The sequence below is a fragment of the Elaeis guineensis genome, chromosome 5 (assembly GCF_000442705.2).
Source record: "Elaeis guineensis isolate ETL-2024a chromosome 5, EG11, whole genome shotgun sequence".
Taxonomy (NCBI): domain Eukaryota; kingdom Viridiplantae; phylum Streptophyta; class Magnoliopsida; order Arecales; family Arecaceae; genus Elaeis; species Elaeis guineensis.
In genome coordinates this window covers 128,728,084-128,869,926 of record NC_025997.2, presented here as the reverse complement: position 1 = coordinate 128,869,926, position 141,843 = coordinate 128,728,084, and the positions used below count along the sequence as shown (strand labels likewise).

Here is a 141,843-nt window from a genome sequence, read left to right as displayed (position 1 = left end):
CAGGTGGTGGGACTACCGATGTCATTTCGTTAGTTTCCTTTGCCGCCCTTTCCTCGGACGATGCAGCAGGGAGTACCGTCGGAGCCGACAGTGCCAGGACTGGATCAGGAACCGATGCCGATGGGGCATCGGGTTCCACAGCCGACGTTGAAATGCCGACTGGAGCTGGTGCTTGATGCCTCTTTGACGGTCGCGAAGGCCCGGCCTCAAATGCTGCCCTCTTCTTGGCAGTGTACTGACGAATGTCGGCATTCGACACTCGCACCCTCTGCTGCATGGCTGTAATTACAACGGAGGTCAGTATAATTCAACAAGTAAAAAAAAATCAGAAATAACCGACCAATTATACTATATCTAGACAAGGAACCGAACTAAGGCCGGCGTCCTGTTCGGTTACAAGCTCTTTCTGTTTCGGCACCGACATGTCTTTCAGTCGGTAAAAGTCCTCCTGATCGTCAACTTCTACTCGGTTGTTGTCATTGGGACCAGTTCGTGGATCACCCCAACGAGAAGAAAAATTCTAAGGAAGGGAAGAAGAACTGATTCTTCCATCCATGAATAGACGATAGAAGATCAATAATAAAGGATAGACCTTTTCGAGGGTTGAAAACCACCATCCTCGGGCCTTTGGATGAGGTCGGAGGATAAAGAAGACTCAAAAAAGAGAAGGACGAGGTATGGTCAGCAACATCCAACACAGCAAAACAAAACTAATTATTAACCAGACCGAGTTCAGTGCCAGCTGAGCCGAGCAAAGTCCGTAATAATTCAAAATATTTCGAACAAATTTCAAGATCGAAAATTGAAGATCTGCCTGAAGATCTTCGACATAGAAGGCCATCTAGTCTGAAGGAGGGTTATTCACCCGACCATCGACTCTAGGGATAAAAAGTTGAAACTGCTCCGGGATACAAAACTACTCCTGAAACCACTCAACATTCGATCTCGAAAGTAAAGAGGCCTCCACATCCAGACTCGACTGAGATTCATCAGTCGGATTCTCCGACCGATCTTTTCGAAAAAGAGAAGCCCTAGCCATGAGAACGACTCTGAAGAAGATAAAGACTTTAGAGGAAAAGACTCAAAAGAAAGATAAAGTTAATCTAAAAGTTGGGAGCGATAACTTTGGACATTAGGGCAACAATTCGACAGAGTCTCGGCACCAAAAATAGTGAAAAGTAAAAATTTGACTAAGAGTGACCCTATAAGTAGGATCCCTCAACGGCCGAGATGAAGGCGGTCAAATCGAAGATCTATTAGATGATGACACGTGACAATATCTAGACCGATCATTGATCAGATGGTTCGACGCATCTGCCTCAGATTGAGCCACGTCATCCCTATCCGCGTGAACAATGTCGATCCAATAATATTCGGACACGTGAAATAAATCTACTTATCAGAATCATATCATTCGATGCCGAATCGACTTCTCAAAATGATGCCTGACACTGACAACTGTTATCGAATCATCCGATCAGTGTGACAGACGACTGTACCTGCCAACACGATAAAATAGTCAACCATCCGTATCTCAGAGAGAACGGCATCAAAATTGAAGCTCGGTGTGACAGAACTCTCTTCGTCCAACGTAATAAATCATGTGATAATTTACACGTTGGATCACTTTAGACTTGAGAGTGGGAGGCAATTGTTGGGATAAACCGATCGACCCCAATTTTGATCTCCATGACTCCGACTATGCATCGACCGAACAGACAGTTTTGATTCTTCATTGACCGATCGAACTAATTGCGCCGACCTACTATCGGCTGGCCAATTAAGATCGGTCAACCGACTAATATTCGACTACCGACTGCCGACTAACGGCAGATGATTTGACCGTCGGCTTAACAAAACTAATAGCCGATGGTCGTTCATAGATTCTACTGATATATGGCCGGCTAGTCAACTCAGACATACCATAACTGTCACGAACGGTTATCGACCGCATATCACGGTGCAATCAGTGGAAATTAATGATTTACTATGCGATTATGATCCGATGATTTAGCATCATAAAATACGAGACCATATCTGACGGTTACGAGAATCTCATCTATAAAAGAGGATAAGGGAAATAGGGCTGGGAAGTCAACTTTGGGTCAAAACTCTGCTACTTCTTACATTCAACTCTTGTTCACCAACTTTCCACTCTGACTTAGGTATTGGAGGGTCTCCACCGGACACAAATCCGGTCTGTGTGGATGCTGCTTTGCAGATATTCGTTCCTGACGATAGACGACAGAGAGTTGACCGCAACACCATTATTGGATACGTTGCAGTTAAAGTTGATCTTAAGGAAGCTCATAAATGAGGGCTCCCAAGAAAAAAATATCATCTTAATCACTGCAAAAGTTACAAGGGAGCCCTAAATGTCCTAAGCCATCGCAGGCTCTTCATAGGAGTGGGTGACCTTAGTGGCATGTATCATAGCCCTCTCCAGAATGGATCTTGGTGGCCAATAGATATACTTATTTTTAGAAGAACATTCTAGAAGGATCGGAATAATTTATTAATTGAATGGAGCTCTCTGCTATTCCTTCCTCTCTTTGATGCTATGTGTGGACCTAGCATTCATCAAATGCAAGAAACAAGTTCGGCTGGATTAGAGGAGGAACAGCTGTTCTTGTTCCTTTTTTTTGGTTATGGAAACCTATTCCACTTTTTCTTTTTCCTTTTTTTCCTTTAAAAAAAAACTGAACTAAACATAGCCTCGGAGTGTAGTGGATCTGAGACCACCAAATAAGATACGTGGGGGATATGTTGCATCGTAATTCCGAGCACAACAACGAGAGCGGCTCATGGGAAATTCGTAAGCTCACCAATGGACATTCAACGGAAGCTTCTGCGTTTGAGCCGACTATATTTAGTAGTGTGGAAAAATAATAGCAATCATTCAATCAAGCAATTTCTCTCTCAAAATATAACCAAACTACACAAAAATTTTATGTGGGAGAATACATGATCATGAATGTGAACCGTTCAAGAAAGAAGACAAATCTAACACAACTCTTGCAACGCAAGCAATGGAACAATCGTGAGTCTGCTTTAAGAGTCATTATTATCTGCACTAAAGGCAGTGATTGAAAGACAGTGCAATATTTGTGGGCCATTTTGATTTGTGAGTTGATCAGCAATTGTGATTATATGCCGTGCTTTACTTACGTTTGAGTGAAAGAATGTCCTCTCAACTTTTTCCCGAACTCTGCTTTCATATGATGGAAAAGATCAATCCTAGAGTTTCAGGAAAGCAAAATAGGCATTTGTGACTGAGAAATGAACTTCTAAGAATTAAGGTCTTAAATCATCTTATTCATTAGGATTTTGCTAACTGGAGAAGTAAGAGAGAAGTAATCAGAATTTGTGAAAAGGTTATTTATTTCTCCCCTTTGTGACTCGTTCAGTATTTCAAAAGCTTTTTTCTTTTGGGTAAAGAAAAAGCTTTTTAATATGGCATTACATATATGTGGTCCTGTAAAGTTTTTGTCATTTTGAGGTAGTAAAATTCACAAATTAACCTTGGGGTCTTTCAGCTTCCCCGTCCATTGAGATCAGCAGGTGTCGATTATCTGCACTTGACAGATATATGAGGGGTTGATCTGATGTATTTATTTTCTTTGGACGTGACCATTAGACAAACCTAACAGATGAGTATGTCACCTCAATACCATCGAGGACCAACAGACTAGATGTCATTTTTAAACGTCATATCTGGACCGTCAAGATATGCTCCATTCGAACATCATTTACATCCTGACATTTAATTGCAGCTCGGTATCTATCGTAGCTCGATTATTGGAAACAAAGATCCGTTCCGTTGGGATGCCACTTCAATGTCCAAGTGGTGGATTAATTAAAGTTACTGTGTGCATTTAGTGGGAAGCATGTTTATGGTATCATACTTCCACACCTTCTCACTTTTTGTGGTGATAACCATATCCAAGTTCCTGGTGTGTAAAAACAAACATTTGATGATCATTTGTAAGATGTAGATAAATCTTTCAAAGTTTTGATACTATCTTATAAATACCTGAACAAATCTCTCTTTATTAATTAAACATTCATTGAGATGATACATTTACCAAAAAGAAAGGGCAGAAAAAAAAATTAAGTGGAAACAGTTAAGTACGGAGGCATCAAGCATAAAAGTGGAAACGTGATGGGGAGTGAGAAGACAGTGATGACTGATGAGCCAGCAAAGTTATACAACCTTAGTCAAATTTCTGGCGTAATTATATGCCCCATGTGCTGCTAATTGCTACCAGGACGTCATCCTGCACTGATTTATAGATGGTTCCATATGCTTCCTAATTATTATTTAATAATTAACGCGTTTCTCCTGCTTGGACTCGATTAAAATCGGGTTTTGTCCTGCTAAGCAGGGACTGGGAGTCTTGGGCCTAAAGTTACGATCAATTAATGTGCGCCGTGGACCCGGGATACATGTATAGCAGAGAAAAACGACAGACGGGTCAAACGGAAGAGAAGACAAAAGAGGAACATATTCTCTCGGCCTTACGCCTGCCAAGCCCACAGTCCAAGACCGACCTCCACAGAGCCGCAGGCCCGCAGCATGGCAGCAGCATCACGGCACAATGGCGTGCGAGAGCTAATATATCGCCGACACTCTCTCGTTGGGATACTGGAACGCGAGTTCGAGACTCTGACATTCACCATCCGACGTGTTCCTCTCCTGAACCTCGCAATGAGGAAGGCCGAAGGGGTCTACCACATCTCCGGCGTCGGAAATGGGGCCCTGGTTACCGATTTTGCCCTCGTGAAATGAGAGAAAAATCAGTGAAGCGACACGGGTGTATTAACGTTCATTGACGGATTCACACTACTTTTTTTTTTTCTTTTTTTTCTTTTTCTTTTTAACAACAAGACCTTCGGGTACTCAAAAAAAAAAAAAAAAAAAAACATATAATACTATACTCATAAAAAAAAATAATTATATAATATTTATTTAAATTTATTTATTTATTTAATATTTTAATATACATTGGTCACGCATTTTTTTGATAAACATTTTCGAAACATACACAATATTCTACGATATTTTTTAAATATAATAAAAAATATTTTTTTAATAATAATTTATTTTTTATTTTTTTATTAATATTGAATAATTATATCCTACAAGTTGTCTATGTCATTAATCATGACACTAAGATGAATATTTGATGAGTCCGTAAAAATGAACAATTATCATTGGCAATGTGCGTGATCATATATATCATATAAGATATAATTTTTTTCTTCCATTAGGCCGATGATTCTGTTGTTTATAAAATTTGATGTAAAATGATAAAGATACGAGAACAAGTGGTTGTTCAATGATGGTTGGTGAGATTTGGAAAAAAATTAAAGTAAAAAAATACATAAAATATGCATGATTCACTGGGAGAAAACGATATAGCCTACTTCCATGTGCCCCTCTCCCTATTAGAGAAAGCACTTGTTATTTGATTAGATAAATCTGTACGTTGATGCATATAAAATTCCATAACTGCCGTGATGTCCTGATAATTTGTCACGTATTGTATTGCACCAGTCTTTTTTGAGTCAGTACCAAATAGCAACAAGCACAAAAGAGGCACACCTTAGCATCACCCATCATAATTTGCTAATTGACCTACCACCATGTAGTTTTCCCACTGGTATAGGATATATACTGAAATGATATTATTGAGATAGATCCTCATCACTTAGTTGACTATCTCACATCCTCACCTTCTTATCAATTAAATATGCGATGACTATTTTTTATCCTCATCTCCGCATCGATCAAGCATGTGATATTATAAATTGACCTGACTTAAATCGATAAAATATGATCAAATCAGTATTCGACCGACTTGATTTCTCAGCGTATTACCGACTATCTTAATCCTGCAAATCTGAAGATTAAACAATAATTATTCGATCAAATATTAACTATCCATGAACGTGGGATGTGATATTCGTCCACGAATAGTTAGTTACTCAGTCTTAATGGTGGTTAATAAGATAACCATCCAGTAAATACCGTAATCTCCACATCTCATATTTTAGGGACATAAATTATATAGTAACGACATTTCTCACCTTATATATAGCGGTAAATAGAGAAGGTGGATAGATTTTTTTTTTCAATAATTAAGCTTTTGATTCTCATTTTTGGTCATTTCAACTGTTCCCTATCTTCGACTAACTTAAACATCAGAGAATATTTTATCAAATAATTTTTGACAAATGAATTAATTTTGCAAGTTCTTTGCCATCCAGCACTCTGATGCTGTAACTTGGCTCATCACTGACTATCACGTCGGGGACCGACAGCAACAAATATAAATATATTTATTAAAATCATATATTATCGATATTATTGGATTCTTTTGTTATCACTTTTATCAATCTGTCTTGACGATATCCGAGATGTTTCAGTAGATAAACAAAATTTACAACTTACTCCATGTATGCATGAAATTTGTTTGTTTTTTTTTTTGAAAAAGATATGCATGAAATTTGTTGAAATCATGCGATACCCATAATTTTGTCTATCATGATGACGATATCCAATTCACCTGGGGATGTTTAAGTAGACAAACAACATTTACAACTTACTCCATGCATGCATGAAATTTCACAGAAGAAAATGCGCGGGTGTCCAGGCGGTAAACATGCATCCAAACAAAAATGGAGGGAGAGTGGAGACAGGATTTCTATTTTTGGTAGACATGTCCGACAAATAATGTATGGAAAGACCAATACCACGCAGTTTATTATTTGTCATATGTAAGAAAACTATACAACCCATCCAATTTGTCTTAAACAATTCGATAAACAAACCGACCAGGTTTCGGCCTTCCTGCTCCCTCCCGTCGTTATTTACTTTTAATTACAACGCCGCCATTTAATGCTCCCCCGTACCGTTGCCCCTCGCTTGCCGTTCCCCCCTCCCCAAAACCAACACCTCCGTTTCCCACTCTCTCTCCTTCCTCCCATCCCTCGCTTCTTCTCCTTTTGGTCTCCATCCCACTCTTCTCTTCTCTCTTGAAGAGATTTCTCCAAGATTTTTGTTGGGCGTTGGGATTCTTGTGGGGATCGGGGGATGAGGGAGATGGACTACCGATTTCCGCGGAGCGTTAGGTCGCGGGGAAGGGAGAAGGCCTTCTGCGCGGGCGGTGGGACGGTTAGGAGGATGATGGTGGGCTTATATTCAAAGACTAATGGCTATGATCTCGGTTCGCTGGGTCGGGGTCACGGCGAAGGTGCTCCTCTTCCACATCCTGTACTTGCTTCCACAACTGTTAAGGCTTTAGTTTGCCCTCTGCTTTACATGTATTTCCTCAGGTTATGCTTTGAATGTTGCAGAGAGATTTCCAATCTTATAAAGATCAAATCTTTTTCTTTTTTGAGCCGAAAAATCTCTTCATTTCTTTTCTGTCTGCAATTTTAAAGAAAAATCCCTTCTGTTTTAGTGTTGTTGCCACTGGTTGCTTAAATATAAATGAAATCCTAAAGATTTTTTAGAAAAATTATGGATTTCACCGAGTTGACATTGTGTTTGTTGTATTTCTCGAACAAAAAGGGGGTTTGATATCTTGTAACATTTTATTTTATTTAATTTTGTTTATCTTCTAAGCTTATAATGCAGCTTATATGTCATTCATACGAATTTCTGACATTTTTCGCGTTTATTTATTTTTTATGTTGTTATTTAGTGCTTCAAAGAAAAAAAAAAGATCCAACCTTCGTGCCCGTTGGTTGATTTCTTCCGCGCCTGCTTTCTTTGTTTTATCTTTACCAAGCCATCTTATTTCCACCTCCTAATTGACCAGCGTTACTCCAGCTTAATGAAGCTGGCTTTACTAACGCTTTTCCACCAATGGACGTTCCTTTCCATCGGTTTGTACCCTCTTTCACCGGAAAATTTTACTCGTAAGCAGTTAAGTCATTGACTGCGGTTTTTTTTAAGTCCATTTGCTTGGTAGCGGTTCTGTTTTTTTTTTTTTTTTAAATCTTCATTACAGGAGTTTGGATTCCAATTTCTAAATATAGTTTCTGGCCGCTATAACCATGAAGCTAAATATCACATGATTTCTTTACCTAACTTCTAAGTTTAAGATATAGCGGACGTAATTGCTCCCGCAAAACGGCAACTGATACTCTACAGTTCAAGTTGTGTGAATTTCCTACAACGTGAATATGTGGCAGTTGTTTATAGGCCTCAAGAAAATCTAGCTAAGATTTCCTTTCCATTTAAAACCAATCACCTTGGCGTGTTCGGTGCAATTCTGAGTTGTACAGTGGATGGAAATCTACCACATACCCTAATTCTAGGAAATTTCTTACAAATGGGGTTGTGAAGGATTTGCATTCACAGTTCATTATTTTCCATGTTTATTAAAATGGGCAATTTTGACAAATTTCCGAGAGACTGATGCATATAATTTAGCTGCCTTAAATGGATCAACGGTGGCCGTTTAATTAATATACATATATATATATAAATATACATATATATATATACATATATATACATATATACATATATACACACATATAAATATACATATATACACATATATACACATATACATACACATATATACACACATATATATATACACATATATACACACATATATATATATACATATATATACATATATATATACATATATATACATATATATATATATATAGACACACACACACACATATATATATATATGTATGTATGTATATGTGTGTGTGTGTGTGTGTGTGTGTGTGTATGTATGTATATATATATATGTATGCACACACACACACACACACACACACATATATATATATATATTTATAAAGTAATTGTCCTTACCTTCTTTTAGTATTTTTTTACCTACTTAAAATTAATGTTTTAAAAACATAAGTTTTCAGATGTTTAAAAACATATGTTCATCTTTTGCATATAAATGTAGCGTGTTGGGTGCTATCTTGCACCAGACTTTTTACTTTACAGGTATGCTGAATATATTTTAAAGTAGTCTGTTATTGAGGTTAAAATCCTATTCTGATAGATTTGAGGAATCATCGTCATGCATATGTTGTTTTTCACCCAGGATATGAGCAATTAAAGGGACAAAGAAATGCTGTTTGCCGTGCTGCAGATTCTACTTGTGGAAGTGTCTCTCGAAGAGAAGAAAATTCTGTAAGTGCTTGATTTTTGTTTTCTAGCTAATATGAATCGTATAAGCACTGCTTGTGTCTAAGTTATTAGTAAGTTACACTGAATATTATCCATTATGCCTTTTTTATTGGCATGCAGACTCTCCTTTTGTTTAAATGGGTCTTTAAATCATCATGCTGATTTATCTTACTGAAATGTACTCCATTTTTCTGTAACATATTCATGATATTGAATATATATTCTTGGTGTTCTTTCTTTACTCTTTAATGCATGCATTCGGATAACTTACTATTCACTCATAATACATATGTTCACATGCTTATATTTTCCATATTTGTAGTTCTCCCGTGAGTTGAGGCAAAACTCATACAGGAAAGTCAGTGGAAGACCAAATAAAGCAATAATGAATGAAGAGATGTTTAAAGAAACAGATACAAAGAGAACCTCACCTAGTGTAATTGCTAGATTGATGGGTCTTGATGAGTTGCCTCCTCCCAAGGTAGTTGATAAACATAAGAAGGAAATAGGGGGTTGCTTGTTGAAAGCATCACATACTACAGGTTCTCAAGAGAAGTATGTGCCTTATGTGGATCGTTCACTTCAGACAAACACTCCTGAGCTCCAGGGAGTAAAAGATGTTTTTGAAGTCATGGAAACATCCAAGGTTGAGAAGGACAAGGATGAGTTCTTTCATAAGGGAGTGCCAAGAATGAAACTTGAGACTGATGTAACCTTTAACAGGCAGAAGTTCATGGATACAATGTTTCTTTCAACTGGTGAAACACTTAGAAGCTCAAAGGAATTTAATGATGCATCGGAAAATTTTGATACCAGCAGGGCTTCTTTTCTGAAATATCACCAAGAACCCAATTCTCTATGTACAAAACATCTCCATGATTTGAAGTGTTTTCCTTCCTCGTCTCATGCAAACCGCATCACACTTTTAAAATCATCAAACACTACAAAGTATGAGACTCATGAAGTATGCTCTTCTAGGAAACCCACTCCTGGCCTTCTGAGTCACTCTTTTAAAGAATACAATGGTTCTCATTCATATAAGCTGCCAAGATTACAGTATGTTGGCAAAAATTATATTTGTCCTCATCCTAGTCAGATTGTTGTTTTGAAGCCAAGTCTTGAGAAGGCCTGGAACACAGGTAAAACTGTTTCATTACCAAGAGCCTCTGAGAATTTTCAGTTGGATTTCCGAAGTCACAGAGAATTTGGACGACCTGGATTTCGGGAGTCATACAGGGAAGGAAGAGTTTGGCATAATTTCTTTGATAATGTGGATGCTTTGGGTACCAAAAAGAAGAGTTCAAGAGAAATTGCTAGAGATGTTACAATAGAAATGAGACAGTCTGGCAGTAGTGATACTAAGAGGGCATCTACTTTGAGACTTAATGGGCACATCAGGGATGAAAGCTCGTGTATTATGCCAGGAATGTCTAATCTACACAATTCTGTGGCATTTCGAAGGTCTTTTGATCACTCGAATGAGTGGAATAGCAGCTATAGCAACTCATCCACTTATTCTGCTGAATATTCCGTGAGCGGGGAAGCTAGAAGACACCTTTCCAAGCAATGCAAGTTGAGCAACCAGTTTAAGGAGGTGGAACATGTCGCTAGAGATATGAGTACTTTAGGGGAAATGCTTGCTCTGTCTGATGAGGAAAGACCGATGACAATTTGGGATTTGCAGAGTATCCATAAAGTGTCGGATGAGAAGCTGGCTCGAGCTGAGGTGCCCAAGACGCGGGGTTTCCCTTCAGGTATTAGTAGTATGGACGGCTGGAACGATGGATATTTTATAAATCTACCAAGGTCCTCATCTCTTTCAGGTTCATCAAAAGTTCATGAAGCTCTAAATCCATGCAGCAAAAGGGATCGAAGTAGTGGTGGCGGTGGTGATTGTTATATTCTTAATGATGTGCTAGGTTTGGGCCCAAATGTTTCTTTAAATGGAAAATCCAACCTTGATGGAAGTCCTTTATGCAGATATGCTAAATTTGACACTAAATCTCAGTATCTTAATTCTGGGGGTGAGGAAAAGCTACCTGTATGGGATATTCATGTGAATCCAGAAGATATGAGGAAAAAGGCTCATACGAAATTTCCTGCTGAAGTGAGGCCTAAGGTTCCTGACATCTCTTATGACACCAGGGCCGATGTGGGGATCCTGACTGATAATTTCTCAGTTCCCCAGAATATGGACTCCAAAATTCCACGGGCATCTGTCCAGCAGCGAACAAGAAATATACTTCTAAGAGAGGATGGAGACTCTTCTGGCAATGATCAGAATGGTCTAGCTATTGAGGTAAATATTTATAATGATCAGAATGATCTTTCAATGGGAATTTCCTTAATTTTAGAAGACATGTTTTTGTTTCATAGCATGCCACATAAAGGGGGAAAATAATTTCTTGAATTAAGTTATATTTTGCTTTCAATTTTCCTTTCTTGTGTTTGCACATGCATTTTGCTCCCTCTTTGTGCACACACCCTCTCCCTCCTTCCTCAATAACTACATATCCAATTTGACCGATGCATGAATATGCAAGCATATGTTTCATGCTATTTTGAGTAATAGGAATGAGTTTCCCCAATATCATGCTAAGGATAGCTAGGATTTTTAGAAGATGCCATTCATTTGATGAGAAATAAAAAGGAATATTGAAAATTCATGGCTGAAGCTAAAGCAGCTACTTCTGAAGCAACGACTAGAGTGGGAGAGTTGAAAAGAGGATTTGTCACTTCGTTCTCTCATTTAAAACAGCTATGTAGAAGAGAGGGCATCATTAGTTCCATATTGGTTGTGAGTCAAGGGGACTCTGGCTTATTTAAGAAGAGACCTTTCTTTCTACGTGAGGTGCTTTTTGAAGAACAAAATCGTGAGGTCCATCGGTCAGAATGGACAATACTTCATATGTCCGGCCATGAGCCCTTGGCCGCAACAAAAACCATGCATGATCCACATGTAAAATCTGAATATACTTAGATCCAGCTGTAATCGGAACATAAACAAATGATTCCTGTGTTCATAGTTGGTAATTTTAGTTATCATGTGTTATCTGCTTAACATCCATTTTGTACATATTATTGTGCAATACTGAATTCTCTCTGTTGTGTTGACTGACACTACAAATAATGACTATAGTTGGCAAATCTACTCCAGACAAACCTCTTCCGGGGGACCAATCTACCGAACATTAAGATTGGTATTTGACACCATCAGTCATACTCATTTCCAAGTCATATATGAATCATTATCACTATCATGTTCCTGCCAACTTTATTCATCTTGCATAATGGGACTTTGCCTATTTTGTAACTAGTATTTTGGAAAATTACTCTGCCCTTTATCTTCTTCCATGTTTCTTCCATTTTCTGTTTTTGAGCCTCTATGTAATTGGTGGTTTAGACATTAACACTGTTCACCAAAATTTTGTCTTTATGATGAAATTAAACTCTAAAAATATATCATCTATGCCTTCATCTCTCACTTTTATATAAAATAAGTGAACCTTTCTTTTCAAGAAGTATGGGAATTGATTTGCATTAAGTACATCTAAGCAATATTTCTATACTAAATATTGAGTTGTATCCTTCCAGGAAGCATCATTGGACTGTCCTCAAGTTGATTTTCATCCTATGCACTCCGATGATACAGAATCAGGGTCTTCTGTAAGCTCCAAAGAGGTTGTGCAACCAAGTCCGGTCTCTGTTCTTGAGCCACCATCAGAAGAGAAGTCCAGTTTGGGATGTTTCAAGAGGCTTGATGCAGACCTTAAGGGTAAGTTGGAAAAAAAATATCATATTTCATTCATTTTGTAACAGTCTTACTTTTGTTCACCTGTTCTAACCTTTGGAATTTGTGTTCCAGATCTCCAAATGCAGCTTCAATTTCTGCAGCTGGAGTCAACTGATGCACATGCAGATGGATCTGGACTGCTCGTATCAGGTAATGAGGATGTGAGTAGAGATAGTCACTCCCTTGAGGAGACAGCAGACATCCTGCAAGAATTCAGGGATGAAGAGGAAAGGGACTACTCATACCTACTTGACATTCTTATTGATTCTGGTGTTCATGCTGTGAAGCAGGACAGGCTTGTCAATTCATGCTACTCTCCAGAATATCCAGTGGACCCAGGCATGTTTGAAAAGCTTGAACAGAAGTACAACAAACTGACGACATGGTCAAAATCCGAGAGAAAATTGTTTTTTGATCTTATAAACTCTATTCTTGCTGAGATCCTCGCCCCATGCATGGATCTGCGTCCATGGGTGCAGTCCAATGGAAAGATTGGGCCCATGTGGGGCTGTGAAGGGCTAGTCGAGAAGGCATGGCAGATGTCAGTTAAACAACAGAAAGAACTGAATATGGGTAGTCCAGAGGAGAAGGTCCTGGATTTTAAGTGGTCTGAATCAGGAGATGATGTTGACATAATAGGAAGGGAGATTGAGAGGATGTTGAAGGAGGACCTTTTGGAGGAACTTGTTTCAGAGTTCATCTTAAGGTAGGTTTCGGAAGAATATATGTTTGGCAAATACATGCTACTGTCTAATGGCCACCTCTGCAATAGAAATTGAAAGTTTCAGATACCTGGGAATGTCTAGTGGGCTTTGCTCTTGCGATGTTGCTGCCTGATAGTATCATCTAAAGTCATCCAAGGTCCAGAAGATCATTATGGGTCACGCGCTGTCATTTTCCATTTACTGAAGAGCCTAATGCACTAGCAGGTGTTAATCTCTCCTTTCAGAACAATTATCAAAGTATTTATATTGTTGGCTTTAGCAATGAACTGGTGAAGCATCACATACCCATCCTACTCAGGTAGCATGTGATTTATAGCTAATAGCTGTCATTGTTGGTTTGCCCAGATACTTTACACCAAGATTTGCAGTTAGTAGTTTTCAGCAGGTGGTTATACTTTTCCATGGTTCAAGAGATGGATATGATTGTGAATGAGTGCTCCATTTTGATTGGGCTAAACTTGTAAGCAATGTGAGTCGAATATGAACTTCAAATATTGTGGCTATGGTCTCTTAAAATCTTTTCCGTAACATGGGAAATGCGTGGAGTAGTGAAATATAAAAAAAATGAAAAGATGGGGATGGAGAACTAGCAAGATTGAAGGAGTTCGCATTGAAGAAAAAACTTTGTATAATTCAGTAAATTTTTTTGGGCTGGCAATTTTAAGTGTGCTCGAGTTTGTCTATTTTTGTCCGTGCAATGTATAGGTAGCTCGAGTTTATTGTATCAGGTTGTAGGACACTTGAGCCATACTTAATAATTAGCTCTCTCTTTGAGATTATAGGTAGCTTGAGGTTATTGTATCAGGTTGTAGAACACCTGAGCCCTACGTAACTAGCTCTGTTTTGAGATTATCATCATTATCGTTATGATTATGCTCGTTATCATCATCATCGTCGTCAGCATCATTATCATTGTTATGATTATGATGGTGATAATTATCATCACATCATCATCATCATCATCATTATGCATATATGATTATGGATATGACTTGGAGATTCCAAGGATGTGTTGATGTCCCAAGAGATGTGGTCATGGTCACTGCTATGTTTCATGCAAAAACAGTGCTCCGGTGATGTAAAAATCTCACACAAATTTGTCTCGATATTGCTTCTATGGTAGAACTGCATTATCTAACCGCAGGGCCCATTTTAGGGTGGTCTAAATTTAGTGTCCTCTTTTTTTTTTTTCCCTCCCGGCATTTTTAGATTCCCATATAACAAAAAGAGGTGCTCTTCACTCCGCTGCTTGGTGATTATGCATGCTCAGCCGTTTAAAATTCTAGGCTTTGGTTGCTGAGCAAATGAAGGATATGAAAATGGAGGTGGGAAAAATGGGAGTGGTTCAAAGCAAGGTGAAACTGGACCAAAGAATCAGCCCAAAAGAATGGCGATCGGGGCAGGTTCTGGGCCAAACTGGGCTTTATATGTTCAAGCATGAAAGAGGCCAGCCGTTGATAATTTCACTTGCAGCACTGAGATCATACAGGAGATGATACCCACCAAGACCAGGAGAAGGCTCAATGGAGTTCACTGTTTATGTTACCTGAGGCTTTTGTCTTGCTCTTACAGGTGACTCAAATGCCATGGAATATCATCCTTGACAGTTGGAGTTGCTGATCGAACCTGGGCATCTTGTATTCATATGAATCGAGCTCAAGTCCTAGTGTCTGATTCTCCAATTGATTAAGATTTGGTTCGAGCCTTATTGTGATTGTCTTTCGCATGTTTTTTTCATATGAACCATATGAACCGACAACGCCGACGGCGATGACGACAAAATGAATAGTTTGATGGCTTTCTTTTCTTTTTAATCTGAACAATCTTTTGAAATCATGCCGGGATGTTGAGTTAATCAGAACGGTCACAAGTCCATTTTACTTCTTCTTCTTTTAAAGTGTGAATATGTCTGAATGGATCACCATCAGAAATTTCCTTATGGTTTCTTAACATATCTGGTAAGATATTAGCTCTAGAGATGAGCACATTACAAGGTAACCATATCTGCAAGAAAATCAAAGGGGGGTTTATCCTCTAGAGAAAATAATCACATGGCTTAGCTTTTTCTCTGAGACTAATCTCATAAGCATGCTTTGATATCATCATGAGATTTGAGCCATCCAATGAGGAAAAGGAATGCTTAATGTATTCAATATACCACCATCTGGCCAGCATTAATAAAATCCATGGGGCCGAGGTCGACCACCAGCACAGGCCTAGTGCCTTAATGAAATGGTGTTTGGACCCCATACCAGCCGCATCAACGGACATTCTCTGTGGAATTCATTAATATCTTGGACCCTCTCATTTGTCAAAAGCGAATGGAAGCTTTATCCCAAGACATAAAGATCTTGAAGAATCTCATACTACAACATCCAAATCCATGCTGAAGTAGCTCTTCATCCAAAGAACAAGTAGTTCTGTCCGAGACTACTGCTTAATATTCTCGATTCGTCCTTCCTAAGCCTTTCTTCCAAGTGGCTACTTGAATAAAATCAGTCTTGGATCCCTCTCTCAATCATAGCTAAAGCTTATTCTCTTTAGTCGAGTGAGAGTTTCTTTTTCTTTCTTTCTTTTTTTTTTTTTTTTTTTAAGAGAGAGAAAGGTATGAGGTTATTACTTAAAAAAAAAAAAATCTTCTAATAGCAGTACTTCATGCTTTCTTGTTCTTCAAGAGTAATATACATAATGTTAGATGATCGAAAAGTGAAAGTTTACTTGTGAAAAACTGACTGCCAGAGCCTTTGAAACAAGAGGCTGGAAGAAAGTAGAGAGAAACAAAGGCTACAGGTGGTGGCTTGCAGCCATTAGTTGTGCATATAAAAAAATTAAAAGAACCTTTAAATTTCCAACTAAAAAATTATCCTGCAAAAGTGATCTGGGCTATTTTTTTTCAATAAAGATTAATCCATTCTAAATGCTTAAATTGTTGATTTGAAGGCTAACGAATCACTTCAAAGCACAGTTCAGCTGAAATATTAATTCACTTTGGTCAAATTTTTTGTTTCTAAAAGCTGCTCGTTTTGGTGGTGGGTTGTGGTGGCACTGTAGTAATTCTTTTTGTTTCTTAAAACCACCCCATCTTGTCAGAAATTTGTGTCCAGATTACTACAGTCTTTCCCTGATGTGCACATGCTGAAGATTCTGGAGAACGTCCCAATTACTCAACCTTCCTACCTTTATATTTTCTCTGCAGCCTACTAACTAACAAAGGCTACTCCAAAACGTAGGAGTCAATGCATAAATAACAAGTAAAAATACTTTTTTTTTTTTTTTTGGGTCCCATGAACAGGTGTTGAGCTGTGGCACAACACCCTTTACCCTTCTGAACAACTATCGGGTACAAAAAGGTTGTGCTGCTTTGAGCTACCTGCAGCTTGTGTAGATGACAACCCACCTCTTGAGATGTAGCATGATATTTTTCTCTATGCTCACATCAATGCCACTGTAATATCTGGAATCCTTCAGGCCTTTGTATGGAATCACATTACCTTGATTGATATGATTTCTTTGAGGGACATAGTTGGCAGATAATAAGAAAACAATCAGAATTTCTATTGAGATATCCAGATAAGAATCATTATCCTAAAGAAATAGCAATTAAAAGATGAGGTTTGATTGCGAACAAATTAATAAGCTAGCAACGATATTTTGCGATTGTGTCCTCGTATCATATCTGAAAATTTTTACATGCCTTTAATAGTTCTGAAACATGTTTGCTAGACTCTGTCATGCATAAAATCAGTTAGCTGCACTTTTCGTACTACTCTAGCAGAATATAACATGTCATTTGTTGGAGAAGGAAATATTTTTACGGTTTGAATTAATTGATTTTAAATACAGGTCACTAGTTTTCATTCATTTTCTTCATGAAAGCAGATTATGTTGGCTCCTTTCCTCAAATCAAATGGTGAGGTGGATATGTACCTAACGCTAGCTCTATATTGCTTGGTATCTGCGAGTAGGCCAATAAAAGTTGAGCACGATGACAAATTATGGTACCTTTGCGTAGGTTGGTGCAAAGAGGAAGGGGCTCCATTTTCCATTCATGTGTGGCTCAACCTAGTGCAGAATCTTGTGATGAAGACTTGTTACCGGTGCCAAGGGTATAAAGGAAGGGAAAAAGAAATCGGAAGAAGCATCGGATTCCATCAATTTTATGGACAGGGGTCTGAGATAATGGAGAGGAAAAGTAGCCTACTGTCTCTCCTTCTCTCTAGAGTATAGTCCATAGCTATATCTAGAAGAATTCTTTGTCCCATCCCCTACTATTTCTTTAAATGCTATTGGGTGGGAATTTCATCCCTCCCTCCTGAGAAAGACTAAGCCCACGAAAAAAAATACCATAGCAAGGTTTTGAGATAGTTAAACAAGTGTACTGAGATGGTTGCAGTTGTTGTGGTATCTTTTTCATTGGCTTGATCTACAGCATTTCTCTCGCAATCCCCCACCCTCTTCTTCTTCTCCTTCCCTTTTTTTTTTTTTGCAGGGATGGGGGAATGGTGGCCATTTTTAGTCTCTCTTTTCTAAAGAACAATAAATAATCAGTTATTCATTTGATGAACTTATCCAAAAATTATAAATAATTAATTAAAACTAATGGAACATCTTATGGACATATTTTTTTCACAAATAATCTGATCATTTTTTTTTATGGCCAATATTGCCACGATTATGTATTGCAGCATGCTCTCTCTTGTATTGTCCTTGACTTCTTAGCTCGGTCCCATTTCCGGTAGGTAGGTAACAATTCACTTCCATGAAGCAGGCTACTCTGTCTCCTTTGCTTTTTTTTTTCCTCTACATTTTTTGGGTACACCTTCGTTTTTTGTTTCTTTGGACCATTAACGAATTCTTTGTAACGATATGGTACTTATGTAATATCTTACATTCGCTAAGCAAAATATCAGTAAAGCTTGGAGAAAGTTTCCCACTTCCTCCATATTTCATCCAAAAAAAAAACATTCTACAAGCAAATTAAAGTTGACACGTTGCTACGGAATTGCTGTCTTTATCAAGCCCGCTGGCAATCTGAAATTCTCGACCATACATTTATATTTTCGTATGTTAACATAGACTAAATTACTTGAAAAAAAGATTAAAGCCCAAGCGTGTTTCATGCTGACACATATTTCTGCCAGAGACAAATTAGACAATTAAATAATTTTGATTGAACCGAGTCAAAGTTAGAGGTTTGTTGCTTTGCTGATCGATGAGTAGGATTTATGTTGTGTTTTGCTTTTTTTAAAGATGTTATATTACTTTTGAAAATCATAAAAAGAGTGAAATTTCATAGGTCTTGTATGGGGGCATTACATTGAAGCTGCTGTTATAATGGGTGTTTTAGGTTGTTCCAGTATCACCAAAATATCAGTGCCGTCAATATAAATTAAATATACTTTCTCTCAAATAATTTTATTGAAAAATATGATTAACTAACCAATATTATTGATATTACTTAAAAATTATAATATAATATTGACTACATTGAAAATATATAACAATATTTATGCAGAGGAACATTAACCAGCTAAGGTTACCTTGCTCTTTTCCTAGATCGGCTTGGTGTAAGAAGCCCCACAAGTTCCAGCAGAATTTTGGCAATAACTAAACTAGGCCCCAAATGGACTACTTTGATGGATTGGCCTGTTCAAAAGCAATTTAGGTTTGGTTAAAGGGTGCTTTGGACGCAATTTGGGTGTAGCTCAGGTCAGCTTCAACGCTATATTCACATAGATGAGGTCCAATTCAAGAACAATTTGGCATGATGAACCATGGATATAACCCTGACTGAGCTTATCTATTTCAAAGGACGCATGTTTGATATGGCCCTGAGGACACAACTATGGGATGTGTTACTCTCATACTTGAAATTTTTGTTTTTTTTTTTTTCAATAAAAAAAAAAAAAACTAAGTTCAGAGAAAAAATTCTTTTAGTACATCAACTGACATTTCAAACTCCAAAACCAAAATAACTTTTATTACATTCAGATCATGTATATATAAATATCTGTTGGGAAATACCCACCGACCGACCGACCGATGGCCGAAGGGACCGACCGACCGATTGACGGTCGGACCGACCGACTGACGCCATCACCGGCCAATCATCGGCTCCCCCCACTTCTCGACTCCAAAACCACAGGCTCGCTCCTCTCTTCCTCTCTCTCCCTCGATCGAGCTCTCTGTCTTCATTTCACTGTTGCCCAGTCACCTCTCTGACTTGATCGTCGGAGGGTCCCCGCCGGAGCCGCCTCCGGTCAGTGTGGACTTCTCGTTTTTGCAGGTGCACGTTCCCCGATGATCGGACGACGAGGTGATTGGCCGCAATAATATCTATTTTGATGAACATTTTTATATGTTTTAACAGAATAAATATTTTTATTTTGTCAACACTAGCTGACATTTCAAACTACAGTCAGTCTACCTTAGTTTCATTTGCGCTACAGCTTCAGAACAAAGCATCCATCAAATACTAAATGCATTGGTAACAGCAATTGTCCGAGCAGCAACCAATAACAAAACGGCAAGCTCAATGCCAGAGAGATGAAATGCATGGTAATAATAAATCACCGCACGCTCCGTTCTAAGCTGCTACGTATATTAATTTCTCCCTTGGATTTTTCTCTGCTGCAAGTCTGAAACCACGTGAAGCCAGGCCTTGTGTCATGTGGAATAAATAACCAGTGATTATTCATTGAAGGCTTCGCTAAGATAAAGTTATATCTTGCCAGCGAGCTGAGAAGAGCTCTGCTCTGCTCTGTAGTTAGCCGTTAAGTGGTCTCCACAAAATTATTTAATTCAAATCAGACGGTTCAAGCTCGGTTTTGGTCTTCTTCAATCTCGCATGCAAAGTGATCCATTTGTTGGTAAATACCAAGCTGCATTATGATCTCATCGAGGGACCAGGGTATCGATGGCTTAGTAAATGTGGACACACCATTGAGATGATGGGATTGACTAGGATGGGGGATTATTCCATTGAACTATGTGAAGAGTTCCAGAAAAAATGATAGCAAAATTCCATTCTTCAGCCTCGGGCCAATCCTGCGCCCGTTATTGTATGTGCTAGACCTCAGTTATTTCAAAGCAGAACAATAGTTTTAGCAACGGTCACTGGAAGAACAACTTGGATTAATATTTTTTTTTTTGAAAAAAAAAGACAGTCACAGGACAAAGTTTGGCAACAATAAGACGAAAGTTTTCTAAGATATACTCAAAATTAAGATTTTGGAATTTGATTAAAAAATTAGTGAATGGAAGAAGTAAGAGGTTCTGCATCATTGTAGGCTAGAATTACATGATTAAAAAATGGCCTAAGCTACTTATTTGATTTACAATATTTAATACTGGCGTGAGAAATACTGGAGAAGGAAGAGAAGTAGGTCCGGATCGATGAAGAAAGTCATTAAAGTCCGTGAGAAATGGGAAATAGTTGATGGTAACATCCGTAATGTCGGAACAATGAGATCAATGATAATATGATGCTGGTGGCAGAGAGACAGATTAAGTTGAAGCAAGATGCAATTATAGCAGCAACAATATAGCCGAAAGAAAAAGACCATATTATCTTAAAGTTTACTATTGAGCTCAATATTAGCCTTTAAATGATCATGACCTTTATCCAACTCTTTTCAGGTGGAGCTTTTCTGCTCTGGGACAAACTCAGAACCTCCTTTTGTTATTACTCTTCCTGCACTTTCTGCTCTCCCCTCATAATAACACAATCAGGCATTCATCTTTAAATACAAATTGAAGTTTTTGTTTTCGGTTCTAGTCTCAGTATTGAGAAGTGCATTGTCTTTTCAACTCCCCACTCCCCCCCCCGCCCCCCGCTTCTTTTTCTTTTGATGAGTGGAAAGCTTTGTTTCTTTTTTTAAAATTAAAAAAAAACTCCTTTGTTCAAGTTGGACATGGAACAAGGTTATGGTTAGCTTAATCTCACCGCGCGTCGCCAGAATCCCCTTTCTCACCACCTCCTTTCTGCAAGCTTATATTCACACCAAAGCAAGCTCGCTTGAGAAGTTCCTCTCTCTCTCTCTCTCTTCCTCCCAAGTAATGGTCGTTGTCACCAAGCTATGGCTCCTTTGCTCTTCAAGGAAATGAAAGGAGTTAACTTCCCTTGTGCATCCCCAGCATCGGCTGCGGTGTGCACGAGCATAGACCGGCGTTCCATGGTCCGGCCATGCAGTGGGAGAGCGCTCGATCGCCACTCGCCTCATATACGAGACTCACGGAGAGCAAAGCCCATCACCAACCCAATCTCTCAAGCCCCCTCCAAGCCCAAATCCTACACCCAGAAGAGCAGGAAAAGGTCAGACAAACAAGTTGAACTCATCAGCCCCGCGGATTCGTCTCGGTGTCTGCTAAATGATACTCCCTACTTTGACGTCTTATCTGATTTGGAGGAGCCACTTCCTCCTCTTCTCCCTCCAGAACCAGCAAGGCCTCACACTTCTAAGGGAGACGACCCAAGGCTGCAGCCTTTTTCCAGGAGAGATGATTCAGCTGTTTTAAGGCCATCTTCTTTCAAGGCATTTGATTCAGCTTTTGTGAGGCCATCTTCTTTCAAGGGTGACGATTCAGCTGTTTTAAAGCCACCTTCTTCTTTTAGGGGTGATGGTTCAGATGTTTCAAGGTCATCTACTTTCGAGGGAGACGATGATTCGGCTGTTTTAAAGCCCTCTTCTCCTAGACCAAAAGATCAGGTCTGAATGAAGTATATATCTTCTTCCTTTTTCTCATTGTTTTTGTGGTATCTCATTAGAGTGGTTAAAAATGTTGACTTCGGCTTCTTCTTAATTAGGTTGTGGTACTACGGGTATCGTTGCATTGCAAGGGTTGTGAAGGGAAAGTAAGGAAGCACATCTCCAAGATGGCAGGTGAGATTTGTTGAGCTATTTAAGTGTTGATACCACCGATGTTATATATGGTTCGATCAAGTGAAAGCTTTAATGAAATTGGAGGAAGTGTGATCCTTCCTCCACCATGCATCGAAAAAGATCGAGAGAAATTTTTTTAATTCATCTCACTTCAACTTTCTGAATAACTTGGAGATATATATTCCTCTTCCGGTTTTAATTTGCTAATAAGTTATCTTTGAGTAGGGGTGACGTCCTTCAACATAGACTTCGCCACGAAGAAAGTGACGGTGATCGGAGATGTCACGCCACTCGGCGTGCTGAACAGCATCTCCAAGGTGAAAAACGCACAATTCTGGCCATCACCACCAACATCATCAAAATCACCTTAAACCAGAGCAATTTTTCTTAGGAACTTGTAAATTATGTATGATGTTTGGACAAGAGGAATACATGTGGCACGTCATATGCTGTTTGGGCCCCCAACAAGGAAGTTCGATGCCTTTTACATCCGGAAAGAACGAGGAGACTAGTGGAACAACTTTAGTTATTCTCTAGGCCTTACTAGTCTTTTTCTTTTTTTTTTTTTTCTCCGCCTCTTTTCTTTTATCTTTTTATTCTGAAATCCATGTTGAGCTGTGTAGCCTTCTTGGATGTCGCACTTTTTTCTAGAAGAGAGTTCTGGTGTTAGCATTTGTACTATCAAACAAATGAAATCCAATCACCTTCTGCTGAGGTTTGTATGGATACATGCCCTATACTTGAATTTAGAAGGCACATCTTAAAATGGTCATGAACAAACTGAATTGAATAATTGTGGTTTGTAAGCAGAGAAGGAACCGTATATATATTAAAGCTGCATCTTCTCTTGTTAGTTGAGATAAAGTTGCCACGCATTCAAGTTTTGGACCGAGGTCACTCCATATCCCTTCCTCTCCCTTCGCAAATTATGAATTCCATCATGCTAGAGGCAATCAATACATCATCTGATTCAAAAGGCTCAGTTGTAGCAGTACTAGTGTTGCTACCTATGAGATGGATGCTCCCAATACAGTGTACTAGATGGTAAATTTGAACAACCCGTGTCTATGTCAGAAAGACTATTACTGTGTTTAATTTGAATTATATCCTTTTACATAAAGATACTTGGGCAGTCATGAAAATTCAGCGACTTCACTGGCTTTCCGAAAGGCTTCCATTCCCACCACTAACACCATTTTTTCAGAAGTGGGCAAGGTGCTGTCCTGTCACAGAACCTGCTACCACCCTTCTCTTTTCCGAAGTCAATCAACAGATGTTACATGCCAAGACTATACAGGTTACTAGATTCCAGCAATCAGGCTGGTAGCAGCTTTCCTTCTTTTCTTTTTTGGTCCTTCTTTTCTTTTTTTGATGGAAACCTGATAGCAGCTTTCACTAAAGGTTTCACTCTTCTAAAGCTATAGATAGGACTGAAGCCAGTGAATCTCCTTGCTTGCCTCTTGCTCCACTGGTTTGCTTGTTTACCAACAACAATTTGGAATACTTGCTATTTCTTCAACTCAACAATTGCTTATGAGATATGAATTTTTCTCTCTCTTTCAAAATAGAGCATTGTTACCTGCTTCAACCAATGGCTAATACAATATGCCAAAGAGCCGTAAAGTGATGGTTTGAGGTGGAAGAGATGATTGGTTGATGCTCTGCTTTTGAGTGAGGTTTCCACCTGTTACATCTTTACCGGGGAAATCAAAGGATCTGAACTCCTTACATGGCCTCAACAAAAACATTGTTTTGCCTCAGGACATTACAAAATTTAGATCTTGTATGGACTGTTCCATAATCCATTCAGCATGCTCATCTCTATTTCTTGATGTGGGCTCTCTGACGTAAAGTCCTCTGGCCTAAGCTTTGGCTGTTTCCTATGGTAACTTGGCAGATGGCTGGAGCAAGCTAAGACCTAGAATCGAATTTGAGAGGGAAAGGGAACTGCTTGATATGTGCAACCTCCACCATGGATGCGTAACAATTTGGAAAGAAGCCCACTTTCTAGTAAATAATCAGAGCTGTTACATGGTGATCATGAATTTAGCCTTTAAAATCCCCTCCCTGTCATTCTTTGCATGGCAATAAGAGACAGGTATCCTAACTTTTACTCTAAGCATTCAAGAGAACAATATCAGAGGCAGTACAGCAACGTAACCGACCGAGCAGCAACTGGTGGCTGCTTTCAATAGTTCTTTTTGAGAATAGATGCTTTCAATATTTCAGGTTGGCACAGAGCAAGTTGACATATTTTACTCAAAGTCAAAAATTTGTTTCTGTCAACAATCACCAAATCATTTGTCTTAGAGATGCAGCTGCTCCAAAGAAAGGGCTTACTCAGAAGATGGTTTTGGCAACACCAGAGCCTTTGGGTCTGTCTGGAGTCTCTGGACTGATGTCTGTCTTTTATTTTTCCTTTCTGCTATTTGTACTTGTTGAGATCACGCACACCGGATTGGATCGACCTAGGCTTTTGATCTAAAGTCTAATCTCTTTGAGACAATTCACCAAACATATTGCAGACATAAATAAATAAAGACAAAGAAACCAAGGTTTACGTGGTTCGGCACAAGAGGCCTACATCTACGGGGAGGAGGAGCAATCCACTATAAATCCATCTCGAAAAATAAATACAATATGAGGTATGAAATACCTTTAACCGAAACCAACAAGAAGGCAATAGAGTATCGAATAGAAGGCAACCAAGATCCAATCGGATCTACCAATCTCAGTCTCGGCAATAGATCAAGATAAGATAATACCTGAGGTGAAGATACCTTTCTCAATCCTCGGCAAAAAATCAAGATGAATACCTCCTTACCAACCGAATTAGCACAGGGCATCCGTGAAACCGAGAAGGAAGAAGACAGGTAGAACACCAACGGAACACCAACGGGAGAAAGCCAGGAAGAACACCAGCGGGAGAAAACCAAGGAGCAAGCCCGTACAGGAACACCAGCGGGAGAAAGCCAGGAAACAAGCCCATACAAGAACACCTACGAACCACCACCGCGCACTCGAACCCACTCTAAAAAGAAGGATGCCGCGGCCTCCTTTTAAAGAAAAAACAATCTCCTCGAAATAGAGATTCATCCGAATAAGAATTCTAAACTGTCACGGGAGATAAACAAGGAAAGAGTAATTTTTTGGAGCAATATATATAACAATTCTCCTCCTTGCGACAAATATTATACCTTTTATATCAGATGTGGATTTTTAAAAAAAAATTTATAACCTCCTCCTCACCACAAGCCCCGCAGGGTATTACCAAATGCTTATACCAATCAAGTTCAGGAAATTTTTGAACTTAATTGCAGAGATTGGTTTAGTGAACATGTCAGCCGGATTATGGGCAGTGTAAATTTTTTGAAACCTGACATCACCTTTCTCTACCAGATCTCTGATGAAGTGATACCTGACATCTACATGTTTTGTTCGTTCGTGATACATCTGGTCTCTGGCAAGGTGCAAAGCACTCTGATTGTCACAATAAATGTCTAAACAATCCTGTTCGAGACCCAAATCCTGTACCAACCCCTTTAGCCAAATAGCTTCCTTTGCTGCCTCTGTCAATGCCATATATTCTGCTTCAGTGGTAGATAAAGCAATTGTAGACTGCAAAGTAGCCTTCCAACTGGCTGTACATCCAGAAAGAGTAAACACATATCCGGTCAAAGATCTTCTCCTGTCCAAGTCACAAGCATAATCTGAATCATAAAATCCTGTAACTATGCAATTACTCTGTGAAGTAAATATCAATCCCAATTTAGAAGTACCTTTTAGATATCTAAATATTCATTTCACAGCTGACCAGTGAGCCTTTCCAGCTTATCCATGTATATGCTTACAACGCTTACTGCCTGTGAACTATCAGATCGAGTGCAGACCATCGCGTACATGATGCTGCCAACTGCGCTCGCATATGGCACTCTAGACATATATCTCTCATCATCCTCAGTCTGAGGAGAGTCTCTGGCAGAAAGTCTAAAATGACTGGCAAAGGGGGTAGTGACAGGTTTAACTGTAGACATACCAAATCTGTCCAAGATTTTTTCAATATAACTATGCTGAGTAAGAAAAAATCTACCTGACTGTCTGTCACGAATAATCTCCATCCCAAGTATCTTCTTTGTCGGTCCAAGGTCTTTCATATCAAATGCAGTACTGAGCTCGGCTTTCAGTTTCTGGATGATTGACATGTCCTTGGCTACAATTAACATATCATCCACATATAATAACAAATAACAAAAGGACCCATCTGAAAGCTGCTGGTGATACACACAACTGTCATATGGAGATTTACTGTATCCATGATCGATCATAAATCTGTCAAATTTGCGGTACCACTGTCTTGGAGACTGCTTGAGACCATATAATGATCTCTTGAGTAAGCATACATGATCTTCTTTATTTGGAACCTCAAATCCAGGTAGTTGTTGTATATAGATCTGTTCCTCTAAATCACCGTGAAGAAAAGCTGTCTTAACATCTAGTTGTTCCAGCTCCAAATTTTGCGAAACAACAAAAGCAAGTAATACACGGATAGAAGAGTGTTTGACTACAGGAGAAAATACCTCCTTGTAATCAATACCCTCCCGTTGACTGTATTCCTTTGCTATTAACCTGGCCTTATATCTAAAATCTTGAGGAGTGGCTCCTTCTTTTCTTTTGAAGATCTATTTGCAGCCAATTGCCTTCTCACCTTTTGGTAATTTGACTAACTCCCAAGTCTGATTCTTTTCTAAAAACTGAAGTTCTTCAACCATAGCCATGGTCCATTTATCAGCCCGTGAACTACTAATAGCCTCCTGATATGTGGTCGGCTCATCACCAATGGTGTCTGCAACACTCAGAGCATAATAGACTAACTCAGCACAAGCAGAATCCTCAAAACCATACCTTTGAGATGCTCTGATCTGACGCCTAGATCTTCGAGTGGCAATACTATCAATCTGATCCTGATCTTGTAATGTCACCTCCTTCTGAGTCTGAATCTGTGCATCTATCTATTGTTGTTGTTCATTGTAAGTATCTTCACTTGACTGCTGCTGCTGTGATTTAACAGTCTGATCAATATCTACAACAGTCCTATCCTACTGACCCCGATCCTGATTACTTTGAGAAGAATTAGGCTGTAGCTGCCTTGAAGCAGTGGCTGTCTCATGAAATGTCACATCCCTGCTGACTAGAAATTCTTGAGATCCAGGCTCTATGCACCATACTTTATAGCCCTTTACCCCATATGTATATCCAATAAATATGCACTTTTTAGCCCGGGGGTCCAACTTTCCATCTCTTACATGTGCATAAGCTGGACACCCAAAGATTCTGAGTATTGAATAGTCTGCAGGTCTCCCTGTCCACATCTCTTCCGGAGTCTTCATGCTTAATGCTGATGCTGGAGATCGGTTTATAATATAGCAGGCTGTGTGAGCGGCCTCTGCCCAAAAATCTCTACTTGATCCAGAACTAGATAGCGTAGATCTGACTCTCTCTAATAGTATCCGGTTCATGCGTTCTGCCACACCATTCTGTTGAGGTGTACCCACTGTTGTTCTATGTCTAATAATGCCTTCTGACTTGCAAAAGTTATCAAATTCTGTAGAACAAAATTCTAAACCATTATCAGTCTGAAAAATTTTCACCTTCCTTTCAGTTTGCCTCTCGACCATAGACTTCCACCATTTGAATATTTCAAATACATCACTCTTATTTTTAATGGTGTATATCCAGATCTTTCGGGAGTAATCATCAATGAAAGTAAGTATATATCTTGATCCACCCTTGGATGTAATTGGGATAGGTCCCCATAGGTCAGAATGAATATAGTCTAATATACTAGTTGTCCTATGCACGCCTGTAGTGAAGCTGACTCTGTGTTGTTTTCCAAATATGCAGTGCTGACAGAATCCAAGTGCATCAATCTTCTGACCACTCAGCAGACCACGTCTGCTCAGCTCCTGTAGACCTCTGTCTGAAATGTGTCCTAGTCTCTGGTGCCATAAATGTGTCAACTGCTCAAGAGAAGATTGTACTGCTGATGCCTGACCAACAACTGTACTGCCATCCAGGTAGTAAAGGGTGCCACTTAATTTATCTTTCAATAAAGTTAATACCCCTTTATTGATAGTTATAGATCCTCTACCCCATCTGCCCTCATATCCTGCTCTGTCAAAGACATGTATTGAGAGAAGGTTCTTTTTTAATTTAGGAACATATCTGACATCATCCAATATCACCATGGTATTTGAATTAGATTTAATTTGTATCGTTCCAATACCTTCTATATTACAGATACCATCATCTCCAAGAAGAACAGTACCACCTTCACAAGATCTAAAGGAAGAGAACCATTCTTTGTGAGGTGTCATGTGGAAGGATGCTCCAGAATTCTCGATCCAAGTGTCAGTATGACTAACACTGCAGACAACTGTAAATACTGCATCATCTGGTATACTACTATGACTTCTTGAAGAAACTGCAATTGATGCTGTATCAGAGATTGTTCCTTTATCTTTTTGTTCCTTTTCCTTTTTAGATTGTAGAAGTCTACGTTCAGATTTTCAGTGGCCTGGCCTTTTGCAATAGTGACAAATACCTGATCTTTTGGGCCTAGACTTTGATCTATTTTTGGACTTACTTCTACCCTGTCTCTCCTTTTTCTATTCATCTCTACCTCTAACAGTAAGACCTTGAGCTGGAGTCTGAGCCTGATGCTGAAGCTGTACTTTTAATCTAAGTTCATTGGATAACAAGGTAGCTTCTACTTCTTCAAGACTTATTGTTTCTCTTCCATAAAGCATGATAGTGGTAATATGCTCAAAGGACTTAGGCAAAGAGTAAATTAGAATCAAAGCCTTATCTTCTTCATCTACATCGACACCAATATTTACTAGATCAAGCAGGAGCTTATTATACTCATCCAAGTGATCCTTAAGTGAAGTTCCTTCTGTCATACGAAATGTGTGTAATTTTTTCCTCAAATATAATATATTAGTCAGGGATTTTGCCATATATAAACTGTCTAGTTTTTCTCATATACTTTTGGCTGTATCTAGTTCCACAACATTGCGTAGGACTTTATCACTTAAGCCTGAAAACAAGGTTCCTAGGGCTCTCTCGTTAATTTCTTCTTTAGCAGCCTCATTATCTCCCGGGATTGAATCCATACCCCTAAGAGTTTTTGCAACACCTTCTTTAACCAACAAATATTTCATCCTTACCTTCCATAGTGAAAAATCTCCCGTGCCATCAAAGACGGCCACTTCATGCCTGATGGTGGTGGAGTGAGAGACAGATGCCGGATCATTAGCCATTGAAAAATTTTATTTTTTGTCACCAGCCATCCAAGTGCTTTGATACCAATTGTTGAGGTCACGCGCACCGGATTGGATCGACCTAGGCTTTTGATCTAAAGTCTAATCTCTTTGAGATAATTCACGAAACATATTGCAGGCATAAATAAACAAAGACAAAGAAACCAAGATTTATGTGGTTCGGCACAAAAGGCCTACATCCACGGGGAGGAGGAGCAATCCACTATAAATCCATCCCGAAAAATAGGTACAATATGAGGTATAAAATACCTTTAACCGAAACCAACAAGAAGGCAACAGAGTATTGAATAGAAGGCAACCAAGATCCAATCGGATCTACCAATCTTAGCCTCGGCAATAGATCAAGGTAAGATAATACCTGAGGTGAAGATATCTTTCTTAATCCTCGGCAAAAAATCAAGATGAATACCTCCTTACCAACCGAATCAGCACAGGGCATCCATGAAATCGAAAAAGAAGAAGACAGGTAGAACACCAACGGAACACCAACGGGAGAAAGTCAGGAAGAACACCAGCGGGAGAAAACCAAGGAGCAAGCCCGTACAGGAACACCAGCGGAAGAAAGCCAGGAAACAAGCCCGCACAAGAACACCTGCGAACCACCACCGCGCACTCGAACCCACTCTAAAAAGAAGGATGCCGCGGCCTCCTTTTAAAGAAAAAACAATCTCGTCGAAATAGAGATTCACCCGAATAAGAATTCTAAACTGTCACGGGAGATAAACAAGGAAAGAGTAATGTTTTGGAGCAATATATATAACAGTATTATTGGAATATCATCTGGTTCCAGCACGAAGAAAAAAATTAAAAAAAAAAATAAAAAGAACAGCAGATCTATCCTGTTTCATTTTGTGACCAACTTTAAAAGACCCTGTGCAAGTTTCTTTCCAATACAAAGTAAGATGTTACACTCTAATCCTGCCCTCGAATTCATTTTTTGTGGTGACGGATGAACCGTTTCCAGGAAACATGACATTGATAACCTTGAAATCATTAAAATCTTGGCAAGGACTGCCAGTTTTTACAGCCATAGTTAAGCAGAACACTAGCATTTGTCAATCGTGGAGTCGACAATCTTGCCATCTGTGACTGCAAGGTACCTACCTGCAGCTACAAATGATTGGATGCTGATATTGCATCAATTCAAATATTTCTTTGTGTTTTTCTTAATATCATTAAGAAATGTGTTTATTTAGATGAAGAAGGTAAAAATTGGAACATGAAGTCAACAAAATGGGTGACAATAAATTTCTATTTATTTTTTCTGACGTTGGAAAGTTAAGACAACTATAATCTTGGTGCGGGCCGACTAATGGATTCTTTCTCTTTCTATGTTCTTCTCCGATAGCGGCAAAATGGAAACTTTTTTCTTTTGCACCGGTTGCTTCTTTCCCCTTCTACGCTTTTCTTAGATGGTGTCATGGCAATGATGGATGCAGGCATAATGGTCTATGATCTCTTCTGACGGTCGGCATTGCTTTTTACTGATAGCAGTATGATGAAAGTTTCTTCTGAAATTCAAATTTTAAAATTTTGATGTTAGAGGAAATTTTAAATTTTAAATATTAATGTGATGTTTAGGATTCTGAGTTGTTGGTTTCTTTTTCTCTTGTTGGTTTGGGGGCTCCTCTTCCTCTTTTATTTTGTTTTTTTTTTTTCTGCTCTTTTTTTTTTTTCTGCATTTTGTTTTTAATAAATTTTGATGATTATTGTGCTAATGCACATTAATCTCTTTTTATATAAAAAAAAAAAAAAAAAAAAAAAGACAACTATAATCTTTTGTGCCAACGGGACTTGCTTATGACACTGGCACGTGCCATTGAGCTAGAATGGAGTTGATGAGATGGAGTTGTTTGGTTCCTAAGCTGTATATATGCTTGTTCCTCCTCAACCACTTCATTCTGATAATGTTTTAATTCAGCTATACCCACTCCACCTGCACATACTTCAAACCTCATTCCTCCCCATATAAGCACACAACACATCCAAATCCCAAGTCCCTGCTAATGAAATCCATTACAGTGGCTCCTACCACAATCCACAACATGGAAATGTTCATATACTGGCAAATGCCCGGCCTGGCTTGGCTTCTCTTCACCATCTTCCTCACTGTTAGTCCATCAACCTCAACCCGGATTCTGAACCACCAACCACCCCCACCCCACGGCGGCGGCGATGGAGCAATCACCTTCTTCATGAACGACGTCCTGGGGAGCAGGCACCAGTCCTCATGGCCATCGACCGGTGCCGGAGCTCCACTTCCTATCGCAAAGCCCATAGGTGGCAGGCCTCGGACCCACCCAACCGCTGTCTTCACGGGCCACACTGGGCTCCCCAACAAAAGCTGGTCGCCATTTCTAACGTGCTTAGAGTCGGGAACGGTAACTATGATTGATGAGAAATTAAGAGGCAGCGTCGCACTTGGGCCACAGACAGCGGGGAAGGTGCAGGGGATGTACGTGACAAGCTCGGGGGATAACAGCAGCCACATGGTGGCGATGAAGGCCACATTCGAGGGCGGCAGGTCGGATGACAGCTTGAGATTCTTTGGGGTCCACCACCTGGGCCTGTCGGAGTCTCACATCGCGGTTGTCGGTGGCACCGGCAGATATCACGGGGCAAATGGGTTTGCCGCGGTAAAGACCACTGGTGGACGGGAGAACGCGAACAGGGTCCTCTCAGTTACTGTGTATCTCAAGTAACGTAGCTAATTGATTTCATCCAGCAATGATGGCTGGCGATGCCAACAGGTGGGTTTGAATATATTTTTCTTTCATTTTTCCTTCGCCTTTTGAGTAATACTATGAGTAATTGAATCATGACCTCATCGTATTTAGGAAATTAATCGTAATATACAAAATGTCAGTCACAATTAGCATGGATGATCGCAGTTGGCAGGTCAGTCTACATGAAAGAAAAAACAGAGCCAAAACTGCAGCAAATGATCACAGCCTGTAAAACTGTGTATTTGTTTTGCTTTCGGATCCTGTGCTAGCATTTGCAACTCATCTCACTTCTTTAGAACAAGTAGTTCTCTGAAAACATACAAGGATGACAGATAAACAGCATACAAAACTTGCCCTGCCTAGGAATGCATTATTAAGAGAGACAATACAATAACAAATTCAATTAATAGCACACTTGTTGGACCACGTACCATACAAGATCTCAATTCTTGGTTTATGACTGCGCATCCAAGATACGCTGCCGGAAGTCAGTCACCATCCGGGGCAGCCCTTCCCTCAATGATATCTTTGGCTCCCAATTCAGGAGCTCTTTTGCCTTGGTGATATCTGGTTTTCTCATATGAGGGTCGTCTGCGGTATTGGGTTTGAACTCAATTGTTGCCGTCGAATCAATTGTTTCTTTGACAACCTGCATGGGCAGAGATCAAGTTACTCGGGGAAAAGTGTTACATCCAGTTCATCTGAAAACAATTCTCAGACATACCTCGGCAAGCTCCAACATGGTGAACTCTCCTGGATTGCCCAGGTTGAAAGGTCCAATATGCTCACTTTCCATCAGTGCTACCAGTCCATCAACCTAGCAAGTTTGCAGGGGGGAATATAAACCTCAAAGTCATCTTTGTAATAACTAACAACTGCAATTTCATGATACAAATAATCCATATTCATCTCCCAAACAAACTCAATATGTTATGCATTTGAGCATCCTTTGACCGTGTCTATCTATTTTGAGATGCTGCAAGTCATTTTGTTTAAAAAAAAAAAAAGAAAAAGAAATATCAGGTAGCTTTAGTGATCAAAGCCCATCTAATTACAAAATAGTATTGGATAATTTAGTAAAAGACTAACATTACCGACCAAATGGAGTGAACACCATATAGTCTAGTTCTACCATCCACAGGCTACCTACTTTCAGACAATCTCAGAGCAGCATAAGAATACAAAGCTTGGTTAGTATAAGATTATAAAGCCTCATAAGAGACAACAAAAAGTAGTGCCTGATCCACACTTGTTTAGCTTGATGCAAAGCTCATTTAGTGTTCCTCAACTTCTAGTAAGAAAAATAATTTTCATGGGGACAAATTTCCGTCTTAATCAAAGATCAGAGATGATGTAACAGTTCTAAAAATGAAGCAAGCAAAAGGTAGTTTGAAATAAACAAGTTGATTTACAGCCTAGGAGCAAATTAATGCAAAAGCTAGGAAGAAAAAGAACACGTGATTTTGGATAAAAGCAAGCAGGACCAGAAATATGATGGAGTACCAAGTCAGAAACATATTGGAAACTTCGAGTTTGCTTCCCATCACCATAAACTGTCAAGGGCTTTCTACGCAGGGCCTGTAAAGCAAAAATAAAAAAGATTAGAAACTTCTGGTCCTCATTGTTCTTTACCATGTAAAGTTCACAATTTTTACATTATGAAGGTGACCAAGGATTTAAATTCATATAAAACAAACCTGTGCAACAAAATTGCTGACAACACGCCCATCATCAATGCACATGCGAGGCCCATAAGTGTTGAAAATACGTGCAATACGCACCTGAAAATGGGAACCTTTTTTACTTTCCATCAAGAAGACACAGATTTGCAATTACTGCACTTACAGTCGGCAAGCAAGCAAGGCATACTCTTGCTAAATATATTTGAATGGAAGATGCATGAAACAATCATCCAGACTATTAGTTCATATGCCAAGATGCAATACCCCTAGGAGGCTAAGAGCATCAAGAATGCCATCCTCCATTTTTGATGTTCATCAGAAATATAAGAAAATGAGAGAGGAAAATTATCTAAAATTCTTCATGGTGAGGAAAAGATAGCAGAATATTCAATGTTCCAGATAGGAGTACATAAAGCCGACCCAAAATAAATGGAATAAGGTTGCCTTTTGTGTTATTTTCACTATAGAAGATAATTTGTCTCTTAATGTGCTGAGAGCAGAGCCATCGCCCCCCTTCCTGCTCCAAGTGAGCATGTCTGCCTAACTCTTTGGGGTCACGTATGTATAATTCCAAAATCACAAATATAACTCTAATGTATTTTGGGAAGTAAATAAGGCACTAATTATTCTGCCAATTGCAGATTCTTTGTGTATCTTTACAGAAATTTAGGCGGAAAAATAGACACTTGGAGTGTATAAATCATAGAATGGAATATGGGAATTTCAACTATTGGAGGTCCCAGTGTCGCTAAATATTCAGTGTGGTGCTACTGGATATCTAGTATCAATATGTTGATACAGGATACTACGTCAATATCACGTTTCGTAACCATTCTATAATCAGTTCATTTTTCCAAGGCATTTGAACATTAAACAATGCTAATGTTTGATACTCACTGCATTGCACAACTTGTAATAATGCTGTCATTGACATATGCAGTGCTAGAAACGCATACACCATGTGTCACATGCTGTTCCCTGTTGTATGCAATTTGCAGTCCCTTGGTGCAGAACCCACATGGAACCTGCTGCGTATCGATGGCGTGCACGCGGACATTGCATTTTTCATAATTCATTTCAGTCACTCATGCAAAGCATGTAGATCTAGCATTCTTCGTCATCTAATTGTCATTCATGAATTAACGACTCAACCAAATTTAGTACATTCACTTGATTTGCAGCAGTTCATCTTGACATGCTCCTAATGGAACTACCATCACTACCCAGTATAGATAATTCATAATAAATACTCGAAAATGTTACCTGAACGTTTGCACCTCGATGGTAGTCCATGGTTAAAGTTTCTGCTGTTCTTTTCCCTTCATCATAACAACTCCTAACACCTATGCAAAACCAAGCAAAAACACTTACAAGATTTGAAGGGCAACTCAAAGATCACACAGGAAGTATCAAGGTACTACTCAGTATACACTGGGAAAAAAAAAAAAAAATCAATTGACTTGTAGCTTACCTATAGGGTTGACATTGCCCCAATATGTTTCCTTTTGTGGGTGTTCAAGTGGATCACCATAAACCTCACTGGTACTCGTCAACAAGAAACGAGCCCCAATTCTCTTTGCCAATCCCAGCATATTCAGAGTCCCCATCACATTTGTCTTGTAAACATAGTTAAGAGTTCAACTACATCAAGCACCGCATGATGATTTGCAATAACCAGGGCATATCAAGGAACAATTATAAATCAAAAACAATCTTCCTCAAACAACTCCTAGCAAAATTACAAATACTAAAAAGTAATCAAAATCCTAAGATTAACAGAAAAAACCCAATTTCCAGAATACCAATAGTTCATTTCACAGACAAATGTTTAGTTCTAGTACTGTCCTACCAGCTTCTAAGGATAAAATTTAGCATGATCCCAATGCCAATCCAACCCCGTCTAACAAGATATGCTATAATTCACCTGAACTGATAAACAAGATTCATTTCATCAAAGCAAAGAAAGATGGAAATAAATATTTGAGATCCGGAGAGGAAAAAAAAAAGAGAAAGGATATGATAGTCTTGACGGGATTATACTTGTAATGAACCGGCGAAGCAGGGCAAGCCAGATGGTAGATCTGGTCGACCTCGAGCAAGATGGGCTCGACGACATCGTGGCGGATCAGCTCGAACCTGGGATTTTGGAAGTGATGCACCACGTTCTCCTTCCTCCCCGTGAAGAAATTATCGATGACGATGACGCTGTCACCCCGGGCCAGCAGCTTGTCCACCAGGTGGCTCCCCACGAACCCGGCCCCGCCCGTCACCACAATCCTCAGCGGTGGCCTTCTCAGACCCACAGGAAACCTCCTCCCGGCGGAGGCGGTGGAGACCGGGAGGAGGTGGCGGTGGGGGACGTCAGAGGTCGGGAGGATACGGTCGGAGGAGGAGAGATAGGGCTGGAGGAGGAAGAAGAAGGAGGCGAGGGCGGCGCCGATGAGGATGAAGAGGAGGCGCTTCTCGCGGAGGAGGTAGGAGGCGGCGGCGGAGGAGCGGGAATTGAGCTGCCTCGCGGCCTTGACGGAGTAGGTTGGGGAGTGGGTCGGGATTGGCTGCTGCTGGCCGAGGCTGGACAGCTTGTGGAGCTGCTTCATTGCTCTCCGGGGAAGATCTGACGGCGGATCCGGGCGGAGGATCGGTATCTCTGGTTGTCCCGGCGGAACTCCACACGCCAAATGGAGGACGAGATAAAGAAAGGAGTCGTCCTTCGAAGGAGTTGGGACCGATTTCGGACAGGAGTCAGGGGAGTTGGTTGAGAGTTCTTTGTACTTCACAGTTCACACGCACTTGTCATGTGGACCCGCGAAAAAGCTCTCTCATTTAGGTCTGCTAGCAAAAGCCTAAGCTAGATTTTCTGTAGAAATTCAACGTATTTGTCTATCCAGCCCATTTTTTCATACGGATCAATTTCAGTCTTAAACTGCATCTTCTCCGTAGATCTTTTGGACTGTAGAAGGAATAAAAAGGCTGATGATTTTTTTTTTTTTTTGGCCTTTTTCCCACAGGATTTGGGCCGGAAAGAAAAATTAGGTTGATATACTTATTTAAATAGATTGTGTGATCCATAATTCAATAAAAATTCAGTCCAATTCCACCGAATTTTTTGAATAGTATGCCCCAGGCCCTTTAGGCTCATGTGGTTGTGACCTATGAAAACAACCTCAACGATTCCCACAAGCAAAGGATGCAGTAGAGCTTCATAATAACTCACAAGCGAAATTCATTGTGCACCACAGACGGTGTAAAAAATCCAACATGGAATGTACCATCTTATCCAATTGATCCACGTAAATACCACTTTCCAATGCGCATTTAATGTCGTAGATCGATTTTTTTTAAAAATTTTACATAACGACAATATCTCTATTCTTTGAAAAATTATAATATTTTATATCTATATTATGATATCTTGTGTCCATATGTGCAAGATATTATAATTTTTTCTAAAGAATAGAGATATTTTCATCATTCAAAATTTTTAAACAAAAAAGTCGATTTACAGGCATTAAATATGCATTGAAAAGTGATTGAACAAAAATATTCTTCTTATATTATGATATCCAAGGTCATATTACGACATCCTGGACTATATTATGTTAAAGGATGTCATAATTTTTTTCAAAAGATAAAAATATTTTTATCATGCAAAATTTTTCAACGAAAAAATCGATGTATAGATATTAAATGTGTTTGAAAATTGATAACCAATCGAACAAGACAGTGTCCTCTATGTCGGATTTTCTGCGTCACCTCTGGTGCACAAAAAATTTCTCCAACTCACAAATTATTTTTTTTTAGTTTAGCCCGTAGTACAGCGCAGATACAAAAAAGGAGATGGCTCTCCCCAGCAACAACTCATCTGTGTTCAACACAAGGTAACCTCTGAACCTCAGAGAAAGTAAACAACAAAGCCACCTTTAACTTCATCTACATGTATTCTTGTGCAAACCACTGCTGCAAACGTGTTTAGTTTGCACACATAACCTCTCACAAATTGATACGGTTTCGAATCACCTAAACAAGCATGAATGTATATATGAACCGTCACCCTGATGGCACCAATCTAGCAATGTGTACCCATCACGTGGAACCAATTCAGAGCACTACAGTTCTAAAATTGATTGCTGGGACCATATAAGAATACTTTCCAATGTTCATTATACTATTTTACCAAATCTTGTTCAAAGAGTTAGTAGAGTATGATGCATCATCATAATTAACAGTTTTTTAAATCTTTATATTAAATAATAAAAAGAAAACACCATAAAATAACCTGTCACAAACTATCGTAAGAATAAAATGTAAGAAGTGAACCAAAAAGCTTTGTTTTAACCAATTGTATTTGCAATTACAACGAAATTGCATCTTTTATATATCCATTTTTCTGAAAAAAATTAAAAAAAAATATTTAGCAGAAAGAGTACAAGAAAAAATGATAGCTAATAATCAGCATAACTAATAATCACTCCCACCACAGCTGCAGACAACTGATATTTCAATGAGATAGAAATATTGATCTATATCATTGATCTATATTTCATTTATGGAGATATGTCTTTGGATATCATGGGACTTGACCAACTTGATAGAAATGAGCTTTAGATAGTTTGAAAGAGTCATTGGAAATTTCTGACAATACCTACTTGACTTTTCATTCTTACGCAACCTTTCTTGACTGACCTTTTCTAACATGAGAATTATAAGGATAAGCGACTCTTTCTTACTGATGAACCTTGGAGATGGATTGACAACGCAAGTTGTTTAAAGGCAAACTTGGTCCACACTCGATAAAGAGGTGGTCTACTTACATAAATTAAAAATTCTTTATTGAAATCCATGATGTGATAACATTTAATTATGCTAGGACCTTTTAAGGACATCTATATTGTAAAGAAGGTCTAAACTTTCAAAGCTTGATGGTTCAAGTTCTTGAATGTGTGAGAAAACGAAAATTGATTTGTAATGTTATATGTGAGGTGCAGGAATTCAAATCCTTCACATGTTATTAAACTTTATAATAGTGTTTTGTAAATACTAGAAATTTTTAATATCATTCTGTAAATTCTGGAATCTTTTGTAACTTATCCATAGTAACTTGACAAAATGGTAAAATTTTATGTTTTTACTAGGTAAGCCATGATGGTAAGTAGAGTTGGTCATATCAATCTTTCAAGTTCAATGAGTTGAGTTAATCAGCAACATGCCAGGATGAAATTGAGTAGGTCGATGCCCAACAACCAATGCCTAGGGATACCATTATAAGAATATGGAGGATATGATAGTGGATAAGGTTTTCAAATTGGGGCAGATTGGGGCAAAGATGAGTATAAGGAATGAGATAAATTACAATAATGGCTACTTATGTTTAAAGGCTATTAGAATTATGATGATCAAATTAGAATTGTAACTCACCTCTACAAGGAAAAAGAATTCATTTCCTCAATAAAAGAACAGGTTAGGCACTTTGTGCCTAAAATCTCCTTTTTCTTTTTTTTAAAAAAAAATTTAAGTGAAAAAAAAAAGGTTACGTCAAATTAGATCAGATCAAGCTGATTTATGACAGCTGATCAAGTTAGCAAAAACTATAATGGTCAGCACAAAGGTCCAACAAGCATGAGCTCCCACAGGCCTTGCATTCATGTTGCCACTCCTTTCAGACAAGGTTATATCTTAGCATGCAGATGCAACCACTTATGTGGATACCAGTTCCCTCCGTATCCTACCCCTGCAACAGCCATCAAATGAGATTCTCCAATTTTACCAAAAAAAAAAAAAAAAGAGAGAGATTCTCCAAGATCCAACACACATGAGAAGTAGGCCGGACCTGGTCTAAAAAAATCCGAAATATTTTTAAGTGAAATCCTTATTGCACCGCACGCGGTGTAGAATTAGCTGCACCGCATGCAGTGATTGGCGCGAAACCCCCTCCCACTAACCCTTCCCCCTGTGAAATTTTTTTTTTTTCCCCAACTCCCCCCCCACCCCCCCCCCTTCGCGGTGACTAGTCACCGTATGCGGTGCTGAATTTCTGCACCGCGCACGGTGCACAAAAAATCTTACTATTTTTAATAGCCTCACGGTCCAAACAACATAAAGTTTGACCTGCGGGCCAACTCAGTGGAAAATACGGCCCCCATCGCCCAAATTTTTCTCAAAAGACAACTACAGCCCACTCATTTTAAGATCCGATAGCTTGTTTTGGATGCATGTGTAGATATTATATACATGTTGAGTAATTCTTTATGCACTGTAGATAACGTACAAAATTTAATATAAAGTACATTATCTCATTCAATTGATCCATATAGTTATTATTTTTTAATATATATTTAATGCTTTGTAAGTTGGCTTTTGTACGATAAAAATATCTATATCTCAAATATCATATTTGGGTCTTGGATGTCATAATTTTTTTTTCAAAGAACATGAGTATTTTCGTTATTCAAAAATTTTTCTGACAAAAATATCTCTATTTTTTGTAAAAAATTATGATATCTGAGATTATTTTTGTCTCGGATATCATCAATCACCTCGGATGTCATGATATGAGAAGGGTATTTTTATCCATTCACTTTTCAATGCCCATTTAATGTCTGCAGGTCAGTTTTTTTATTTAAAAATTTTGAATGATAAAAATATCTCTGTGCTGTGAAAAAATTATGATATCCGACATGAATATTATGATATCCTGCAGGTCGGATGTCATAATTTTTTTTATAAAAGATAAAGATATTTTTGTCATATAAAATTTTTAAATGAAAAAAATAATTTATAAATATTAAATACGTATTAGAAAATGAATACTACATGAACTAATCGGAAGAGATGGTGCACTCTACGTTGGATTTTTTGCACCGTCTGCGGTGCAGAAAGAATTTCTCTATACATATTTGTCAAGATCTTCGCATGTTTGGAGATGACTTCCCAAGTAGGGTGGGCATTCTAGGGCGCCTATAGGACTTCCCAAGTAGGGTGGGCATTTTGGGGCGCCTATAGGAATATGTCGCATCGACATTGTGAACTGAAAAATTCTGCAACGATTAGCAACGGTGTGTTGAAGTGGTTAAGCTTTATATCGCGATAATTATTGAAATCTTCAATTCTAAGTATCGGTATAATATTTTTTTTATCGGTTTTATTTATTTTGTGACGTTGCGGCCGACTTGGAAAAGGTGATCGTGCTTCCCACTAGAATCTCAAGACCAGCCAATGGAAACCTCCATTTGTCCTACTTGCATATTGATGGTGACTGGTAGCAATAGCTTGACGTGTGATGTAATCCAAGAAATTGGAAAGAGGCTTTAATATACTCCCACAATCTGATTATTCTCATCTGGTTGATAAGAACTAAATTTAACACCTTAGTTTGAAAGTTATTTGATGACCAGAGCCAGACGATTTCTCATCATCTGCAAATTTACGTCTCATCTAATAACATATCAGATAAATTTATTTGGAACATATCCACGCCTTGTTTTATTTAATGTAGATATTACAAATTTGATAGCCATTGAAACAGGAAAGAAGAGATTGAAGGGGAAATAAACTCGGACAGGCTCCAATCATGGAACAAGGTCGGGAATCTTTCAATTTGATTGTTGTCACTGTTCAATGGAAAAAAAAGAGAAGAAAATTGGCATTCTACGGTTTCCCCGGAAATGGACGGGACATCACATGCTAGCTGACCCAAACTTGTCTATATCAATGCTTAATCCAATAAAGCAAACTTATCACCAGAGAGTCCCCAGGGAACTTTATTTCTCCAGAGCTATGTACATCCCCCTTCCATGTCTCTACCTTGGAAAGGGCCATGCAGAAGTCCTTTTTTAAGGGCAAGATATTGCTATACATCACAATCCATTTGACAAAATCCAGCAAAAAACCACTTCAAACATAGGAGTCCATCTTTCTAGTGAATCATAACCATCTATCTGCCATCATTAACGTGGCACCTCTATTTGTTGTGCATCTTCAAGCATCTTCTTACCTTGCATCTCTGAGAAATGCGCATCATGCTTCGATTTTTGCTCGATCTCCGATCTCGAGTCTCCTATAGGTGCTCTCTCATCTAGCCAAGCCACAATATCAGCAAACACAAGCTCAATGTTTTCAGGTGGTTCGCCTGAGGTGAGACCGTGCCACATTCCAGGGTACAGCTTGAATGTTTTGTCCTTGCTTAAGGCTGATTCATAGAGTAATTTGCTCACCGATGGATCGGTTACGATATCATCTCCACCATGCACGATCAAGAATGGCAGTGAAACCTATTGCCAAAGAGAAGATGTAGGCAATAGTATGAAAATTGACATATAGGTGGTGAAATAAAGACAAATAGAACTGTTTCTGAATCATTAGTACTCAGATTCAAGGACTAAGACCTAATCAAACTTATGCATACGATTCAATGATGACCACAATTAAAAGGAACACTGTTATCAAATGATTCACAATATTCATCATTTACAACCACATTCATTATGGAGATATATGTGAAACACGTTGTCAGCATAATTGATTGAATTTTAAGTACATAAAATGCCTATGTCATCAGCTGGTCCACTTCCTTGGGGTCTAAACAGCACACCACAATCATTAATTGGTATCCTAGGTGCAAGAAGTGGACACACTACTGATCGGCCCCAACCATTTTGGACCTCACGACCATGTTGGAACTTGGTACAAGAAAACATGCGCAATTTGGATCCAAAAGGGTTGAAATTGGAACCAAGTAGTAAACTAGCAGGGACCGATCGAGCCAGATGATAGGTTTCAGGCTTTTATGTTGCAATCCATGTTTTAATCTACGCACCATACATTGAGCTCTTGTTGAGCTCTCTTGTGAGTGACTCAATTCGAGAGAGTCAAGTGGAGTGTTGGCTGTTGGAAGGAGCATGTATTGTTGTTATCCATGGAAACAAAATTCTCTTAGATTAGCCAAGGAAGGTTTCTTTATTAATAGGCTATACATGGTATGATAGCTTCCAATTCTTTTGGTAAAACATTTTTTTGAAAAAAGATTAAAGGGAGACTATGAACAGCCTTGACAGATACCTTCTGATCTAAATAGGTGTTTGATGTACGACATAGTTATAATTGCTCAATGTCTAACTGGTGCACTTTAGGTTACTTTCCATCTTAGAGACAAGAAGATAAGCATGTCACCATAACTAGACTTCTAGATGGTCCTATCCTACCGGACTGTGTGGATCAAGCATACCTTTCTTTGGTTTGTTTTACTTCTTATTGAATTGCGTAAAATACACGCTCAAGGATGACTTTTGTTCATATATTCATTGCAAGGGATATCATATGAATGTGGGTGCACTTGGTCTAAGCGAGCTTAATTAATAAATAAAACATATCACCCTATAGAGCCAAAACATGCCGACGTAATGACATTTTAATAAAGTTGATCTGACCTGAGCCCTGTTGTGTATAAAATTTAAAAGAGAGGAAGAAAAAAAAAAGGTAATAATTGAATAAAGCTCTTTTTTACGATAAAATAAAACTCATGTTGATCAGAAGAAAGATGTTACCTGGTGTAGGTTCTTTTCAATATCTAGGCTGGCCAGGAGAAGCTCAACGGCCGTTTTTACGCGGGGTTTTCCCTTGTAGCAATAAGGATTTGATCGAATCTACCAAATATGATTAATTCATGCATTAGAAATGAATCAAAAAAAATTGATATGAAAAGTTTAGAAAGAATGATATGCCATGGATCTCCAAGTATGTTTACCTCCTCTCTTTTCTCAGGATTTTTGAAGGCAACATCGATAATATCTTGCGTGGGGACTATCTTCCACTTTGGTATGATGTTACTCAACTTCGTCAAAACGCTGACCACCAATGGGTGAGGCTTCATTTCATCAGCAATCTGAATTATAAAATAATCCAAGCAACCAAACAAACAATTCCAATTAGTTATCATTTATATTAAAATAACTACAACAAGCTAAGTAAATTAACAGCAGGATAACAGACTAAGAAAGTAAGATATAGATTAACCAATAAAGAAAAAGGAAGAGACAAGCTAAATCCATATATTATGTTCTACCAAATAAAAGTCCACATATTCTACGCTTTGTAAAAAAAGTTTTAGTAGGAAGCAAACAAAAAAGGATGGAAGACCGAAGACCTTGCACATGGGAGCGACCAAAATGGCACCATTCCAAAAGGTCGGCTCTTTTCTATGGAGGAGAAGGACCATTGCTCCTCCCATGGACTCGCCAAGAAGAAACCGTTGCTTCATCTTATTCTCCTGCCTCTCTGATAATTTGAAAGAAATGAAAAACTATATATAACACTTCTTTTTGATAAGGAATGGAAAATTATAGCTTCAAGAGAACAATATATATATATACATATATATACATGTATGATTGCATGTATTCTTAAAAAAGTTGATAGAAAGAAAGAAAGAAAGTAAAAAGGATCTCATACCACAAATGCTCATAAAATAGTTAGAGCAATCGTCGACGAGGGCATTAAAGCTTGGTACATAGCCTTGCAATCCAGAAGATTTCCCATGACCCTCGTTGTCTAATCCATAAACTGCATAGCCTGCCTTCGCCAATCGAGTTCCCGTCTCTAATTTTAAAAAATATCAACACTGATCCATTACCAATAATATTCACTCAAAAGCTTAATTTAGAAAGAAATAATTATGTAGAAAAGGATACCTTTCATATATATGCTGCATTCCACCCCATATCCTAGCAAATTCCAGCCATGAAATCAAAACTTATGGATTCAGAATAGTAACAGATCAGCCAAGTGTTGCTTATATACATGAAACCAGAACTGATGAATTTATATACCGTGACATAAAAAGATTAAGGCCTTCGGTTCTTTGTTCTTCGGAAGCCATCTGCAGGTAAAGAGCTCCAATCCACGGGGAATCGTTATAAATTCCTGAAATCAGGTGCACACAAACGAAAAGAAAAGAAAGAAAGAAAGATATATTTTCATCAAAAAAAGAAACAAAGAAAGATATAAATACAAAGAAAAAAAATAAAGATTAATTCTGATAGCTGACTAACCTCTTCATATCTGATATACTCGTTGTCTTGAGCCTGCAAAATTTAATGGCAAAAAATAAGTCCATACATACGCATGGAAAGGGGGGAGAGAGACGGAGAGAGAGAGAGAGAGAGAGAGAGAGAGAGAGAGAGAGAGAGAGAGAGAGGGAGGGAGTGTGTGTGTGTGTGTATGAGAGAGAGAGAGAGAGAGAGGGGTTGTTGTGAGGCAGGTGGCAACCGAACGTACCATGAGAAGAAAGAGCGACAAGAATATGAAATGGTTTTGGTGGAGATGAAAAGGAGATGGGAGCGCAGAGGATATAAAGAGAGAGGGGAAGACCAATGGTTTGCTTAGATAAAATAATTGTATCCCAGGGAAGAAGGTAAGCGAGGGTGCTCAAATAGAATAGATGGATTAATTCCTTTCCCTTTAAACTCGGATAATAGATAGCAACACTAAATAAGTCCTTGATATCCTTCCTTTTTAATAATGAGACGAGATGCATGTATCGATGTTTTAACCTTGAAGCGATTACAAAATTCAACCAGGCTAACCAGACTCAAACAATGCAACTTACGTACCAACCTAGCCCATTTTTACCTCAGTTTGATCCGAACAGCTCATATTTCCTTCAGCTGAATTCAACCCTTGGTCAAAACTCAAAAACGTCACAACTTAATCCAGTTACACTTATATAGAAAATTGTGGATTTGGATCCATTTCCTAAGGTTGGGTCCACTTATGCTCGTTGCGCTCTGAAGTCGGTTCGGCCGGGTCAGGTTTGATTGGCTTAGTAATTGGGTTCGATTTAGGTCAGTCCCTTGCCCAACCCAACAATCTACTGCACTCTTGCTTATTAATTGCCATCGTTTCAAGGTCTGCGGTCAACTGCATAAAAGTCACGAGCTTGTGTCCAAACTATTTGGTCTAAAACTATTGGATAACGGTCACAAGCAGGCGTTTCTTGTAGGGAAGGAGGCAATAATTCTTGAGAGCAAGGATCCGACTTCCGGAAGGCAAATTTCCTTCCAAGTTTGGGCATTGGGATGTGATTGAATCATGGTCCATTATGCTTGATGTCCAATCACCAATGAGGTCATCGCCAGAATGTTCCCGTGTTAAGGTGAATGGCCCATATATTTGGACTCTAAGATGGATTGGTTGTGGGTCAAAAATTGGACTGGTATGAGGATGAGGATGGGGTGAGTTGAATTTAGTCTGAGCCACAGCAGATTTGCTGTGGATCTTCCATATAAATGCACCCGTCTTAATTTTTAACTTATCCATTCTTTTCATTCATGTACATGTGAAATGATAATTGCGTTTCCTCTTTCGTCTGACATCCTTCTTTTTCTTCCCCAATCCATCCTATAATGTCAAACAAAAACACTTGCAATCACTAATTACCAGTGGCTAAACTAATTGTGTCTATATTTTCAACAAGAGTCTTAAGATTGTAGGTCACATTGGAGAAATAAAGAATAAGAAAATGATACATTTTGATATCAATTGCAATCGGGATTACAAAAATTTTTACCAACTAGGATCGAAAACTTGGCCTTGGAGAAAGACTAGTACGAAAGAAGGGAAAAAAAGCCCTTCTCTGGATTCAAGACGGTATGACGTAATTGGAGAACCATCCGCTCCTTCATGATATTCAGATTTGTCTTGATAACTTTGCTGCGATGTCCGCTCAGTATGTCTTTTAAGAGATGAATAATGCTGTTGATTAAATCGTCTCTTATGTGGATGAATACAGTAGTGATTGGATTTGGCGTCAAAATAAAATTTGCTCATGAATCTTGTAAGGTATTTTATTTTTTTAATTTTTTAAGATATTCTCATATTAGATTATTGTGAGCACTCATTTGTATCTGGAGAGAGAGGGAGAGAGAGGAAAAAAAAGTATAGAGGAAGAAAAAGAAACATAATCATACCAAGACATGATGAATAGATCTAGGTAGGCCCCATACAGGAGCTGAGACCAGCAGAACGCCTCTAGGGCCCAAATTCTACTTCCCGTGAGACTGCAGCCTTCTTTCCAGCATCCTAATACACGTGAGGAAAAAAAAAAAAAAAAAAAAGCTCCCTCTTTGCCCCCCCCAAAAGAGTCATCCAAAGCATCCTTATGGTAGGACTGATGTCTTTAACGTTGGTCGCCTCAAGTCCAAAATCCAACCTATATCCATCCCATCTAACCGTTTCCTTTTCTTTCTGTCCGCATAAATTTAGCTAACTTTGATTTTAGTGGCAGACATACTGATGTTGCTCACCCTAAAGTCCATGTTGCAACAATATCCGTGCCACGGGAACGCCAGCATAGCATGGGCCGGGGTTAGATGAGATGAGGCACGTGGACCACGTGCCCCAAGCGTCGGTGCTTGGAGTTTGGCCATGCTCTTTGTGCTCGTAAGCTTGCAGAAAGATTGTGGCCTCACGAGTCATCGAAGGTGGTTGGACAATCACATGTACCGAGTGTAACGATTTGAAATATCGAAACAAATTGTTGAGATTGAGAGTGAGATGATGATCGAAACCCCTTGATGTAACTAGGTCTGTAACGCATTAGATAATAGAGAAAAATCTTATTCCATTTATCACGAGTCGCAAAGTTAGTTAGGGGATTATCATGCAATTAGTCAAATTGTTTAGGTATCAGGCTATTATGGCCGAAGAACAGGAAACAAGAAAGCAACTTAGCTGTCGAAGGAAATACTATTTTTTTCATATGCTTTATGGTTTTTTAGCCCTATCTTTATCATACGTAGAGTTATATTGTTCTTACCAAACCACGTATGTAATTTACTCCTACAAGAAAAAAAAAGTTCTCATGCATTCCACTAGTTGACATGACTTGTAAGATAAGAATTTGTTAATTAAAATAATAATAATATATTAATTAAAATAATAATATTTTCATTTAAAATATTTTTTAATAAAATAAAGTTTAATAATATTTTTATAAAAAGAAGCCAATCCAACAAATAATACGGGTAATTTAAAATGGATATATATATATATATAAAATAATTTTTCTGATAAAATATTTATTAATAGAATATATATTTTATATATTAATAAATTATATATTATTTTTAAATAATTACATAATTAATAAAAATAATATTTAAAAATATATCCTGCGGATCGTGCCAGTAATATGCAAGTTTTGTACTGGAATGATAGGAGTACCAAATGGATCCGAGGGAAAACAACCCAATCTGTCTGATGAAAATGTGCAATTATTATTTGGTAAATTTACATCAGAGAATTTTTAAAATTTCGCACCCCACTGGAACACTAAAGCTATCTTTTTCCCAATATAAAACTAATAAAGCTAGCCCTTTCCTACACCCCCATCACCATCATCCCAGCTAGATCTTGGCAATCCTGCTTGAACAAGTCCGCAAGAAATTCTCAATCAGACTGTCATGAATGAGATTAGTCGAGTACCGGAGAAATCTTTGCGAGTGGAACGCCATTGACGTAACACGAAAGTTCATATTAATGGCATCAGTCCTTCAGCAGAGTCGTTAACATGTTGCTTTCTCGCCATGTGAAGCTACGACTCTTGGGTCATTCCCAGCCTTATATTCTCTTTCTGATCTTGAAGTAGAGGGCATTGCTCTCTCATCAAGCCATGCAATGATGTCTGAGAACACCAGATCGATGCTCTCCTGAGGCTCCCCTGAGGTCAGTGCATGCCACATCCCTGGGTAGAGATTGAAGGTCTTGTCTTTGCTTGATGCTGTTTCATAGAGGGATCGGCTCACCGATGGGTCGGTAACAATGTCATCACCTCCATGAACCACTATAAATGGCAATGTCACCTGAAATAGCCAAAAAAAAAAGAGAGTTGAGTCATGAGTTCTTGTCATTGGATTGGTATGTCCTCATATAATATTGTGATAATGAGGAGATGCAGTTGTGATGGGTGATGGAGGGAAGGCTTGGAGACATGCCTGGTGTAGGTTCTTTTCAATGTCTAAGCTAACCATAAGAAGCTCGTAGCCGGTCTTGAGGCGAGGCTTCCCCTTGTAGCAATAAGGATTGTTGCGAACCTGCAGTGATGCAATTATAGTCGGTCATACTCAAGAAAGTTTTGCTAGAGTAGGAAACATGATGCTGTGGGAAGTTTGATCTGGCTTTTGCTTACCTCTTCTCTCCATTCTGGATTTTTGATGGCGCTATCGATGATGTCTTGTGTGGGAATTAACTTCCAAGTTGGAATGATCTTACTAAGCTGTGTCAAAACATTGATGACTATTGGATGAGGTTTCATTTCTTCGGCAATCTGTCCAATGTCCAAAACAGCATTCATGTGATCATATATATATTTATATATATATATATATATTTAATCTTGAGACTAGAAGAGAGAGGAAAGGACTGTCCCTAGCCTAGTCTCATATAGAATTCTCAGTCACAATATAGTAACAATAGATAGGATCTGTAAGGATGGGAAGGCTACAAAATATCCTGTACAGGTGAAAATTTTAATGAAACTGGGCTTTTTTTTGGTAAAGAGTGAAACAGAGTTAAAAAGAGATCGGAGGCAGACCTTGCACATAGGAGCAACCAAAACTGCTCCATCCCAATAGGTCGGCTTTTTCCTGTGTAGAAGAAGGACCACAGCTCCTCCCATGGACTCACCAAGTAAATATCTCATCTTCATTTTGTTCTCTCTCCTCTCTAGAACAAAAGTGAGTAAAAATTAAAAAACAGTTGAAATAATGAACACATTTACATGCTAATCGATTCTATATTATTAAATGAAAAGGGAATATATCTCATGTACATGGTTTTTCCTAATTATCCCAAATCACTTGGATATTATTTAAATGACAATATCGAAGATCGCTTATCCACACCTCTGATTTGATGGATTCTTCTAAAATTTGAAAAATAAATAAAAACATCGATGATTTTCTTCAATTTATATATTTTATTTTTCTTACCCTCGATATTTTAAAATTTTTATTGATTTATTTTTCATGTGTATACATGAACCATTTGCTGTATCTGATAAGAACATCATTTGACTTACCACAAACGCACGTAAAATAATCAGAGCAATCATTCACAAGGCTGTCAAAGCTTCGGATGTAGCCTTGCAATCCAGAGGACTTCCCGTGGCCCTCATAGTCAATCCCATAGACTGCAAATCCCGCCTTAGCGAGCTGTGTCCCAGTACCTGAATGGTACAAAGAATGCATGTTAATAATCTACTTTCATATACCAATGAAATCCATGCAATGTGCCACGTTATAATTAACATACGGCTTTAATATGAATAGTTAATTCTTAAATAATTCAATTGGAAGTTTATTTAAACAGAATAAGTTCTTACCTTTCATTGAGATGCTACACTCCATGGCATATCCTGGCAATAAAAAAAAAAAAAGCAATTAAAACAAATACATGGTAAGTACAGAAAGACACAAGACCCCATCAATGTCAATGTCAAAATAAATTTTTTTTTCTTGGCTTGAGAACGAAATAAATATCTAAACTATCTGATAGAAGAGAAGCTTAGCAATGAATACCATGACATAGAAAGATCAGAGCTTTCGGTTCTCGGTTATCAGGAAGCCATCGGCATGTAAAGAGCTTCAATCCACGAGGATTCAATATGAATTCCTGAAACCAAGAGACCAACCACGGTTAGTTTTACGATATATCGAGATTAAAGAAAAGAAAAGCATAAACAGGAAGAGGAGTTCCCATTGCTAACCTCTTCATATTTGATTCCCTCCATACTCTTTGCCTGCAAGAAAAAAAAGAGAGAACAGACAGGAGAAAAATAAGAAGCAAGCCTAAAGTAAATAAAAGCTATTCCATATGGAGTCTTGTTTTGTGATGAACTTACCATGTAGCAGATAGATCTGACAAGTGCCAAGAAGATAGAAAGTAGAAGGGTTTTAGATGGAAGGAAGAATAGAAGCAGTTGTTACAATGGCAATAGGTGGTGATGGTTTGGACTCGGCCTCTCCTCCCCCTCCCTCCCTTTATATTGGGAGTTCTTGCCTTCTCCCGGGAGGCCGACTAAGTCGCCATCGTTTACTGCCGTTACTGCAGATCTCCTATTCAGCTATCCTGGAATCGGAATTAGTCAAACTCATAAACGCGTGTACTCTTGCGTGGTATCCCTATCCCACCTTTGACGGTCGCTTATGGTGTCTATCCAATGCGGCCAAATTAGAATGCCGACCTCTATGCTGCCCCACCTTTATTCCAACTCTTATTCGCGTGTAATCTTGGATAAGTGCAACTCAAATTCCAGTCGGCGCGGCACGGTATTTAACAGTGCCAAACACCACGGCACGGCTTTGATGATATGTGTTGTGCCCATGTGTCAAGTAGGTACGGTACCTTCCTTCCTCCATTGTACGTAAGGTATTGTCCGCTCTCCCCAGGGTCGCCGCCGCAACAGGCAAGCTTGACCCCGGAGTCACGGTTTTGCCCCTCGGTCCTTCTGGACAAAAGGCGCCTCACGTGGGCAAGGGAGAGCCCACACTACTTAAGCACATGACACTTCAGAGTTTGCCCGATGTGGGACTATTAAGGGAGGTCTCCCCACGGCCTCCCCACAACATGCCCCCCACTCTGGAGGGTACATGTGCGGGCAGGGGGCAGGTGCCCCCTACCTGGCGCGCCACTGTTGTGCCCATATGTCAAGCAGGTACGGTACCTTTTCTCCTCCACCGCACGCAAGGTATTGTCCGCTCTCCCCAGGACCACCGCCGCAACAGGCAAGCCTGACCCCGGAGTCACGGTTTTGCCCCTCGGCCCCTCTGGGCAAAAGGCACCTCACGTGGGCAAGGGAGAGCCCGCACTACTTAAGCACATGACACTTCAGAGTTTGCCTGATGTGGGACTATTAAGGAAAGTCCCCCCACGGCCTCCCCACAACATGCCCCCCACTTAGTGAAGTAGTCGATTGCGACGACTATGAACTTCCTTTGGCCAGATGCCGGAGAGAAAGGACCGAGTATGTCGATCCCCCACTGGGCGAAGGGCCATGGGGCGACAATAGGAGTGATCTGGCTGGCTGGTCGGTGTTGTATGTTGGCGTACCTCTGGCACGGCTCACACCTCCGAACCAACTCAGCCACATCCTTTCTCATGGTGGGCCAATAATAACCCTGTCGTAGGACTTTGTAGGCCAAGGATTTGCCCCCTAAGTGGTTTTTGCAGATCCCTTCATGTACTTCTCTGAGCGCATAGTCCGCGTCAGTCGGTCCCAAACACCTGAGCAGGGGAAGGGAGAACGACCTTTTGTAGAGTCGGTCATCCATTATTACGTATTGGGAGGCCACCCATCAGAGTCGTTTGGCTTCCGTGGGGTCTTCAGGGCTGGTTCCATCGGTCAGATACTGAACGATCGGATCCATCCAGCTTGGTTCGGTCGCCAGTTGCAGCACCTCTTCGGCCCTGTCGATGCTTGGTTGGTCGAGGCTCTCCATAAATGTTCGACCCAAGGCGTCGTAGGTTGATGTCGCAAGCCTGGAGAGTGCATCGACCTGAGCGTTCTCCAACCTAGGAATGTGGGAGATCTCGAAATACTTGAGGTGTGTCATGAGATCTCTCACCTTCTGGAGATATTTTGCCATGGTCGGGTCTCGCACCTCAAAGTCACCTTTAACTTGTCCCACGATCAACTGGGAGTCGGACAAGACTCTGAGGCTGTCGATCCCAAACTCCTTCACTACTCTCAAGCCAGCGAGGAGTGCTTCGTACTCGGCTTGATTATTGGAGGCTTTAAAGTCGAACCGGAGGGCGTACTCGGTAACCACTCCCTCTGAGTTGGTGAGCAGGAACCCGGCCCCGCTCCCTCGAGCGTTAGAAGCTCCATCGATGTGCAACACCCAGGTAGACCCGGGGTCAGGTTCGGAGATTGTAACTTCTCCAGGGCTCCCACCTTCCGATTCTTGATCGGTCGTCGGGCACTCCGCAATAAAGTCGGCCAAGACCTGAGCTTTCAAGGCTGGTCGTGGTCGGTACTGAATGTCGAACTCACTTAGCTTCATCGTCCATTTCGCCAGTCGTCTTGACGTGTCGGGGCGGCGCAAGATCGCCCTCAGGGGCTGGTCGGTGAGGACCACGATAGCGTGCGTTTGAAAATATGGACGGAGCATTGTGCAGACACGATCAAGGTGAATATCATTTTCTCCATCCTTGAGTATCGGGCTTCAGCTTCGTAGAGCACTTTGCTGGTGTAATATATGGGTTGGTGAACTTAGCTCTCGTTCTCCCGGACGAGCACCGAGCTAACTGCCTCTGGGGAGGTTGCCAAATAGAGGTACAATATTTCTCCGACCACCGACTTTACAAGCAACGACGGGGAGGCCAGGTATCTTTTCAGATCCTCGAAGGCCTGCTGGCACTCGTCCGGCCAAGAGAAGTCCTTCGCTTGTCTCAGGGTCTTGAAGAACGGGAGGCATCTCTCTGCCGATCGAGAGATGAATCGGCTGAGTGCGATGATCCTTCCGTTAAGCTGCTGGACCTCCTTCTTGATGCCCGGGTGCCGCATATCGATGATTGTCTTTATCTTCTCAGGGTTAGCCTCAATTTCTCGTTGAGAAACGAGAAACCCGAGAAATTTTTTCGAAGTCACCCCAAAGGCGCACTTAGTTGGATTTAACCTCATCCGATGTCGTCGAAGAGTGCGAAAAGTTTCTTCGAGGTCTTGGACGTGGTCTGAGGTCTGCACACTCTTTACCAGTATGCCGTCCACGTACACCTCCATGTTGCGCCCAATTTGGTCTTTAAAGACCTTATTGACAAGTCGCTGGTAGGTGGCCCCGGTATTTTTCAGTCCGAAGGGTATTACCCTGTAGCAGTAAAGGCCCTTGGCGGTCACAAAGGCTGTGTGTTTCTCATCTTCGGGCACCATCCGGATCTGATTGTATCCGATGAAGGCGTCCATGAAGCTGAGCAGACGATGTCCGGAAGTCGCATCTACCAGCTGGTCGATTTTCGAAAGTGGGAAGCTGTCCTTTGGGCAGGCACGATTTAGGTCGGTATAGTCAATGCAGATCCTCCACCTCCCGTTGGCTTTTTTCACCATGACAACATTGGCGAGCCAATCGGGGTACGTGGTTTCTCTGATGAAGCCTGCCTCGAGCAGCTTGTCTACTTCCTCGTCGATGGCTTTCTGTCTTTTAGGAGCGAAAGACCGTTTCTTCTGCCTCACCGGCCTCATTCCAGGGTTGATGTTGAGTCGGTGAGTCATCATCTCTGGGGGGATGCCGGACATATCTGCTGCCGACCAAGCGAATACATCGGTATTGGCCTTCAGCAGCTCCACTAGCTGCCGCTGCTCAGGGTCGGATAATTGGGATCCGACCCAGACCACTCGATCGGGACCTTCTGCTATCGGGACGGAAACCAGCTGTTCAGCCGGTTTGCCCCGTTCCTCCTTTTCCCGCTGGTCCATCTTGTCGGTTGTTAGGGAGTTCTTTGCTTCGTTACTTCGAGCAGAGATCTGGAAGCATCGTCGGACGAGTTGTTGATCCCCGCGCATCTCTCCGACTCCATTTTTGATCGGAAACCGAATTAGCAGGTGGTCGGTGGAGACTACAGCTTTGAGGGCGTTTAGCCCAGGTCTTCTAAGTATGGCGTTGTAGGCCGAAGGTACCTAGACGACTACAAAGGTTAGGTGAACGGTGCTTTGTCGGGGTTCGGTTCCAGCTGTCACGGGAAGAGTAACTTCTCCTTCCACCGTGATGGCTTCTCCAGCGAAACCCACCAGGGGCGTGGAGACTCTTTCGAGCCGATCAGCCGACAGTCGCATTCGGGAAAAGGTCGAGTAAAACAAAACATTGATCGAACTTTCATTATCAACAAAGATCCTTCTTACATCATAATTTGCTATTATTGCCGAGACAACAACAGCGTCGTCATGGGAAGTTTGGATTCTCCGAGCATCTTCATCTGTGAAGGTAATTACATTGTCTTGGCATAGCTTCTTCGTCGACTCCCCTTCAGCAGTCATCCCGCCGTCCAGTCGTTTGGAGATCATGTTAATGACCCCGGCCGTGGGCTGATTGTTCGTCGCCTCCTCAATCGGTTGGGGTTGTCGGTCGGGGACGGGTCGAGTCGGTGGGTTCTTTCGAAATTTTTCGAGATATCCTCGGTGTATGAGGGCCTCGATTTCGTCCCTGAGTTGGATACACTGCTCGGTGTTATGGCCGTGGCCCCGATGAAATCGACAGTACTTTCATCGGTCGAGGCTCTTTGCCTTCAAAGGCGAAGGCCGTCGCAGATATTCTTCCCCTTCGATCTCCATCAAAATCTGTGCATGAGAAGCAGAGAGAGGAGTATAGGAGTCATAACTGGGATGCGTCGGCCTCGGACTATGCCGTCGAGGTGACCTCGGGCTCAGTCGTTCGGGTGAGACGTGTCTATTGGTCGGGGGCCTGCTAGGCTCGATAGGAGCCCGACCTTTCCTTCGCTTCTCCTTCGGGTCCTTGGCTTCGGTCAGGCGCCGGTCGGAAGCTCCTTCGTCTGCGCGCATGTATTTGTACGCGCGCTCCAGCAGTTCGGCGTATGTTCGGGGGAGGATCTTATCCAAGGAGTATATAAATCGGGACCCCCTTAGCCCCCTCTTCATGGCTGAGATAGCCATGTCCTTGTTGAGGTCCCGAACCTCAAACGTGGCCACATTGAATCATATCACGAAATGTCGGAGCGTCTCGTTTTCTCCCTGCTTGAGGAAAAAAAAGTTGTCGGAGGTTCGTGGAGGCTTCCGACTGGTGCTGAAATGGACCACGAAAGCATGTTCGAGCTGTCCGAAGGAGTGGATGCTTTCCGACCGGAAGCCGAAGTACCAGGCCCTGGCGGCCTTGTGAAGTGTGGCGGGGAAGCCGATGCAGAGAAGGGCATCGGTCGTCCATTGGATCGTCATGAAAGCCTTATAGCTCTCCAGATAGTCAACTGGGTCAGTGGAGCCGTCGTAGGGCTCCACATGAGGCATCTTGAATCGATTAGGGATCGGTTCGTCGAGGATGAGTCGGGAGAGAGGTTGGGCGGTCTGAAAGTCGACGTCGTTCGAAGACTTCTGTCCGTCCACCTACAGCTGGGCAAGCCGACGGTCGATTTCTTCGAACCTACGTTCGTAGTCGTCGGCCCGTTGGTGCTGAGAGACTCCGGGGGTGGAGTCTCCCGACAAATCTGAGAGGGAGGCGGACGGTGTCCGCGGTCGCTTCTCCTTCCTTGCTCGTTCCAGCTGGGAAGGAGACGGTCGTCGGGACCAGTGGGCATCATGCCGCGTCCGCCTTTCCCTCTCTTGGTGGGAGTGTCGTGACGGCTGCTCCTGAGGAGGGGATGGAGACCGACGCAGGCATTGGCGGCTGCTCCTGGAGGGCATCGGGTGTGCCGCCGGTTGCTCCGCCGGCGAGTGCGGCAACCGGATTGGTTGTTGTTGAAGGCTCTTGACCGCGTCCGTCAGCACGGTCATCTGCCGCACGATCGCCGCGATCTGCACCTTCGTGGTCACCACAGGATGCGGAGAGCTAGGTTTCACCATGGAGGGTGGAGGAGAGGCTTCTTCCCGATGGGAAGACTGCCTCATCGATCCGGTGGCCCTCGATCGCTGAGCCCTGATTCTTGTCGTTTCGAAAGGATGTTTTGAGTTCTGTGGGGGTTGTGATCCCTGCAATCCCCTACCTAGCACACCAAACTTGTTGTGGCCAATCCCCTCGTCGTCTGGTCGCCGGAAATGAGTGCCTGCAAAAGAAGTCCGCACTGACCGGAGGTGACTCCGACAGGGATCCTCCGACGATCAAGTCAGAGAGGAGACTAGGCAACAGTAGAAAAGAATCAAGGAGTTCAGCGAGAGAGAGAGAGTAAGTCCAAGGGTTTCGAAGGGACCTCTTTCAGTACTGTTGCCTTCTCCGTTTTATAGTAGAGCGCGGTATGGCGCCATCATTAATGGCGCAGACAATGGGAGGAGTTGTCAAATCGTCGGAGACCATCAGAGTCGCCGCGGACTGTCAAGTCATCGTGGGCTTGTCACATCGCTAGGGTTAATCTATATCCTTGGCAGGACAATGTCCCAGGGCGGTTATGCCGCATGCCTTTGTCAGGACGGCGGCCCTAAGTAGTCGTACGGCGTTTGAGGAAGCCGACCGACCATACGTCGGCATTTGATTGTGGGATATCGGGTGAAGACCCAGGGACCCTCCGACGGTCGGTCTGGCACGTTGCAAGAGTCGGAGAAGACACTGTCATTCGACCAGTCGGGGACGGAAAGGGTTTGCCCGACCGACATACGTTCAGCCGAACAGTGTCGGCAGTCGTCGTTCGGTGCGGTCGGTAGAGTCGGACGTCTGGTCAGACGGGCCCGACGGTGAGTCAGCGTGAGAGGGACCGGTCGGTATATCCCAACAGTTTCCCCCCCACTCCTGAGTCGGATGGCGTGCTGGCTAACATCCTCGCGTGGGGCAGCGGCGTCGAGCGAAAGGAGTGGATATCCATCGCATTATGCTCCGACTCTGGCGACCGTATCAACGTTCAGTCCGACGCCCGACGTCTTATGGGTGTCAGACGACTCGTTGGTGTCAGACGTCCCATCGGTGTCAGGCATCCCATCGGTGTCAGACATCCTATCGGGAATAGAAACCATCGTTTCCGCCGTCTCTTCGGGAATGCGAACCGCCATGGCCTTTCCGCCGCATGGCAGGGGGCCATTGGGCCGAATCATTTCAAGTGGATGAAGGCGACGTGGCCTGATCTGGGGCCGGTGCATTGAATCGTCGGATCGAGGGAAGGCCCAGATGCTGCCATGTGTCATGATCTGGGAGATCCTCGTTGGGCGTGCTCTTATCCCGACTGTCAGGGGGCACTATATATACAGGGTCATCTGCATCCAAAATTTTACTTTTCAAACCTGTTGCTGAGACCCTGGTTGAGCAGTCCTCCTTTGTCTCAGGTAGTTGTCCCTGCCACCCTTCTTAGAAAATTTTTCAGGGGCCTTCGTCCTCGTCTTCCTATTTTCTTTCTGCTTCATTGGAATTTTCTATCTCTTTCTTCTTCTTCATTCTTCGTCCTCGGTTCTGGTGTCATGGCTAGAACCTCACCACGAGGGAGTCGGTGGGGGAATCCGACTGATGATTCTCGGTCGACCCCGAAGGTGGAGGTCTCTTCACTTTCGGAGCCGAACGTCGATCGGCTCCTGGAGCAGTACTGCATCCTGGAGCAGTTTCGACTGTTTGCCCCTAGAGCCGATGGTCGGGTTAACAACCCGCCTGCGGGCCAGGTGGCTTTCTACGTCGAGGACCTCCGGGCTGGTCTTCGCTTTCCAGTTTCGAAGTTTTTCTGGAACGTGCTGGACTACTACGGACTGCGTCCGGCGTAGCTTGCGCCGAACTCGGTCCGACTGGTAGTCAGCTTTGCTTTGCTGTGTCGGCTTTTACCGACCAATCCTCGTATTTCGCTCTTCTGAGCATTTTTTATTCTCCGACCCCACCCTAAAACCCGAGGGTGGTGGTATTTCAACCCTCGGAAGGGTCTCTCCTTTATCACTGATCTTCCATCGTCGATTCATGGATGGAAGAAGCAGTTCTTCTTCGTCTCTTCTCCCATTCCCTGGGGGTTCCCTTCTCGCTGGGGGGACCCCCGAACCCAACCAAATGAGAACAGTCGGGTGGAGGTCGGGGATCGAGAAGACTTCCACCGTCTGAAGGACATCTCGATGCCGAAGCAGAAGGAGCTTGTCACCGAGCAAGCCTTGTACAATGTCGGTCTGAGCTCGGTTCCTCGCCTAGGTCTATTTTTCTTCTCTTTTCTTCTTTTTCCTTTTCTCTATCTTTTGGCGCTGACTCGCTGTTGAAATTGCAGACATGCCGCCGTGGGTGAGGTTGACGGAAGCCGACGTTCGACGACACGCGGCTCGAAAGAGGTCGGCGTCTGGAGCCAAACCATCACGGCCTCCCAAGAGGCCTCAAGTAGCGCCACCGAGCGAGCCGGCGGTAGTGGGAGCGGAGTCGGACCGAGAGCCGATCATTGCACTGTTGGTGCCGATAGTGCCCATTGAAGCCCCGTCCGAGGAACGATCGGCCGAGGGAGCAGCCCCATCCGAGGGACGGACGGCCGAGGAATCGGTCAAGGATGTGCCGGTCGCTCAGCCGGCGGAAAAGGTTCGGGCAGAGGCGCGCGAGCCCGAACAACCTGCGTCAGCGGCTGCCGCACCTTCGGGAGGGACCCAGTCGGGCTCGAGCATGCCCTCCCTTTCTGACGTCAGGGCCTGGGTGTCTGCACGAGGGAAGGCTCCGATGGCACCTGGCGACAACAGGAGGTCGGCCGGCCGCGGAGTGTCGACCGACTCCCCGCTTCCCGAAGGAGCGTCAGCCCTGGCCAACCATGACTTGGCCAGGAGGCTATGACAGGCGGTTATCCTCCCAGCCGATATTGAGGTCATGAAGAATCAGCGGGTATCTGACGTGCTGTCCTCTTTCTACCCGACTATGATCCGAGTAAGTCTCTCTCCTTTTCATTTTCGTTGTCGTTTTTCATAAGTTCGATCTTCTGACGGTCGGTTTTGTTGTTTGCAGCTGATTTATAACATATCCGACCTGGAGGTCGGATATCGGAGATTCGACGATCTCCGTGCGGCCTGAAAAGATAAGGCCATGACTGCCGAGGCCGACAAGGTGATATTGATCGACCAGCTGAAGCAGTCGGTCGACCAGGAGGCCCGGCTTGAAGGGGAGATCTCCCACCTCACCGAGGAGGTCTCCCGACTTAACGGCGCTCTGGCCGCTTCGGGGACCGAGCTGCAGTCGGCTCGCGAGGACGCCAAGCGGAAGTCCCACACTGTTCGCCGGCTGCGTCGCGAGCAGGATGACTTCGCCAAGGAACTCAAGGCCGAACGCAAGCAACTCCGAATAAGCTTAGGGAATCTCGCCAAGACCGAAGAGAACCTGTCCACCACTCAAGCCGACGTGGACATAGCAAGGGCGGAGGCGGAGTCGGCGAAAGAGGCCATGGATCGGGCCGTGGAGGACTTCCACGGCTTCGAGGAATACCGAAAAGAACTTCTGGAGAGTGGCTTCCTCTCGTACCGAGTGGGGTATGAGGATGCTCGGGAAGCCATCCAGAGCCTATACCCGGAGCTCGATCTCAGTAGCATCGTCCCGCCAGAGTCGGAGGCCCAAACTGCGGGAGAGATGGCCGACCCATCATCGAGAGATCGCACCATCGTGGTGGAGGCCGACGCAGACTAGGCTGCCGAAGGCTGCCAGGTGGCTCCGACCCCTGATGCTACCCCGACCCGAGCGGATACGCCGATCACCCCCGATCTTTTCCCGATGGAAGAAGCCGACTCCGGTGATTAGTCAGAGTTTTATTTTTACTTTTGTTTGATGTACTTGTAGTTGGGTCTCGGCCCATTTTTGTAATCTCAATTTCAAGTCTGAATGAAATCGAAAACATACTTTTCTAACTTTCTCTCTTACTTGAATTGCTTAGTGTGTTTTGAATGTATGTTTCACCGAAACACCTTTGAACGTATAAATCGTAGGCCCGACACACTAGGTAAGATCCCAGATAGCTAGCCGGGACAGTCGGTAGCGCGTGCGCTATTTAAAGGTGGAGCGAACCCCAATTTTCGATCGACTTCCCGACTGTCGTATAACCCGATAGTCGAGAGTTTAAGTCGAGCACCCGTTGCCCAGGCCTGAGTCGGGCATGTTCGTCGAGTCGGGCATAGCTCTTTGAGCCGATCGTGTTGTAGGGTCCGATAGTTGAACAATGTCCGACGCGTTTAGCAGATGACAAGTCGGTCATCTGTTGCCTGATTTTCTGTCGGGCGTATGCGTCAAGACGTGCGGTAAACGGTGGTAAGCCGAATACCCTTCGACCGGTCGTGACCTGGTCGGTGGGTTGCGAACGCGACATGGGTCGCGTTGGCCTTTTGCCTTTCTTGGCCGGAGCCAAGTCGGCAAGTTAGCCAGTTGCCTTGCTCGGGTGCTGGCTGGGGAAGGGGCATGGCTTAGACTCGGGGGGGTCCCGTCGTCGTTGCCAGCCTTCCGCCAAAGTAGATATGTCGGTCGTCGTAAGAGTCCGACACACCGTCGGCGATTGGGCCGCAGATTTCTAGTAGAACGCTGGGCCCAAGTCGTGGCGTCGAGGTTTGCACCACTAGCAAGCATCGACGCACCATTGGAGAGCCGAGATTGTAGACTCCGAAGCTAAGTTTGTATTCTGAACAAGGGCACACAGAATTTACTGGTGGTACAACCTTAGTTTGTCGGCATTCCAAGTTCGGGGAATGACGCTTCCTGCTAAAGTCTCCAGTCGGTAAGCTCCCGGCCCATAGGCGTCTGCTATCTTGTAGGGTCCTTCCCAGTTCGGAGCCAACTTTCCTTGGTCTAGAGGCCTCGAAACTTTTGCCTTTCTCAAGACTAGGTCCCCAGGCCGGAAAAGCTTCGGCTTAACCCTAGCGTTGTAGTATCGGGCTACTCTCTGTCGGTAGGAAGCCATGCTGAGTCGAGCCTCGCATCGGAGCTCAGGTAGGAGGTCCAAGTCGGCCCTCCGGCACTCGGAGTTGTCCGGTTCGCAGTACTGCTCGACTCTAGTCGATGGTAGCCCGATCTCGAGTGGAATCATCGCCTCCATCTCATAGGCCAAGCTGAAAGGAGATTCTCCGATCGGGACACGGGGTGTCGTTCGGTACGCCCATAGGATGGAATTCAATTCTTCGACCCAGAGGCCTTTGGCTTCATTCAGTCGGATCTTTAGTCCATGCAGAATAGTCTGATTGGTCACCTCGACTTCGCCGTTGGACTGTGGGTGCCCGATCGAGGTCAGTCGGTGCGTGATATGAAATCTCGCACAGAACTCTCGAAAGTTCCGGTTGTCGAATTGCCGTCCATTGTCGGTAATAATGGTGTGCGGTAGTCCGAATCTGAAGATGATAGATTTTTGGACGAAATCTTTCATTTTCCGCTCGGTGATCTGCGCCAGAGGTTCGGCTTCTACCCCCCCACTCTGGAGGGTACATGTACGGGCAAGGGGCGGGTGCCCCCTACCTGGCGCACCACTGTTGTGCCCATATGTCAAGCAGGTACGGTACCTTTCTCCCTCCACCGCACGCAAGGTATTGTCCACTCTCCCCAGGGCTGCCGCCGCAACAGGCAAGCCTGACCCCGAAGTCACGATTTTGCCCCTCAGCTCCTCTGGGCAAAAGGCGCCTCACGTGGGCAAGGGAGAGCCCGTACTACTTAAGCACATGATACTTCAGAGTTTGTCCGATGTGGGACTATTAAGGGAGGTCCCCCCACGACCTCCCCACAACAATATGCAACAGCGTGGGGTTTACAGGTGCGACGTACCAGCCTAGCAGCTTGATGGGTTATATGCATTCCCTACTGTTGCCTGCTAAGTGTATCCGATCATCACTTAATTCTTCCAGTGCTAGCACACTGAATCTAGTTGGGCTTGCAATTCGTTCAGTGAACCTGCGCATTTGATCGGGTCACGATTGAGTTATAGTGGACCAGTGAATCTGGTCTCAATCTGAAAGTAACACAATCAAGCGGTCGGATTTGGCTCAAATAGGGTTTTTTCACTTGACCAAACTAGACTATTGATCTTTACCAAAAAAAAAAAAAAAACTACACTGTTGACCAAGTCAATGCAGGTCAAATATTACATAATCCAATCCAGACTAATCTAACTCAATTCATAAATAGATGAATGTAGTTCTCATCTCCTTGTCCGGCTGTCAAGTTTGGGCTTATAGATTAGATATTAAGTTTACCGTCTATAAGATTAAGGCTTGGCTTAGATCGAAGAATCTTTTGGTTTAGATTGAATTACATCTTGAGAGCATCGGATGAAATTTGCAACATTTTGTTATGTAATAAAAAAAAAAAAAGTTTGTTTTTGACTTATAACTTTCTGTTTTCTTTCAAACATAAAATGAATAATTTTTTCTTTTATGAGGTTCAAATTTAGGCTAATCTGATCCAGGCTCAAAGAAACAGTGGTGGATTCGGGCCATGTTTAACCTAGCATAGCCCGAATGAACGTCCAATCTAGAAATTCTCCATGAATATTTTATCGGATCCGAATCCACAACCATAACTCAAAAGAAAATTGGGTCAAGTTCGGTCAAGCTTGATCTTGTCCAAGCTAGACTTAATTTTAGGCCTAACAACCATCGTGTAGCATGATAGTTTGTGGTGGGAAACCAACGCTAGCAAAATCAAATGCCTATAACTTGCTTCCATGAGATAAAAAGAATAGTATAACTTCTTGTATTATATTACCAGTCCTAGCCCTAAACTGTAATCCCCGAATTGTAGCCCTACATTTCATGGTTTGACTTAGGGATGCAGATTAGGCTGGTAGGGCATATATCATAAATTTTCGATAGCTTTAGCCCCCAAGCTGGACCATGCTCGTCCATAGCTCCAGCATTCTGAACTAGAGGCAAATCATGCAATCGTGTTCCATGATTAAGATTGAAGACACCCTCGGTGCTCTATTCACACGAGCGGCACGTGCGTCAAGGGAAGGAAGAAAGGCGGCCACTGATCTGACTTCTGAGTGGAAGTAGGGGGGGCCACGCTCACGTGACACTCGTGCGTTTGACCTCCATATAAAGGAGAGAGGGCCCCACACGATCTTTCGAACGTGGACCACTCCTTTGCTAAATGGGAACAGGGGCCCAAGCAAAATACTTGGATCTTGAAGAGTGCCACAATTTTGCCGGCATCGGCGTCAGTACGCGGGGCCGCAAACCGGGCTCTTAGCCTATTGCCTGCATACCATGAAATTATCATGGCACGGTTCTGGCTAGCCCAGGCATTTCTGGATGCAGGTCTCAATTATCGTGAGAACGGAGCAAGTGTGACGTAATTTTGGCAAAAAAAACCGGGGGCATTTCTCACTAAGTGCGAACTTCTTGTTGATAAAATATTTGTCATGAAGAAAAGGGCTGTTCAGTTCTTAGAAGCAGCACTTACATGAAATTTCGGATTCAAAGCATTTTACCCGTTGAGGTGGCACCATACATTATTTTACCCTCGATTGGCTGGCATCATATGAGTTTCTATTGGGAGAATTTTGCATCAAGAGATAAATTATACATTTATTATATGATACGTTGATTAATAATTATGGCTGGTTAAATCATCGTCCCCAGTGACTTAGTATCAAAGTCTTCTTTGTCTCCTCTTTTCCACATTTTGCCAGATTTGGTCCATTGATGCCATCAATCTGATGCATGAGTTTCATCTCGTCCACACTACAAAATCCCAACCACCAGGCCAGACACGAGTTGGTAATTAGGTACGGGACCTCCAATGTCATCTTTCTATAGATGCCATTTATTTTGTATGAGGTGCCAATTTTATTGTGCTGTGAGATTTTATCAGATATCGGCCTTATATTTTGCATAGATAGGGAAGGAGTATTTTCAAAAAAAAAAAAAAAAGTTTCTTAGCCCAGTAAAGTCGTACTTTGCTGGAGCATATTAGACGCAGTTGAAACATTTAGTGCAGGAGATTAAACCAAGCTGACTAAACCTGCAAGTTTGAATTGGCAGGGGTCGAGTCCAAGAGGTACAGCATGGAGGTAGGGATTGGATGGTACACTTGAATTGGAATTAGGGGCTGTTTGGAGTTTGTAAGTGGAGCCATATCCAACTCAAGTTGCATATACGGGGTGGTATGCTTGTTTTGATGCTTATAACTCAAATTGTATAATAAGTTGAGTTATTTGTTGAACTGCAACTTAGAGCTACCTTACGATAGATCGAGATAAGTTGCAGTCACTTTGAGTAGATATCTTGATGTAAAAAATATTTTTTTTCTCCATCTCCTTCTCTTTTCCTTTGCTCCCTCATCCTACCATTGAGTCCCTCCTCGCCACCGCCCTCAAATGTCATCGTGAGCCCCCACTAGATATGGGAGGCCCATAGCCACCTTCTCTGCCTCAGACGTCATCATGCCAGCCTCCTCCACTGCACCTCCTCCCCCTTCTCCGTGGTTGGCCACTCACTCCCTCTGTCCATCTCCTTCACTTTTGCCACAACCCTCAAAGCTCACCTACTACCTGTGTGTGGCCATCAAGGTCCACATTTAGGCCCTCGCCTCTAGCGCCTTCGTCAAGAACAACCTCATCTCCATATACATCGATTGCTTCAACTCGACTATTGCTCGTGGTCTGTTCAACTGTGTCTATTAAAAATACTTCTCTTTTTTTCCCAGTCTTTTCTTCAAACACAAGAAGCAAGTTTTCTCGTAATTCAATTTGAGTTGTAATGTGATTCGAGTTGCAATACAAATTCAATTGCAGGGCTCCAAACGAACCCTTAGTTCACTTGAAGCAACGATATTCACATGGGACCTACTTCACGAGGCTGGCCTTGAGACGGAGAATGGACAACGACTTGGCACCTTTACTTACTTTTTCTCGCCAGGAATACTTCATTTAGTAGTTTGTTATTCATGCGACCTGTTTGGATGTTAATTTTGTTATAATTCTCGTTTAGATAGGAGTTTCACCAGGTATATGGCAGGAGTCTTCAACAAACCAAATCTGGTTCAGTGCTTCCCAAGCAATTGCTACTTATTGTCTAGTTCAAACCTGTGCTTGTCTTCTGCATAATTTTTTTACGAAGCTAATGTAACACTTTTTGTTCACGAATTCTAAAGTTTATGTATTAAATTTTAATTTGGTTCTCTATTTTGAAACATGCATTTTAGATTTTTTTTTTTTTCTCTCTTTTTTTCCCAAGATAACATGAATCTTGGGATTTTGCTCCCCCTCTGAAATCGTTCTTCCCAGTCCAGGTCTTGAAAAGATCATTCTTCCGTTTCATGTAATTTCAGTTTGACAGATAGCAAGACATGTTGTCCTTCCAGTCGTAAAAACATGACTGCAATTTTGTTCGGCCCCATGGTGAGAGCTAAATATCGGCCAATGGAGTTCATAGTTGTAGTGACCTCAACTCCACAATCAGCTTGATACCTGAAGTTGTGAAGATACCAAGGACTTAGCCTAAATGCAATTCCAGCTAATGATCACTATTTCAAAACTTATTGCAACGCACGAGCAACGCTTGGATGTCATTTTGACTCATGCTGCTGCTGTAAGTTTGTTTTGAAGAGAGAATCGTGTTGACCGCATAGCGCAGTGGATTAGCGCGTCTGACTTCGGATCAGAAGGTCGTGGGTTCGACTCCCACTGTGGTCGGTGTTTTTTATAATTTTTTTCTTTTCTTTGATTTTTTTAGTAAGATGAATGTATTAGATTAAACTAATAAATAAATAAATATATCTTATAAAATTTTAGAAAACTGAAAAAAAAAGATTCAACATCCATATTATTAATTTGATATTATTAAAAAACTGAAAAAAAAAAAAGATTTGTTTAAGACACTCATATTATTAATACCAAATGGATGCATTAAATTAAACTAAAAGTAAATAAATATATCTTATAAAATATTAAAAAATTGAAAAAAAAAAAGATTTGCCATAAACACCCACATTATTAATTCTGTATGATTAGAAAACTAAAAAAGAAAGATTTGTTCTAGACACTCATATTATTAATCCTATATGATTAGTGTGGTCGGTGTTTTTTATAATTTTTTTCATAAAATAGATGCATTAAATTAAATTATAAATAAATAAATATATCTCATAATATATTAAAAATTAAAAAGGAAGATTTGTCATAAATACCTATATTATTAATTCGATATGATTAGAAATTGAAAAAGAAAGATTTATCTTAAACATCCATATTATTAATTCTACATGATTAGCTATATAATATGACATCCAATCAACAGTATTATTGATTTCTCAATAAATATGCGAGACATCAAAAGCAATCAAATAGCACATCATTATCCAACAATCTTGTAACAGTGAATGCAAATTATTATCATCATAAAGTTATAGAATATAAAATCATCTCGCAACTGTCATAAAATCTTCTAATAAAATTTGTCAAGCTTGTAACGTGTTTATATATATATATATATATATAGTATATTTCAAATATTTTCATATTGCACACAACTTAGCCATAAAAATTATGTCATTGAAAATTCTAATATTGTCTGCAGTAATGAAAATATCATTAGTACTTCTGATAACAAGCCTAAATCTCACTTTGATTCCGTACACTATCATCAAAATTAATTTAAAAAAAATAAAAGGACAGTGGCTACCAAAAAACTTAAATTGATCATTTTTTCTTCAACTTCTTTCCTATCAACTACTTACTCTTATCTTTTCCCCTTCTGGTTTTTCCTTCTATAATTCATTTGCTCTCTCAAAGATAAAAACATTCATTTCATTAATCATTTTTTTTATAGCTTATTTTGCATCTATTATTAAATTTGTATCGACCTTTTATTTTTTATTTTTTATTTTCCTTTTGTAATTCATTTGTTTATAATTCATTCAATTTTTTAAAGATAAAATATTTTCCTTCATTATTTCTTTTTCTTTATTAATTCACTTTGCTTCTCTTATTAACTTTCTATCAACCCTTTATTTTCAATTTTTAATTTCCTCCTTTGTATTTCATTTGTTTTCGATTCATTCGAATTTTTAAAAGATATAGAATCCTCCTCCATTTATAATTCACTTTGCATCTTTTATATTTATCCTTTTGTAATTCACTTGCTGATAATTCACTTGCCTTGATAAGAGATAACAAAATTCTCCTTTTTTTTATTTTTTTTATTTTATAATTTATTTTACTTGTTTTATTAACTTTTTGCCAACCTTTTAATTTTCCTTTGGTGAATCATTTATTTAGTTTTTGAATAAAAAACATTTCTTAACTTTTTATTTTTTCCTTTTCCAATACATTTGATTTTATTAAAAAGTAAAGAAATCTTTTTTATTATTCTTTTATAATTTCCTTCATTTTAATTTTTTTTTAATTTTTATAATTCATTTTATTTTTATGTTAACTTGCTTTTTTTCAAAAATATTTCTTCTTTATCTTTTTTTTTCCATAACACACTGGATTTTTATATATGTAAAAATTCTTCTCTTATTACATTAAAAGCAATATTCCGTTGCCGGGACTCGAACCCGGGTCTCTCGGGTGAGAGCCGAGTATCCTAACCAGCTAAACTACAACGGAAGATGCCCCCCAATTGGCTATACATTATTATTTATTTCGTTTTACATCACAATACAGCGCATAAATGTACTCCCCTTCGGGGGCTGTTCTGGCCGGAAATCTGGTCCACTGAATCAATAAAATATAAAACAGGGTAAAAAGCATTAAGCCTTCAAAATTTAGAGAATGCTTCTCTCCGCATGAAACACTAGAACTGAGCATGTGCATGCATGCGCGCATGCAGAAAACATAAGGGTAAAAGAAGAGATACATCATATGTGGGACTTTCAACTTTGTATGTCAGCATGCATAGAGTCCCTCCTCTCTTCCAATGAAAGAGTATGGCACTTTTGTGAATTAAAAAAAAAATGCATTCTGAAAGATCTTGAGTAGACCTCAAACAATATAAATTTCTTTCAACAGATGTTGAGGATCCTCCTCCTTCTAAGTGAGTAGATTTATCCTGTATAAAATGGATCTGTTTTATTGATGCCGACTTATGCCCATCTTCAAGTGCCCACAAGTACCCCATCCATTGTGGATGGGAATTTGATTTTTGGAAGTGCCCCTGCCACCAACGAATCTGTTGATAGAAAGAGCAAAACAAGACGTATCAAATAATTTTTCCCCCATGTAGTAGGCTCACATAGCATGAACATAGATATACACAAACTGCATTGTTTCATTGCTTTTTTGGCTGGTCTTATATACTTGTGTGCATTGCCTGTCATATAGAATAAAAAGGATGAGAGGTATCCTTTATAGCGCAGGTATCTGAGCGAGGGCAAACAAATATATGAGAATAGTCAGCAAAAAAAAAAAAAAAAAAAAAAAAAAGGAACTTTCAACATTCCCATCAGCTTATTTGCTTTTTTTTTTTTTCTCTCTCCTAACAAAAAAATAATCCTTCATTCGCTAGTGTTTGTTTTCCTTTTTATAGGTTATGGATTTGGAAGGCAAAATTGTCTAACATGTGCAGAAATATAGGACTTCAGAAAACTCCATATCAAAAGAGGAAAAGGAAGCGGAATAAGGGGAGCGTGCAGCTTCATGCTTTGAGGCAGGTGCGGAGATACGGAGGGCTGCCATTGGCTCTTACCATGTATAAGAATGAAAATGTTTATTTGAACAGAAATCTGAATGGTGGCGTACATCTTTTTTTTTAAGAAACTTACAACTCAACAAGTATTTTAGAAAGCCTAAACATATATACCAAAACTTTTGGAGAGATATTCGTCCTTCCATTGAAGGGGTAAGTTATTCCACAGGACAGATTTTTTCATAAGTGAAGGACGTAAGTACATGCATCGATTTTTACAATCAATTGTATAAATACAAAATCGTAATACAAGGAGATAAGGTTTTTCGTCTTTAAAACAATTCTATTCCATCGATAGTTTCGTGGGATAAAACTAGCCGGACAAGACTACGTTTCGGACTTCCAAGAACAAAACGAACAAAAGTCTTACGCCTAGAAGGTTGCCTCGTGCCCAGAAACTTAGCACGTCTCGCTACATAACAAAAGCCTGATTAATTAAAGGGCCCCAGTCAGTATAGCATTTTGACAGACTCGATCTAAAGGATGCTGTCATAACATTTATGGACTCGTAATTGTGGTTGTCTTCAGATTTATCAATTTACTTGATATTGCATAATAATAACAAAGTAAGAACAAGAACTACGTCAAGCCGCACCCTGCATTTCAAAAGATCGAGAATTCTACCTTTCTGGTGGTGAAAGGGGAGCAAACCAGGCAACCAAGCAAAGCAGCAAGAATAGAACGTAGATGGCCGAGCGTTCAGATTGCAGTTCTCCATAATTCAAACAGACAGATGAAGCAACACTGCTTCATGCAGAAATTGCAATGAATAATACATCATACGCTTGATGAAAGTATGACCATCCAGAAAGTTAATGCCAGCAATGGAAGATGAATCAAGAATGAAACATCAAACTTAACCGAATACCAAAGCAAACAATTAGTATTTTGTATGCCATAAACCCAAGCATAGTACTAAATAGGATTGCTAATTCAAAAATCAAATGACAAAATTGGATCCCAAAGAGAGTCACTTAAACAGAATAACCTAATCTATGCCTTAATTGCATACTTCCTCATTGGGAAGTACATCTCCTTTTTCTTCTGGCGTTCGGTCTTCAATGAAGCCTGCAGTCAGAAGAAAAGAACTGTTAGTGCATGAAGATAGAAGTTCGCTGTATAAATGATCATTACATCCACGAGTTTAAAGAACATGAGGAATGATACATGAATCAGAGTTCTACCATCAGCTTTAGGTTTGGAGAGCTTTTACACAAGGTGATGTCTGCGATGAAAATGACTCAGCTGCCCTTCAAGGGTCACATAATATACGCTAATGGAATATATTTAGGTGCGAACAGCTTAAAAAATGTGAGAAAGTGTTGTTCTGAAATTGCGTTCTTACATAACAAACTTTAAAACATCAAGCCTGTGAAGCAAGATATTGATGCCATGGTACTCTCATTTTGTTTTAGAAATTCAATGGAGCTCCCTTGAACAGGGATAATTCTAACTAGATACACCAAATAAATTCATATCAAAAAGTAATATTACTTCATCTACTTGACAGACTCGTGTTTCTGTCAGTCTTTCCTTCAATAGCCTAGCATATATTTTGGCGCTCCATTTGTTGCATTAAAAAAAGGGGTCAAAATCAAAGCATATAGGGGAGAGATTCACAAAAAGAAGAAGAAGAAGAAAAGAAGAGAAAGAAAGCAAAAGGGGGCCAGGGGGCACAGTGGGGGGAGCGGGGGATGCCTCTTTGGGACAGGACTTTGTTCCTATTAAGATACATGTAACTGCTACAGAAAATACTCAAATATGTTGTTCATACAGACTTGCCTGATCAGATATTGACTATCGATAAATTATTAATGTGATGATAAAACCCAACCACAGCTGCCTAATAATAACTAACAATGACAAACCCATGCTGCTAATCAGCATGTAATGTTTGGACATGAGCCCAATTATATAGTGGCATAAGCGTTAAGCAGTTTTTCATAGTACATAGATCAGAGAACACATCATTGAAATATCTTCAAATTTGAAGTCATTAAAATATCTATTCTCAGCATTCCAAACCTCAGTTGCCAAAATAAGGAACAGGTGCAGAAGGGGGATGGGGAAGCAAGGCAGAGGGGTTGTGAAGGGAAGCAGGTATCTTAGAATCACTTGAGCTAAAGAAGCACCTAGAAGGGGGGGTGGGGAATCAACTTTCTAGGGAGTTTCCTCAGTGGATATTGCCCTTGCTTGAAGGATCATACCACTAAGTTTCTAACTTTATTGCAGCCGTCGAAAGAGGAGGAACTGCGACTATGAAATAACAATATAGTGCAATAGTTTCCATGAGAACAGTTACAGAGAAAACAGCCATAAAAGGCATTTTGGAATTTAATTGGTTGGGTGCAATCAGGAATCAGGAAGTTTGCCTAATGGATTCTTAAAGCAAAAGCTTGAGATGAACAGTGTAGATATTGTTACCAGCCACAAAAAAGCTGCTGTAACAATTAATCATAATTAAAATAGAAAATGGTATTGCTTTCAATATGTTCAAAGAAAATTGTAAGAGATCCCTCTGCTTACAGGAGCTTAACTCCTCATGAGAACGGATGTGATCCTCTCTCTCTCAGCAAAACAGCAACTGCTACAAACCCATTTTGAGTTTAATGAGCATCCTAACTTGAAAGCTAATACGTATTCAATGGAAGGTCCATCTCAACTGACTTAATAATGTTAAAAGCATCAAAGGAATCTTTAATTATCAAAAATTGTGATCATTGAATATGCTATATAGTAATAGCTCATTAACGAAGCATTAACAGAAAGGTTATATCCTGAAACTGCAAATACCTATACATTGGTATGTGTGCACTCGAAGATAAGAGCATGCTGTCATGATCTTTATCTTTAAACTTTGCTCCTCGTCTTTTCTTGGGCTCTAATTCACTTCTCTAGGTACCAAAACCATTTGGCTTTGGTAATTTCTCAATAAAGCTTAAGAACACAATGCCAACAACACTGCACCTATAATTTGTGCCTAGATCTCCTTAATGCATGAATCAAAGCATTAATTAAGGGTTCAAACACTTGTTTCTGTCAAAGAAGTGGCTAGTTACAAATAGCTGATTTTCTTTAAGATATTAAAGATTTCTATGCAGCTTAAACAATTTCGATGCTCAAGACATCCATCAAGCAACTGCAAAAGCACCCTACTCCCTCTTGAACTCCATTCTATTTTTTCCATAATATTACTTAATTTAATTGAAAAGCTAGCATTTAACATGAAGAATAACCGTGATGGAAAACATGACCAGACACTGATTGATTTAATGCTTCAACCTATAATCCAAGTATTTCTCAAAGAAAAAGACTGTATCTATCACCTTGTAGTTTGAAGCCTTGAAATGGAGAAAGATACATGGCCAGGCAGCGCTTGACGAGAGTGGTTGGAATAAATATTGTAGAGTTTGACTGATACTTACATAAGCATGCAAGAATGCAGTAATCAAGGGAATTGTTAACAAATGTCCTTGATACTACTGTTAGAATCCTATCATTGTTGCAGTTAGCGGCACACTTTAATATAATTAAGCACTAAAATATTCAATGTCATGTTATATTATATTCCATCGACCCACCACCTGCATCTCTAAGTCAATCACAACCTGAAGATATACATTTCACAGAACAGTTTCACTTTGTCGAGCAAAGGGTTATATCAACGAGGGAACACTAGCTGATACATATAAGGAGTAAGACAATCACAACACAACACCGACTGACCCTCATGCTTTTCTTAGATTAAACCTCCAGTTGGGATGACTCAATGAGTAATCCCAAATAACTGATGTGGAAAAAAGGTGTGAAATATCGAGCACTTGAGAATGTTTTAGGCATCAAGATTTCTTAAGATACAGCAAAGATAGATGCTATTTTTGAGCAATGAAATGGCGCCCCATATTACAATCATTTAAGGGCACCTATAACGCCAGATCTGTACTCATCAGGCTTAAATACTTTATCTTTTGATCCAACGCTATCATCCACATAGGGTTACCAATTTATTTCTTCAAAAGTCAATGCAAAGCAGAAGTAAGAACTTGGGGAAAAAAAAAAAAAGGCATGCAATCAAGAACTAATAGAATCAAAAAGAGATTTTTTTTTTTTGATCTTTTTATAAGAAAAAGAGGAGATTTGAGAAACGAAAGAAAGAAAGAAGAAGGGTAATGACCTGGTGCTTGGTGAGTCGGCGGCGAATGGCGCGAGTCTTTTTGGGGCGGAGATCGAGCGGCTGGTACTTCTTCTTCTTGTACGCCTCCCTCAGCACCTCCTTCTGCTTCTGAGAGATCACAGTCAGCACCCGCGCGATCGAGAGCCTCACCACCTTGCTGCAAAACCAGAAACAAACGCCGTGAGCGCCTTCCAATGGAAATCAAACGCTTAGATGGAAAGGAAACAGGAGCTTACATCTTGGATAGCTTGTTGGGGGCGCCGCCGGTGACCTTGGCGACGCGGAGGAGGGCGAGCTCCGCCTTGAGGTCCTTCAGCTGGTTCAACAGATCCGCTTTAGACTTTCCCCGTAGCTCGTGGACCTTAATCCTCGCTGCCATGAGAAGAAGAAGGAGGAGGTGAGCAAGAAGGAGAGCGAAGGGATCCAAGGGAATGGAGATCAAGTGCTTACCCATTGGAAGCGGATCGAGATCTTTTCTGCTCTACTCTCCCTCGGCTCGGGCAAGACGAAATGGCGGCAGGGGTCCCAAAGGTAGAGAAGAGCTCTTAAAAACCCTAGTCGTATGGAGACAGCTAGAAAAACCCTAAATTCTGTGATGGGCTTGCGATTTAAGTGGGCTTTTTTATGTCAAAACACCAAGCCTATGGTTATATATTGTGAGTGGGATGGATTTGGGGGCCCATTGACCTACCTGCTGGCCACCTAACTAGTTTGGAAAACCAGACGGGCAATTCTTTAGATAACTGTTATCCTCAATAGCTAAACCAGTGCCAGGATAAAGCGGGATAAGTTGGGTTAAAACTTAATTTGTGTATGGATAAAATAATTTTACCCCATAAACATTGCCTGGTAGTCTAGTACCACGGTGCAATTGATACTATGATGAATATTTTTCTGTTGAAGATGACAGAAACGTCCATGTTTTTTTATTACCTTTTCGTTACTGAAGGATTAGGTTGCAAAAGGATTATTAGGTTTGCTGTGGGTAGGATTTATTCAAGCGAGATTTGAACTATAGAAATATAAATTTTGTCCGGGTGTATTTGGGTGGAGAGCCCTACAAAGAACTCAGCGCAGGTGGTCTATCGCAGAACTAATGCAAGCTTTCGAATCCAACCAAGCCTAATATCCGATTAAACATTTTGGACCGAGCCCAACCCGTCCCAGATTACAGATCGAGTTGGGTGGGACTTAAGTGTCTGTGGCCCAGGTTGCATTCCTGCTGGCCTGCTAGTAGAGCCCAACCCAAGTAGATCTATGTAGTTACGACCCATTTATGGCAACCTGCAGCAGATGGGGTTGGAGAGTTTGAAACCAGGTACCTTTTAATACTTTCAAAAAGTTCTATGGCAACTCCTACATAATATTATCTTTATTTTTTTTGCACGAGATTTAAAACAAAAGTCTAAAAAAATTTTTTGAAACCTCACATGACTGGCATGTGAAAGAGAAAGCCAGACTGCGAATGGGGTCTGCTTCTTTTTTCCATAGAAGCTTATAACCCATTGCAAATTACTTCAAAATAGATTTGAAATTCTTTGCTAGAGTTGGAGATGTAGAAGAAGAGGATTAAAGGAGAAGAGGAAGGAGAGATGAAAAAATTTAAAAAAGATTAAAAATAAAAATAATAAAAAATGATAGATTTAGAAAGAAACTTCATGAAATCGGAATTATCAGATGTTCATAAGATTTGTTTGATAGCTTATAATGCACGCTATATACAAAATATAGTTTTTTAAATTATTTTAATTATTTTTAAATATATATATAATAGATATAATAAAATACATAAATAAAATTAAATATTGTTTGAAAAAAATTGCATCCCATGCATTAAATGCGGTTATAAGCTAATTAATTTATAATTTAGTTTAATAGTTAACTAATATTATACAAATAGTTAATTAAAAAATAATAAGTATCAATAAAAAAATAGAAGTTAATCTAATTATTTAATTATAATTATAAAAATTTTATACTTAAATTAAAATAATGACTAATAAAATCTAATAGTATATGATTAATAATATATATAAAAATATATATAAACAGCCATAGAAAGTTCCTCTTCGAGAGAGCGATTGGATCTCTTGGCTCTTCTCTCGGGTTCTCTTTGGCTTTTCCTCAAGCAGGCGGTGGTGATGATGGTAGGTGTTGTGGAAGACAAAGAGAAGGCTGTAGAGAATGATAGGGAACCAATACTGAAGGGAGGAGGGCTTGGGCAAGGGTGGCCAGCGGGCAAGTGCGACAACTTATGTGGATGTCTTATAAGATCTTTGGGTCAGATATTGAACAACTCCGGTGATACTTCATCAAAATCTTGGAGTTTCCAGAGGAGAAGATGAAGGAGGAGAGGGGTAAATGGGAGAGGATCTCCGTCTTGATTTGAAGCTTGGCCAGTGGGTTCCTATAGATTGGATTGCTAGGGACTTCAAGGTGAAGAGCAAGCTCCCAAACGAGGTTAAATCCTTCTCTCTAGTGGAAGATCACCTCCTCTTCTATTTCAAATTGGAGTCCAACGCTATACTTCGGTAGATTACTTCAAAAGGGCTTGACCGTTTTGAAGTGAGCCCAGAGCCTAGGGCCTGTGAAGCGATCAGGTGGGACTATGGAGCCCATTTCAAGGCCCAATACATCAGAGGCTCGTCCTTCGCCTTTTGTTAGGGCTCTTGTTGCTGATGGTGGGGCTCTCGTTGCTATAGAAAAGATGGTGCAGTTTGATGATGAGGCTACGACCCCGGCATCAGGTAAGGACGTGGCAACTGGTCCTGATCGATCTCTGGTGGCTGCTCGCTGCTCTAGGAAGCTTTTGCTGTCACCCTCGGATGCGGGCGTGCATACGGTAGGGTTGACTGGCCAGTCAGAGGGGGCAGTTTCGGCCACACAATAGTGCCAGGATGGTTGGGTCGTTGATGAAGCATTGGACGGCGGTGATAGATTCCCTCTAGTGCTTGCCCCAGGATCTAATTCGGATGGCTCTATCCTTGCTTTTGAGGGGCATGAAAGCAGGTCTGGACCAAAATTGGTGGGGTGTATACCTGCTCTTCATAGGCCGATCAAAGGAGAGGTGAAGGACCATGCCATGGCCATTGCATGGCTGCGAGCGGTTTTAAGAAAGATCGAAACTGGAGCTTTCGAAGATGGGCATTCAGGAAGCAAGGCGACTCTTCAAGACCATGCACAAGATCCGGCATGGCCCCCCCTAGCTCAATAATGAAGATCTTGGTGTGCAATGTTAGAGGGGCTGGGAAGCCATCTTTCTTCTCCACTTTTAAAAGATTGGTTCACCAACATGATACAGACTTGTGTGTGTTGCTTGAAATTTGGCTATCGGGTAGGAGCTTGGAATGGGTTCGATGATGCCTCCCGCACTCCTAGGATCTTTTGCGATTGAGTCTCAAGGTCTTGTGGGAGGGTTGATTGTTGTGTGGAAAAAAGGGGATATCATTGTGGATGTATTGCATGAGTGCTATCAATAGGTGGTTGTGGTTATTTCTAATGTTAATGGAAGGCCTTGGCTCTTATGCGGTGTCTATGCTAGCATTGATTATAGATCACGAAGAGTGTTATAGGATGAGAATTCCAGAGTGGTCGACCTGGGTCTCCTCTCCTTTATTGCGGGAGATTTCAATTACATTGATAGGCCTCAGAAGAAAAGTGGGGGTAGGCTGTTTTTGGACAACATTGGAATGAAAAAATTCAGAGAGTTCATCTGCCGCAATGGTCTTGTTGATCTTGATTTCTCCAGCTCTAGATTACTTGGTGCAACAATCAGCAAAGTAGTGCTTGGATTTGGGAGTGCATTGATAGAACTTTTGCTATGGTTGAGTGGGTGCAGTGCTTTCCGAGCCACTAGGTTAGCCATCTCCCGAGGATTGTCTTTGATCATAGTCCTATTCTGATCTCCATTGTTACTGATTACTCTTACTGGTCTCCCTTTCGATTTGAAGAATTTTGGATCTCCTACCCCCAATCTTGAGATATTGTTTGGGAGGTATAGAGGTTGCCGATTCGTGGCAATCCTATATATAGGATTTCTTGTAGGTTGGAGATCACGAGGCACAGACTCAGGAGGTGGAACTAGGTAGAGGTCGGTGACATCTTTAGAAGACTTAAGAAGGTTGAGGTATCTATTTCTAACCTTCAGACTAGGGAGGATATAGAGGGAGGGCTCTCTGCTGATGATCTTACTATCCTGAGGGCCAGACGTGCACTTTATCATTCTCTACTTAGATAGCAAGAGGTCTTCTAAGGCCAAAAGTTTAGAGTTCAGTGGTTAAGGGAGAGAGATAGGAATACCCGCTTCTTTCACCAGTCTACTATTATAAGGAAGCAAAGGAATCAGATCCGTGCATCAAGGGCTTCCGATGGGCGTTGGCTCGATAGTACCAATGAGGTGAGGCAAGAGATCCTTAGCTTCTTTCGATCGAGATGGTTTGTCCATCTGGATGAGGTTAGGTGGGCTCAACCCCTTTGCCGATCAATCAGATCTCGCTCAAAGAGAATGCCTCCTTGATTGATGTTGTATTCAGAGAGGAGATTCATGGGGCAATCTGGGCTATGGTGGAGGATAAAGCCCCTGATCCTGATGGCTTTCCACTCTTCTTCTTCAGACAGTATTGGGTTATCATCCATGATGAGGTGGTGGAGGCTATTCAACAGTTTTTCACTATCAGATTGATGTCGGATGACTAGAAGAGGACTTTCATCATGCTCATTCCAAAGAGACAGAATGCCATTGAGCCCAGTTACTACAGGCTCATCAGCTTATGTACTACTATGTACAAAATTTGTATCGAGATTTTGGTGGCCAAGTTGAAGCCAATCCTTCCCCATCTAATCAGTCCTGAGGAAGGGACATTTTTTGGGGGTTGTAATATATCTGACAATGTCTTGATTGTGCGAGAATTCATGCATGATCTGCAAAGAGCCCCTATCCGGAGATGTCTTATGACCATCAAACTTAATATGGAGAGGGACTATGACCGGATGTACTGGGCATTCTTTTACCAGGCTTTGGAGGGCTTTGGATTCCATAGATGGATCAGTTGATCAGAGGATGTGTGCATGCTCCATCATTCTCTATCCTAATTAACGACATGCCATTGGATTTCTTTCACTCCTCTGTTGAACTTCACCAAGCTTGTCCTTTGTCTCCCTACCTGTTTATTATATATGTCGATGCCTTATCTCAAGCGTTGCGATTGATGACCATGAGTCAAGTTGTTGATCCTTACATGCCGGCTCCTAGAGTCCAGCCAATTTCGCACCGACTCTTTGCAGATGTTTGCTTGTTGGTGAGCCACACATTAGCCCGAAACGTTGTACCCTTTAGGAGGATTGTGAAGGAGTACTACATCGCTTCTAATCAAAAGGTGAACCTGGTGAAGTCTACTATCTACTTTAGCCCTAAGACCAAAGTTTAGAATAGGCAGACGATCAGAAAGATCCTCCGCATTGTAGAGTATACTAGAGTCCCGCGATGTCTCAGTGCCTCTATTATTGGGCGTCATCTTTGGAGGTCTGATTGTATTGAGCTGGTGGATTTGATTTATGATCATCTGGAGGGTTGACAGTCCAGAGTGATATTGATGATGGCCAGACTTACCCTGATCAGATCAGTCCTCAATGCTATTCATGTGTATCTTCTATCTCATACCATTGCTCCAAGGATTATTCTAGCGAGGCTTGAGCAACAGTTCAGAGATTTTCTATGGGGATCTCGCTCGGGGGGATTAGAGTTCACCTTGTAGCCTGGAATGTGGTGTGCCTACCATTCAACGAGAGGGGACTGGGTGTTCAGTCTCTTCCGATCCAGTATGAGTCTCTGATTGCTCGATATGCTATGAGATTTCTGCTTCATCCTGACAGTCCTTGAAGTACGATGATGCATGCCAGGCATGGCAGGTGGGATAGGATGGATGATATTCATATCAGTCAGAGCAGTTCCAGTATTTGGAAGGAGATATATCGACGTGCTCCTGATGTTTTGGCATAGATGATGTGGCTTCTGGAGGATGGGTAGTCGATTGACCTCTTATAGGATATGTGGTTATCCGACATCCCTCTGAGTCGGTGGCTGACCTTCATTAGCATGGAGATTGGTGACGGAGTTTGGGTGTGTGACCTCTTTCAGTCGCAGGGGAGGAGCTGAAATGCATAGCTGATTGCTAGTTTCTTCGATGAGTAGCTAGCGGAGAGGGTGATGTCGCAGGCAATCTCCATCCAAGAGGGACTAGACGTCAGGGCCTGGCACTCATCGTGCACCTCTAGGGCTATGACCAGAGATCTTTACGAGATCTAAAGGAGCGAGCCGATGAGGATGATGGATGGTACCTAGATTTGGAGGCATCTTTATTCATCCAAGGATGAGTCTGTTTCTATGGAAGGTTACTTAGAGTCGGCTGCTGACCAGAATTCTATTGACAACCAAAGGAATGGACATTCCGACTTCTTGCCCCTTTTGTGGTTTGGTGGATAAACCTTTGAAGCACATTCCATATCCCAAAGCAAGGCAGGTGTGGCATTTGATTACCCCACCTATGATTTGATTTGGGAGAGCGGCCTGTCCAGTCCTTTTTAGAGGACCTGAGACGGACATGGAGTCTAATGCCACTAGACTCATTGGTATCAGAGCAGCTTATGCTGCTTATCATATTTGGCTTGCCCAGAATATGGGAGTCTTTGAAGCGAGTTGGCAGCCAAAGAGATAGATTTTTGAGAGACCCATAGCCCAGGCTGTGAAGATTATGAAGGATTTGCCATCCGATTTGACCTTCGAAACTTGGGACGCTTGGGACTCCCTTCTTCCTCATAGAGTGTGGAAAAGGATTTTCTTCTCCTGAGAGCCCCCACCCCCGACCTTCTTGAAGGTCAATTTTGATGGCAGTGCCGCCAATGAGAGAGACGAAGCAGATTTTGTGATGCGAGGCCCTGACTCTTAGTTTATCGCGATTAGGGGTGTCCAGCTAGTGGAGCCTGCTATGTTTGCTGCTGAGCTGAAGACGCCTGAGAAAGTATTGTCTATGCAAGAATAATCTTTAGGACCGATCGAATAATGTTGGAGGGGGACTCATTGACAATGGTGACCTGACTTCAAAGGCTTCAAGATCATATTGCTGCTTCTCATCCCCTGATGTGCGACATCCAATATTTGCTTTGAGGATGCTCCTCTCATGAGATTCGATACACATATAGCGAGGCGAACAGTGTCATAGACTGGACGGCCTCATCTGTTGCTCACCACTCTTGTAGAGTTGGATTGATTCTTGTCTTTTGCCTTTGTCCTTCCAGGATATTATTATTTCTGATCTTTTGAATTATGTCCACATTAGGATTGTATGAAACAACAACCTTTGATACACACACATTATGAATGAAAAGATAAAGAAATATTATAATTTTATTAAAAAATTAATACAAAATAATTTTATCAATGCTCCATCCATCCATCTTTTATCCTCTCAATTTGAAAGGATAAAAATTTATACACTAAGATGGATAAATATTTTTTTTTTTATCCATCCTCTCATTAACTTTTTGAACCAAATGATGGATGGAGACCATCAATTATTTCAATCCCATTCATCCGTCCTCTTACAACTGCAATTAAACATAGGATAAAGAATGCAGTAATAGCATTTACAGACCCGTAATTGTGGTTGTTTTCAAATTTACCAATTTATTTGATATAGCATCATAATAACAAAGTAAGAACAAGAACTACGCCAAGCCGCACCCTGCATTTCATAAGATCGAGAATTGTGCCTTTCGGTGGTTAAAGGGGGCCAAACCAGGCCACCCAGCAAAGCAGCAAGAATAGAACGTAGACGGCTGAGAGCTCCGAATGCAGTTCTCCATAATTCAAGTAGACAGATAAAGCAACATTGCTTCATGCAGAAATTACAATGAATTACCTCATACACTTGATGGAAGTCGGTGTAGAGCAGAAATCTCCGTGGACAAGTCAATACTAGTATGACCATCCAGAAAGTTAATGCTGGCAAAGGGAGATGAATCAAGAATCAAACATCAAGCTTATCCAAATTCGAGCGCCAACGATTTAGTATTTTGTATGCCATAAACCCAATCATGGTACTAAACAGGAATGCTAATCCATAAAGCAAATGACAAAATTGGATCCCAAATGAGTCACTTAAACAGAATAACCTAATCTAGGCCTTGATTGCATACTTCCTCATTGGGAAGTACATCTCCTTTTTCTTCTCGCGCTCAGTCTTCAATGAAGCCTGCAGTCAGAAGAAAAGAACTGTTAGTGCATGCGGATAGATAAATGATTATTACATCCACAAGTTGAAAGAACATGAGGAATGATAGACGAATCAGAGTTCTACCATCAGTTTTAGATTTGGAGAGCTTTTACACAATGTGATGTCTACGATGAAAATGACTCAGCGTGCCCTTCAGGTGTCATAAACTATATGCTAATTCTCTTTCAATGTCATGGAATATATGTTAGGTACGAACAGCTTAAAAAATGTGAGAGAGAGTGGTTCTGAAATTGCGTTCTTACATACATCAAGCCTGTGAAGCAGGTACTCTCATTTTGTTTTAAAAATTCAAGGGGGCTCTCTTGAACATGGATAATTCTAACTAGATACACCAAATAAATTCATATCAAAGACTAATTACTTCATCTAATTGATAGACACGTTTCTTTCAGTCTTTCCTTCAATAGCCTAGCATATGTTTTGACGCTCAATTTGTTGCAAAAAAAAGGGGCAAAATCAAAGCATACAAGGGAGAGATTCACAAAAACAGAAAAGAAGAAGAAGAAGAAGAGAAGGAGAGCAATAATGGGGCGGGGGGCGGTTGGGGTTGGGGTTTGTGTGGTCAATGATCAGACATTGACCATCGATTCTTGATGTGATGATCAAACCCAACCACAACTGTCTCATAATAACTAACAATGACAAATCCATGCTGCTCATTGGCATGTAAATATTTGAACGTGAGCTCAATTATATAGTAGCATCAGCCTTAAGCAGTTTTTCATGGTACATAAATCAGAGAACACATTATTGAAATATCTTCAAATTTGAAGTCATTAAAATATCTACTCTCAGCATTCAAAACCTCAGTTGCCAAAATAAGGAACGGGTGCAGAAGGGGGAGGGCGAAGCAAGGCGGAGGGGTTGTGAAGGGAAGCAGGTATCTTAGAAACACTTGAGCTAAAGAAGCACCTAGAAGGGGGGTGGGTGGTCAAGTTTCTAAGCAGTTTCCTCAGTCGATATTGCCCTAGAATGAAGGATCATACAGCTAAGGTTCTAACTTTATTGCAGTCATCAAAAGAAAACTGCGACTATGAGATAACAATACAATGCAATAGTTTCCATAAGAACAGTTACCCAGAAAACGGCTATAAAAGGCATTTTGGAATTTAATTGGTTGGGTGCAACCAGGAATCAGGAAGTTTGCTTAATGGACTCCTAAATCAAAAGCTTGGGTTGAACAGTGTAGACATTGTTACCGGTCATGAAAAAGCTGCTGTACCAATTAATCATAATTAAAATAGACAATGGCATTGCTTTCAGGTTGCGTAGCAATCTTGGAAGGTAAAGTGAATTACCTTCAAGATAGATTGTCATTATTAAATTGTCAGTAATGTTGATTACTGCATTTAGTATATGCAGGTAATGTTGCAATAAAATTACTAAAAATCTTGATTGATATGTTTGATATGACAATCAGATTACCGATAATGTGAAATCAAATTTTCAAAATATCCGTAATAATTTTGTCCTAGTGCTCTTCTTTTTCCCTGATGAGAAGTGGCAGGAGTGGTGTGGGTGTGGTGGTGGTGTAGAGATGTGGCAAGCCAGGAGATGTAGGGAACCGCAAGCACTAGAAGGGGGTGGGGAGGGGATGGGCGCATGCAGAGCCGTGAGGGTGATGGGGACAAGCGTGGAGGAGTCATAGATGGGTGGGGGACGAGGGCGGAGGAGCCACGGACAAGCAAAGGGAGATGGTAAAAGATTAGTGCCCTACAAGCCAGTCGCATAAGTAATGCGATGGAACTTTTCTATGTAAACTTCTAACTCATGTAATGACATTGTTTATTTATAAATGAGGCATTTTTTATTCATCATTGTAGCTGCATCTTATTGCATTAAGATTATGATGAACCCCGTAGATTAGAGCAATGGTTTTAGGATCATGAAAAGTTCATGCTAGTGAGACCTAAAATTTCAAAACCTTAATCTTAAACATTCCTAGTCGTAGAAGTATTGAGTTGGGGATGAATATTCCGAATAGACTAGCAAATCCTATGTATACTCGATGGAGAGAATGGCTGATCTTATAAGCCACTTTGTGGGACACTAATACAAAGATGTGAATGCTCATTAGAAAATGAGTTCACTGAATTGATCCGCTGACATGGAGCCTTACTTGTATGTCAAAAAAATGGTTCTCTAAGTGGGAGTTGTGCAAATGATCCTTAAACCTGAAACCACCATAGAATCTTGTGCACATGAATCATATTTTGGTTCATACCCTGGCATGACTTAAAGACATGTATGGGATATTCTGGATATGATGGAATGTATATGGAGATTGTGAGTAGGTCAATAAGAAATCGATTACTCCTAGTAAGAGAAGATGTTATCCTATGTATTCTCATCTTTGGATGACTCAGAAAGTCTTTGGCCAAAGCAGAATAAAGATTGAATAGGATTTCTAATACTTCGTCATTGGAGTCATCATTAATTGATAAAGATTCAATGTGAATATATGTTTGAGTTTGATATAATTTCATACTCATGAACATATTCGAGGTGCAAAGATGATTTGATGTAGCTGCAATAATTTAATAAAAGTCTAGCGCAAGAAATAAAGAAAATCTCAGCAACAATTTAATCCAGAAACATATTAGCAGCATTCATAAGAAGTAAAGACGATAGACCAACAACTGAGATCAATACATCTTAGTTTTGATGTGACAGTCAGAGAGTTTGGTTTCATCGAAAATAAGGATGAACTGTGTGTGTGTATAAGAAGATAAGTGAAAGTGCTATTATCTTCTTAGTTTTATATGTCGATGACATAATACTCATTGGGATTGATATCCCAATATTATAATCGATCAAGACTTGGCTATCAAATAAATTTTTCATGAAAGACTTTGGTGAGGCATCCTATATATTGGATATAAAGATCTATACAGATAGATTTAAAAAGATACTAGGCTTATTTCAATCTCGATACATAGACCTTGTGTTAAAGAGGTAAAACATGGAAGCAAGTAAAAGAGGTTACCTGCATGCAAGTCATAGCATACATCTCTCAAAAAAAATGTATCTTAAGACATCAAAGGAAAGGAAGAGAATGAGTGAAATCCCTAATGCTTCGACTGTGGGATCGATCATGTACGCCATACTATGTACCAGACCTGATGTAGCTTATGCTTTAGGCATAGCTAGCAAATTTCAAGCTGATCTAAAAGAGGATTATTGAAAAGCTGTAAAAAATATTCTTAAGTACCTGAAAAGGACTAAAGATGTTTTTCTTATATTTGGAGGATCAAAATTAAAACTAGAAGGATATACAGACTCTAATTTTCAATCTGATTCAGATGATAACAAATCTATATTAGGATATGTGTTTATCCTGAATGGTGGAGCAGTAAGTTGAAAGAGTTTCAAACAGCAGACTGTAGCTGACTTAACCCCAGAGGCAGAATACATCACTGCTAGTGAAGCCGTCAAGAAAGCTATCTGGACGAAGAAATTTATCACAGAATTAGATGTGATTTTTGATATAGAACGACCAATGCCACTCTATTATGGGCCGTTGCTCAAACCAAAAAATCTAAGTCTCATCAAAAGTCCAAGCACATCCTCAGACGCTTCTATCTCGTTCGAAAAATTATCGAGAGACAAGATGTAGTAATAGAACGAGTCGATACTAAGAACAATATAGTAGACCCTTTCACCAAAACCATACCGCCCAGCTATTTGATCGTCATCTCGATCGTATGGGATTGAGATACAAAGATGATTGACTTTAGTGTAAGTGAGAGATTGAAAAATTAATACCTTACTTGCCAATTGCATAAGTAATGCGATAGAACTTTTCTATATAAAATTTCAACTCATGTAATGACATTGTTTGTTTATAAATGAAGTATTTTTTATTCATCATTGCAGCTGCATCTTATTGCATTAAGATTATGATGAACCCCACAGATTAGGACAATGATTTTAGGATCATGAATAGTCCATGTCAGTGAGACCTAAAATCCAAAAATCCTAATCTTAAACATTCCTAGTCATATGAGTATTGAGTTGGGAATCAATGCTCCGGATAGACTAGCACATCTTATGTATGCTCAATGGAGAGGGTGGCTGATTTTATAAGACACTTATGTGGGACACTAATATAAGAATGTGGGTGCTCATTAAGAAATGAGTTCACTGAATTGACCCACCGACATGGAGCCTTACTTGCATGTCAAAAAGATAGTTTTCTAAATGGGAGTTGTGCAAGTGATCCTTAGACCTAAGACCATTATGGAATCTTGTGCATATGAATCCATGTTTTGGTTCATACCTAGATATGACTTAAAGACATATATGGAATGTTCTGGATATGGTAGTATGTGTATGGAGATTACAAGTCGGCCAATAAGAAATCGATCACTCTTAATAAGAAAAGATGTCATCCTATGCATTCTCATCTCTAAATGACTTAGAAAGTCTTTGGTCAAAGAAGAAAGAATATTAGATAGGATTTGTAATACTTCATCATTGGAGTCATCACTAATTGATGGAGAATCAATATGAAGGTATTTGAGTTTGATATGATTCTATACTCATGAATATATTTGGAGTGTAGAAATGATCAAAGGATTGAATTGTAAAGTAACTTGCTGCTGAAAAGCATATTTGGTATTTCTATCAAATTCTACATCTTCTGGATAGTCATAATACGTTGCTAAACATCAATCTTGACTTGTAGGTTTAATTGAATTAAAGTGTTTAATTCGATCTTCAATTAGAAAAAATTCTAATTGTTGAACTTGGATCGATGCGATTTGAACCTTAATCGATTAGAGAGATTCTAATCAAATTAGGCCAACTTGCATATGGACCTACTGCTGATTAGATGTGAAACTCAATAGGTCATAGATATAAAAAAATTGATGAAAAACTCATTTGATATGGTTGATTAAAATTTTGGATCCAATCAGATTACCGATAAGCATACTAGTACATGTGGAAACCCTAGCTCCTTGAATCGAATGCATTTTTTATTCGAATCTTGCTATTTGATCAAACCAAATTGAGCCAAGGCTGAATTTAGATTTGGATCAGGATGTAGCAGCTATTGGACGGTGCCACATAGCCTTATCAACGCCAACAGATAAGAGTCCCAGGGGCTTGGGACTCTTGGCACTAAATTGAAAAGGGGCGCACACCCTCTCTATTTTTGGCATGCAAAAGGATCAGAGTCCTTCTGCTTTGGGTCTCAGACCCATGTGGCATTTTGATCAGCCCTCCATCTTCTTTGGTACTTATTTTAAAGTCTTAATTGGCTTTAGAATGGCCGTGAGACTCCTTGAAGTGTTGGCACGGGCGCAGGTGATCTGCAGATCGCACGAAAGGATGCTTGAAGTGTGCTTTTGCTTTAAGCAGAAGGAGCCCCTTATCCTCTGGCCATTTGAATTCAGATTCAAATGGGCTTGCCACATGGCAAAACCAAAGGCCATCTGATTTCAAATGGGATGCCAAATGCATCCTTCTTTTTTCTCACGCATGCGAGGAAAACAAGTGGAACCACGTATCATTTCCGATAAGTCCTGCTTGAAGACTCTTTGTTTTTTGATACGCTCTTTCAGATGGGGCGCGGCTTCTCATCTGGCGCCCCCTCTCATCCTATTTTAAAGGGGACGGCAGATGGGTTAAGGTATTCAAACAAGTTCCATTCCACTTGCTATTTCCCTCTCCTACAACTCTAGTTCTTAAGACAAGATCTTATTCTTTTAAGACAAGCCTACTTCTATTAGGACAAAGGTTTAGGAAGTCTTAAAGGAGGAGTTTAAAGCCTAAAAGAGGTTTCGAGAGGTTCAAACTCGGTTCTGAAGAAGGGTTTGATCAAATTCAAAGCAAAAGAATTCTTAGTGCAACAATTCTTCAGCAAAGTGTAAAAAGAGCACTGTCCTTGGATCAATTTCTGTGTGGAGTACTATTGGAGGGCAGACACTTGTATGCCTGTGAAAATTATTAGCATATACAAGTATTCTTCTTATCCTGTTTATTTATTTTTATGCCTTGATTTATATTATCAAGGGATTCTGGGCTTTAGGGTTTCGGCGTTAGGTGTTCTTAATAAAAATTTTTGCAACACCTTGACCTTCCGCTGTGCAACCCATAACTCTACAGACGGAGGAGCTGCAGGCGGAGGGCACATGCGAGGGGGGTGGGGGGAGGAGGGGGGTGGGTTGAGCGATGGGTTTCATATGATTTTTTTTTAGGAATAATTTTATCCAAAATTTTTGTTGCAATATTACCAAATAAGTAATAATCTGGATAGCCACCCCTTCCCAAGGCAATCTGTATTACCACTCAGAAAGCACATCAAACATAGTAATCCAATGGGTCCACTTTAAATTGCTAGCAATTTGGATAGATTGCCAACTACCGCAACCTCAATATGTTCAAAGAAAATTGTAAGAGATCTCTCTGCCTGTAGGAGCTTGACTCCTCATGAGAATGGATGTGATCTTCTCTCTCGGCAAAACAGCAACCGCCACACCCATTTTCAGTTTAATGAGCATCCCAACTTGAAAGCTAATGCGTATTCAATGGAATGTCCATATCTCAAATGACTTAATAATGTTAAAAGCATCAAAGGAATCTTAAATTATCAAAAATTGTGATCATTGAACATGCCCAAGTAATAGCTCAATAACGAATCATTAATCATTAACAGAAAAGGTTATGTCCAGAAACAGCAAATACCTATACATCGGTATGTGTGCACTTGAACATAACAGCATGCTGTCAAGATCTTTATCTTTAAACTTTGCTCCTTGTCACCTGATTTTCTTGGGCTCTAATTCACTTTTCTCTAGGTACTAAAACCATTTGCCTTTTGCAATTTCTCAATAAAGCTTAAGAATACAATGCCAACAACACTGCACCGATAAGTTGTGTCTAGATCTCTTTAACACATGATATCAAAGCATTAATTAAGGGTTCAAACACTTGTTTCTGTCAAAGAAGTGGCTAGTTACAAATGACTGATTTTCTTCAAGATATTAAAGATTTCTATGCAGCTTAAACAATTTCGATGCTCAAGACACCCATCAAGCAACTGCAAAAGCACCCTTCTCCCTCTTGAACTCCATTCTATTTTTCCATAATATTACTTAATTTAATTGAAAAGCTAGCATCTAACATGAAGAATAACCGTGATGGAAAACATGACCAGACACTGATTGATTTAATGCTTCAACCTATAATCCGAGTATTTCTCAAAGAAAAAGACTGTATCTATCACCTTATACTTTTCTTTTGACGCAACGCTATCATCCACATGGGGTTACAAATTTATTTCTTCAAAAGTCAATGCAAAGCAGAAGTATCCATGCCATAATAAAACAAAATCTCGATAACTTGTAAAAAAAAAAAAGGCATCCGATCAAGAACTGATAGAATCAAAAGAAAATTTTTTTGATTTTTTTTATAAGAAAAAGAGGAGATTTGAGAAACGAAAGAGAGAGAAGAAGGGTAATGACCTGGTGCTTGGTGAGTCGGCGGCGAATGGCGCGAGTCTTTTTGGGGCGGAGATCGAGCGGCTGGTACTTCTTCTTCTTGTACGCCTCCCGCAGCACCTCCTTCTGCTTCTGAGAGATCACCGTCAGCACCCGCGCGATCGAGAGCCTCACCACTTTGCTGCAAAACCAGAAACAAACGCCGTGAGCGCCTTCCAATGGAGATCAAACGCTTAGATGGAAAGGAAACAGGAGCTTACATCTTGGATAGCTTGTTGGGGGCGCCGCCGGTGACCTTGGCGACGCGGAGGAGGGCGAGCTCCGCCTTGAGGTCCTTCAGCTGGTTCAACAGATCCGCCTTAGACTTCCCCCGTAGCTCGTGGACCTTAATCCTCGCTGCCATGAGAAGAAGAAGGAGGAGGTGAGCGAGAACGAGAGCGAATGGATCCAAGGGAATCAGGAAAAGGGAATGGAGATCAAGTCCTTACCCATTGGAAGCGGATCGAGATCTCTTCTGCCCTACTCTCCCTCGGCTCGGGCGAGACGAAATGGCGGCAGGGTTCCCAAAGGTAGAAAAGTCGTATAGAGACAGGTAGGAAAACCCTAAATTCTGTGATGGGCTTGGGATTAACTGGGCTCTTTTATTTCAAAACACCAGCCTATTGTTATATTGAGAAATTCTTTGTGCACTGCGGATGGCAACGCCGTCCGCAGTGATGGCTCACGCATAGAGTTGGAGTGCAGCACGTATATATATATATTTTTTTTTTCTTTCGGCTCTGTGTGTGAGCCAACCATCGTAGATAATGAGTGTGGTTTCGCACCACCCACGGTGCACAAAAAATTTCATTTGTTATTTTGAGTGGGTTGGATTTGGAGTCCATTGGCCTGCCTGCTGGGCCACTTAACTAGTTTGGAAAATCAGACGTAATTTTTAGATAACTTTTCGTTATCCTCACTTTTGATTCTGTACATGAGCCAATCATCCTAGATAATGAGTGTGATTCCGCACCACCCATGGTGCACAAAAAATTTCATTTGTTATTTTGAGTGGGTTGGATTTGGAGTCCATTGGCCTACCTGCTGGGCCACCTAACTAGTTTGGAAAACCAGACGCAATTTTTAGATAACTTTTCGTTATCCTCAACAGCTAAACCAGTGCCAGGATAAAGCGGGATAAGATGGGTTAAAACTTAATTTGTGTTTGGATAACATAATTTTAGCCCATAAACATTACCTAGTAGTCTACTACCACGGTGTAGTTGACAGTATGATGAATATTTTTCTGTTGAAAATGTCAGAAACGTCCATGTTTTTTGATAACCTTTTCGTTACTGAATGATTAGGTTGCAAAAAGGATTATTAGGTTTGCTGGGGGTACGATTTATTCAAGTGAGATTTGAGCTACAGAAATATAAATTTATTACGACCAACTCTCTATCGTCTATCATCGAGAACGAACATCTGTAAAATAATATCCATGCAAACCGAATTTGTGTCCAACGGAGACCCCCCGATACCTAAATCAGAGAGAAAAGTTGATGAATAGGAGTTGAATGTAAGCAATAGTAGAAATTTGGCCTTGAGTTGGCTTACCAGTCCTGTTTCTCTTATCCCATTTTATAGATGAGGTTTTCGTAACCATCGAACGTGGTTCCGTATTTATGACGCTAAATCATCGGATCATAATCGCGTAGTGAATCATTAATTTCCACTGATCGCGCCGTGCTATGCGGTCGATAACTGTTCGTGATGGTTATAGTATGTTGAGCAGATTAGCCGACTATATGTCAGTAGAATCGATCATATGTCGGTAGAATCCATGAGCAACAGTCAGCAATTAGTTCTGTTATATCGATGGTCTAAGTCGTCCGCTGTCGATCAGTAGTAGTCGAATCATTAGTCGATCAGCCGACAATAGGTCGGTGTAGTTCGCTCAATTGGTCAGTTGAGAGTAGCGTCGGCCTGCTTGGTCGATGTTCAATCGGTAGTCGCTTTCAGGGTCATATCTGTTTGTGGGGCCAGAGTCAAGTGTCGGTCGGTCTGCGCTGGAGATCGATCGGTTTATAGGGATCGGTCGTCTATCCCAATAGTTGCCCCCAACTTCTGAGTCCAATGATGAGTCACCGCGTGCATCGCCACGTGGTCAGTTGCCTTGGACGAAAATAGTTGTTGTCTGTCATGTCAAATCCTGACTCTGCCACCATATTCTCTGGAGTACGGCCGATCAACCACTTTATCGTCTTTGAGCTGTCGTATCAGCAGAAAGATTTGGTGTCAAGCATCGTTTGCGGAAGGTGAGCCGACACCAGACGTTATATCGGGAAGGTGAACCGACATCGTGCAATTTGATTTTGGCATGTAGATTTCCGTCACGTGTCGGGATGTTATTGGGTCGGAGCTGTACACATGGATGGAGGTGATGTGGTTTAATCTGGTGCAGATGCATCGAACCGTCGAATCGATGATGGATCCAGATGCTACCACGTGTCATCATCCGACGTAGTCTCGATCTGACTGCTTTCATTCGGGCCGTTAGGCATTCCTCTATATAAAGGACTGCTGTCAGTCAGGTATCCATCCCTCATTTTATCTCTTCTGGTGGGAGAGCTTTGCCAGAGAGCTACTTTCATGCGAAAACATTCTTTGTTGTTTTCTCTTTGAGTTCCTTTGGATTTTTGATAGTTCTTCCAATAGGTGAGATTCCTACAGGGGGTGGTTGGTCGGAGGTTCCGACCAACGACTCCCTATCAGGCCCGAGAGTTTTCTTATTCTCGAGTCCGATTGTTGGTCGGTTTCGGAAGTGACATTGCGCTTCAGACCGATGTCAGCTTTTCACTCTTGATGCCGATGGTGGGGTCAACGACTCGTTACCGTATATCTCGCATCCCTATCTCAGCTGCACGGTCAAGGTCATCTTCTGTGGTGGACGAAAATCTGAAGCCCTAATTTAGCTCTTATACGAGGAGGGTGTGGTCGTCGATCGGATGAGACCCTCTCTATTTTCGTAGGAGTAGGTCAAGCTGTTGATGTGGTTGGCCGAGTAATGTGATCGATCAGTCATCTTCACAGCTTAACTCGAGTCGTATCATCTCCTGAGTTGGAAGGTAGAGTTTGTCGAAGAAGCCGATTCAAGGTGGGCCTGTCGATTCTTCAGTGGAGCGAAGGGCGGCGATGAAGATTAGTCGGCATTTTTTTTGGTTTCTCTTTTTATAAAGAAAGATGTAATCGGACTTCGGTTCAATTTTGTAATCTTTCTTTTTTGATAATGAAAGAAGTACTTTTGTTCTGAAATGCTCCTCTGTATCGTCGAGTCTGCAATGTTGTTTGTAGAATAATCTCTGAATGTAGATCGTAGATCCGATCATTTCGCAGACTTTGTAAAATCTGCTAGTCGCATAGTTTCCGACGTATTTAGTTAGGATAACGATGGTAAGTCGAATATCCATTACCCGAAGCTTGATCGAATTTATATGTAGTATTGTTTAATAATCAATGGCAAGCTGAATATCCTTCGACTGGCCGCGGCCATATCGGTATAATTTCAATCCGACCTTGATCGTCTTGGTATTTTGCCTTTCTTAGTTGATACTAAGTCGGCAAATTAGCCAGCTGTTTCAATGGAAAGCTGACTATGAGGACAGCACGACTTTTATGGCGAAAGTCTGCATCATCGGTGTTAGCCTCCAGTTGTAGTTGGTGGATCGATTCTGCAAGGGAACGAAATGTAGTCGATGTCGAGATAGTCGATCCTCTGACTTTTACAGTGAAAGTCGAAGTATATTCGATGTCGAGATAATCGATCTTTTGACTTTTACAGTGAAAATTGAAGTATATTTGATGTCGAGATAGTCGATCCTCTGACTTTTACGATGAAAGTCAAAGCATATTCAATGTCGAGATAATTGATCTTCTGATTTTTACAGTGAAAACCAAAGTATATTCGATATCGAGATAGTCGATCCTCTGATTTTTACAGTGAAAGCCTGCATACTTGATATCCCTTTAAAATCACAGTCGGGATGTCGGTTTTTGTAAGAGGACCGAAATATAGTCGACATTAAAGCAATTGATTCTTTGAATAGTTACATTCGGAAGGAAGTCGAGTAAAATAAAACATCTGTCGTGCTTTTATTAGCTAATTGTCGAAACAACAACAGCATCATCGTGAGAAGTTTGAATTCTTCGAACATCCTCTTTTGAGAAAGTTATTACATTGAGTTGTTGTCGTTTTGCCAGCTCTTCTTTGGGAGTTATCTCTCAGTTTAGTCGTCCGGAGATCATATTGATGACTCCCGCAGTTGGCTGATTATTTACAACTTTCTCAGTCGGTTGGGATTGTCGATTGGTGGAAGGATGAGTCGGCGGATCCCTCCGATATTTTTTGAGATAGCCTCATCATATCAAGGCCTCTATCTCATCCCTGAGCTGGATGCATTATTCGATGTCGTGACTATGGTCACGATGAAACCGATAATACTTCTTTCGATCGTGACTTCTCAATGGTGCTTTCATCAGTAGAGGATGTCGTAGATATCCTGCTCCTTCGATCTCCATGAGGATCTACGCACGAGGAGTAAAAAGAGGGGTATAGGAGTCATACCTGTTATATATCGACCTTGGACTCCGTCGTTAGGATGAGACTCGCTTATTAGATGGGGGCCTACTTGATTCGGCTGGAGCTCCACTCTTCTTTTGCTTTTTCTTCTGACTTTTGCCTTCTGTTTGGCATCGATCAGAAGCTCCTTCATCTGTGCGCATGTATTTGTACGTGCACTCCAAGAGTTTAGCATATGTCTGAGGGAGAGTCTTATCCAGTGCATACGTGAATCGAGATCCCCTCAAACCTCTTTTCATGATCGATACCTCTTTTCATGATCGATATGGCTATGTCTTCGTTGAGGTCCTTGACCTCGAGCGTGGCCGCATTGAATCGGGCCACAAACTTCTGAAGTATTTCAGTCTCTCCTTATTTGATCGAGAAGAGACTATCCGAGGTTCATGGCAGCCTCTGACTGGTGCTGAAGTGGGCCACAAAAGAATGTTTCAGCTGCCCGAAAGAGTGGATACTTTCCGATCGAAGCCCGAAATACCAGGCTCGAGCAGCTTTCCGAAGTATGGTTGGGAAACCGATGCATAGAAGGGCGTCTGTTGCCCCTTGGATTGTCATGAGAGCCTTGTAGCTCTCAAGGTGATCAACTGGATCGGTGAAACCGTCATAGAGTTCCACCTGCGGCATCTTGAATCGAGTCAGGATCGGTTCATCCAAGACATGTCGAGAGAGAGGTTGGGTGGTACAAAAATCAAAATCATTTGAAGGCTTCTGACCATCTATCTGAAGTTGGGCGAGATGGCGGTCGATTTTTTCGAGCTTACGTTCGTAGTCTTCAAGCCACTGATGGTGGGAAACTCCAGATGTTGAACCTCCCGATGAGTTAGAGGGAGAAGCAAACGGTGTTCGCAGTCACTTTCCCTTCCTTGTCTGATCCAACAGAGAAGGAGAGGGGCATCGTGAATGGTGGGTAACACATCGAGAGCGTCATGAGTGCCACTGCTCGTCCCGATGAGAGAGCCGAGACAGCCGCTCTGGTGAAGGAGACTATCATGGATGACGGTGGCTGTGTCTAGATGGCACCAAATGCACCATCAGTTGCTCTGTCGGCAGCTGTAGTGGTTGGGTCTGCTGCTGCTGGAGGCTTCTGACCGCCTTTGTAAGAACATTCATTTACTGCACGATTGCAGCAATCTGGACGTCCGTGGTGATCACAGATCGCGGAGAACTGGGCTCTGCTACCAGAGGCAGGGGAGGAGCCTCTTCCCGACGGGAAGAGTGCCTCACCGATCCGATTGCTGTTAACCGTTAAGCTCTAGTTTTCGTCATTGCGAGTTTTCTTCTCCCCTACCTAGCGCACCAATCTGTTGCGGCCAACTCTCCGTCGTCTATTGTCAGGAATGAACACATGCAAAACAGCATCCATGCAGACTGAATTTATATCGGACGAAAATCCTCCGATGCCTAAGTCAGAGAGAAAAGTTGGTGAACAAGAGTTGAATGCAAGCAATAGTAGAGTTTTAGTCCTGAGTTGGCTTATCAGTCCTGTTTTTCTTACCTCCTTTTATAGATGAGATTTTTGTAACCGTCGGATGTTATCCCATATTTTATGGTGCTAAATCATCGGGCCATAATTGCGTAGTGAATCGTTAATTCTCATTGATCGCACCGTTATATACGGCCGATAACCGTTCATGATGGTTATGGTATGTTGAGCAGATTAGCCGACCATATGTTGGTAGAACCGACCATATGTCGGTAGAATTTATGAGCAACCGTCGGCTAGTAATTCTGTTATGTCAATGGTCTAAATTATCCGCTATCGATCGATAGTAGTCGAATCACTAGTCGGTCAGCCGGTAATAGGTTGGTGTGGTTCGCTCAGTTGGTCGGTTCAGAGTAGTGTCGGCCTGCTTGATCGATGTTCGGTCGGTAGTCGCTTTCAGGGTCATGTCTGTTTTTGGGGCCAGAGTTGGGTGTCGGTCGGTCTGTGCTGGAGATCAATCGATTTATGGGGGTCGGTCGGTTTATCTCAACAAATTATGTCCGAGTGTATTTGAGCTAATAGCCCTACAAAGAACTCAATGTAGGTAGTCTATCACAAAACTAATGCAAGCTTTCAACTCGAATCCAACCAACCCTAATATCCGATTAAAAATTTTGGACCGAGCCCAACCCAAGTCCCAGATTACTGATCGAGCAAGGTTGGACTCAGTGTCAGTGGCCCAAGTTGCATCCCTGCTGGCCTGCTAGTGGAGCCCAACCCAAGTAGATCCATGTATTCTTACGGCCCATTTATAGTAACTTGCAGTAGATGGGGTTGAAGAGTTTGACATCCGATAACTTTTAGAGGGTGCTTGGTTAGGGAGAATTGAAATCTGAAATGAAAATTGAAATGGGTGACTACCATTCCAGCTGCTTGATTGGAGGGAGTCTCATTCCGATTTCGATTCTAGGATAGAACGGAAATAGTCTAATCTATCAAAACTCAATTCGTACTCTCTCCCATGGATTCAAATTTTTATTCCAATTTCGATCATGAACCAAACGCTTGAGGAGATTTGGTCATTCCGATTCCGATTCCAATTCATTCTAATTTTTATTTTGATTTCGATTTCGATCATGAACTAAACACCTTCTTAATAGTTTCAACAAGTTCTATGGCAATTCCTATGTAACATTATCCTTATACAATGGGAAGAATAAAACCATCAAAAAGTAACTAACAACCAGGGAAAGCACCTAAAACAATTTGCTGATGGAAGCCTGTCCCACATGCAACCCCCTAAACAGCTGTTAGCCTTGATTTTTCAAGATTATCCATCCTAGTTCACATTAATTTAGATTTTTCTAGTTTAAACATGTGTTGAACATTTGAAAAATGGTCATTGTCGATAATTATTTGTCATAGTTTCTGTTTTGTTACAAGATAAATAGCTGTAATGTGTTATTTTTGTTGTTGACAAAAATTATTAGGTTTTAATTATGTTACGTGGAGTTGGATCGACAAATTCTAAACGAGTATTGCAGTTTGTTGATTTATATATTTCTTCCCATACGCATGGTGAGCGGTTGAATTTTAGAGCGCTTTAAATTTTTATTTGATGTCAACAAATGTGAGGGAAGGGTGAGGAATCTTACCCCTTTTTCTTTTTGCAAGTTGATAATAACTACTGTGTACCTGGTGACAAGTGCCTTGTGACTTTATGGCAATGTGAATTCTCTACCCTTGAAAGGCCTAGCTCTAATATCTTGCTGGACGATCACAAGACTTTTATTAAAACCTTTTCACCTGTACGTAGAGATATCAATCACCACATTTGAGTCTCTTTCGCCAACAATTTGGATCGCAAGTCAATAATCCCCACTAGTTCTTTGATTCTTACAGCTTCTGTTTAGGGGCATTTATCAGATACCACTTTTTCAATACCCAACTGACAAACTTAAATGAAACAAGGTTTCTTTTTTGTCAGGTCAACTACTTACAACCATGAGTTCAACTACTTGCAACCATTAACTCCATGCCTTGAAGATACTAGTTCTTGATTGGACATGCCCTAAGTTATGGCTTTCGTTACAATGGCGACCTCTTTTAATCTCATGCATGAATAATTTGAAAATAATAAATATTTCGGCTCTTTCTCATTTGTACATAGCCAAAATTTTTGCATTTCAAAATAATATGGTCAGAAAATTTAAGAAAAATCTAAAAATAAAAATCAAAGATTTGAAAAGAATTCAGATAAAAGAGAATTAAAAAAATAAAATTATAAAAATATGATATTTTCAAATACTTTTAAATTTATTTACTTAAAAATAAGTACAGAAAAAATAAAAATTACAAAAGGCCGTAAAGGATTATCCTTATTAGCCATGACATATGGTACCATTAATTTGTAGTGCATAAAAATTAATTCATGAATAAATAATAAAATTTATGTATAGTTAGAGAATAATTGAATTATTTTGGATCAATTCATTTATGGAAAGCAATTCAGAGAATCATTTGATTAAGAGAAAAAAATGATAATAATTCGAGAATTTCTCAATAATTCAAAGAATTGTGTAAGTATGCATCTATACTGGTCGACAACCAACATGTTATATAATTTTTTTAAAAAAAATATATATGCGCACACACGCACACTTATCATTGCTGAATTGTTGTGTCTGATGGACACTATCAGTCCTCGTTCTATTGGTTAAGTTTTGAAGTTATTGATTAGTTAACAAGATACCAAAATACAGCTTTTCTGGAGGTCATGAATTCAAGATGAAATAAGATTTTTAAATAATTGTAGATGATATTAATGATATTGAAATAGCAATTGCATAACAAGTCTCGTATGGAAAGGAGAGTCGTAGAGCTATTTGGATTAGGACCGATGTTAGCTCCTTGTAACCAAGGAAAATTAGATGGATTTGCCTTCATGTGTCTCAAAAACTATTTTAATTTAGTCTTTTGCTATAAAATATGTATTTATCTTTGTGGTGTGAATGTGTGGAATTTTTTTAAAAATATTATTTTTTAAAAATTTAATTTTAAATCTATCATCCATCTCAACTAACTTCAGAAAATACGACAGATGGGCTGATCGGATTGGGACGTGACGAAATCACATGCTCTTCAAGGGAAGCCAGATTTGAAATTGAACATATGATTACAAAGTGATGTGGCCTCCCACAGTGAAGGTTTTGAAATTGAAATTAAAAAATAAAATTACATGTTGAAAATGCTATTTCACTATGAAATTACATGTTCAGCATGCAATTTCATATTGTATTTTTCCTCCTGTAAGAGGAAAAAAAGATGGGTCACGGAAGAGGCAAAGATCGATCACGAGATGAGGAGAAGATCGATCGTAAGAGGAGAGATCGAATGAGACTGTTGGGAGGGGGAGAGGAGGACGGTTGCGGAGGGGATGATAAAAAAAGAAATAAAAATATTTTAATTTTAAATTATGAGAGGTCACGCCATCAATTTAGTTCATCTTAAAATCATATATATTATATGCAATTTCATCGTGTGTGTCGTTCGTTTGTCATATTTTGAGAGATAAATTGTGATAGGGGTTGGTTAGGAGTTAAATATTAAAAAAAATCCGAATATGTGTAGACATCCCTCAGATCCCTGTAAGTTTGTGCAGTCTACATTTTGTTGTTTTCAATGACAAGGCATTGCATGACCATTTGGTGGGCTTCATTTCAAAAAAGGACGTGGCATCAAAGCACAAAAGAAAAGAGCAACCCATTAAATGCGTCTTTTGAGTCCTTTCGTCTTCAGGCCTCTAGCAAACACGTCTATCGCATCATTTCCTTTTTTTTTTTTTTTTTCTTTTCTCTTCTTCTTTTTCTTCTTCTTCTCCTTCTTCTTTTTCTTTTTTTTTTTCTTTTTTTTTTTGACTTCAAAGGAAACAAGGTACTAGCCCGGATGGCACCATAATGCCATCATCATGGTCGGTCTCTGATATTTGAATACTTTTCAGAAAAGGAATGGGAGGATGTGTGAAAAAAAAAAACAGGAAAACTTAACAGACTCCGTTAACAAGTTCCTTTCTCGTAAATCATACGGCATCAGAGAAAACTCAACAAATCAAGGGCACATTTTATTTGAGGAAGTTTGACTCGGAAATAGAAACGGAAGTAATGACTCCCTCGCTGCATTGACAGATTCTATTCATATTTTGATTTCAAAGAAGATGATAATGTTGAAGATATTTCGACTAATCCCGATAATAACTTAGCAGGGGCGGCTGAAGGACAAGACCACCGAAGCCCTTGCCTTAGGCCCCCGTCTCCAGAAGGCCCCCCGCTCGGTGCTCGCTCGCATCCGGCATCGCGGCGACGCGGTCCAGCCTCCGCCTCCGAGTCCGGTGTCCCGATCCAGACGTCCAGCCTCCGCCTCTGACGTCTCGGTCCCGCCTCCAAGCTCTCCACGCTCCATCAGTGACCGCATCCCGACGTCCCGATCCCGTCTCCGGCATCCCGATCCCGCCTCCAAGTCCAGTCGCGGTCCAGCCTCCGCCTCCACGCCTCCACCTCCGGCCGTCTGGACTCCGACATCCCGCCGTCTCGGTCCCGCCTCCATGCTCCATCAGTGACTGTGACTGCATCGACCGATCGGCGCATCCCAGCATCCCGATCCCGCCTCCGCCTCCGGCGTCCCAGTCCCGCCCCGCCTCCAAGTCCACGCTCCACGGCTCCACCAGTCCCGATCTCTCCGGCCCGGCAAGGCCTCCCCGGCCGGCAAGGCGGCAAGGCAAGAGCAAGACCACCAGGAGCCAGGAGGTGAGGAGGTCCAGCCGTCCAGGACCACCACCGGTAAGTTTCTTCTTTTTTTGTTTTTCGGCACTCCCCCTCCGCCCCGCTTGGTGCGCTGGGCCGGCGGGCCGCCGGTCTGCCTTCGTTTCTCGAAAGCCGGAGCCCGGAAGAAGGCCCCTCCCTGGCTCCTGTCGGACCCTGCGGCCTGCGCAGCCCCCAAGTCCCCCCTTCCCGCTCGGTCCGAGGGTGAGAAGTCGCCTGTCGCGGGCCTCGCGGCTCGCCGACGGTCGATCGGCTGGTGACCGATCACAGCCACAGAAGATAAAAGGGCTGTGCCGCCGTGGCATCAATTTTTTTTTTAAAAAAAATCAAAACACGTGGCCGGTGGCTGATGGGCAGGTAGCGTGGCTGCGTGGGATGGTGGGAGAGCGTGGGAGAAAGAAAAAAAAAAGGGGCGGCGGGCGGCTTGCATTAACAGCGTTACAATGGTAATTAATCCGATCCAACCACTTCAACGGAAAAATTTCAACGGTCATTTTTTTTTTATAAAACTAATCTGAATTGCTTCTTTTTTTTATATTATTATATTTAGACAATTGATAAAAATATTGTAGAATAGTGTTGCAGTGGATGCTCCATATTTTACACAGCATTCAACAATCGGGTACTATTATTCTCATTTGCAATCAGCATTGGACAATCGGATACTATTATTCTAATCTTTATCTATTTTTTTATTTAATTTAAAATTTATATTATATTATTATATATTATCTTTATTTTATTTAATATTTGATTCATTGAATTAAAAATTTTGATTGTTGATCTTGTATTGGCTATTTAAGAAATATAAAATAATTATAATAGTTATATCTTTTTGATAATTCATAATAAGAATTTAAATATGTCAACTCAAAAATATGAATCTGATTATTCAAAGCTTCAAAAAAAAAAAAATTGAAAGTTTAATACAATCTCAAAAAGGAGCTCTTGATAAATTCTTTACAAGTAATACAAATAATAAATTAAAAAATATTGATGAATGTTCTTTAAATGAACAAGTTAATAATTTTTTAGAATTAAATGATAATAAAATATTAGAACAAGAAAAAGTCAATGAAGAGATTCAAGATAATCTTCAAAGTCATAGTGAAGAAAATTAATCGGTTAATTTAAATGATTGCATTCCTAAAAATGTTTATGATCCAAGTCAATGGATAAATATTGATACAAATTTGAGAGATATTAGTAGAAAAAGGTCCGATTAGAATTGATGATATAGATTTTCCTAAAGATGAATTTTCAAGATATTTTTTTACTACATACTATATTCAAAAGTTGACAAACGGAGAGAAGCATGAAAGAAGATGGCTAGTTTATTCAAAAGACTTAGACAGAGTATTTTATTTTTGTTGTAAATTATTTAATTCTGCTTCTAATATAAGTAAACTAGCTAATGTTGGTAGTAGAGATTGGAGAAATCTTAGTGCTAAACTTAAGAGTCATGAGATGAGTAATGAGCATGTTATTAATATGTGTTCATGGATTGATTTAGAAATGAGACTATTGAAAAATAAAATAATTGATAAAAGTATTCAAGAACAAATAAATAAAGATGAAGAACATTGAAAAAAAGTCTTATTAAGAATTTTTGCTGTAGTAAAAACTCTTGGTAAAAATAATTTAGCTTTTCATGAAAAAAATGAAAAGATCTATCAAATAAATAATAGAAATTTTTTAAGTCTAATTGAAATGATTGCAGAATTCGATCCAGTAATGCAAGAACATATTCGACGTATTAAAGATGATAAAATTCATACCCATTATCTTGGACATAATGTACAAAATGAATTGATAAATTTGTTAGCAAATAAAATTAAAAATAAAATTATTAAAAAAAATTTAGAAGCAAAATATTTTTCAATAATACTTGATTGCACTCCAGATATAAGTCATCAAGAGCAAATGTCTTTTATATTGCGATGAGTAGATATTTCATCAAGTCCAATCAAAATTATGGAATATTTTTTTAAATTTTTAAAAGTAGATGATACAACTGGAAAAGATCTTTTTGATGTCATTATGGATGAAATAAAATATATTGGACTTGATATTAATAATTTAAGAGGACAAGGATACGATAATGGATCTAATATGAAGGGCAAACAGCAAGGAGTGCAAAAAAGACTTTTAGATATAAATCCTAGATCCTTTTATACACCATGTGGTTGTCATAGTTTAAATTTAGTACTGTGTGATATGGCTAGTTCTTGTACTAAAGCTATATCATTTTTTTGGAGTAGTACAATGTATCTATTCACTATTTTCTTCTTCTACTAAACGATAAAAAATTTTGCAAGATAATATTTCTGGTCTAACTCTTAAATCATTATCACAAATACGTTGGGAAAGTCGTATTGAAAGTATTAAAGCAATAAGATTTCAAGCTCCACAAATAAGAGATGCTTTATTGGAATTAACAGAAGTTAGTGAAGATCCTAAAACTAAAAGCGAAGCTAATTGCTTAGCAACATATGAGCTTGAAAATTTTAAGTTTTTATTGGGGATGACTATTTGGTATGATATATTATTTGCTGTTAATTCAGTTAGCAAAAGTTTATAATCAACAGATATGCATATTAATGTGGCTATAGAATAATTAAAAGGTCTTCTTTCTCTTTTTGAAAAATATAGAGAAGATGGATTTGCATCTGCTATGATTTCTTCTAAAGAAATTGCATCTGAAATGAAAATAGAACCTAAATTTCATGACAAGCGTATCATTCGCAGAAAGAAATAATTTGATGAGAATGTTGACAATGAAATAACAAAATCTCTTGAAGAATCATTTAGAATTGATTATTTTTTATATATAGTAGATCAAATAATTTTTTCACTTTAAAATAGATTTGAATAATTTAAGATATATGAAAATAATTTTGGTTTTCTATTTAGTGGTAAAAAATTGAAGTCATTAGATAATGATAGTTTGAAAGAATATTGTCTTAATCTTGAGTATTCTTTAAAATATAATAACTACTCTGATATTGACGGTTTAGATTTATTTTCAGAACTAAAAATTTTAAAAAAAATTATACAAGTGGAAGATAACAGTTCAATGGATATACTCAATCATATAAGATGACTCGACTCTTTTCCAAATGCATATATTACTTTTAGAATAATGTTAACAATTTTAGTAAGTCTTACTTCGGTAGAAAAAAGTTTTTTAAAATTAAAATTAATAAAATCTTACTTAAGATCAACAATGTCTCAAGAAAGATTAAATGGATTGGCGCTATTATCAATTGAAAAAGAAATATTAGGAGAACTTGATTATAAAAATTTAATTAAAAATTTTGCATCTCAAAAAGTTAGAAAAATAAAATTTTAATAAAAAATTTATATAAATTTTAATTAAATAATTATATTTTAGTTTTTAACTTTAGGCCTCCAAATATGTTGAGCCACCCCTGTAACTTAGGATCACCTCGAGATTTGATCTTATCATTTTGGATACGGACGACTTGAAGGCACGATCGTACTAATCCAAATCGATAGCAGTTATGCCCATAAACATTATCATACGATTAAAATAATTATAGCTGCACTATAATAAAAATAATTTTAGACGATAAATTGCTGGTGGTATTTCTTATGATATGCTGTTAAAAATTTTTTTATCATATTTTGATAAAAATATTATTATTTTTTAATAAATATTTTTTTATTATAAATATTATTATAAATTTATATTTTACAGTATATTACTTGAAGTACAAAAACTAGAACTACTATTATAACATTTAACTAATATACTGATAAATAATATAATAATTTATGAGATTTCAAAAATTATCATTAAATTTTAAATTATTAATTTTTATATAGAGCTTGATTTAGACATATCGATCTCATAAAATATATTATTATAAGTATATATTATTAGAATTACTTGTTAATAATATAAATGTATGTTTATAAGTTAAATAAACTATATTTATATGCTAATAATATAAGTTATATGCTGATAATTTTTATCGGTATTAAAATTTTAAAAACATCTACATATGTCACTAAAATAAAAATATTTATCGATATTTTTTTAAAAATACTAATAATTAATTGTCGACACCATCTTAAGATGATATATAAAAAAATACTACAAAAATATGGATAAAGATATTTGCAACATTCTTTCTTACTTATCGTGGTACTTGAAAATGCCACTAATGATCATTCTTATTATAGTGACAAGAGCATAGCAGTAATCTTACCATCCTCAACCTTTTCTTAACCTTACTTATCTTAGTTTGATCTCAAAGTTCTACAGCAACAAATGATCAATGTTCTAATCTCTTCAAATCTAATCATTATTATTTTCTAGTATTCAAATCCTATTCCAATTATGATTGCAAACCAAATATATCGAGAGATATATATAACTATTATGATTCCTATTCTAACTCGTTTGATTTCAATTTTGATTCTAATTTTAATTGCAAACCAAATACATCCCAAGTAAAGAAGAGTAAAACGTCGATGATATGTTTCTCTTTGAATGTTTTTGTTGGGTAACCTCCCTTAATCCAACAATAGAATGTCAGGATGGAACCATCCTCCCACGTAGTCTCAACTCACTACCTTCTTCAAATATGTTACTATCACGTCTCCGATCCGAAATTGTAAATCGAAAGTCATGGCAACCACCGTATACACATAGAAAACTCTTCCCATAAGCATGCAAGGTATCTTATCACGATACCAATACTTCACAGCGGAATAATTAGTCAATAATTTAAATTCAAAATTATAACAATTCAAATTTTAACTTTAATATCTCAATAAAGTCAACAAAATTTCATAGGCCTTATATCAAATTCAATAAGATTTTCAACCTAAAATAAAAGTATGAAGATTCTGCTTCTAATCACTCTTCCATTCATATCTTGTATCATCTTAATTCCTTAACATCTGTAAAAACAGTAAAATAGGAGGTAATGAGCTAGACAGCCCAGTAAGTAATGATCACTTTCAACAGATTTAATCAGGCATTTAAGTAAATAATTATTTATAAAAAATAAATATATAAAATTCATCAATTTGAAATCAATTTTGATTATGCAATATAGTTCATGCCAAATTTATTTTTTTTAAAAAAATTTGAGTTTCTTTCGAGATTTTAATTTCTTTCATTCTTAAATTCTTTTCATCAACCATGAGCTATGACCACATTTTTTCTGTGGCAGGATCATAAAATCGCATAAATTCTTGCGGTGAGCTGCGAATCATCCGACAGCAAAATCTTTTGAAACCACTGGTCTCACTGACGGTTTGTTGTTGGTCTCTCTGACAACATATCGCTGGTCTCGCTGGTAACATAAATTCTCAGAATAAATCAATTGCCAACGTATATGCCCCCATTGGCGGGATCCTTTACATAGTCAAGTTGTCAATTCATATTGTTCTTATATCAAAATTCTTCATAAATTATGTTTCATATTCTAATTTTGATAAGAAAATATATAATCACGTAATATCGAAATCAATCAATATAATGCATCATAAAATCAATATGTTCAATCATGCTTCATCATAACATTTCAAATAAGATATTTTCATAACAAAATATTATTCATCCAATTCATGCATCATTTCATAAATTATGTCAAAAAAATATATTATAATTTATCGATAAATCTAGAAAAAATGAAACATTACTTACCTCATACGTATTCTAATAAATCTATATAATTCTATAAATTTTCTTCCAACATCCTTTGTTCATAGATCATATCACGATATCCTATGATCAAACATCCACAATTCTATACAGGATCAATTTTAATAATTAGAAAGGATGTGAATAATTAAGAAAGATAGAATTGATGGACACTCGTATCCCATCGTCTAGATTGGTCCAATCATCTAATTTTATCTGATCAAAATCTAATTAGAACATAAATGATCCAAAATTTGACTATCAGATCAAATCGGATTCGAAGTGATAAGACCGAGATTCTTTCATTCGGTTCATGAATCAAGTGGAGAGAGAAAATCAGAGGAGAGAGAATTTATGAGATATAATCCAAATTAATCAGATGTCACAGTCCAACATCTCGATTGGTGTGATCAAAATGATCTAATCTAAGTCATGGTTAAATCAGGATCATGGATAATCAAATTGAGAAATATCGAGTCTGATCAAGACGAGTACCAGCACGCTGTCCGATAATCATGGATCAAGATTCTTCATTAGAATCAGATCAGAAATATTTAAAAAAAAAATTCATTGACTAATCTTTTTAGAGAGAAAAATCGATCGAGAGAGAAATGGCTTAGAAAAAAAATTCAAGAGAGAGAAAATTTTAGAGAGAGAAAAATTATCTTGAACTCTTCAGACGATATGATTTAATAAATCTGATCGATCAGATCAAATCATGCTGAAATTATTATATGGATAATTCAATAAAATCATGAGAAATAAAATCTAAAAATATTAGATCTGATCAAGATGGATGTTGGTATACCGTCCAACGATCACAAATCAAAATTCATTATTAGGATTAATTTTTATTCATCATCATTCTTCTCAAAATTCTAAAAATCTTAGGAGAGAGAAATAACCTAGAGAGAGAATTTTAGAGAGAGAAAATAGAAAGAGAAAATGGAGAGAGACTAGAGAGAGATTAGAGAGAGAAGAAAAGAGAGAGAGAGGAGAGAGTCTATTTATTATTTTTTTATTTTTCTTCTTCTTCTTTTTTTCTTTTTTCCTTTCTTTTTTCTTTTTCTTTTCTTTCTTCCTTCTTCTTCTTCCCGTGGTTTTTTTTGGGCAAAAACAAGGACCGTATGGTTCCTCCCTTATTTGACCGATCAAAGGCCGTGGCCGATGCGGCAGTGGCCGACGACGGAAGGGCGACGATGGGGCAGTTTGGAAGAAGTAAATCCGATGATCGGCAGTGACCATCGGTGCCGAAAAATCAAGAAGAAGAGGGGCTGAAACAGAGGATATTTTTCTCAATAAAATCTGGCGACTCCGGTCGCCATCGATCATGCACACTGGCACGGGAGGGAAGGGAGAGAAGCCGGGGCTTATCTTGAGCTCCGATGACGTCTCCGGCGAGAATTTAGGCAAGCACAGTGACGAATTTCTGCGAGTGATTTCCAGCAATCTTCGTCATTTGGCTCCGATTTTCTTCGTGGGAGAACGGGAGAAGGGGTCTCCCCCCTTAAATAGAGCCGGAGGAAAGTAGTTTGACTCCTCTCCGATAAGTTTTCCGACTCTTATTAGGAGCCGATCGGGAGAAGTCTTTCTCAATTTTTTTTTTTTGGGCTTTTGTAGGCTGCGTCATTGGACTGGATTATAACAGTTACAATTCTTATTTATCTTGTGGGCAAGTGGATTTTTCACGTCTACATGCATCCATCAAGAAGATAGAGCATTCTCACTACCATGGTTGAGATTAAGCCATAAGCGTCCATGTTCAATGAATGGTCCGTGCACGAAAAATGCCTCCTCATTCAGAGATAAACCCTAAATAAGACAAGTAAAGTTTCTTTGTTCTTCAGTCATAGGGAAGAAAAGGTCAACTGCTGGAGAGGAAAAAAAAACATACGTACACTAGAGTGAAGGAAGACTTAAGCTGGGATTTTTTTTTTTCAAAGGAGCCACGTATTACACGGTCCTTGGACTTGCATCGAGCTAAAGCTGCTAAATAATACCAAAAGTAGTTGCCCATATCAAATTTCAAACGTACGTTAAATCATCATCTGCCTTTTTGATTTTTCCCTCTTTCTTACTTGAGATTTATGATATATATATATATATATATATATATAATATAATATAATATGTCATCATATATCCTGGGTGTGATGGATCCTAAAATGCTTATTTGAATATGACTGCAATATCGCCTCTCTTACATCACTTTAAGAACACATGAAACAGAAGGATCTCTCTGTTCGTATGAGTCTCGAAGTCTTTTGATCATAACAGGATCCAAGTTGAAACTCGATAAAAATTATATTCGTAAAATCATTAATCTTGTTAACTTGAGCGAGAAGAATATGAATCAGTTATAATTATCCAATTCACTACGGCATCCGTAACGCATTGGCAAACCTTAGCCGGTGGACAAAATGGCCATAAGTAGGCAAAATGAGTGCATAAAGTATGTGTGACCACGTAAACACTTTTGACTTGTTAGATCTATGCATGTAAACTAATTGTTAACAGGCTTGCAAATGACTTGTAGAATGCAAAATAATCAGGGAAATTAAGTTTCTTTCATAAGAAAATATCCAAGAGATGATGAAGTAAATGACGATTTTTCTAAGTTAGCTTGGAGTGGGAAGAAAAGTGCATATAGATTGGTAGGCTAAACTTTCATATTTGGTTCTCATCTTCAAAAGTCCTCTTTGGTGTACGGACAAGTTGGATCTAAGATTTCAACACAATTGGAGATCACCCACAAAAATATTTTATCCGGTCCATTTCCTGCACTTTTCTACATCAGGATAATCTCAGTGGGCGATCTATGGATCTTCTTTTTTAATAATTTGTGTGTGAGAGAGAAATCTATACATGGATGTCAATTGCTTGGATAGGCCAATGGATATGTACGTCCCAGAGGTGGTTTTGCGGGGCTTATAAACTGTATCATGAATTCGTCATGCATGTATAGGGCATTGCATAACATGTTTGCAATAGTCATAATACATTTGAAAAAAATATAAATTATGCAGTACAATGAGATCAGCTGGATCTTGATGTCCACCATGCTTCCATTTGTCGAGTGCGTTCTCACGTTAAGCAAATTAGATGCAAGTATTTGTGCTGATGGTAATAGGCTTTCAAATGAAGGGTACGTCTAGTTACCACCTAGCTAGTTTCTGCATGAATCTCATGTCTGATTACCACTTACCCACGATTAGAACTGCTTTGTAAATAATATCCGTAGCATATATATATAAAGCAAATACGATGCATGTGACAAGGATATGGGGATATAAATAGCTATAACGATCCCAATCCATTTGATTATATTTGTTTTATTTCATTTAAATATATCGATAAGTATAATCATTTTTCCTTGTATTGCTTTTCTAGCCGCATCAAAGATATATAGAAACTGAATCAAGTGAATTGCATTTTATTTGTATAAAATGGGTATACATGGTATTGTATATAATTATTTTATTATTTATGCACTTCAACATTGTGTTATTATGTTATCATAGCTAGTATTGATTACATAATGATAATTTACATTGTAGTATCTTATAATGCTAAAAACACAAATTTATATTTTACATTAATACTATTAGTGTAATGATGCTGCTCAATGTGTATTTGTTATTAGATATGACAACACTATACTAAAACATGATCATTTTGTGAGAGTTATATTTGTATTGCTGCTATTATGGTAATATTATTATTGACATAAATAATGTGTCATGGATGTATAAAATTTTGTACTAGTATCATTTTGAACATTTCCATCATTTCAATGTAATGACTTTTACACGTTTAACTGCTTCATAGTTTGACTTAAAGTCATTTTGAACTTGAGCACAGAGATTGTATTTGTCTCAAATATAGAGCCGCCGTTGTACAAATGTTGAATATTGAAATAGACTAAACCAAATGTTGTAGCTATAGTGGTTAAAAAACTATAATAAATTTAATAGGCTTGGGAGAAATAAACACCAAGAATTAGCTAAAGCTAATCCACAAATAAGTGTGAAACTTGTGGCGATGAGTTGGATAATGTCAATTTCAAGATGATGATTGTGGAGGTTCCTAGAGGATATAAGGGTGTCTATTTTTAATATTTTGAAGTGCAAACTTGTCTCTAAATCATTTATAATGGGATGACTAAGTTGAATACTACTCTAGTGATTGCTACTTATAACAACTTTGAAAAATTATTAAAAATAAAATATATGTCATAAAATGGTAGTATATATGTATATGACCAATCACACACTAATCGTAAATGATGAAAATGACTATGATGCTCTTATTTTGCATTTATCTGCATTAAAGTTATTGAAATTAAATTTTTGTACTAATAAAATAAATAGTTAAATTAAAATAATTAAATTTTCAAGATTAAATATTATATTTATATGTGTGTGTATGTGCAACACACATATAGTGTAAAGAAAAATTTTATATCCACCACCAAATCCAATAATAATGCTAAAAAATGTGAGTCATTAGATGAGATCAAGAAAACTTATAATTTCTATATGCAACAACTTATGTACATATATGTTTTCTGTACCTTTAGCCTATCTATGTAGTCAATCCAAAATCAAGTACATATTACAACTATATATACAGAGTGTCTTTCTGATGTATAGACTAAGATATTTTTTTTAATTAAATTACATCTGATGGTTTATCTTCTATTTTTAACTACTAATATTGAATTTAGTAAGTCTTTCTTTTATATCTATATATATTATAACAATAGCCTAAGCATTAATTCTCTCTCTCTCTCTCTCTATATATATATATATATATATATGGTGTGATTGTTATTTAAATTTGGGTTATGAATTTGGGTAAGTTGTCACAGGTCTCTAATACAAATTATTTGAAAGGATAACGTAACAAATTTGCAGCAGATGTTCTTTTAGACATTGGATTCACGCATCTATCTCGTCAACAGAGTGACAACTTCTAACGTGGTACACACACGACGCCCACAAATAAATTTTGGTGCGAATTCAGACGCGACGTCATCTCAAAGCGACATTTTTTTTTTTTTTTGGTATATAATCTCAAAGCGAAGTTTGTAACCCCAACTCATGCACGGTCACAACTGCTGCGTGCCCGCATGGGGCAAGCGAATACACGTGGCGATTAGCCGTGCCAACTTCCAACTGTTTCCCTCTTTTTCTCTTCCTATACAAAACAAGATAATTACTTAGCCCTATTGAAACATGATTAATTTCTTCTTCTAACACTAACGGCTTCCTCCATGACCACTATGTTTTACTGTAGCAAAGGACAATAACAGTCGCTATTAAGCTTACACCAAGGAAAAGGGGCAATATTAATAAATGACATCTCCTAGCTTGAGTACGTTATTCTTTTCATATAAACTATTAATTTTTATAATAATAGATTTTTAAATTTTAATTCAAAACAAATTTTTGGTGAAATAAACACTGACGTCAGCTGTGCCTGTTGAACACATCTTTGTCGATCGCCAACAATAAAATCCACATGACCTCCAAACCAGGCCCAAGGCCGTTAGGGCGGCTGATAGTTGTAGCCCGGTTGGAAAAAGAGAACAAGAAGATAAGAACAAATCATAAGAGGACAAAATATTAAGTTGGATCTCTGCCCTGCCTTCGGTTGCTAGCTAGGAATTAGGAAATGGTCATCATATCGCCCTCGACAGCAATACCTACTTCTACCTCATCATCTTCTTCTTCTGCTGCTCTCCTGATTTCTTGCAGCCGGCCACACCCATCCTTGTTATTTTTTATTCTTTTCTCTTCTGTAGAGTATTCGATATATGTATTTTTCACGCAACAATGCACACGGTCCGTGATAAGAAGCCAATAGTTTTATTTTCTTGAACTTTGCTATCAGTTGACCGTGACACAGTACTGTCGTTTAAAATTTTGCCTACCCAAAAAAAAAAAAAAAAATGTGCCGTTAATTTAAAATATAACGGCTAGCATCCCAACGTTTTTCTTTGCAAAGTCCAAACCGACGCAACCGTGACAGTCCAACGGACATGGTGACTGTAAACTAAATTATAGAATTGCGTGGAGGAGCTGAGAGCATGATTAAAATAGAGTGTATGTGGTCTTTTTAAGTTTATTGGTTAAATAACGTCATGTGCAATGAAAGAAGTTTTTGAATATGTTATTTGTCTTATATATGTGTGTATATTTTGGTGCCGCCGAGAGTGCTTAACGAATAAAGATGTACTGCCATCATAATATATATATATATATATAGATTGGGATTTTTAACCTAACTTTTCTTCAAAAATTTTTTTCAAAATCAACTACTCATTATTTTGATTAAAAAACTCGTTAGCTGATGGTGATAATTGAGGACGAAAATGTAGCAAAAACACCAATGATGGTTGCAAAAAAAATTTTTTCACCATCTTGATTTTTTCAATCAAAAAATTTTCAAAAGAACTAAAAATATTATGAAGTTATTTTGGTTGACGCAAACTCTGTGGTAACCAAACATTACAGAGGCAAAAACAATCTAAATGAAATTATACGTTCTTTAGTTCAAATTCTATAAGTTCTAACCCTCGTTTCTTGGGAGACCATCCATGAAACTTCAGGAAGTTTTTAAAACTGCAATGGATCACTTTCTCCTATCCGATTGTTCAGGAGTGTCTAGTACAGAGTGAACAAATTCTAAAGTTTCCAATCTTTTGTTAATTTCTCGTAAAATTTTTTTTTCTTATAATTGATTGCTCTTAGTTTTAAGAATTTGAAATGGCGTTAATATAGGAATTGTTTTTTTATTAGATTTTAGTTCAATTTTTTCTTCTTTAACCAACTCTTTTTCTTCTTAGTTAAAAAAAAAAAAAAAAAAAAAACAACTCTTCTATTCTTATTAGTTGGTCTCATTTTTAAGTTTTGATTTGTAAAATTATTTTATTTTAAAATATTTTTAATACCTCTTCTATTTTAAGTGGTTCTTTAGGTAAGCATTGTGATCGTAATATTATTTTTTCATTTGTTGCCGCCTTAAATATTACTTCATGATGATAGTCACGTATGTCTATAATCACCAACCAACTATAGAATGATACAGCAAAATTATTTTATCTGCATAAGAAGAGGTCTCATTATTCAATAACTCAATTCCTATGATGAGTAAACCATACATATCTTAATGCTTGTTTTGCATGCATGAGCTACACAGACGGCAGACCCAACTTGGTGAATGGAAGCAAAATTCGATCAAACAGATGAGTCTACCATGTCGGCCCACATGGTCTCTGACATATAGAGATTTTTTGCACACCACAGATATCTTATGCACGAATCAATTATCGTAGATGATGCATATATTCTGTATCATCTGCGGCGCACAAAAAATTTTTTCTGACGTATAATCCCAGCGCATCAAAATTTTTCTAAATATAAATATAATAATAAATAAATAAATAAATAAATAAATAAAACATCTTATAATTCGAATGCACATAGTAACGCAACGATGCTCATCTCCAGTCCCCATGTCAACGCTGCATGAAACCCAGCTGTCGACCGCAACCCGCGTACCGGAGGGCCGGCAAATAATACGAGTGGTTCGGTCAGCACGTGCTAAGGTCTTATCATCAGCCGGCCACAAAAGGACGCTGCCATGCTCCAGCTCAACTGGAAACAACACCATCTAATCCGCAGATCGATCACCCGGGTCTTAGGCCGCTCCCCCCTCTTCCAATTCAATAATATCAAAATATATCCTAAGTAGCAATCCCTCGTTAAACTTTTGCACGTCACATCACCTCCTTAATTAGCAGACTTCAACTTGTTGGGTCCATATTGGGTGGCGTTAAGTTTGCGTGCCGTTACTCCCAAATTTAAATTAGAAATTAAAAAAAAAATTAAAAACGTGGCATCTCTTGACACGTCTCCCTAATTCCGCGGGCTTTCCTCCGCCGCACCCTCTCCTATATAAGCAGCTGTAACTGCCTCTGTATCCTATCACCCAAATGATAACACCTTCCCTCTTGCTCCCCTCCCGAAACCTAATTCTAATTCCTCACTTCCTTCTTCGTGTGTGAGGATTTAGAAATGCCGCGCAACGGACTGCGCGCCCTCTTCTCCCACGCAGGCCGCTGGCGGTCCAATCCGCCGTCGGCGTCGCCACGGCAGAGCTTCTCCGCCACCCTCATGGAGGATCATATCGCCTCCGCCGAGGCCATCATCTCCCGGTGGAACGCCGACGCCAACGCCAATACCTTCGCTAAGGTCACCTCCCTCTTCCATGCCGGCCGCGCCGAGGCCCGCGAGTTCCTCCACGCCGTCGCCGACCTCCAGCGTGCCATGGTCTTTTTCGTCTCCGGCGAATGCGCCGCCCCCGCAGCCGCCCGCTCCGCCGCTCTCATCCGCGCACAGACCCTCATGCAGACCGCCATGCGCCGCCTCGAGCATGAGTTCCAGCAGATCCTCTGCACCAACCGCGACCGCCTTGACCCCGAATCCGTCTCCTCCTCCACCCGCACCCGCTCCAGAGCCTTCTCCGACGATACCGAGGCCTCCGACGACGACGAGATCTGCGCCGCCGGCGAGTCCATCGGCGAGGTCGAAAGGGCCTCCGCCGTCGCCATGGCCGACCTCCGCGCCATCGCCGAGTCCATGATTGCCGCCGGGTACGGCAAGGAGTGCGTCCGTATCTACAAAACCCTCCGCAAATCCATCGTAGACGAGGGCCTCTACCGCCTGGGCTTCGAAAGGCTGTCCCAATCCCAGATCCACCAGAAGCTCGATTGGGAGGCCCTCGACCTCAAGATCCGCTCCTGGCTCGTTGCCGCCCCTGTCGCCCTCAGGACCCTCTTCTCCGGAGAACGGATCCTCTGCGACTACGTCTTCGCCGGCTCCGATTCCATCGGCGAGTCCTGCTTCGCCGACATCACCCGCGACGCCGCCGCCCTATTCCTCGAATTCCCCGAATCCGTGGCCAAAACGAAGCGGTCGCCGGAGAAGCTGTTCCGGATCCTCGATGTCTACGACGCCATCTCCGATCTCTGGCCAGAGATCGAGGCCGTCTTCTGCTTCGAGTCCACCGCCGCCGTCCGGTCCCAGGCTCTCGCCTCCCTTCTCAAGCTCGCCGAGGCGGCGCGAGCCATGCTCGCCGACTTCGAGACGGCGATCCAGAAGGACAACTCCAAATCGCCGGTCCCCGGCGGCGCCGTCCACCCTCTGACCCGCTACGTGATGAACTACCTCGCCTTCCTCGCCGACTACGAGGCATCCCTCGCCGACATCTACGCCGATTTTTCCCTCCAGATCCCGACTCCTCTCCCCGAATCCTTCTTCGATTCTGCCTCCACCTCCGCTTCCTCCTCCTCTGCCTCCGACGGCGGCGGTGCCGCCTCCACAATCTCCCCCCGGTTCGCGTGGCTCGTCCTCGTCCTCCTCTGCAAGCTCGACGGAAAGGCGGAGGTCTACCGGGAGGTGGCGCTCTCCTACCTCTTCCTCTCCAACAATCTCCAGTACATTGTGAACAAGGTCCGGGAGAGCCATCTCAGGTTCCTCCTTGGCGACGACTGGGCGGCGAAGCACGCGGCGAAGGCGCGGCACTACGCGTCGAGCTACGAGCGGCTGGGATGGGCGAAGGTGGCAGCGGCGGTGCCGGCGGACCCAGCGGCGAAGATGGACTCCAGCGAGGCGTGGGAGAAGATGAAGGGGTTCAACCTGATGTTCGAGGCGACGTGCCGGTGCCAGGCCGATTGGGTGGTTGCGGACGCGCGGATAAGGGAGGAGGTGCGGGCGTCGGTGGCGAGCTTGATCGTGCCGGCGTACCGAGTGTTCTACGAGGGGTGCCGCGCGGCGCTCAGGGACTCCAGCGCGGCGGCGGCCGCCGTGGTGAGGTTCTCGCCGGGGGACGTGAAGAACCGCGTCTATGGGCTTCTAGAATCGGGCTCGTTCCAGAGCCCCCTTCGATCGGCATCCATATAGGACACCCTTGTGTTTTGGTGAAATCTAAAGACACATACTTGTAATAAAGTTGATACACACTCAAACTATACAATTAACTGCGAAATAGTACCGAGTTACTTTTTTTTTCTTTTGCCAAAAAGGGAAAAAAATCCTCAAGCTGTTACAACCAATCTAATTAGTCATATAAATGCTAAATTCTGAGATGTTGTGATAATCCTGATCCACTAGTTATTTTATTTTGTTTTAGAAAAATACTATTCAGAAAGTAATGGTAGCTTTTCATTCATAATGCTACTAGTTGGTGTGTTCTACTATCTTATTATCAGATTCACCCTAATGTCATGGATTTTAATGGTTTGTGTGTTGTTTGATTCTTTATTCATGAACATCATATTAATTTTTGATTTTTTTGGGTAAGATTTGTGAATGTTTTTTTCACTCTAATTTGTGATTATGAATGGAAAAGTAGGTATAGAAAAATTGTATCAAAATTTTAAGGAATTATGAGGATTTAGTTCTGCAGTGTGCTATCATCCTTATGGCATCTGAGTCTTGGAAGGGTATTCAGACTTTGGACTCATGCTGTTTATATGTGCTTAAAATAACAAGGGTTGGGCTCAGTTATGGTCCTATGGGGAGACCAGGTGCAAGATTAACGAGAAATAAAAGCGTGCAAAAGTAATGGCCAAAATGAGATAATTGGACCTAAATGTCTGGTTATGGAAGTATGAACCTTTTTTTAAAAAAAATTTAACAAGTTAATTTTATTGACCTTTGAGAAATAAAAATATTACGTTAACGTGAAGATATGATAGACCCAATTAGATCAGCTGATTGTTGATGGGGCCGTTGTGATAGAGATTGGATCGTCCACATAGCCTGTTTGAGGTGGTTCATGATGCTCAAGAGAAAAAGGCATTACAAGTTAGACAAACATCATCTACATCTCACCATCACCGAGCAATTCCATGTTCAGAACTCTCAAGGTTGAGGTTGATTGCAGGGGCCTCATCAGTGTATCAAGATGACTGTGAATAATCTGAAGGCATTTTATCTTGTTTGATGGGCACTGATGCATCAACTTTCTCCTTTTTTGTTGAACACCCGTCTCATGAAATCGGTGGAGAGAGAGATAAAAACAGCCTCCGGCCGGGAAAATTGTGTCTGCCTACGCTAGATGCTCTCGCATGGTTGACCAAGTAAATTGCAAGCACTTGTTGACTCACTGATATTCCAGAGCACATGGGACACGTGGCCTTGTCTGCTCTTTGATATCTTAATACGCTGGTGCACGCATCGTGATGTTATATGTCTGATTTGGCCCAGAGTTTTGACTGCAACTTCTGACAGCTACTTGGATTTCGTATTCTTGGCCTTGGCTTGGATTCCTTTCTCCCTTCTTTGCTAGCAGAAACATTGAATTGGTTATTTGCAATGATCAAATGGATTCCGAGTCCACCAGTTTGGTAATTAGTAAAGATGTTCAGAATGAGCGCTTTTGCAACTATCTGAACATGCATATAGGCAATTTGTGATTATGGTGGAAGGAACAGCCTTGAAATGGATTCTCGATCTACAAAGATTATTATAATTTTTGTTAAAGAGTATCTCCATCACCATTACCTCAGAGAGAGAGAGAATCTCCATCACCATGTTTTGCATGGAAACAGACTAGGAAATCTTCCTAGTTGGAAGACACCCCAATGAAAGCCACCCTATAATTCATTGTGGTACGATACTTCATGTGTTCAATTTCATTTTAACTTTAATGTCAGGTCTTTTAGCACCCAACTAATGCTTATTTTTCTTTTGCAAGATAGCAAATTCTATCCTTGCAAAGGATGATAATGTGCATTTAATATAGCAACTCTCATTATCTCACACTCTGAAGTCCAAAATGAGCAATTGACCTTGATTCTTAATTTCACCTCAGAGTACCTCAGACAGTATACACATTCTTCACGTTAACATTTTTTATTTTCAGAAAGATAAGGATGTTAAGTGATAAATATAGACTCGATCAAATTTGGTAACTACCGTCTTAATTTTTAACTTACGAATTGTCGCCTTGTTGGACTGTTCAAAGAAAAACCAAAGCCATTATCATGAATTACGACAACATCAGATATATGTAGCATGCATAAGATCTTGTTAGTCTAGTAGCCACTACAAAACCAAGCTGGTACTTAAAAAGCTAAAAACTGCAGAAGGAAGTGCTGATAATGATAGAAAAACTGCAATGACTTGCAAGTGGCAAGAAAGTACTAAAGGCATATGTAATATGATCTGTTGCTAGGAAATCCTTCGTCATGCCCAGCATTTACTTATAACCAAATATCAAACTTCCAGTGTGTTAATTTTGCATCTAGATACTTCCTGAAGCACTGAAGCAAAACAAATATCTTATGATAGTTGTTTATGCTTACAAAGGATAACAATTTATGTACATATAATATAGCAATTCTTGTCACCTAAGCCACGGTTGTCCAAAATGAAATCTTGACGTTCATTATAAAATCCACCTCAGGGCTCCTTAACCAGAATATATATATATATATATATATATATATATATATATATATATATATATATATATATATATATATATATATATATATATATCATGCAGTTGACCTTACCCTGAGAAAGATGCTCGGTGGTGAACATTAGCTTAATCATAGTTGTGCAATGATTTGCTTCTCTTTTCTCAAATCTATCCATTGCTGCCTAATTTGACTTGTCTCAGAGATTACATGATTTTCATGCCATAACAAGCTTTAATTCATTTTTTTCCATCTGATACTTCAGTAATTTACTATCATTATCATGCATCAGAGCTGAATTTGGTCTACTTACCAAAGTATCAGCAGATTTAAGCCAAAGAAGCTTAACTACATGGTGGTACTGATATCTTCCCGAAGTTTGATGCATGATTCAACTTCCTGATATGGTGGATCTTGTTTCTAGATCCTATTTAGTTCTCCGTATGGTGGCTGGAGTAATCCACGTCTAGTAATTCTCCTCAATCAAACTAGCAGTTGCAAGCCCTTCTTATAGAGGTCTCAATGATGTAGCCAACATCTATAAGCTTCAAGAACTTGAATTGCCCAAACCATGATATAGCTCTGTATTAGTCAAGCTACGGGCCTCTTAAGAAGGAATTCTGGGTGCACATTTATATCCTTGCTTGCAAACGAAAATGGGAATATTATTATGTAGGAGAAATCTTACTGCTTGTTAACAAATCCTCAAAAGGCAGGACACTCTTTCATAAACACAGCTTTGAAAGATGAGGGTCAAATAAAATTAAGATCACAACAGATGTTAATCAGAATGCTCAGATAAAGCCTATCCAAAAGACAGTTGCCAGATAGTGGGATGAAATTCCCATATATGTGCATGTGAAGAAGTCTTCCCCTTTCAAAAACTTACCAAAATCAGTAAGGGATGTTTTATGTGTAATCCTAAGATTCCTGCTACACATTAATAAGTTTTATTCAGCGTAATCCATTAATTCTATGGTGTTACAAGAGTGGTCGTAGCAATTTAATTTCTGTCGTTTTACATTCTTTCACAAGTGAAATTAGTTTCTCAGGCATGAATCCCTACATTGCTTACTACTTTGGTTATGAGTCTTCTCAACAGTGTACTCTTTACTTAAAATTGTGCACAACATAGGAATCAGCTTAGTCTAAGTAGAACTATTTCTGATTGAAATCTCAGGCTTTGCTTTACAGAAGAAATAAAGCGAATGGAGGTTCTAAAGTTCGACACTGTGAGTGCAACTACAGTGAAGAGGCAACATACACATGAGAGACATGTCCAATGGGAAATGTAGATAGGTATTTAGTACATTTCCATTGAAAGTCAAACTATGTTCACTACAACAGCTAGTGCACTACATATCTCTAGCAACTTACTTGATCATGCTCTCTGATACTGCCGACAGATACGTATCATTTCATGCTCTCTAATTCATGAGTAACTTGGAACTTGAATGCAATGCGAGTTCTCTGACTATTAACGTAAGGATCTCTTTTTTTGTTGTTCTGTTCATGCAAGGAATCTCAAATCCAGAGGTTCTCAACCATTTGTGCTAGTTTTCATGTCCAAGATAAACCTTTTTTAATGAATATTAGGAGTAGAAGGAAGCCTTACCAAGTGTTAGACTTCCAATATCTACCAAATTTTGACTGCGTGGTCAATGAATTCTATAGATCTGCATTTTGTTTCCCATCTAAAACTTCAATTTAGAATAGATATCAGCCTTTGCTTGGACTCTGCGAGTGTGCAGCTTCTTACCTGTACAAGGAACTTAGATTATGTGGCTGTAGACCCTCAAATATGTCTCAAATGATACCACTAATAATTCCAAGCTTCAATAAAGCATGATTCAATAGTTTATTCTCCTAGTTATATCCTGAACAAGCAATTGAATACATTTTACACCTGTTATATTAATGGGTCCAACTCCATTTTGTCTTTTTAATCTCATAGTGGATGTCAAAAATATTGTAGCTAAATTTACCATGAAAAGACATTGAAAAATAATAGTAGCTATTGCATCCCATAGCAATGTTGGCACCAGACCATCCAGCCGTAGTCCATTTGTCTCACAACTAGCATTCCTTTGTCAAAATTGACAAACTTGTTTCCAAAGTCCAGCCATCCACCATTTGATAACATAATGGGCTTGATTCTTGACACCCAAGATTCCAAATCAATTAGTGGCTCTAAGGTTGTCATGCACCGCAATAAAGATTACAGAATGCCTGACTTATTGAACTACATGTAAGTAGTTCTAATAAACTCTAGACAAATAAATGTCATTCATGGGTCAAAAAACCAATCAACCACATAAACTGACATATATAAAATGTGCCAACCTCAGCCACAAAGGTACAAATACAAGTAGTTTTCACTTTTCACCATTTCTAAGTTGCACAATATAATACAGGAACAGGCTCTGCATACTCACTATAAAAGGATATAACATGTACTAGTATATGTAAATCATATTTCAGTAGCCAAAGTGTCTTCCACAATACTACAATTGTCTGGTGGCCTTGCTATGGGCTGCCAACCTGTATATAATTGGAGAAACTTTTTGAGGGCCAATGATCCAGGTTCCATTGTCCATGCTGGATAGTATTCATGGGCCTCAAACACACACTTTGCACTGCCATCTTCCAACAGAGAGGGTTGGGCACCATTCAGAAAAAGGTCCCCTTCAGACCTTATCCATCCGCATGTGCTTTCTTCTTTATCTGCTGCCTGCATGAACATCGCAAGCTCAGTGATTTAATATAATGAAGTTATGTGCTTCTCATAGTTTCCATTTCCAACAGAAGGCAAAATTTTGAAGTATGCATTATGGGATAAAAACCAACCAATTTCACAAAATATAATAGGAATGTTGCATAAAATGACTAATGTGTACATTTTCTGTTGATTCCCAGCTAATCTAGAATAAATTGCACATCAAGTTTAATAAACACCAGAGAAAGGACAGACTAGAGGACCACCTAAAAGAAGGCATGTATTCTCTTTCTTTCCAGTCTAATGAAGATTTCCAGCATATTTCATTTCTTCCAGCTCTGAGATTATGAGAAGCCAGATAAGGAAGTGGAAGGCATTCTTCGCAAAAAAAAAAAAAAAGGAGGTTCATAACTGAAAAGAGAATCTGATCAGCTTCATAAATTCTACTGGCCCACTCAGAATTGCATGCCCAAGTATATCAAGAATAATAGCAGTCCTCTCACGTAGAAAACATATGTTGGTCTTTTCTTCCATATATGACTCTGAAAGAAGATCTTTATATCTAAACATTTGGGGGGCGACTTCATCTATTTTCTTTTTCTTCCCCCCCCCCCCCAAAAAAAAAAAAAAAATCCTATCCACTGGACCTTCTTCTTTTTTTTCATATGGTGTGGGTTGTGTTTCTCTCTCTCTCTCTCTCTCTTCTTCTTCTTCTTCTTCTTTTGTGAGGGGCAGGGGAGGCAACGATGGCCTCCTTGATCCATAGGAATAAATAAAGGGACAGAGAAGAGGATGAAATAAAGGGAGCGGAAGCACGGACAAAGAATGGGTTCAGAATTATAGTATGAGAATCCTATTCCTTTGTGCCCCTTCATCATTAAGGTATATATTCTCAATTTTCAGACTTAACCCTTCATCATCTCTTGTTAAGTTACAATTAAATTTTGTGCTTTGCAAATAATTTTACCAAATGATAACTTTTACTGATGGTTTTCTTTGCATAGTTTCCTGCTCCCTTGTTTTTTCTTTCCATTAAATGTACAACCATGGGTCTCACTTTGTGTGTATTTGAAAGGGAGAGGAAGGGAAGGAATTTACCTTCTCCGACAAATATTTGAAAACTACCTTCTTCTCTCCTGCTTCATAAATATTGCACTGAGACACAATCTGAAGCAGAAAATGTAAGAAAGTAACAATTATTCAAAACCAGCAAAAACAATGAATGCTTAGATTTCAAAAGCAATGGATTTGCATTTTTCAAATTTGCACAGACCTGTGATTCTACACTGGCACAAACAGCATATATGCCCCAGTTTCTGGTGTAGTTGTTGTAGAGGTGCACTTTGCCAAATCTAACACGAGGATGTCGCTGTTTGGTTCCATCAAAAAAACAGTGATGAATCGTCACACGGATACATCTATCGGAGATGTTACTGCTACTTCCTCCTATAAGAATTGCTTTATCATGCACCGAGAAGTGACATCTGTTCATACACAAGATAATGGATCATCCCCACTAATAGAAACATTAAAACTATCAATCATATACTAAACCTTCTTGTGCTACTTAGAACTTATATGATAACAAAAGGATTTTTGAACTACTATTTATGGACATACCAAGTAACACTTTACAAAGTCTAGTTCTACTGAAATCAATATTCATATCCTTGCCTGGTTCGACAACTTTTACGATCTTAATAGTCAAAATTAATTTGACTGCGCTTTGTAAATTGCTTCTCATTTACCTTGAAATAGTTATATCAGTACTTTCACGAGTAATATCAATGAGTCCATCGTCATAATCATGCAAACTGCAGCGGTCTATCCAAATATGCCTTGATTTGGGCTTTATCTGAATTGCATCAACATCATGCCCTCTACCACCCTCAAATTCCAAATTGCATAAAATGACATGCTCACACTCTTTCAACTGTAAACCCTTGCCAGCCAATTTAATCTTCTGCCCTCGACCATCAATTGTTTTATGAGATGACACCCTCAAGTCTGATGAAAGTTCAATGGTTCCTGAAACTTCAAAAATGATCCATAGTGGTTCATTTCTACAACATCCTTCCCGAAGTGAACCACATCCATCATCTGCACCAACAGAAAAAGCAAGATATTTATCATGACTTGATATGTAATCCACAAAAAATGTCTATAAGAAATATTGAATATCACTATCACAAACCTTAATATGATAAGAAAAACAACTTAGAAGGACAAAATATGTGGACATGATTTATGAACATGGGCAACCAAAAGCAAGAAATGTGCATAAAAGAAGGATAAGGATCTTTAAAACAAATTCAAAAACATACACTGTGGAATATGATTTGTTTCAGAATATAAATTTGATAAGAGGCCTCCTTCAGAGCCATGGCCAAGAGATACCCGAACAAAATCTTTCCATGCACTGATGCATGTATGCATGGGCAAGTGTATGTGTATAGGTGTGATCTTAGTTCATTATAGACAGGAAAGAAAAATTAGAAAAGGCATGTACCAAACAGAATTAAGCGGTGCTTTGTGGGTGCCGTGTGATCCATGCACACTTATTGAGATTCTGAGGGAAAAATTTACAAGACAGCAGTAAGGCCTAACTTAGTAATGTGAACAATATTATGGACCTCTTCTTTACCACAAAAAAGGGCTCATAATGTTGTGCAGATTAATAATGAGTATTTTATCATAAAAAGATTATCAAGTTTGGTGATAACCAAAATCAAACCACACAAAACATGATTGAAAGAGATGATATCACGGAGGTGAATGTATGATAAAAACAGGAAGGAACAAAGCTAGAAATTCAAACACTGCAAGATTTACGAAAGTTGCACATTGAGGACATTTGGTGAAGAAGTAGAAGCAACAAAATCTCTAGAGGCCCTAGCAAACAAGCTACTCAGTGTCAAATTGTCAAAGAGTGGAACACATGATATAACATGGTTGAAAATTGGGATACAGGATCAGAATTAGCTGGAAATGACAGGAAAAAAAAAAAATACTAGTAGCAACTACTTGGTACAATGGGATCTTTCCTGTTTCACTTAATGAATAGATATGCTACAATTTTTGTCTCAAACAATAATGTAAATGTGTCAACTCAGCCAATGCATATGAGCATTCATAAGCAAGAGTGAGTAAAAGAACACATTCAAAACTCTAACCCAAAGCATGAGATGAAACCCTACCGGCTAAGTTGGTGACGTGATACAGAGCTCCATGGAGGCCACCAATGGCGTGCCTGCCGAAGCCCTCAGCCTGGCCGGCGAGGGCTCGCAGGCTCTTGTCCACATGAGCGTAAGGAAAAGCCACCATCTCTTTTCTCGCCAGGATCTTTCGGAGGCTTGGCGTCTTTGGAGAGATCTGGTGGAGCCGTGGAGCTGGGAAGAGAGAGAACTGCTGTGGCGGGAAACTTAAAAGAGGGACATTGGATGCCGTTTTAGGAAAGGAGCCGTTAGCTCCGTTACGATTCCCGGGCGTTTCGGATGGTTGGTAGCAGCACTGCAGCAGCACCCTCCCATCTTTCTAAAGTTTTGCCAACTGAGCCATCCGATATCAGGGTGAGAGCAACGGCAATTATAGACGTTATTAGGAAATTTATTGGGGCCATAAGTTCGACCAAAGAAACGCACTTGAATTGTTGTGATTAAATAGTTGTAAGCTTACGTTGGAACAGAAACGCACATTCTCTCTCTCTCTAATAAATTGGGGGTAGCATTCACTTCCTCCATTTTCGCCTCAAAAAAGGAAAAAAAATCCAAAAAAATATTTTAATAATAGGATACACAGTAACATAGCACAAATTAAATCACAAGATGTATTGAATTAAGTTTTAAGAGCGTACTATGTGTTTGCTTCTATGAAATAAAAGTGCTATTTTGTTCATGAAGTGAATTATAATCAAGAAAGTGGTCAAGTATGTTTTATCTCATCATACTTAGAATTAAAAAGACATGAAGGATCCTGAATTGGTTACCAATCTAGTCCCCAATTCGATGTCAAGCTTGGCATGGCAGTGAATCTTATAAATTGTGCCAACTTCTTCATGCCATATGACAAGAGAACCATCCATGTACATGTAATAGAAGCCTTGGGACATTACTACATAAATGTTCTTTTGTATGATCATGTCAAATTGCATGCACTCCAGACCTAAACAATGACATATAAAAAAATACAAATGCAAGAGACTGATCCTAAGCTCGTGATCATACATGGCTAATCTGTGGTCCCAATAGTGTCTTATCTCCCCCTCGCCATAATATTTAACTAGAATTGAAGTTCTTGATATTTAATTAAATATTTTATTATAAATGTAAGCATCCAGAAGTTCCTAACAGGAAATTCAAAGTCCTCTCTTGCATTAATTGCCACCATCTTATAACCTTATCCTAACAGGAAATTCAAAGTCCTCTCTTGCATTAATTGCCACCATCTTATAACCTTATTAGAGTATTGAACTTGTGACCCATTAGTATATTATTAAGTTACACTAGTGCACAAGTATCTCGATGAAAATTGGAAACCAAGTAGTACTGCTTTCACATTAAACACCACAAGAATTAGCTCTGAGCAGAGATGATCAGCCCTTCAAGAGCACGGTAAAAAGAAAAGGGTTTAAAACCAAGCTTCTAATAAAAATTCTGATATTTATATTATATTCTTCTGGAGGTGGGTGGCTTTTGTGTCAATGTTAGGTAAGAGCTTCTCTTAAACGAGTCTGAACCTTTTTTGGCTAGGGCAGATAGGATAAATCTCAAGTCATTGGCCATTCATGGCTCGCATGACTGATCATGATACAAAAAGTTCCTTATATCACACACAATGCATCATTTATATATGCTGCAAGAGTCATTGCCTCACAAGTCATTCCATGAATTATGAGTAACTTATAATTTAAGAGGAGGCATGCCTAGTATCTGAACTTCTTAAGAACTAGTCTAGAAAGCACACACAATTACCAATTTAGGCATACAATCAACAAATATAGTTGCTTTGGGATGTGAGATAACCAAAGAGTGTTTTTTTTTTAGTAAAAGATTACCAAGGAGTTTAAACAATACCCAGATAGCACACACATTTTTATCAATATCATAGATACATGAAGGACAACAAAAATCAATTTTGTACCACAAAAAGGTCTACATATGTGTCCAATCTATGGTTCAGCTATACAGGAAAAAGAAAAGAAAAGCAAAGAGAGGGTGACGTATTACATGGGAAAAATGAAAAGGACATCGAGCTAATGCCAATTTGGGTGGTTGCTTAGAAATTTCTCTCGTGTCTTGTATCCACTTATGCGCTCTAAAGTCTATCTTCATCTGTAATTTTATATTAAAAAGTATGATGTTTACACAACAAGAAACAAATTGATAAATTAGGATTAGTGTCTCCATTGTCTCTAACAGGTGTAGGCATATGTCTAGGAATGGACCTCTTACAGGTGGCTTCTGCACATGAAATCAAATTTTTGAAGATCGTTTCATATAAAACTCTCACTCTTACCTGATAAACTCATCTGCTCTTGTATGATTTTACTTGTAATTGCATGTTAGGAGGAGTTTCCTCCCATGAAACAATCAATTGTGGGAAAAGATCATTGATTCACAAGCTAATGTGGATATATAGAGTGGATGATTATCAAAAAAGCTGATCAATAATTTCTTGGCCTTATCACTTAAAGGGCCTATTTGAATAATTTAATGGGATTTGGGTTGAATTTTCTTGTCGAATTCATAGACTGGAATGTCCATTTGAGCATGACACGTATCAATTCAACACTCCTCTAGTCCGAGTCCATAAATCTCTTTTTTTTTTTTTTCCTTCTTGAAGACCAAAAGAACCATAGGCTGTTAGAATTTATTTAGGATGAGACTTTGGGAGGCTCTTAAAAATTTGAGCAAAATATTTTGGTAGGATATCAAATAGATCTTACGTTACAAAAAGGGCTACATATCCAATATTAGTCAAAAATCTGGTACTAAAGTTCATCAAAAGGTACTTTAGACCATGTAGATGTGATCAATTCAAAAAAAAATTAGGACTTCTCATCCCATCTAAACATCCTCAAATGCTATCTTTTACAAAAGTGATAACTATTGTACCGTTGGATCATAGCCTTTGGTTCTTATAATGATGCATCGAGATGCATACTGAATGAATGGGGCCCATATGAACCCTCATGTGATTAGCTGTGCATTCAGCCTTGCGGGGCATGTGGAGTAGGAAATAATTTATCTTGGATTTGAAGCACGTGATCTCTTTTAGGCCCAGACGGCACGTTGGACTGTTTTAGTGTTTGCATGACTAATATGTACTGTTGCAAATACTGCACCACGCCTCCATTCCCCTTTCATTCCTCATCCGACATTGACGTCGAGATGGCCGGCAACATCTAAATCACATCCCAATCATCCCCCACCACATCAGACGAGAAATGTTGGGGAAATGATGTTGCGGCCTAGGAATTTTCTAAATCAGGCGATTAGATTAATTAACAAATCTAGCAGACATTTCCGAATCTCGACCAAAACCATGTCTTCTTCGATGGAAAACAACCATTTGAGACGCCAGTTAGTAGTGATCTCATCTTAATTATCAAATATAATCTGGTACGGCTGGCGGCGTCTTATCCCTCTAAACATTTATTTAACGATTAGAGAATTCTGCAGACGGCGCAAGAAATATGATGCGATGAATAATATTTTATTTGATTAATCTACATAATTATTATTTTTTAATATATATTTAATATTTATAAATTAATTTTTTTATTTAAAAATTTTATATATAAAATAATTATAATATTTTATAATATAATATGATTCAAATTATTATAATATAGTTTAAGATATTATAATATAAAAAAATATTTTTATTTAATTATTTTTTAATATATATTTAATATTTACAGAATAATTTTTTTATTTAAAAATTTTGAATGATAAAAATATTTTTATTTTTTTAAAAAAATTATAATATTTTATATAAATTATTTTATTTTGAATTATATTATTGTATTTTGTGGATAAAAATTATATTTTTCACAGCGTAGGATGTTATAGGATGAGTATAAAATGTGATAATTTTTTTATAAAATAAAAATATTATTAATATATAAATTTTGTAAATAAAAAATTAATTTTTAAATATTAAATATATATTAAAAATAATAATTATGTAGAGCAATCGGAAATCGGTATGCTCCACGTAAGATTTTTTGCGCGGCCCGCGATGCACAAAGAATTTCGCTTAACGACTAAAAGTCTAAAACCAAATATTAATGGTAAATTAGTATCGAGGGAAAAGGGACTCCGAAGTATACCAAAAACTTTTCCATCCTCTCCTTCCTCCCTCCTTCCTCATGTCCCGTCCGTCTCTCTCGCTCCCCTTAAAAACCCTGGAGCTCTCAAGCCCGAGCACGGCTCCCCGCTCCACTAGGGTTTGGAATACTAGGATTCGTTCCCGAGGTGGATACGAATGATGGGGCTCGAGATCGAGAAAGGTGCTTCCACTGTCCAATTTCGCGATATTTTTGGTGTAATTTTGATTCAAAAATGAGATTTTTTTTCTTCTTTTCTTCTTCTAGTTTTGGATGCAGGAGGACAGAGAGATTTGGAGATGGGGTCCGCGAGCCTCAGCCCCGGCCAGAACTGTGACCCCTCCACGTCGGCGCTGCCGTCGCCGGCGCTGGTGCTGTCGAATTCGGGGAAGCGGATCGACCAGGCGGGGAAGAAGAAGTATGTGAAGCAGGTCACGGGGCGGCGCAACGACACGGAGCTCCATCTGGCGGCGCAGCGCGGGGATTTGGCGGCTGTGAGGCAGATTCTGAGGCACATCGATACCGAGATGACAGGGACTGTGGAGGGAGTCGAGTTCGTCAACGAGACCAACGAGGTCGGGGAGACGGCGCTGATAATCGCGGCGGAGAAGGGGCATCTCGACGTGGTGGTGGAGCTGCTCAAGTATTCGGATTGGGAGAGCATCTCGACCAAGAATAGGTCGGGCTATGATGCCTTCCATGTGGCCGTGAGAGAAGGGCACCAAGGTGAGGCTTTGTCTTTTTTCCTCTCAAGTTCTTACTGGTTTAGTATTAAGTAACTGTTGCAGTGTTTGGTCTATCCGTCTTTAGCTCTTCCTTTTTTCTCTTTATCAGGAAGCCAGTACTTAGGTATGCATGATTACTTGATTGTTATTATGTGTTTCACCTTATGGACAAGTCGATCTTATTAAAGAGAAAAAAAAAAAGCTAAAAGATTAGATCTTGATTTTTTTTTTTTTAAATAATAAGTTCTCATGTTTGTCCTAATTTTGTACGCATGGCTGCCTTTTTCCTTTTGTGTTTTTTTTTTTTTTTTAAAAAGTCTGGCATCCTTTTTTTCCTATACAAAAGAGAGAAAATTCTTGAATCATTTGATAACAAAGTATGAATTGTTTGATATAAGAAGAGTGGTTATTTCGGTTAGATTTCTAATTTACGGAAATCATTTCAATTAAATAAGTGAAGAAATTCAGCTGTTAATTTCAGGCAATTATTTTCTTATGTATGTCAGCCAAATCATTGCTTGGTTGCATATATTATGTTGAATCGATTTAGTACTGAAGTAACTTTATAGTCATAAGGCTAGATACAAAAGTTGGTAATGACTAATTGGTTTTAATCTGAAGCATTGGAGCAGTTTTGGGTATGATTGTGGAGAGCTCTATATGGTAATTTGTTTTTCTAGTGCTAATGAATCTCTTGCTACTTAATAGCTCCTACATTGTTTTATTCCAACAATGTATTTGTAAGTTTATGTGAAGCTTTTACCTTTTCAGTTTTAATTAGAAGTTGCCAAATACCTTCTGTAGTTATACTGAGAACTAGAATGCTGGTTTCTTGTCATCACTAGGCAAGCCATAGGTGGAACTTCTGAATCTTATAAGGGGGTTTCTATTTTGAATTCAAACAGGTATTTAGGAAATTTGAGTGCATGTATTCAGTGTTTTCAGTTTACATGAAAGCAGCAGAGATCAAAACAGATCATAAGAGTCTCATTTTCCTTATGTGACTTTTTACCCACTTTTGCTGATGAAATGTAGAGATCTAAATGATGACAATAATTTCTACGTTCTTTCCAACAAGTAATTATTTATCACTCTAATTCCTTTAGTTAGAGAAGGCCAGGTAACTTAGTTGCAGCCCAGTTGATGTTTGAAGGTCTCAGTTCTCGATTGTCAGCATGGGGAATTTGATTTTCTGATTCTGTTCTGGAACTTGGGTGAGTTGTCAGTGTTTTTTTTTTTTATAGTTTTTCCTTTTAAGAAGCCTGTTGTGTTATATGCCACAATAGTCTTGTATAGTCCTATTTGCTCCCTGTGGCTTAGGAGCTGGAGCTGTTAAGTTACCTTTGATTTTTAGTATGATATCATGGATAGCAATAGGCAAAGGTGTATATTGTGATAAAAACTATTTTTTCCCATCTTCAAATATGGGTCCCAAGTTTGACAAAAAGCTTCCTGAGGTCTAGTGCTACACTGAAGAGTAGGTCAAGATTGAGCATCTATGTGCTGTCAGACTTGTAGATTTGGATTTTACTTGATTTTTTCAAGTGTATTAAGGAATTACAGGAAACCTTCTTCTTCTTCTTGTTACTTATGTTGTCAGCTGTGAAATAAATATCTTATGCAATTTTTGATCATGCATGTGGACATGCACATACTGGTTTTCGGGATAGCAAATGACCATATGAATCCAGGCCTGGCCTTAGTCATGTGTCATTTTATTGCTTATTTCATTACTGAAGTTCATCTGTTGAAATTTTGGAGATTCATGTTCTTGTTTTATTGGTTCAGAGCAACATGATAGAGCTGTAACTAACTAAATTTGTACAGCCATTGTGCAGGTATTTTTGGATCATGACCCAACAATCAGCAAAACATATGGTCCCTCAAATGCAACTCCCCTTATATCTGCAGCAACAAGGGGCCATACTGAGGTGGTCAAGCAGTTACTTGCTCAGGATTTTGGCTTGGTTGAACTGGCTAAAACCAACGGGAAAAATGCTTTGCATTTTGCAGCTCGACAAGGACATGTAGAAATTGTAAAATCCTTGCTAGATAAAGACCCACAGCTAGCCCGTAGGACCGATAAAAAAGGCCAGACTGCTTTGCACATGGCTGTAAAAGGAACAAACTGTGATGTTGTTAAAGCACTTGTGGATGCTGATCTGGCCATTGTGATGCTACCGGACAAGTATGGTAACACTGCTTTACATGTGGCAACAAGGAAAAAGCGAGCAGAGGTAAAGCTTATTGATGCTCATTGTTGGTATTTCATATATCCTATTAATGCTTGTATCACTGAAGGATCGTACTTGATCCCAACATCCAATATTCAGATTATGATTGGTGCTCATGCAACGATTTTTATTCCCCTATCTTTTATACTTCTTGTTGGCATTCAAGAGATAATATGGTTTTAAGAAGATAATGATAATTTATATGATAATTTATGAATTGCTTGTTTATTTGATTCCATCCTATTGATGGCTGTAGCATCTTCCTTTTCTGCCAAAGTCCACTATAGAAGAGTAGCATATTAAAATGTATACTAGTTATCCCTTTATTGAGTACATGGTGAAAAGGATTCTGATGCAAAATATTAGATTAGGTAAGGCTAAAAGGTGTCTGGCCTATATGGTTTTATCCAACCATCTTACATAGTTCTCACACTTCATTATGCCTTGGGTCTTCATATGCATCTTTTAGTGATATTACCTATGTGCTCTCATTGGTTTTTGATACTGTGTAATTTTAAAATTTATAATCTGGCAGTCCTTTTTAAAAAGTAAATGATTGTAATGTTTGTATGGGTCAGGGGAATGATGAATTTATTTCAATAACTTCCTTCCTGGACCCTTCTATTAATTAAGCGATCTGCTGATGTGAACATGTCGCGAAGTATTAACTTGAAATTGACTGCACATCAAATAAACAAATCCCTAACAACAAGGTTCCAGTGGAGAATGCAGATATTGTAATTGGTATATATGAACATCTGGATGCATATAACCCTCAATTTTAGCAAAAAAACAAAAGCTAAAGAAAAAACTTGCAACCCTAACAAAAACATCTATAAAATTTGTCTCCACTTCTGGTACGTTTTGAAACTTTGGCCTTTTTGGTTAAAATATGTTACTGATTGGCCCTTTGATTCATCATTTGTGACTTGAAAGATGAGTGTGCTCCTTATAATATCAAACCTTGTCTTCTTCTGTCTTTCTAGGCTTTTTCCCAAGTCTATCCAGACCTCTATATTTATCATCTGTCTCTTAGCAGTTTTATGCCATGCACTATCTTGTCCAATGATGGATTGATTATGTGTTCTGGTCTTCCAAACCAGTTCAAGGAGGTCCAGCGCCGATGTCAAATTAATAGCCTATCTTAAAAACATTCTCCAACTTAAATCATACTTTGATTTGTGGGTTGATGCAATATGAATGAGACAAGGCTTGTTGATGGTTGTTGGACTTTTTCTTATAATTTGTATGGTTATTAAGCTATTATTACATGAAACAATTTTTTCGATCGAACTAGGTGCTTTGGGATTCCTTTTATTACTTGCTTGAATCCTCTGTTATGAAACAAAAACCATCAGGTTTTTGCTGTATTCTCCTCATTTTCTCTCATTGTTGTTCATTTTCTCCATCTTTTTCATTGTATATATAGAGTGTTTCTGTTGTCCTATGGGGGATCTAATAGTTTTGACTGAAATTTATTTGCTGTCATCTTGCCAAGCTTATCTTTCTGATTTCTTTGCAGATAGTCCATGTGCTATTACTCCTACCAGACACACATGTGAATGCATTGACAAGAGAACATAAGACTGCCTTTGATATTGCTGAAGGGCTTCCTCTCTCTGAAGAGTCTGCCGAGATTAAAGAGTGTTTATCTCGCTATGGTGCTGTCAGAGCTAATGAATTAAATCAGCCTCGAGATGAGCTTCGGAAGACTGTTACAGAAATCAAGAAAGATGTCCACACCCAACTAGAGCAAACTAGAAAAACAAATAAGAATGTGCATGGGATAGCTAAGGAGCTCAGGAAACTACATAGGGAGGGCATAAATAATGCCACAAATTCTGTAACAGTGGTGGCTGTGCTCTTTGCCACAGTGGCATTTGCAGCTATCTTCACCGTGCCAGGTGGAAATGAAAATGATGGGGTAGCAGTCTCTGTTCATGCTCCTTCCTTCAGGATATTTTTCATCTTTAATGCTATAGCTCTGTTCACATCATTGGCAGTGGTGGTGGTGCAGATAACTGTTGTAAGGGGGGAGACAAAGTCTGAGAGGAGGGTTGTGGGGGTGATTAACAAATTGATGTGGTTGGCTTCAGTGTGCACCACAGTTGCTTTCATCGCCTCCTCTTATATTGTAGTCGGTCGCCATTTCCAGTGGGCTGCAATACTTGTTACACTGATAGGAGGTGTGACAATGGCTGGAGTTCTTGGGACCATGACTTATTTCGTGGTAAAATCAAAGCGCATCCGAAGGATCAGGAAGAGGCAGAAGTCATCAAAGAGAAGCGGCTCATACTCATGGCATCCCAATTCTGATATTTCAGACTCTGATATTAATCCAATTTATGCCATTTGAATAGTGGAGGTGGGGGTTTCTGACGTCATTTGTATCTGATAATGTAAAAGGGGTGGAGATGTGAATTTTATCCGTTTATTGGTACAACTTGTGCTCAAAGCTCTGATTTATGTAATATGTATATTTAACCAGTAATAGCTTACATTCATTCCCAAATGTCTGGGAGAGAATTTTTATTCTGATCATAGTTGAAATGATTTCCCACAATGCAAATACAGACATGATATTACTGCTCCCTTAGAGTCAAAATGACAGAGGGTTCTCAGCATTTGTGATCTCTTGGTTGTGGAAAATTAAGCGGCTGTTGCATTACAGGTCATGGTCTGGGATGTCAGACATAGATTTGTTATACAATGAGAAGAAGAAAATATGTGCATCGATGCGTCTTGCACGAGTGCCTCTCGTTGATCGCTCAAAACTTTAGAAGGAGAATGTAATATTTTCACATCTGAATAAGATTACTTTTTTCATTAGCAGGTTATTTTGGTTGAACTGGATTTAACAGCAGCAGGTTGAAATAGAAGGCCTGTGTTGATTTGGCGAACACGATGGAATGTGGGAAGGTTTGTGTTCCTGCTTTTTTTAACAGAGATTTTCTAGTATTTTTTTCCCTTGAATCTTCATTTTCTTCCAGAAATTGCTATCCCTATTGCCTTGTTGAATAGTATTCTTTGACATGGTTCTAACAGAATTCAAAATATATGACATGCTATCCCTATCCCTATCTCCTTGTTCATGCACTTTAGCGAATTGATGATTCCAAGTGAGCAGGTGCGCCTCATGCAGCACCAGGGTATTGGAGGTTTGGGTCTCCAACAATGCTGCATTACAATAAATATGATTTCTAAGCTGCTTTCCAGAGCTATTTTGAATTTCTCAAACTTCGAACTTGAATTTTTAATTGTTTTTGAAAACTCAATAAGGCCAGTTCCAGCAAACACTATTTCATGTATCATGATGCTTGGCTGTATTGCTTTACAATTCCCACAACTTAAATCCTAGTATCATGGATGTCCTCGTAAATACACACTTGTTCAGCAATCTAAGTTTCTTCGTTGCAATAATCCATTTTAACATGTCTCTACTGCCCAGATGCAGGTGAAGGAGGAAAAGGAGAACCATGTGAGGAGAGAGAAAAGAGCAATTGGATAACAAAAAGGGTACATGAAACCTCAATAGGCAGTCCTCTCTTCTCCAATTACATTTTTCCTTTCCTGGAGATCGGAAATAATACAAAAATACAGCTGATGTCGTGAAGATGAGAACATCATATAGGTTAGGTATATCTTTTAATACCTTTGGATGCCACAGATGCTGGATGGAGAAAAGGAGTCCCTGTTCTATGCCCCTCAGCCCTGCCAGTGCTCAACAGCATCAGTGAGGTGGGTTGTGCTGCTTACTTTGGCTTTAATCTTGTCAAACCTTTTACTGGCATGCTCACTTTGTTTAAGGTTTCTTTCTCGACCTGAAGGTTTCTTTTGAACTACTATTTTAAAGTTGGGGAATCATTTTGCCTTTGAGTGGGTCTCTGCCAACATGATTGTTGGAAGCAAGTATCAAACAATTCCATGCAGACAAGTGGTGTCCTTTGATGGCTGTCTTTATTGCTAGTGCCCATACCTATCTGTTGCACTTTGACTCTTTAAAACATTCGTTTATATTACTTTTAGAGTTGAGTTTAATTTAAGTTGTCAGATCACTTGAGAGTTCAATGTAAGGTGATTGAGCATGTCTTTTATACTGGAATCTTACTAGGTCCATCATTATGTATTATTGTATTTATTTCTTTATTTAGTTTGTTTGCAGGTTGTGAGCCTTGATTGCCCTCTTACTTGATCAGATAGACAAGAACTTTATTTATAATTAACAAGAATATCCCAAGCATTAAAATGGGTTGCTCTCAGCATGCACAAATCCAAGGATATAATACTTAAAACTTGATGATTAGAAAATATTCTTGAAATGGTCCATTACAATATATTGATAACTGGTGGAGCTTTCCGCATAGAGCTGTCACTAGAAATCACTGATGGTCTGCTTGCTGGTCACATTTGTTAATTGAAACAAAAAGTAGTGGTTTGTTTCTTTCTGCAATCTGTTTGTTTTTGTTTGATGACCAAGTAAAGCAATCCAGGGCTGGTGATCAATCAATCTTAGCTTCAAAGATGGGCTGTCCATCAAAACTAGCTATATTAGAGCAAAGTTAACCATGGTAGTTCCTTGTCATCACCATTTGACTTTTTTTTCCAATATCCTAATATGTTTCCATTCAAGGAGATTCATTGACCTCTTAAACTTGTTCGTTAATATATCGTGTCTTTGTTCATGGATTCTATTATCTGGTTAACATAACTAGAAACTATGCTGATCAAGTATTATCTTGACGATTGGAAGAGGACAATCTTATGAGACATCATGACTAAAGGAAATCCCTTGTCAAAGAGAATAGCAATTGTGTACAAATTATTAGGCTGCTTCATATAAATCCCATGGAGAAGTACAAATTCTTAGGCTTTAGCACAAAGTGTTGGGTACTTGGATGAACCACTTGAGACCTGACTAAATTCTGTGGGCTGACCTCACACCAGCCTCAGCCAATCCTTTCCCCCAAACCAATAACAATTGATCAGCAACAGCCCAACATCTTGAGAAAGCCTGAATAACATCAATTCGGTGGCTGCGACAAGGAGATCATATGAATAAATTGGGATTGCAGTGGTAAATCATCATAATGTCATGCTAGAGCTCTAACCAGACAGAAGGGTGACCAATTACTGGATAGTAACAGTACTAAGTTGTCAATATTAGGCACACTAGGCCTTGGTAATAGTTGATCGTGATGCATCCACCTTGTTTTCACTATAAAACCTTGGAAGAATAGGTGAAGTACAACTAAATATTCGGTTATCACAAAGGCATAAGAATGTATCTCAATACAATTGGAAAAGAGGACATTCCATGAATTCTGCTTCCTCATGTAAGTTGGACCATCAGGGATTACCTTTTAATCAAGAAAAATATGGATTGCTGCAGCTTGTACTGCACATCTGATATATTGCCCAGATTGAGTTTCATTGCTATTGTTGTTTAAAGTTATGCAGTAGATGATGGCATTGGATGCTTGCCTTATCAGGACACGCCCTCTTCACCAATGTTGTGTTCTGCTTTATCTGATTTATATGTTTGCAACTAGACATTTGAATAGGTAGCGCACAGAGAGAGAGAGAGAGAGAGAGAATACATTCGTATGACTGTGAGGGCACCATGCGATTAAAAAGGAAGAATTTAACTATGTGTCGTGCTTGTGATTGAGATATCAATGAAGTGCAGATCTTGTAGTCTACTTGACATGCTAACAGCAATGGGTTCAGAGATTATAATTCTGTTTCAGGAAAACTTGTAAAGTAACAAGATGTACTCGATTAAACTGAGCTTCCATCAAGCATACAGTACCATAGATAGGCCTCTAAGCCATTTCAACTGGACTACAGCATACTCTAAAGTCTTGCAAAATAGGAAAATCCAGAGAAATAGCACCATCTTTTTTTGTTTTTTTTTCTAGAGAAAGGCATGCACAGGGTTTCTCATCATCGCCTACAAAGCCCTGGCTTCTCTTCTTTCTCACAATCTGCTGCAATCCTAGAAGCAGTCAAGGAACAAAATCCAACATCACTTACACTCTTTCTTGCTGAAACCAGCTGTTGAGACTTCTTACAATAAGCAATTGCTCCTTGGATCGAGCTCTCCATGTCTGAATTCACACTGCTACTCCTCTTCAGAATTGGTGGCCCGTAGAGTCCATTTGAATTCACGCTCGAAAAGGATGAAGAGTTCGAAGAAGAGCATGATGAAGAAACCGAGGAGGATTTGGTTGAAGAATGCCACTTAATGGCACCTGAGAAAGACCTCCTGTGACAGCAATCCTCTTCTTTCATCTTCTCGCCATCGGGCCTCTTCATGGTTGTGGTGGCATGGTTATGTGCCACCATAACTCTTTCCCTTTGAATTTGCCCAAATGGATTCTTTTGCCATGACTTCAGGAGGCCATTTGAGCATTCCTTAACTTTAGGGACTGCGCATTTCTCATCGGAACATCCGGTTTTGGTGAAGAGGGACTTGAAGTAAGCTTTCGAAGCCTTCAGCTTGAGACTGAGGGACGACTGCCTAATGAACTTGAGCTTCTTAGACCAAGACTTCTTTGGTTGGGACTGGACAAGCTCTGTAGAGCATTCAAAGTAGTAGTCCTCTGCATCGAGCTCTCCGCTTACATAACAAGAGGTGGCAGGTGAGACATTGCAGGACTCAAATGGAGTGGTGGAGGCAGTCTTGATGTTGTTGTTAGCGGAGATAAAACCCTCTTCGAAGGCTTCCAAGGTTTCTCCAGGGGCAGGTAAGTTGGAGTTTTGTAGGAGCTTTTGGACCATTTGCAAGCGCGGCGGGAGGTGGAGGGGGAGGAGCTTCCCTTTGTAGAAGAGCTCATCAGCAGGGGAGGTGATGGGCTCTCTCTCAAGTGGGGCAGACATTTGGAACTCAAATTCTCTTGAATGTGGTGGAGAAGCAATATTGTAGCACAAGAAGGCAGCAGAGCTGACATCCATATCTATGTAGCCCTCTTCTGCTAGCTGGTCATATGGAGGGGAGTCTCTTGCCATACCAGAGAAGTTATTAGCAAACTGCTCTCTTTGTTGTGATAATTCTCTCACTCTTGTATCTTCTTCCCTTCTCTCTATTCCCTGTTTTCTCCTTGATGGTGTGGCTTTGAGGTGTTTCCTTGGTGGTGTGGCTCTGTAGGAAGGAGAGGGAGGGGAGTTTGGCATCATTTAAAGCAAGGAAAGGGCCAAGAAAAGAAGCATTTGGGAGGGGCTGTTGCAGATTAGAAAGCATCCAAAATAACAAATGCAGGAGAGTTATGGGGAAGACTGATGTCCCCACCCTACTCATATGACATATTTGTTCTTACTCTAGACATCTCTCTCTTCCCAAGCACCACATACTTCAATGCTGCCCTTCAGTTTCTTTATGTTAATTTAAAGCTCTTGCACTGTTATTTCAATGAGTTCTCTCTTTCCATTGTTTCTCCCTATTCAATGTCTCTCTTTGAGTAATTTTAGTCCAACAATTACTCTGCTGGTGATTTGAATTTGAAAAGAGCCCATGCCCCAAAACCTGGACTCGTGTGCCTCAAGCATTGAACAAGACCAAAATATAATATAGATTATAGAGTAGGACCTAAATTTGCATGTGGCTTTGATAGCAACCGCTTGAACTCCTTCATGGTTTTCTGCTGATTTAATTTGTTAGGCAGGGCCACTTGCCCCCCTTGGATCCTTTTAGGAAGTGATATGAAAAAACCAAGGGGTTCGACGTGTTGAGATTCTATACGAGGTATCAATGCAGCGGTTCGAGTAGATCCTAAACTACATTAATCTAGATTGGTATGAAAACTACCTGTAACAAACCCTAAGATGATCATGCTTGATTCAAAACCTATAACAGTTCATCATAGGTTAAGATTGAAAATGTTGCAATCTCTAAATATATAAAGCAATAAAATCTAATGATAAGCAGGGTCCATTTCCTTCTTTCTTTCTTTTTGGTGGACAATAAAGAATTGGACAACCCAAACACACTGAGCCCTTCTACCAACTGAGATATGCTCCAGGCATTGTGTCCACAAGCATGTGTATAACGCCTCTCTCTAGTGCTACTATTTTGATGCTCTGGCTGTGTTATTTTTCTATCATATACTTTGGCATCCCAATTCCATGGCAACCCTTAGATGGTGGGATAGGATTTTTTTTTTTTAACCATGTATCATGATCTCAGAATTGGCGGAGGATAATATCAGATTGTGGAAGGGAGGAAGACCAATAACTGATCAGGGAATTGCAATTCAAATTTACATTGATATCCTCTCTTTCTTTGTTATCTGATCCTTGGGTAAACTTTCACTTCTAACTCTTACTGTGTGGCTGCCCACTTGAATTTTTTACTCAGAAGACCTTCCCGACATTTGTAGGTGGGTAACAAATAGCTTGCATTAAAAAGAATATGCACTGCAAAACTCGAGGGTCCCCTTGCCCTCCCCCAATAAACATAGCTCCTATATTTACTATACTAGAACAGTGCAAGAGGCCCTGAACATAGAAAGGCCCTCTTGCTTTCTCTCTCTCTCTCTCTCTCTCCTGCTCTCATTCATGTGAGGACCCAAACAGAAGCAAGGATGGAACTTTTCTGTCCTGACGTTTCTGAAGAGGAGTGGTTGCTAGCATCCTTTGGGAACTTTGAGACCCTATCACACCAAACAAGTTCCTAATGTTTCATGCTTGCCGAGAAAGTATGTGGGTCCTCCTTCCCCAAATACTTTCTTTGATGTCAAGCTGGAAACCGCATGACATAACCACACACCAAAGAATTTATAGTTTGATACTGTGCATGATTCCACTCAAAAAAAACACTGTGCACGATGTTGATGATAGGAGCTTTTAAATTTTATAAGGTTGACATAAACTTGAGGAGTTGGTGCTAAGCTTTATAAAATTTCCATGGATCAAGTTCAATTATGTAAACGAGATAAAAGTTGTTTTTTAAAACTAAGTTTTTCTGTCATGCACTAACTGAGTGCAAGTTTGTGCACCGGTCGATGTTCCTGAAGACACGTTGCTGCAATCGATTATTAGCTGACACAGAAGAAGCTTGAGGAATACTTCAACAATTTTTATTTTGTTTTCATAAAGAAGCATAGAGTCACTTACACCACCCATCCCCGAATGCAATCATCAAACAACAAAAGATCCACGACCTGTGGAGGTGAACTACTGGCAAATATAAGCCCTATGAATTAAGGGTCCTTCAGCGAAAGATCTACAAGCTGTGGGCGTCCACACCCCCTAATGGAGCCGTAAGTTTCATGTTAAATAAGATCACCATTGAATGTGTGACGGCCCAACCCATGTAAGAATCCAAACGAACAAAAAAAAAAAAAAACAGTTCCCTCCGGCTCCCAATCGGAGTCGGAGACGAGTTCCCTCCGGCTCTATTTAAGGAGGAGAACCCTCCTCTCTCCTCTCATCGAGAAATCCCGAGGCAAAACGGCGGCAATCGCTGAAAATTCCTCACGGAGATCCGTCCTTGTGCCATCCAATTTCTCGCCGGAAAAGCCTCGCCGGCGATGGAGGTAAGCTCCCTCCTCTTCCTCTCTTCTCCCCCTTCCTTCTCGTGCCGATGTGCACGCTCGCCGGCGACCAGAGTCACCGGATTTTGTTGCGGAAGAATCTTCTTTTTTTGTCGTTTTTCCGTCGTCGGTGGTCACCATCGACCACCGGTTTGGCCGCCCCTTGCCGTCGGAACGTCTCCTCTCCTGCCGATGGTCGTCCCACGCCGGTTGCGCCGCCGGCCGGCCACCCAACGAGGGGACCTCACGGTCCCCTGTTTCAGCCCAAAACAAGCCCACGGGAGAAGAAGGAAAGAAGAAGAAGAAGAAGGAAAAGAAAAAGAAAAAGAAAAGAAGAAGGAAAAGAAAAGAAAAAGAAGGAAAAGAAAAAGAAAAAGAAAAGAAAAAAAAAGAAAAAAAAAAAAGGAAAAAAGAAGAAGAAAAATAATATAATAATAATAATATAATAATAATAATAAATAGGATTTTCTCTCCTCTCTCTTCCGTGAAGGAAAAAAAAACAGAAAGAAAGAAAAGAAGAAAGAAAAAAATAAAATAAATTAATTTATAAATAATAAAATATAAGAAAGAGAGTTTCTCTCTCTTTCCTCTCTCTCTTCAACCTGAACTAGTATTTTCTCTCTCTAAAATTGGACTTTCTCTCTCTACTTTCTCTCTCTAGAATCCTCTCTCTAGATTATTTCTCTCTCCTAAGATTTCTAGAATTTTGAGAAGAATGATAATGAATTTAAATGATCCTCGTGATGGATTTTTGATCCATGATCGTCGGACGGTACACCGACATCCACTTTGATCAGATCAGGTATTTTTAGATTTTATT

General features: G+C 39.7%; 12 protein-coding genes and 2 non-coding genes across 18 annotated transcripts; 6 read left to right on the top strand and 8 right to left on the bottom strand.

The window, feature by feature from the left end:
• Nucleotides 1-6,906: 6,906 nt before the first annotated feature.
• On the top strand, nt 6,907-14,224 carry LOC105045745 (uncharacterized). Its single transcript, XM_010924125.4, has 5 exons — nt 6,907-7,256; nt 9,093-9,181; nt 9,501-11,477; nt 12,773-12,953; nt 13,044-14,224. Exons 1-5 carry the CDS (start codon nt 7,097-7,099, stop codon nt 13,679-13,681), a joined length of 3,045 nt encoding a protein of 1,014 aa, XP_010922427.1. The 5' UTR covers nt 6,907-7,096; the 3' UTR covers nt 13,682-14,224.
• Nucleotides 14,225-21,730: 7,506 nt separating this feature from the next.
• Nucleotides 21,731-23,304, top strand: LOC105045746 (protein SODIUM POTASSIUM ROOT DEFECTIVE 1). Its single transcript, XM_010924126.3, has 3 exons — nt 21,731-22,404; nt 22,503-22,578; nt 22,804-23,304. The coding sequence occupies exons 1-3, from the start codon at nt 21,775-21,777 to the stop codon at nt 22,947-22,949; spliced, it is 852 nt and encodes a 283-aa protein (XP_010922428.1). The 5' UTR covers nt 21,731-21,774; the 3' UTR covers nt 22,950-23,304.
• An 8,488-nt stretch (nt 23,305-31,792) lies between these two features.
• Nucleotides 31,793-32,711, top strand: LOC105046156 (dirigent protein 18). The gene has a single exon (XM_010924679.3). The coding sequence runs from the start codon at nt 31,925-31,927 to the stop codon at nt 32,618-32,620; it is 696 nt and encodes a 231-aa protein (XP_010922981.2). The 5' UTR covers nt 31,793-31,924; the 3' UTR covers nt 32,621-32,711.
• Nucleotides 32,712-32,851: 140 nt separating this feature from the next.
• LOC105045748 (UDP-glucuronic acid decarboxylase 1) lies at nt 32,852-37,087 on the bottom strand. Its single transcript, XM_073258535.1, has 7 exons — nt 36,332-37,087; nt 35,798-35,950; nt 35,590-35,669; nt 34,342-34,425; nt 34,148-34,222; nt 33,369-33,461; nt 32,852-33,293 (listed from the first exon to the last, which is right to left on the bottom strand). The coding sequence occupies exons 1-7, from the start codon at nt 36,921-36,923 to the stop codon at nt 33,099-33,101; spliced, it is 1,272 nt and encodes a 423-aa protein (XP_073114636.1). The 5' UTR covers nt 36,924-37,087; the 3' UTR covers nt 32,852-33,098.
• Nucleotides 37,088-42,011: 4,924 nt separating this feature from the next.
• Nucleotides 42,012-45,779, bottom strand: LOC105045747 (caffeoylshikimate esterase). The gene is made up of 9 exons (XM_010924127.4): nt 45,595-45,779; nt 45,369-45,401; nt 45,147-45,240; nt 45,009-45,041; nt 44,770-44,916; nt 44,465-44,595; nt 44,066-44,203; nt 43,866-43,964; nt 42,012-42,593 (listed from the first exon to the last, which is right to left on the bottom strand). The coding sequence occupies exons 1-9, from the start codon at nt 45,595-45,597 to the stop codon at nt 42,270-42,272; spliced, it is 1,002 nt and encodes a 333-aa protein (XP_010922429.1). The 5' UTR covers nt 45,598-45,779; the 3' UTR covers nt 42,012-42,269.
• Nucleotides 45,780-48,572: 2,793 nt separating this feature from the next.
• On the bottom strand, nt 48,573-51,355 carry LOC105045749 (caffeoylshikimate esterase). 2 transcript variants are annotated; one of them, XM_010924131.4, is made up of 9 exons: nt 51,218-51,355; nt 51,083-51,115; nt 50,895-50,988; nt 50,699-50,731; nt 50,396-50,542; nt 49,910-50,040; nt 49,505-49,642; nt 49,311-49,409; nt 48,573-49,178 (listed from the first exon to the last, which is right to left on the bottom strand). In XM_010924131.4, exons 1-9 carry the CDS (start codon nt 51,218-51,220, stop codon nt 48,882-48,884), a joined length of 975 nt encoding a protein of 324 aa, XP_010922433.1. In that variant the 5' UTR covers nt 51,221-51,355; the 3' UTR covers nt 48,573-48,881. The 2 variants fall into 2 exon arrangements, with proteins under 2 accessions (XP_010922433.1, XP_010922434.1); XM_010924132.4 differs by having other exon boundaries at nt 49,505-49,591.
• Nucleotides 51,356-66,481: 15,126 nt separating this feature from the next.
• On the top strand, nt 66,482-66,555 carry TRNAR-UCG (transfer RNA arginine (anticodon UCG)). Its single transcript has one exon. It is a non-coding gene; the product is annotated as a tRNA-Arg (tRNA).
• Nucleotides 66,556-68,399: 1,844 nt separating this feature from the next.
• TRNAE-CUC (transfer RNA glutamic acid (anticodon CUC)) lies at nt 68,400-68,472 on the bottom strand. The gene has a single exon. It is a non-coding gene; the product is annotated as a tRNA-Glu (tRNA).
• A 1,903-nt stretch (nt 68,473-70,375) lies between these two features.
• On the bottom strand, nt 70,376-74,334 carry LOC105045751 (large ribosomal subunit protein uL29). 2 transcript variants are annotated; one of them, XM_010924134.4, is made up of 4 exons: nt 74,175-74,333; nt 73,961-74,096; nt 73,725-73,881; nt 70,376-70,618 (listed from the first exon to the last, which is right to left on the bottom strand). In XM_010924134.4, exons 1-4 carry the CDS (start codon nt 74,176-74,178, stop codon nt 70,544-70,546), a joined length of 372 nt encoding a protein of 123 aa, XP_010922436.1. In that variant the 5' UTR covers nt 74,179-74,333; the 3' UTR covers nt 70,376-70,543. The 2 variants fall into 2 exon arrangements, with proteins under 2 accessions (XP_010922436.1, XP_073114635.1); XM_073258534.1 differs by lacking the exon at nt 70,376-70,618 and adding an exon at nt 70,728-70,775 and having other exon boundaries at nt 74,175-74,334.
• A 7,403-nt stretch (nt 74,335-81,737) lies between these two features.
• Nucleotides 81,738-90,089, bottom strand: LOC105045750 (large ribosomal subunit protein uL29). Its single transcript, XM_010924133.4, has 4 exons — nt 89,949-90,089; nt 89,721-89,856; nt 89,485-89,641; nt 81,738-81,973 (listed from the first exon to the last, which is right to left on the bottom strand). Exons 1-4 carry the CDS (start codon nt 89,950-89,952, stop codon nt 81,899-81,901), a joined length of 372 nt encoding a protein of 123 aa, XP_010922435.1. The 5' UTR covers nt 89,953-90,089; the 3' UTR covers nt 81,738-81,898.
• A 23,883-nt stretch (nt 90,090-113,972) lies between these two features.
• On the top strand, nt 113,973-116,234 carry LOC105045752 (exocyst complex component EXO70H1). The gene has a single exon (XM_010924135.4). The coding sequence runs from the start codon at nt 114,077-114,079 to the stop codon at nt 115,961-115,963; it is 1,887 nt and encodes a 628-aa protein (XP_010922437.1). The 5' UTR covers nt 113,973-114,076; the 3' UTR covers nt 115,964-116,234.
• A 4,563-nt stretch (nt 116,235-120,797) lies between these two features.
• LOC105046157 (putative pectate lyase 21) lies at nt 120,798-124,534 on the bottom strand. Of its 3 annotated transcripts, none has more exons than XM_010924681.3 (5): nt 124,402-124,534; nt 122,953-123,304; nt 122,478-122,688; nt 122,303-122,371; nt 120,798-121,219 (listed from the first exon to the last, which is right to left on the bottom strand). In XM_010924681.3, the coding sequence occupies exons 1-5, from the start codon at nt 124,526-124,528 to the stop codon at nt 120,959-120,961; spliced, it is 1,020 nt and encodes a 339-aa protein (XP_010922983.1). In that variant the 5' UTR covers nt 124,529-124,534; the 3' UTR covers nt 120,798-120,958. The 3 variants fall into 3 exon arrangements, 2 of the variants coding, with proteins under 2 accessions (XP_010922983.1, XP_029120658.1); XM_029264825.2 differs by having other exon boundaries at nt 124,378-124,528; XR_012141689.1 differs by lacking the exons at nt 122,303-122,371; nt 122,478-122,688; nt 122,953-123,304; nt 124,402-124,534 and adding exons at nt 121,471-121,542; nt 121,617-121,949 and having other exon boundaries at nt 121,083-121,219.
• Nucleotides 124,535-128,523: 3,989 nt separating this feature from the next.
• Nucleotides 128,524-134,084, top strand: LOC105045755 (ankyrin repeat-containing protein ITN1). Its single transcript, XM_010924137.3, has 4 exons — nt 128,524-128,717; nt 128,802-129,260; nt 131,087-131,496; nt 133,016-134,084. The coding sequence occupies exons 1-4, from the start codon at nt 128,693-128,695 to the stop codon at nt 133,847-133,849; spliced, it is 1,728 nt and encodes a 575-aa protein (XP_010922439.1). The 5' UTR covers nt 128,524-128,692; the 3' UTR covers nt 133,850-134,084.
• A 3,185-nt stretch (nt 134,085-137,269) lies between these two features.
• On the bottom strand, nt 137,270-138,563 carry LOC105045753 (probable membrane-associated kinase regulator 4). The gene has a single exon (XM_010924136.4). It carries the CDS (start codon nt 138,499-138,501, stop codon nt 137,437-137,439), a length of 1,065 nt encoding a protein of 354 aa, XP_010922438.2. The 5' UTR covers nt 138,502-138,563; the 3' UTR covers nt 137,270-137,436.
• Nucleotides 138,564-141,843: the final 3,280 nt, after the last annotated feature.

Excerpts from the sequence above, each read along its gene's own strand:
- LOC105045753 (XM_010924136.4), bottom strand. The coding sequence starts at position 138,501 with ATGGCAAGAGACTCCCCTCCATATGACCAGCTAGCAGAAGAGGGCTAC.
- LOC105045749 (XM_010924131.4), bottom strand. Across the intron at positions 50,041-50,395 it reads TTATTTTACGTGCGTTTGTG|AGAGGAGAGAGAACAAAATG; the intron begins GTAAGTCAAATG and ends CTTTTGTTCTAG. Across the intron at positions 49,643-49,909 it reads TGGTTGCTCCTATGTGCAAG|ATTGCCGAAGAAATGAAACC; the intron begins GTCTGCCTCCGA and ends GACATTGGACAG.
- LOC105046157 (XM_029264825.2), bottom strand. The coding sequence starts at position 124,528 with ATGGTGGCTTTTCCTTACGCTCATGTGGACAAGAGCCTGCGAGCCCTC. Across the intron at positions 122,689-122,952 it reads ACTGATATAACTATTTCAAG|ATGTCACTTCTCGGTGCATG; the intron begins GTAAATGAGAAG and ends GTGTATGAACAG. Across the intron at positions 122,372-122,477 it reads GTGCCAGTGTAGAATCACAG|ATTGTGTCTCAGTGCAATAT; the intron begins GTCTGTGCAAAT and ends TTTCTGCTTCAG.
- LOC105045748 (XM_073258535.1), bottom strand. The coding sequence starts at position 36,923 with ATGAAGCAGCTCCACAAGCTGTCCAGCCTCGGCCAGCAGCAGCCAATC. Across the intron at positions 35,670-35,797 it reads GGGCAATGTCAACCCTATAG|GTGTTAGGAGTTGTTATGAT; the intron begins GTAAGCTACAAG and ends GGTTTTGCATAG. Across the intron at positions 33,462-34,147 it reads TCCAATATGTTTCTGACTTG|GTTGATGGACTGGTAGCACT; the intron begins GTACTCCATCAT and ends CAAACTTGCTAG.
- LOC105045751 (XM_010924134.4), bottom strand. Across the intron at positions 73,882-73,960 it reads CCCAACAAGCTATCCAAGAT|CAAGGTGGTGAGGCTCTCGA; the intron begins GTAAGCTCCTGT and ends CTGGTTTTGCAG. Across the intron at positions 70,619-73,724 it reads GCCGACTCACCAAGCACCAG|GCTTCATTGAAGACCGAACG; the intron begins GTCATTACCCTT and ends TTCTGACTGCAG.
- LOC105045747 (XM_010924127.4), bottom strand. Across the intron at positions 45,241-45,368 it reads AGTATATCAGATATGAAGAG|GAATTTATAACGATTCCCCG; the intron begins GTTAGTCAGCTA and ends ACCTGATTTCAG. Across the intron at positions 42,594-43,865 it reads TTGAAAAGAACCTACACCAG|GTTTCACTGCCATTCTTGAT; the intron begins GTAACATCTTTC and ends CTTTGGCAATAG.
- LOC105045745 (XM_010924125.4), top strand. The coding sequence starts at position 7,097 with ATGAGGGAGATGGACTACCGATTTCCGCGGAGCGTTAGGTCGCGGGGA. Across the intron at positions 7,257-9,092 it reads GGGTCGGGGTCACGGCGAAG|GATATGAGCAATTAAAGGGA; the intron begins GTGCTCCTCTTC and ends TTTTTCACCCAG. Across the intron at positions 12,954-13,043 it reads GCTTGATGCAGACCTTAAGG|ATCTCCAAATGCAGCTTCAA; the intron begins GTAAGTTGGAAA and ends TTTGTGTTCCAG.
- LOC105045755 (XM_010924137.3), top strand. The coding sequence starts at position 128,693 with ATGATGGGGCTCGAGATCGAGAAAG. Across the intron at positions 129,261-131,086 it reads CGTGAGAGAAGGGCACCAAG|CCATTGTGCAGGTATTTTTG; the intron begins GTGAGGCTTTGT and ends AAATTTGTACAG. Across the intron at positions 131,497-133,015 it reads CAAGGAAAAAGCGAGCAGAG|ATAGTCCATGTGCTATTACT; the intron begins GTAAAGCTTATT and ends ATTTCTTTGCAG.
- LOC105045750 (XM_010924133.4), bottom strand. Across the intron at positions 89,642-89,720 it reads CCCAACAAGCTATCCAAGAT|CAAAGTGGTGAGGCTCTCGA; the intron begins GTAAGCTCCTGT and ends CTGGTTTTGCAG. Across the intron at positions 81,974-89,484 it reads GCCGACTCACCAAGCACCAG|GCTTCATTGAAGACTGAGCG; the intron begins GTCATTACCCTT and ends TTCTGACTGCAG.
- LOC105046156 (XM_010924679.3), top strand. The coding sequence starts at position 31,925 with ATGAAATCCATTACAGTGGCTCCTACCACAATCCACAACATGGAAATG.
- LOC105045746 (XM_010924126.3), top strand. The coding sequence starts at position 21,775 with ATGGCTCCTTTGCTCTTCAAGGAAATGAAAGGAGTTAACTTCCCTTGT. Across the intron at positions 22,405-22,502 it reads CTCCTAGACCAAAAGATCAG|GTTGTGGTACTACGGGTATC; the intron begins GTCTGAATGAAG and ends CTTCTTAATTAG. Across the intron at positions 22,579-22,803 it reads GCACATCTCCAAGATGGCAG|GGGTGACGTCCTTCAACATA; the intron begins GTGAGATTTGTT and ends ATCTTTGAGTAG.
- LOC105045752 (XM_010924135.4), top strand. The coding sequence starts at position 114,077 with ATGCCGCGCAACGGACTGCGCGCCCTCTTCTCCCACGCAGGCCGCTGG.